The following is a 144,179-nucleotide window of genomic DNA, read 5'->3' as shown; positions in this document are numbered from 1 at the left end:
ATAGTTTGGCTTATTTCCTCAGAGATATATGAAGGAAATCACATCCATAAAATGATAATAAAGTTTTGAATAAAAAACTTAGTTTTCTAAAGCTAACTAGAGCTTTTGAAAATTAAAATATAGTTATTAAAATAAATACCTCAATAGCTAGGCTAAAGAACAGATTAAATTCAGGTGAAAAGAATATATGTAAGCTAAAAATAAAAATAGAAGAGAGAGAATATCTGCCAAAATCCAAAGAGTTTACAAGATATAAAGCATAAAAATACAAAAACATGGAGGACAGACTCAAAAGTTTTAACTTGAGTCTAATCATAGTTCCAAAAGAAAGGAATAGATGAAATAGACAGAAGGCAATATTTGAAAAACTAATAGCCAAAAATCTCCTGGAATGGAGGAATGATATGAGTTTTTGAAAAGGTCTATCAAGTACCTAGCAGGAGAACTTAAACACACACACACACACACACACACACACACACACACACACACACACACCATTTTAGTCCATTGGTATTATTATAACAAAATACTGGAGGGCTGGGTACTTTATAAAGACAAGATACATATCCAAGACAAAAGTGATTCACAGAGAAAAATATCTTTTTGATAAAAGAAAGAACACTAGACCAAGAACATATAATAATTATAAACCTTTCTGCATTTATGAACACAGGCTTGTAGAAATAATAAACTAATAAATGCAGAAGAAGAAATAATGTTTTATAAAAATGACAGTCACAATGGGAAATTTTAACACATTTCTCTAAGAAATTGAGAGAGAAAATAGACAAAAGTTAAGAATATAGATAGTCCTAAACTTCTGATGATGATATAGCCCATTGTAGGTTGAAAATACATCTAAAATTTATTTCATTTAGTCTACCTAATATCATAGCTTAGTCCACCCTTCCTTAAATGTTCTCAGAGCACTTATAACATAATTTAATACAAGCCTATTTTATAATAAAGTACTGAATATCTTCTGTAATTTATTGAATACTCTGTTAAATTAAGTAAAAAAAAACAATGGTTGTATGAGTATGCTTTCTCACTAATGTAAGTCAAAAAATTGCATGTCAAATCATCATAAGTTGGGGATCATCTTTATGCAAACATCAATAAACCAATATATACAATTTTGTATTCAACAAGTAGGTAATATATCTTTTTTTCTTTAAAAAGTAAGTGGCATTTTATTAAAAAATAAGTAAAATGATTTTCTGACTCAAATTAAAATTTTAGTTACATTAGAAAATATGTAAACAAACAATATTAATGTGAAACAAAATATTTCATGAACTAATGTCTCACAATGACCCTGGCCTATTTCATTTTATGAATTTCAAATCTGTGGATCCTAAAACTGTAGCTATCAATCATTTTTTAATTTATTTTTTTAAATTTTGATTTGTTATATATGGCAACAGAATGCATTATAATTCATATCACACATATAGAGCACAAATTTTCATATCTCTGGTTGAACACAAAGTAGACTCACATCCTTCATATCTTCTTACATGTACTTAGGGTAGTAAATATATGACCATCGCATTCCACCATCTTTCCTACCTCTATGCCCCCTCCCTTCCCCTCCTTTCCCATTTCCCTTTTTCCCTATCTAGCGTTCATTTAATTCTCCCAACCCCCCCCCCACAGCATATTAAGAATCAGCATCCTTACATCAGAGAAATCATTCAGCATTTGGTTTTCTGGAATTGGCTAATTTCACTTAGCATTATATTCTCCAACTCCATCTATTTACCTGCAAATGCCATGATTTTATTCTCTTTTAATGCTGAATAGTATTCCATTGTGTATATATGCCACATTTTCTTTATCCATTCATCTAATGAAGGACATCTAGGTTGGTTCCACAGTTTAGCTATTGTGAATTGTGCTGCTATAAACACTGATGTGGCTGTGTCCCTGTAGTATGCTGTTTTTAAGTCCTTTGGGTATAGTCTGAGGAGAGGAATAGCTGGGTCAAATAGTGGTTCCATTCCTAGTTTTCCAAGGAATCTCCATACTGCTTTCCATATTGGCTGCACCAATTTGCAGTCCCCCCCCCCACCTACCACAGCAATGTATGAGTGTATCTTTTCCCCACATCCTGGCCAACACTTATTGATGTTTGTATTCTTTTTTTTTTATTGGTCGTTCATAACATTACATAGTTCTTAATACATCATATTACACGGTTTGATTCACGTGGATTATGAACTCCCCCTTTTACCCCGTATACAAATTGCTGTATCACATCGGTTTCCCTTCCATTGATTGACATATTGCCTTTCTAGTGTCTGATGTATTCTGCTGTCTGTCCTATTGTCTACTATCCCCCCTCCCCTCCCTTCCCCTCCCCTCCCCTTTTCTCTCTCTACCCCTTCTACTGTAAATCATTTCTTCCATTTGTATTATCTTGTCTTACCCCTCCTTTCCTCTTGTATGACATTTTGTATATCCCTGAGGATCGCCTTCCATTTCCATGCAATTTCCCTTCTCACTCCCTTTCCCTCCCACCTCTCATCCCTGTTTAATGTAAATCTTCTTCTCAAGCTCTTCATCCCTACCCTGTCCTTGTTTACTCCCCTTATATCAAAGGAGTCATTTGGTATTTGTTTTTTAAAGATTGACTAGCTTCACTTAGCATAATCTGCTCTAATGCCATCCATTTCCCTCCAAATTCTATGATTTTGTCATTTTTTAATGCAGAATAATACTCCATAGTATATAAATGCCACATTTTTTTTATCCATTCATCTATTGAAGGGCATCTAGGCTGGTTCCACAGTCTTGCTATCGTGAATTGAGCTGCTATGAACATCGATGTAGCAGTGTCCCTGTAGCATGCTCTTGTTAGGGCTTTAGGGAATAGACCGAGAAGGGGAATAGCTGGGTCGAATGGTGGTTCCATTCCCAGCTTTCCAAGAAATCTCCATACTGCTTTCCAAATTGGCTGCACCAATTTGCAGTCCCACCAGCAATGAACAAGAGTGCCCTTTTCCCCGCATCCTCTCCAGCACTTATTGTTGTTTGACTTCCGAATGGCTGCCAGTCTTACTGGAGTGAGATGGTATCTTAGGGTAGTTTTGATTTTTTTTTTCTCTGACTGCTAGCGATGGTGAGCATTTTTTCATGTACTTGTTGATTGATTGTATGTCCTCCTCTGAGAAGTGTCTGTTCAGGTCCTTGGCCCATTTATTGATTGGGTTATTTGTTATCTTATTGTCTAATTTTTTGAGTTCTTTGTATATTCTGGTTATTAGGGCTCTATCTGAAGTGTGTGGAGTAAAGATTTGTTCCCAGGATGTAGGCTCCCTGTTTATCTCTCTTATTGTTTCTTTTGCTGAGAAAAAACTTTTTAGTTTGAGTAAGTCCCATTTGTTGATTCTATTTGTTAACTCTAGCGCTATGGGTGTCCTATTGAGGAATTTGGAGCCCGATCCCACAGCGTGTAGATCATAACCAACTTTTTCTTCTATCAGATGCCGTGTCTCTGATTTAATATCAAGCTCCTTGATCCATTTTGAGTTAACTTTTGTGCACGGCGAGAGATAGGGATTCAGATTCATTTTGGTGCAAATGGATTTCCAGTTTTCCCAGCACCATTTGTTGAAGATGCTATCCTTCCTCCATTGCATGCTTTTAGCCCCTTTATCAAAAATAAGATAGTTGTAGTTTTGTGGATTGGTTACTGTGTCCTCTATTCTGTACCATTGGTCCACCCACCTATTTTGGTACCAGTACCATGCTGTTTTTGTTACTATTGCTCTGTAGTATAGTTTGAAGTCTGGTATCGCTATACCGCCTGATTCACACTTCCTGCTTAGTATTGTTTTTGCTATTCTGGGTCTTTTATTATTCCATATGAATTTCATGATGCTTTTATCAATTTCTATAAGATATGCTGTTGGGATTTTGATTGGCATTGCATTGAACTTATATAGGACTTTTGGTAATATCGCCATTTTGATGATGTTAATTCTGCCTATCCATAAGCAGGGTATATTTTTCCATCTTCTAAGGTCTTCTTCTATGTCTTTCTTTAGGGTTCTGTAATTTTCCTTGTATAAATCTTTCACCTCTTTTGTTAGGTTGATTCCCAAGTATTTTATTTTTTGGGGGGATATTGTGAATGGAGTAGTTGTCCTCATTTCCGTTTCAGAGGATTTGTCGCTGATATACAGGAATGCCTTTGATTTATGCGTGTTGATCTTATATCCTGCCACTTTGCTGAATTCATTTATTAGCTCTAATATCTTCTTTGTGGACCCTTTTGGGTCTGCTAGGTATAGAATCATATCATCTGCAAATAGTGATAATTTAAGTTCTTCTTTTCCTATTTTTATGCCTTTAATTTCTTTTGACTGTCTAATTGCTCTGGCCAGTGTTTCGAGGACTATGTTGAACAGAAGTGGTGAGAGAGGGCATCCCTGTCTTGTACCAGATCTTAGAGGGAATGCCTTCAATTTTTCTCCATTCAGAATGATGCTGGCCTGTGGCTTATCATAGATTGCTTTTACAATGTTGAGGTATGATCCAGTTATCCCTAATTTTTCTAGAGTTTTGAACATAAAGGGATGCTGTACTTTGTTGAAAGCTTTTTCTGCATCTATCAAGATGATCATATGGTTCTTGTTTTTAAGTCTATTGATGTGGTGGATAACATTTATTGATTTCCATATATTGAACCAACCTTGCATACCAGGGATGAATCCTACTTGATCATGGTGTATAATTTTTTTGATATGTATTTGAATCCGATTCGCCAGAATTTTATTGAGGATTTTTGCATCAAGGTTCATTAGAGATATTGGTCAGTAGTTTTCTTTCTTTGAAGTGTCTTTGTCTGGTTTCGGGATCAGGGTGATGTTGGCCTCGTAGAATGAATTTGGTAGTTCTCCCTCTTTTTCTATTTCCTGAAATAGCTTGAAAAGTATTGGTGTTAGTTCCTCTTTAAAGGTTTTGTAAAACTCTGCTGTATACCCATCCGGTCCTGGGCTTTTCTTAGTTGGTAGTCTTTTGATGGTTTCTTCTATTTCCTCTATTGTTATTGGTCTGTTTAGGTTGTCTATATCCTCCTGACTCAATCTAGGCAGATCATAAGACTCAAGGAATTTATCTATGCCTTCACTATCTTCTATTTTATTGGAGTATAAGGATTCAAAGTACTTTCTTATTATCTTCCGTATTTCTGAAGTGTCTGTTGTGATATTGCCTTTTTCATCCCGTATGCTAGTAATTTGGGTTCTCTCTCTTCTTCTCTTCATTAGCATGGCTAAGGGTCTGTCAATTTTATTTATTTTTTCAAAGAACCAGCTTTTAGTTTTGTCAATTTTTTCAATTGTTTCTTTTGTTTCAATTTCATTAATTTCAGCTCTGATTTTAATTATTTCTTGCCTTCTACTTCTTTTGCTGTTGTTTTGCTCTTCTTTTTCTAGGATTTTGAGATGAAGTATGAGATCATTTATTTGTTGGTTTTTTCTTTTTTTGAGGAATGAACTCCAAGCAATGAATTTTCCTCTTAGAACTGCTTTCAATGTGTCCCATAGATTCCGATATGTTGTGTCTGTGTTTTCATTTAACTCTAGGAATTTTTTAATTTCCTCCTTGATGTCTTCTAAAACCCATTGATCACTCAGCAACCTATTGTTCATTCTCCAGGTGATGCTTGCTTTTTCCTTTCTTCTTTTATCATTGATTTTCAGTTTCATTCCATTATGATCAGACAAGATGCATGGTATTATCTCTACCTCTTTGTATTGTCTAAGAGTTGCCCTGTGACATAGTATATGGTCTATTTTTGAGAAGGTTCCATGTGCTGCTGAGAAAAAAGTGTAGCAACTTGATGTTGGGTGGTATAGTCTATATATGTCAATTAAGTCTAGGTTGTTAATTGTGTTATTGAGTTCTATAGTTTCCTTATTTAACTTTTGTTTGGAAGATCTGTCCAGTGGTGAGAGAGGTGTGTTGAAGTCTCCCATGATTATTGTATGGTGGTCTATTAGACTCTTGAACTTGAGAAGAGTTTGCTTGATAAACACGGCTGCACCATTATTTGGGGCATATATATTTATGATTGTTATGTCTTGTTGGTGTATGGTTCCCTTGAGCAGTATGAAGTGTCCTTCTTTATCCCTTTTGATTAGCTTTGGCTTGAAATCTATTTTATTAGATATGAGTATGGATACTCCTGCTTGTTTCCGTGGTCCATATGAGTGATATGATTTTTCCCAACCTTTCACCTTCAGTCTATGTACATCTTTTCCTATCAAATGCGTCTCCTGTAGACAGCATATTGTTGGGTCTTGTTTTGTGATCCATTCTACTAGCCTGTGTCTCTTAATTGGTGAGTTTAAGCCATTAACATTTAGGGTTATTATTGAGATATGGTTTGTTCTTCTAGCCATATTTGTTTATTGATGTTACTAAACCTGATTTGTTATCCTCTTTGACTACTTTCCCCCCTTTACTGTCCTACCTCCCATTGTTGGTTATCAATGTTATTTTCCATTTCCTCTTCCTGTAATGTTTTGCCAAGGATTTTTTGAAGAGATGGTTTTCTAGCTGCGAATTCTTTTAACTTTTGTTTATCGTGGAAGGTTTTTAATTTCATCTTCTAACCTGAAGCTTAATTTCGCCGGATACACGATTCTTGGTTGGAATCCATTTTCTTTAAGCGTTTGAAATATGTTATTCCAGGATCTTCTAGCTTTTAGAGTCTGTGTTGAGAGATCAGCTGTTATCCTGATTGGTTTACCCCTAAATGTAATCTGCTTCCTTTCCCTTGTAGCTTTTAAAATTCTCTCCTTATTCTGTATGTTGGACATCTTCATTATAATGTGTCTAGGTGTGGATCTCTTATGATTTTGCACATTCGGCGTCCTGTAGGCTTCTAGGATTTGGGATTCTGTCTCATTCTTCAAGTCTGGGAAGTTTTCTTGTATTATTTCACTGAATAGATTGCTTAATCCTTTGGTTTGGAGCTCTGTGCCTTCCTGTATCCCAATGACTCTTAAGTTTGGTCTTTTGATATTATCCCATAGCTCTTGAATGTTCTGCTCATGGTTTCTTAGTACACTTGCTGAGTTGTCTATGTTCTTTTCCAGTTGAAATACTTTGTCTTCATTGTCTGATGTTCTCTCTTCTAAGTGATCTACTCTGCTGGTAGTATTCTCAATTGAGTTTTTAAGTTGTTGGTTTATTGTTTCCTGCATTTCTAGTATTTCTATTTGTTTGTTTTTTATTACCTCTATCTCCCTGTGAAATTGATCTTTTACTTCCTGGATTTGTTTGTCAGTGTGATATTTCATTGTCTGATTTTGCTGTCTCATGTCTTCCTTGAGACTCCAGATCATCTGAAGCATATATATCCTCAACTCTTTATCTGACATTCCATCTGTTGCAGCTATTACCTCTTCTAAAGTTGAGTTGACCTGCATTGCCTGTGGTCCTTTCTTTCCTTGTCATTTCATACTGCTGGCGTTTCTTTCTGCTTGGTGAAATTGTTGTGTCTTTGATATTTTCCCCCTCTATTTAATTATATTGCTCTTGTATAGTTGAAAAATCACCCTTTCAGGGCAGGTAGTGGCTGTGATCCTCCTCCAATTAGTGTGATACTGGGGAGGAGAGATATTAGAAGGGGAGGGAAGAAGTCACTAAAGAGAATGAGTGTAGGCAGGTAGAATTCAAGGAAGGTGGAATAGGAAAATTGAAAGAAGTGAGAAGACAAAAGAAAAAAAAAGTGAAAAGAAAGAAAGAAGAAACGAAAAAAAATAAAAATTTAAAACCAAAAAAAAAAAAAAAGAAAAAATTTTATAATGATAGTAAAAAAATGGAAATTAAAGTTTAAAAAAATAATAGTAATACTAATAAAATAAAAAGAATTTAAAAAAATTGAAACCATTAATAGGAACGTTAAAGAACAACAACTACATCAACAACAAAAAGTGAAAATAAAAAAAAAATACTAATAATAATCATTGAAAAAAAAAATAATAATAATAAATGCAGTCATATAGCTCGATTAACTTCTCTTCCAGTTGGTGAAGCTATGCCCACTGGGCCAGGCTTCTCTTCTTGATAGGTGGGAACCAATCACTGTGCCTCAGCTCTTCTTCCCAGACTGTGTGGGTCTCTAATCCTGAGTGCCTAGGACCTTCTCTTGTGGTTCCTCAAGCCAGGCCCCGCTCACCTGTGACACTCACCACAATACTGACTACACGCCAGGTCTGCTTCTCCTGGGAGCCCTGTTTTCATGGGTGCCTGGGCACACCCTTTCTGTTTGCCTCCCTCAGACCCTAAGTTTGTAGGGTTTGGGGCTGAGGGCCCCCAGCGAATTTGTTTGCCCTCAGGTAGCAGCAACTCCCCTGATAGCTGGTGCAAGGGACCTGTTGTCAGCACTGGTGATAGCAATAGCTGGGAGTTCTGCGTCGCTAGTCCTGCGTCACTCCTGATTCCCTGGGTCTGGCTGTGGTGCTCAGTTGGCTTTTACCTCTTTGAGTTCAGGCGGGCCGACTAGTTATTTCAGCGGGATCATTAGTGTTGAGTCACATGAAGCAGGCGAACCTGAGCTAGAATGCAGCCAATTCGGGCTCGGTGTGTTCTGAGAAGGCTAGACCGTTCGCCCGGGGTCCACTTCAGCTCAACCGTGCCTAGTGGTCCTGAGCGAACAGTATTTTGACAGTTTACTTCTCCCTATGCCCGTGCAGCTGAAGGGGTTAGAGACTTGATCTCTCCGTGTCCGCCGCCATGTTGGATCATTTAGATTTTAAATTGTCACTCATCTTATCAGCTGTTCCATTTTACTCGGCAGCTCACTCTCGCGGTTAAGAGTCTGTTCTAAGGTGCTCCGCGGAAAGCGGTGGCGGCAGCGGCGGTGGCTGCAGCGGCGGCGGCGGCGGCAAAGCTGTGGCCTTCGGGACCCCCGTGGAGGGGGTGCGGGCTGGGGGAGGGGAGGCAGCGCCTCAGGGCCCGCGCGGGCCGGGTACTGGGCACGCGAGAGAGCGGGTGGGGTGGGGGAAAGAGATTGAGATCTAGATTTAGGGAGTGAGCCTGGGAGGAGAGATGGCGGGGGAGAAGCGAAGCGGAGAGGCGGAGAGGGGAGTGAGAAGGGGCCCAGGGAGCCCGGCAGCTCGGGGGCTGCAGCCTTACTGCTCGCGCTGAAGTCGTGGCGGATTCACTCCATCTAGGCCCTTTTCTTGACACGGTGCTGAATCCTTGTCGACAGATCTCCTTTAATGGTCTTTACTTCTTCTTTTAAGAAGCAGCAACATACGCTGCGGTGGCGGTGGTGCGGAGCACAGAGCGGCTCACTCACTCCCCGCCGCCATCTTCCTCTTTCCTCGATGTTTGTATTCTTAATAGCTGCCATTCTGACTGGAGTGAGATGAAATCTTAGAGTAGTTTTGATTTGCATTTCTCTAATTGCTAGAGAGGTCGAACATTTTTTCATATATTTACTGATTGATTGTATATCCTCTTCTGAGAAGTGTCTGTTCAATTCCTTGGACCATTTGTTGATTGGGTTATTTATTTATTTTGGTGTTAAGATTTTTTGAGTTCTTCATATATTCTAGAGATTAATGCTCTACCTGACGTGTGTGTGGTAAAAATCTGTTCCCAATTATTAGGCTCTCAATTGACCTCACTGATTGTTTATTTTGCTGAGAAGAAGCTTTTTAGTTTGAATCCATCCCATTTATTGATTCTTGATATTAATTCTTGCACTATAGGAGTCTTATTGAGGAAGTTGGGGCCTAATCCCACATGATAGAGATTGGGGCCTACTTCTTCTAATAGATGCAGTATCTCTGGTTTAATTCCTATGTCCTTGATCCACTTTGAGTTGAGTTTTGTGCATGGTGAGAGATAGGGGTTTAATTTCATTCTGTTGCATACGGATTTCCAGTTTTCCCAGCACCATTTGTTGAAGAGGCTATCTTTTCTCCAATGTACATTTACATGAATAGGGGCTGGGGTTGTGGCTCAGTAGTAGAGTGCTTGTCTCACATGTGTAAGGCCCTGGGTTCGATCCTCCCCACCACATTAAAAACATAAAGATATTGTGTTCATCAACAACTAAAACAAAATTTTTTAAAATATATAAATATTGAGGCCAGATTCAGTGATGCACGCCTGTAATTCCAGCAATATGGGAGGCTGAAACAGGAGGATAGTGAGTTCAATGCCATCCTCAGCAATTGCAAGGCCCTAAACAACTCAGCGAGACCCTGTCTCTAAATAAAATATAAAATAGGGCTGGGGAAGTGGCTCAGTGGTTGAGTGCCCCTGAGTTCAATCTCCAGTACCTAAATAAATAAATAAATATTCACCAAAATGACCATTTATTAGACTATGAGAAAATATCAATAAATTCCAAAATCACAATGTATTGTAATCCATATTCACTTTTTTCATAATTAAATATCAATTTCAAAAGAGGGCTGTTCTTCAAACTCTTTACCACTAGAAAATTTTTATGAACACAATTCTAAATAACTCTTGATCTAAAGTATAACTAAAATAGAGATAGTAAATATTTATACAGAACTACAACAAAATAATTGATTCCAAAGCTATAAGAATGGGTACTCTGCATCATTAAGCATCAGGGAAAACAATTCATTCAGTACTTCAAGTACTAATACTGACCCCAATTAAATGGAAGGAGTAACTGGAAAAATATAGGCATTAAGGTTAAAACCCAGTATTCCTACTTCAAGACTGGTGAAACTGGTCCGCGCCAGGGTTAAAAAACCAAAACTTAGAGACAAGAGTCAAGGAAGTAAAAGGGCCAAGGAATAAGCAGCCAATATTTTGGCCCTTGCCCTCTAAAGTCAACCAGGACCCAGGGAATGATGAGACCCCTCTAAGTGCCCTACAACTCCAGTGAGTCACTGGTCCTCAAGATCAAGGGGACTACAAGGACATTAGAGAACAGAAAGTCAACTAGTGCACATTCTGCAAAATGGAGTCATTGAAGAGGGAAATATCCCTGATGCTTCCAAGGGAAGCCATATGTGGTTAATAGACCCTGACTCATCCTGGCAGATGGCACAATGGGTACAAGAAGGCTAAATGATCCAAGAGGCTTCTCACAGGTTCCCAAGAATGATCCCTGACAAATCTCAGTTGACTTAAACAGTAGATAAAAATAAGGTCAATTTTGACCAAATTGATCTTAAACACTTTGCAGGAGATTAAAACCAAAGCACAGTCATACATGGACATTTAAAAGGAAAGGCAACAGTTCTTTTAAAAATATTTTTAGTTGTAGATGGACACAATGCCTTTATTTATTTTTATGTGGTTCTGAGGATCCAACCCAATACCTCACACGTGTGAAGCATGCACTCTACCACTGAGCCACAAACCCAGCTCTATAGTCCTTCTAATGCAACTTAAGATGTATACTTGTGTCCTCTTACTAAAAGTAAATAAAGCTGAAGGCTATAAAGGAAGGGTTCTTAGGAGTGCCTGATTGCTGTCACAAAAGACTGGCAAGTTTATTTTTAAAGTAAATTTGAGACCTACAACTCTTCCTGACCTCCCACATAGATGAGCTTGATCTGTGTTTCTATGCTTTGCTGGTAGAAATATCTATCCCCATTATTTACCCTCATTTTGCTCTAAAAGATGTAATGTGACACATAAAAGACTTAACTAACTTTACCAAGAAAGCCCTAAGTGACACAGCTAAAGTGACTTCTCCACTAAACATAAAGTAATGCCAATAGAAATATATTTTATAAAAATCAGATGGCAAGGAGACACCTATGACATTACAGAAACTAAATGTTGTGTATGTTTCTAACAACTCTGTTAATGTTTCTTAAGCCTTAAATGGCCTCCATTCACAAATCAATGGCATGTTGGATACCACCTTAAGCTTTAATGACTTACCATCTTCCTGGTTTTCAGGAATCAGTCAATAATACTAATTACTTTTGTGCTAATGGTTTGCAAAAAATAGTGCTTTGCTGTCTTATTTATTGTTGTCTTAGCATGATTCCTGCCCTGTGTGCACCTCATCCAGTCACCCACCAACTGTCACATGGACCTGTGGACTGCCTTGATGCTAAATACCCTTAACTGTTCATGCCCCATCAATGGATAACAAGGACTTTGGTCACTTACCACCCCAACTTCTCCCTCTCTCAGAAAAAAGCAGGCAGAATGAGTCAACATTCAATACTCTAAAAGAATTTAGGGACCCAAAATCCTTGAGGGAGGAATGATAGGATATAGTTAGATGTAAATAGTGGAAACACAAGGTTAAGGGAATAATTCTATAAAATAATTCAATAAACTGCTGACTCCCAAATGCTTTCTTCTCCAAGAAGCAATTTACCTGCAGCCATGCCTGGCCTAGGTGGACAAGATATGTTATTTGCAGGAGAAATGCAGGCCTGAAATAATGTCAATAAGAGGAAACCAAGTTACCCTGAAGGAGACTTTTGTGCCTCTTTTAACAGACCAGATCCAAAACTCAAGGAGATAAGGATAATTAATTCCTCTTAACCATAAAGTCTCTAAGAATTTATGCTTAAGAATACAATTAGAACCAGTCAGCATAGGCCAAAGTATCCCATGGCAATGAGGACTTGAAAATCTGATGTCATCCTGCTGTCAGTCAAAAGTCAAGAGATGGACCTGGGTGGGACTCCCTGGAATCTTTTCTGGGATCCCCAATAATAGTGGAGTGCAGGAGAGGCACATTGTCCCTCTCCTCATTGAGAGGACCCACTTTCTTCCTTAAGAATGTCCCCTTCCCCTTTCCCTATCTCTTCAATAAACTCATGCCTGTTAGTCTGAGGGGAAAAAAATCACATCAGCAATGTAATATACCATTACACATTCACTGAAATGGCTAAAATGAAAAACCACAAAAAAGTGTATGTGAGAATGCAGTGCAAATATAAATCTCATAACACTGTTGGAAGGAGTATAACTACTTAGGAAAACTGGCATGGACTTCAACAGCTGATCAGAAACATACCCTATGACCCAGCAAATATTTACCTAAAAATACGTACAAGAAGATTCAAAGTTAAAACTGTGAATAATCCAAATCCAAATTTCCATCAATAATAGAGTGGACAAATAAATTAATTGTAGTATATTCACAAAATTAAATGTTTTGCAGGTAGGATGATGAACAATTACCCACAAGAACATGGATGAATCATACAGATGTAATGTTAAGTGGAAAAAATCCAGACTCAAAAGAGTATGTACTGTATAATTCCATTCCCATAAGTTCAAAACAGATAATACTGACCTATATGGTGTTATGAGCCAAGATAGTGGTTACTCTTGGTAGGGGGCATGGTGATAACTGGAAAGGGGATCAAGAAATTGTTCTGTGATGGTTCCCATGTTCTCTTCTATCAGGGTGCTGGTTACACATGTGTATTCAGTCTATGATAATTCATTGACATGCATATTTTTGATTTGTACACTTTGTGTGTGTGTGTATGTGTGTGTGCTGTTTCAATAAAAACTTAAAGAGGGACTGGGGCTGTAGCTTAGTGGCAGAGTGCTTGCCTAACATGTGTGAGGCATTGCGTTTGATCCTTAGCACCACATAAAAATAAGCAAATAAAATAAAGGCATGCTGTCCATCTACAACTAATTTTTAAAAAGAAAAAGAAATAAGTAAAAGCTTAAAGAAAAATTTAGAGAGGTCCAATAGTACTTAGAAGTGAACTTATTCTTAAATGCATATATTAGATATCAATATTTAAAAATAAATAAACTAAGCTCTCAACTCAAGAAGGTAAAGAAAGAGAAGACAAAAATCTTTTCCAAAGGCATTTTTTCTTGGTTTATCTGATGGCTCTTTAGTTGTTGCATAATATATAATTTCTCTTCTTTGAACTGTTCTTTGTTAGTCTAAGAGAAGACGTTCTGGGAATAAACAGGCACTGAAGGGGAACCATTAGAAGGAGACAGCACTCCCATTTCTAAACTACCGAGTCTGGCTTCATAAATTAGCACTGCCTAGTGCTCAGTCACATGCTGTTTAACTGAAGGCTGAGTTTTGTCTTTTAAAGGGCAGCAGGCTACCCTGGGTATTAGGTCAGAGCTTTGAAGATATAGCATCTGGAATGAGTTGGGATATCCAATCCCTCTTTCCCAGAAGATCCAGAGGCAGGGCCTATTTCCTTCTCAGCATCGGTGTGATTTCCTAACTAGCAACAACAGGCTCATGAATCCAAGAAGATCTTCTTTCAGCCAGCAGCTGTTATCTAACAGTTGGGACTGAGGCCACAGAGGCTTGACCAGAAAGCTGCCCTGAAGCTCTGCTGACCTGCCTGGCAGTTGAAAAGGCAGGATTCTTCCTCCAGGGCTTGAAATTGGCTCCTTCTTTTTATTAAAAATGAAAATCATGGAATTTAGAAGTTTATGAGATTGGAATATTCATTTACTGAATTGGCATTTAATAGTCTCTCACTTCTCATCTGTGCTTTCCTGTGTTCCAGCCTCCTGCCAGTATGCCCATAACACAAAGAAAATAGCCCCACTCAGCAAAATACTTTCAGGTTCATAAATGACAAATAGCTGAGAAAGGAGAGAGTCTGTGCCTTAGTTGGCTACATAAGTTTAAAATGTGTCATCCTTTATTTTTTAATTATCTTTTGTTTTTTTAATTTCCCCCGTGACTCTGCAGAAGTTAGGTAACCATAATTACAAGTCAAAAGGAAAGCCCTCCCCACAGAATAATTGGCAAGATTTTCAGCCATAATCATGTTGACCAAATATCTAATCATCACATGCAAGCATGCCCTTGACATTTGCAAAGATTTTCCAAGATCTAAAAGTGTATCCTTTTACGATGATTTATCAAATAAAAAAGTTCAATCCCCAATACCACAAAAATTAATTAAAAAATTGGGGGATTGTGGAAACTTTAGCATTGTCACTATATATTGTCAAGTTTTTTGGAAGGTAGTGTAAGCTTCTATGCATAGTGGAAGTCATTCGCTCATATAGTCATTCAGAAGATATTTTTTAAGATACTACTGGGTGGAATAGGAACACTCAGGCTTCATTCTTGTCAGCAAAAAGTTCAATTAGCAACTATGTACAAAAGCCTTGTGAAAAAAACAAAACTTGGGAACAAAACTGATACACCCACTTGGAACATAGAACTGAATAAAAACATGTGAGAAGGATAAAAGAAATGGTCTTAGTTTGGCTATGTCACCCCTCCAATTCCCCCCAATTAAATAAAATGCCAAATATAGAGGATTTCCCTGGTCACATGATTTCTACAGTAGAAAAAGAGAACCAGTGATGGACATTCAGCTTCCATAGAACTCCAAAACACATTCCAGGAAGCCCACTCCTGTCTCACCTCATCAGGAACACTGGGGCCAATGGCACAACTCAACTGTCTTGTGTGAAGTAGAAACAAAGAAAGGTGGTGGAGCTCACAGAAATTAGCACATAGATTTTGTTTTTGTTTTTTTTTAAAGAGAGAGTGAGAGGGGAGAGAGAGAGAGAGAGAGAATTTTTAATATTTATTCTTTAGTTCTCGGCAGACACAACATCTTTGTTTGTATGTGGTGCTGAGGATCGAACCCGGGCCGCACGCATGCCAGGCAAGCGCGCTACCGCTTGAGCCACATCCCCAGCCCCCTAGCACATAGATTTTGGTGGTAGCTTGGTGTTTTAAGTTTGATGCTCCAGTCAGCAGTAGCACCTGATCTGAGATAGCAGCCATTAGCACAACCCACCTGCAAAGCCTGACCACCTGACCACTCCAAAAAGCATGGTGGGAAGTTTAAAATAGTTTCACCTTCAGCCTCAGCATCAACCCAATGCCTCACACAGGCAAAGAAACATCCATCTCTAATGATTTCTGCAGAGCACATGGGATAGATTTGCAAGAACCAGGAGTTTAAAGAACACCTCTTCTCAGTCTCACAGTCTACTCCAGAACCCTGCCTAGATAGAAATAAGCTTGCCACTGAGAATTTCAGCAGAACATAAAGGCTACACCTGCCTGACTAGGAAGTCCAAATAGCATCTTTACCCAGCCTCAGAGCATGTTCCAAGCTCCTGCTCAGTTAGGAAGACACATGCCACTGTGCATTTCTGTAAAGCATAGCCTCTGGAGCCATCTCTCCTGAGCAACAACTCCACCCAAACTAGTAACCTAGCCTCAAGTCTTCAACTGCAGAACCTAAATAGAAGTACCACATACCCCAGGAATATATCTTGCAACCCTGCTCAATCAGAGTTAATTGTGGTGTTCAGCCAGACAGCTTCACCTAACAGCAAAGCTCATCCCCCTAGTCTCAGTAGATAGCAAAGCCCAACCAGCAGCCCCACCCATCCTCAGAGTGAAAATAGCAGTACAGTAAAGTGAAGAATCAGTGAGTAAGTTCTGCTGGTCCAGGGTCACTACCAACTGTCTCATTCAGAATAAATAGTAAAGGTGTATCCTTGCTAAAGAACACCTGCAAAGGACAGAAAAAGTGGCTGTCTCCCAAATTTGCAGAGATCAATGTAAGAACACAAAGGTTATAAAGAAATCATGGAAGTATGATACCAAAAAGAAATCCTAATAAAGCTCCAACAATAAACTTTTAAGAAACTAGAGATTGATTATAATGAATGAAAAATTCACAATAATCCTCTAGGGAAGATCAGTGAATTGTAATAAAGGAAAATTAATTAAATTAGGAAAGTAATTCATGTACAAAATGTTAAGTTTGACAAAGAAATAGAAACAATAAAAGTAGAAATACAAGAGGTGAAGAATATAATGACTGAACTTAAAAATTAAATAGGAAGTTTTCATAGTATACTCAAAAAAGCAGAAGAAAGAATCAAGTGAAGAATGCCTACAGGAATTATGGGACACCATCAAGAGAATTGACCTTTGTATAATAAAATTTCAGAAGGAGAGACAAAAGGCAAGAAAGCATAATTAAAGAATTAACACACTGATAATTTCCCAAATATGGGGAAAGATGTGAACATTCAGATATAGAAAGTCCAGAGGTCTCCAATCAAATTCAACCCAAAGAAGAGTTTCACCAATACATATAACAAAGTATTACCAAAAAAATCAAAGAAAATATTCTGACAGTAACAAAAGAAACACATACCATATTAAAAAAAAAAAGTCATAACACATCTGAAAGGAATATGACACTCAACACTTGGAGCAACCAAGAGATCTTTATTGTGGTGGTGTCTGATTGACCAGAGAAAAAGAGGAGAGAGAGAGAGGGCCCGGCAGGAGAGGTTTTATAGCCCTTTGCTGTGCTACGTAAGTCTAATAGGGTCTCTGGGTCTGCAAGCTGCCTAGTTGGTGTACAGTGATTGAGTCACAAAGTAGTTGCTAAGGATGTCATCTTCTGCCTTCAAGCAGATTGGGCATGGGCTACTCGTGGGTTTCAAAATGAAAAACAACAAGAGGAAGTAAAGGAAAAAGGTACCAAATAACCATCCCAAAAGGAAGGGCTAACAAAGGGTGGATGTTGGGTACTCAGTTTTACCCTGCAGCTAACATTTATTCAGACTGTCCTGCAGCTAGCAACATCTATCAGCAGATTTCTTAGCAGGCCAGAGGACATTAGACTAACATATTCAAATTGATAAAAAAAAAAACACTGCCAGCTAAGAATACTGTGCCCAGCAAAGCTATCCTTCAAAAATAGGGAAAAATAAAAATATGTCCTATTCAAACAAAAGCTATGGTATTTTATCACCACTAGGCTTTTTTTCAGGAGTAGCTAAAGGAAGTTCTATTCTTTTTTAAAATGATAACATTGATGGACTTTTGTTTTATTCATTTATTTAAATGCAGTGCTGAGAATTTGACCCAGTGCCTCACACATGCTAGGCAAGTGCTCTACCACTGAGCCACATCCCCAGCCCCCTACAGGAAGTTCTTTAAGTAGAAACAAAATGATACTAATTACCAATATATAAAATGCATGTACAAAATTTGGTAGTATAAGCAATAGAAAGTCAAATTCAGAATACTTAGCACTAAGAAAGGAGATAAATGGTGGTGCATATCTTGGCAGCAACCCAGGACGTCTGTGAAGCCCAGATCAAAGTAGTGAAATCACAGCTGGCCATAGAGGTGGGTAAATGAATACCCTAAAACTCAACATTGCATAGTTTGAGATCTAGAGGGACTTGGAATTTCATTACAAGAGCAGAAATTAAGGAAAAGACTTCTTGATTCCAAACCCTAACTAGTCAGTGGGGAAGGGGAACAAAGGGAGAAAGAGGGAAAATAAAAGTCCACAAACTTGCTTCCTTAACAACAACTGGAAAGAAAGGCAGACAGAGTTAAAACAGAATAGGGGTAGCAAGGACAGTGTAGAAGACCCCACAATTCAGGTCAAATTGTTGGCAGAAAACTATGCCCCAAAGGGCAGCCATTTTGTGGCTAGCTCCTAGCAACTAGCCAGCTCCCACGGAAGAAATTAAATCTCCACAGCTTTCTCCCATCCACAGATAGTCAGAAACAAAACCATAGGGGATGCATCTGAAACATGTTGTCCCAATAAACCATATAGGATATTGTAGAGGAATCAGTACTAGCTGAAGATTATTGAAAATCCCTCTCCCTGCCACTCCGCACTGCAAAGAGAGTGGAGTGAAGCTGATCTAAGAGTAAATCATTCCCAGGAGTGCTGCTGTACCCCGATGTTGCTGTCCAAGAGAGCATAGGCAAAAAATAGGGCCAATTGACATCTTTCCCCAGTGGCAGTGAAGCCAGAATTAGACAGGCAGTCAGAATAGATAAGTAAATCGAGTCAGGTCAGATCCAGTCAGGCCAATTTTGAGTGAGTCCTGGGAAGCTGGACACTGTCCCCTGAGGGACTGAAATGTTATTCCTTCAGAGCCCTTCCTCCATCCTTATCAAGAACCTGCTCCTGCTCCAAACTGTTGCTAAGATAACTGTCACAGGAATTGCTTCTCCTTACAGGGAGCTATAAGGTTATTAATTAAGGTGTCCTAGACTGCTGCATCCTTCCCTTCCCCCTTCAGCCCACCTGTTTCCCACCTTTTGGTCGGAAGGAGATAAATAAGGGGAAGGGGGCAAGAGAACAAAGGAAGCAGAACACCTCACTTCTGGGAATACCAGGATACCAGCTATGGCCCCCTTCTCCCTCCTGGGAGAAGTCTATGTTACTCCTTTTTAAAATAAACCCTGCTTTATATGCTTGCCTTGGTGTGCTTCTCTAAGTTTCAAACTTCAACATGTGAGGAAGCAGAACTTGTCACCGGTAACTGGCAGTGTCAGCAGGATGGAGGCTTCCTTGCCATGAAAGTCCCTAGAACACCCATAAAGGCATGCATACACTGATATCACAGTCACAGATAGTCACAACATGTTTAGACAGGCCAGTGGTGTGCAGTGATCCACAGCAACCAGCAACAGCCCTGAGCCCTGTATACCCACAGCCAACAGAAGCTGAAGGCACTGAGCACACATATTTGGGATTCTGGGATAACCAGCAAGTACCCAAGGTTTCACAGAGGAGTGTCCCAAATACACAAGCCACTGCTCAGTGTGCCCAGATACAAACCCAGTGACCTGGGTACTCCCAAGAGGGGCAGCAGCCCTCTAACTCCCTTGGGTCACCCAGTTCCACTTCAGCCATAGACTGGACACTACAAAACATGCATGGGGTTCGATCCTCAGCACCACATACCAACAAAGATGTTGTGTCCGCCGAGAACTAAAAAATAAATATTAAAAAATTCTCTCTCTCTCTCTCTCTCTCTCTCTCTCTCTCTCACTCTCTCTCTTTAAAAAAAAAATGCATGGGGGAGCCTACACTGGATGTTATAGCTCTGGTTACATGGAGTTTTACTTTAGGACAGTACCCAAGACTATACCCACTAACAGGGATAAACCTAGCTGCCAAGCCACAGACAATTAGGAATCATGTTCTCTACACATCAATGAATGGAGAAGGCCTCCTAAAAATTGTATCAGAGGTATGCTAGTGTGATCACTACCTCCACACCCAGTAAAACTTAGAGGTAAAGTCCAAATCAGGAAGACCCAATTATCTATCTCAACACCTCCAATACCTTGGCATGAAATATCAGTAAACAGTTCTAATGTTACTATTTGTACTGAACTGACATTCTCTTATTGTTCATTATTTTAGTCCTCATCCCAGTTAAATGTATTTCTTATGATGTTTTAAAGCATTAATTGAAATTACCCTATTTTCTTTTCCTAGCTCAAATTTATACTTGTTCCTATTCAGTCTCTTTCCTCTCTTGCATTATCTGATCCTGTCTCAAACCCCACTCCCTTAGTTTCTTCTTTTTATCTCTATTATTTTCTTCTTTTCTTTCTTTATTCTTATTTTATATATCAATCTTTTCTTCCATTTTCAACCCCTATATACTTTAATAGTAATTATATTACCTTCAATAATTAATTTCTCAATGGATTCAAGATCATTACTCCCATTTCATACTTGTATTGGAGGATGTTGTAGTTTGGATATGATGTGCCCTCCAAAAGCTCATGTGTGAGACAATGCAGTACTATTCAGAGATAAAATTATTAGACTATGATAGTTGTAACCTAACCAGTGGATTAATGTCTTTGAACTAACTGGGTGATAACTATAGACAGGTAGGGGGTGGCTGAAGGAAGTAAATTACTGGGGTTGTGTCTTTGGGGTTTATAATTTGTCCCTGGAATCAATCTCTCCTCTCTCTCTCTCTCTCTCTCTCTCTCTCTCTCTCTCTCTCTCTCTCTCCTTTCTGACTGTCATGTCCTAAATTGTTTTCCTCTGCCATTCCTTTCCACCATGAAGTCATTTAACCTCAGGTGCACAGCTATGGAGTCAGTCAACAATGAATTGAACCTCTGAAACTGGGGAGCCAAAATAAGCTATTCATCCTCTAATTTGTTCTTGTCAGGTATATTAGTCACCAGCAACACGAAACTGACTAATACAGAGAAATTGTGAAAAATACCCTTAATAATTTAAGATTTATTAGTTTATGGCTTTTTCTTAAGTTATTGTAATTAATAGGTATTAGTATCTTCTCTCATCCAGTGATGCAGGATGCTGGACATAGCACCAAATGTACATTAAGTGGAAGTATTGGTACTTATTTATTTGCTTAGCCTGGAGACTTACTAAATGGAATAGAGCTCACTAAAAAGTCTCATTAAAAAATAGAAGAGATAATCATCACAGAATATGGGTATAAATATTAGCAATACGAAAAAGGGAATAATTCATCCCATAACACTACAACAACTGACCCTGTTGGCACCACAGTGAAGGAAATGCCAAAGAAAGAATTTAGAAAGTTGGTACTTAAAATGTTCAATGAACTAAAAGAAGACCTAAGAAATGAACTAAGAGAGAAAATACAGGAAGTGAAAGGGCATTTCAATAAAAAGATAGAGATTATGAAAAAGAAGCAAACAAAAATCCTAGAAATGAAAGACCCAATAAAACTAATTAAAAATTCAATTGAAAGCATACCAATAGATTAAACCACATAAAAGACAATTTTTTCAAGGCTCGAGTACATAGTATATAATCTCAAAAACAAAACCAGCAACAAAGAAAAGAAAATAATAAGACCATAAACCAAATATTCAAAAAACTTGAGATAATATCAAGAGACCAAATATAAGAATCACTGGCTTATAAACCAGGCACTGAGATATAAACCAAAGGAATTCACAACTTTTCAGTGAAATGACCTCAGCAAATTTTCCAAATCATAGGTATAAGATGGAAATCCAAATACAAGAGACATTTAGAACCCGAAATAGATAAAATAAAAAATATCCCCCCTAAAATATCCTCTATACACACATTATAATTGAAATGTCTAATATACTGAAAAAGGATAGCATTTTAAAAGTTGCAAGAGAAGAATGGCACATAATATTTAGAGGTAAGCCAATTAGACTTTCTTCTAATTATTAGAAGAATAAACTCTAAAAGCCAGAATTACTTGTAATATGTACCAAGCCCTGAAAGATAATGGCTGTAACCAAGATTGCTATATCGAACAAAGCTTTCCTTCAGAATTAAAGATGAAAAAAACCTTCTGAAATAAACAGAAACTAAAGGGATTCATAATTAATAAGCCAGCACTACAAAAATAATAATGAAATATTGCATGCAAAAGAAATGAAAAACAGACAATAGAATCAGTAAATGTATGAATCACACTGGAAGAGTAAGGAGAATCAAGTCAAAGTTAAACATTAGAAATCAAAGTGGTAGAAAATAAAAATCATCCCTCTATAATAATAATAATATAAATGGTCCCAATTCCCCAATTAAAAGACATAAACAGAATGGATCCAAAAACAACACCCAACCATAAGTTTTTTACAAGAGTTTTGCCTTAAAACATTCAAAGGCTGAAGATGAAAGGATGGAAAAAGATACATAATGAAAATAGAGACTGAAAGCAAGCAGAAATAGCTACTACTACTATCATATCTGACAAAGTAAACTTCAAACCAAAATTAATCAGAAAAGACAAAGAGGGTTGCTTCATACAGATTAAGAGAACTGTCCAACAACAAGATAATAGTAATTGTAAATATTGATGCGCCAAATATTAGTATAGTACTTACATAAAACAAACCCTCTCTTTATAATCAGATAGACACCAATACAAATATACTGAGTGATTTCAACACACCTCTCTCACCAATAGACAGTTCATCCAGATATAAAATAAGATTCTTCAAAACTAAAAATCACTATTATTCAAATGGACTTAACAGATATTTATAGAATAGTCCATCCATCAACAACCAACCAGGGAGAGAAAGGGAGGAAGATTACCTCTAGATAGGGAATAGGGTGGGAGGGAAAGGGAGGGAGAAGGGGAATAGCATAGATAGTGAAAGGAGACTCTCATCATATATAAAATACATGTATGAAGATGTGAATTTGGTGTCAACATACCTTATATGTAATCAGAGATATGATAAATTATGATATAATGGTGTATTAAGAATTGTAATGCTAAAATAAATAAATAAATATTTTTTAAAAAGAGAACAGAGATACACATATCAAAATATCTGAGACACTATGAAATCACTTCTAAGAGGAAAGTTTATAATACTGAGTGCCTACATAAAAATAGACCCCAAATAAATAATCTAATGTTATACCTTGAAACCAGAGAACAGCAAGAATGAACTAATGTCAAAACCAGTAAAATGCAGGAAATAAGATCAGAGCCAAAATTAATGAAGTTGAAAAAAATACAAAGGATCAATGCAACAAAGAGATGGTTCTTTGAAAAGAAAAACAAGGTTGATAAAACTAAGCAGAGAGAGAGAGAGAGAGAGACCCAAATCAGCAAAGTTACAAATGAAAAAGGAGATATCATTACAAATATCTCTGAAATGCAGAGAATCATTAGAAACTATTTTAAAAATTTAATTCCAATAAATTGGAAAATCTAGAAGATATTAATGAATTTCTAGATACATATTACCTACCCAAATTGAACCAATAAGATACAGAAACCCTAAAAAGACCAGTATCAAGCAACAAGACTGAGGCAACAATTAAAAGCCTTCCAACAAAAAAAGTCAGGGACCATATGGATTCTAAGCTGAGTTTTACCAGACCTTTAAAGAAAAACTAATGCCAATCTTCCTCAAATTATTCCATAAAATTGAAAATGAAGGAACACTCCCAAATAATTTTCTGAAGCCAGTATAACTCTGATACCAAAACCAGAAAAAGACACATCAAGAAAACTATAGGTCAATATTCACTGATGAACCCAGATGTAAATATCCTTAATAAAACATTAGCAACTCACATTCAAACACACATTAAGTATTTTGTACATCGCGATCAAGTTGATTTCATTCCAGGAATGCAAGTTTGCTTCAACATATGCAAATAAATAACTATAATTCACCACATAAATAGAAGTAAGGACAAAAGTCACACAATCATCTCAATATAGGCAGAGAGTCTTCAACAAAATCTAGCACCCATTCATGAGCAAAACACTGAAGAAACTAGGAATAAAAGGAATTTAACTCAAGAGCATAAAAGCTATACACGGTAAACTTGAAGCCAACATCATAACTGACTGGAGAAAAACTGAAAGCATTTTCTCTAAGATCAAGATCATCCCTATTCAATATATTCTAACTGAAGCAATCAGGAAAGAGAAGGAAATTAAAGGGATACAAATAGGAAAAGAAGTAAAATTATGCCTGTTTGCTGATGGCATGATTCTATATGTAGAAAATTTTTTTAATAGCAGAAGACTTCTAGATAAACAAATTCAGCAAAGTATCAGGGTACAAGATCAACATACAAGACTCAAGAGGTTTCTTATATTCCAACAATGAATTTGCTGAGAAAGAAATAAAGAAAACAATTCCATTCACAATAGCCTTTAAAAAAATACTTGTGAGGTAGGGCTGGGGATGTGGCTCAAGCGGTGCTCGCCTGGCATGCATACGGCCCAGGTTGGATCCTCAGCACCACATACAAACAAGGATGTTGTGTCCGCCGAAAACTAAAAAATAAATATTAAAAAATTCTCTCTCTCTCTCTCTCTCTCTCTCTCTCTCTCTCTCTCTCTCTCTCTCTCTCTCTTTCTCTCTTAAAAAAAAAATACTTGTGAGGGCTGGGGCTGGGGCTCAGTGGTAGCATGCACTTGCCTGGCATGTGTGAGACACTGGGTTTGATTCTCAGCACTACATATAAATAAATAAAATAAAGGTTCATCAACAACTAAAACAATGTTTTTTTAAAAAAATAGGTGGATTAATGGAATAGAACTGCACATTCAGAAATAAAACCCTGACATTTATTTAAAAAAAACCTGTGAATAAATCTAACCAAGGAATTGAAAGATCTCTACAATGAAAACTTTAGAACACTGAAGAAAGAAATTGAAGACTACCCAAGAAAATGGAAAGACATCCCATGTTCTTGGACAGACAGGATTAATATTGTCAAAATGGCCATACTATGAAAAGTGTTATACAGATCCATTGAAATCCTCATCAAAATATCAATAACATTCTTCACCCTCCTAAAATAATTTAAAAGAATAAATGATCCAGAATAGCGACAACAATGCTCAGCAAGAAGAGTGATGTTGAAGACATAATAATAATCCCTGATCTCAAATTATACAGAGATATAGTAACAAAACAGCCTGGTTTTCGCATAAAAATAGATGTGAAGTCCATGGAATATAACAGAAAACACAAAGACAATACACTTAGATAATTATCTGATCCTTAACAAAGATACAAAAAAACATAAGCTGGAGAAAAGATAGCCTTTTTAATGCATGGTGCTGGGAAAACTGAATATATGTAGAACAATGAAATTAGATTCCTATCTCTCACCTGCATAAAAATCAACTCAAATTGGATCAAATTCCTTGGAAACAGACCAGAAACACTGCAACTATTTGAAGGAACATAGGGTAAAACTCCAACATATTGATGCAGAAATCAATTTCCTTAGTAAGATGCCCAAATCTCAAGAAATAAAACCAAGAATCAATAAATGGATGGTTTCAAATTTAAAAGTTTCTGCCCAGCAAAGGAAACAAGAGCATGAAGAGAGAGCCTACAGAATGGGAGAAAATCTTTGCCAGCTATTTTTCCAATAGGGGATTAATATTCAAAATACATAAAGAACAAAAAAATTTAACACCAAAAAACCCAAATAACAAATCAATAAATGGGTAAATGAACTACACAAACATTTCTCAAAGAATAAATACAAACAAACAATGCATGTGAAGAAATGTTCAATATCCTTAGCAGTCTGGTAACTGCAAATTAAAGCTACACTATTTGATCTCACTGCAGTTAGAATGGCAATCATCAAAAATACAAACAATAATAAATACTGACAAGGATGTGGAGCAAAGGGTACTGAAATTTGTTGTTCAGACTGAAAATTAATACAATAACTTTAGAAAGAAAAAGACAATGTAGTATTTATTCACAATGGAATAATATTCCATTTTTAAGAAAAGAAATCCCATCACTTGTGACAACATGGATGAAAAGAAGATTAATGAAATAAGCCAGGCAGAGAAAGACATATTTTATGATCTCCCTTATTTATGGAATGTAAAATGACCAAACTTATAGAAGCAAAAAGTAGAATGTTGGTTATCAGAGGCTGGGGAGAAGGAGGAATGCAAAGAAATTGGTCAAAAGGTTCAAAGTTTCAGTTAGGTAGGAAGAATTAATTTTTTGAGATTTATCACATAGTATGTTGACTGCAGATAATAATGAATGATATATTTAAAAATTGCTATGAAAGTAAATTTCAAATGTTCTTATCACAAAATAAGTATTTGAAGGTATGTTAAAAGATGTTAATTTGATTGTTTTAATCATTACATATTATATATATATAACATTAATTTTGCTTCACAAATATATACAATTCTAAATACTACATGTACTATATTCGAGGCACCTTGTTACACATTAAGACTTCAGTGGTAGCTAATATGGACCCAGTCCCCACTGAGCTTAAGAACAACTTAGGGAGACATACAATTAAAGCAGCAATTGTAATAATTATGATGCATTCTACAAGAGGTTAACCTCTCAAGTGACTGTGAATATATGATAGAGAGGCATTTATCCTGGATTTGTAAGTGAGAATGGAGTTAGGAAGTCTTCTCACAGGTGGTAAAATTTCAGCTGAGACCCAGAGGGATGAGTAATCCTGGCAGTATCCAGGCTGCAAGTGTGGCACATTTTGGGAACTGAACCAATTTCATTACAATTGGAGTATCAATACAAAGGAGAGGTGGTTTTAAAAAATGGGGGCTGATAAACAGAAAGATGTCAAGTTATGAGTTGTTTTCTTAGACATGTTAAGATATTTAGATGTTGGCATTGTGGCTCAGTGGTAGAGCATTTGCCTAGCACATGTGAGGCACTGGGTTCAATCCTCAGCATCACATAATAAAAAAAATAAAGTCATAAAAATATATTTAGACATTATCCTTTGACAATGGGGAGTTGTTGAAGGCTTTTGAGCAGTGAAAGGATATGATCAAAATTGATCCCTTAAAAATCACTGACAGAGGCTGGGTTGTGGCTCAGTAATAGAGTACTCGCCTACCACGCATGGGGCACTGGGTTTTATCCTCAGCACCACATAAAACTAAAATAAAGATATTTTGTCTACCTAAAACTAAAAAATAAATATTTTTAAAAAATCACTTTTGAGGCTGGGTGACTCATTGGTAGAGCACTTGCCTAGCATGTGTGAGGCACTGGGTTCAATCCTCAGCACCACATATAAATAAATACAATAAAAATAAAGATCCATTGACAACTAAAATACTAAAAGAAATCACTGTGGCTGCAATGTAGAAAACTAGTTTGTATAGAAGGAAAGAATGGAAGCAGTGAGACAAATCAGGAGGTTATTGCAGTCGATAACAGAGAAAAGGTAGTGCCTGGAGCAGCAGTAGAAATAAAGAAGAATGGAGAGATTCAAGAGATATTTAGGAGGTAACATGAACAGGACATGGTGATTGAATGTGGGAGAAGACAAAAAGGTATTGAGAACTAGAAGTCCCTTGATTTAGGGCAGAGGAAACTGGGTGATGACATTCACTAAGAAAGAACATAGAAAAAGGGTGATCATGAAGGGCTGGAGAAAGGAACAAAGGAAAGGGGTAAGTTTTGGTAATTTGAGTATGTGGCACATGTTGTATATCCAGATAAAGATACATTGTCAATAGAGTCAGTAATAGGCTTGAGATGGAAATATAATTTGAGAATTAGCATCATATAGAAATTTTATTTGAATTCCTTACAATGTAAGGCAAGTAAAAAGGCCTGTGGCTCAAGTCCTGAGAAATGCAGCATTTAAAGTCTAGGCATAAGAGAATCAACACCCAAATGACAATAATGGAAAGGCCAGAGAAAAAAATCTAAAGGGTTGTATCATCTAAGATATAGGAAGAGAAAATGTTGAGCAAAAGAAAGTAGTCAACAATGCAGCATGCTGCTCAGAAAATAGGCAGGATGGGGATAAAGTATCCACCAGATTTAATGACTTGGAGATAATTTTCTATTCCTGGTCTTGGTTTACTCACTTTTAAAATGTAGGAATTGAGATGATTTTGATCTCAAACTATATTTAAAATATTCTCACTTTTGTCTGTTTTGATCTTCTTCACATGTGATTCAATTTGAAGAAAGAATTCCATGGATTAAAATTTTAATAAAAACTAGACCCTGAACTATTAGTAATGCCTTTCTATCTCTAATATTCTGTGCTTCTTTTGGAGGGCATAAAGGATTTAACCCAAGGGTGCTTAATCACTGAGCCACATCATAGTCCCTTTTAATATTTTATTTAGAGAAAGGGTCTTGCTAAGTTGCTTAAGCCCCCACTAAGTTGCTGAGGCTGGCTTTGAACTTGTGATCTTCCTATCTCAGCCTCTGGAGCTGCTGGGATTAAGAGAGTGTGCCACCACACACAGCATGTGATTCCATCCATTCAAGACACACCCTACACTTATCCTACTTTAACATTATATCCAAATGTTTCCTTGTATGGATCTTCAACACTATCAGTCTGGCCTCATTATATTGACAACCTAGATTCTACATATCCCTTTCACTCCTCTGTCCTTCAAATTCTTTTCCAAGTCAATCTTCTCTCAGATGCCTTCCTTGACTCCAATTCACACCAACCATATGCGCTTCTACCCTTGTTTTAGCAATTATCACCCACTACCTCTGACTTAGTAGTTCTCTGAAGTACATTAGTTTTATCACCCCAGTAAAACTATAAATTCCCCTACAGCAGCAACTATGTATTTGCTTACCCATAACCCTGTACTTTAAACAGGCCACGTGCTCAGCAAATGCCTGATAACGACCATTTGGTATGTGGCCTTCCTTTTTAGTGGTTAAGGAAGCAAGACCAAACCCTACACTGTTATTTGTGGTTTGCTTTTTATAAAGGATTTTCACTCTATGGTATTTGCTATGGTTAGTGGGGTGAAACAGGGAGATGTCAATATTTTAGTTGCAGTAAAGAACAAAAAACAAGCAAATGCCACAGGAAAAAAGCAATATTAGGCATTACACTTAGTAACCCAGGACTTTTGTTACACACCCTCAAACCCCAGCATGGGCCTGGCCTTAAGAATTAATATTTTACACTGAGAGGCACTCATTTTTAAAGAAGGTTATGTTTGAGGTTATAGCTAGTGGACCATATTGCTTTAACGGGGACAATATAAAAATCATACATTTTCTAAACAAGGGCTGTGGGAATTACTTTGACTTGAATTGTGGTGCATTTACCCTGTAGGAAAGCAGGTAAACATGGCCGAGACTTTTATTAAGCTATAAAAATTGATGGAGCCAATTATCTCCCTCCTGAAACTTAGCCAACACAGGAAAAAGAAAAGAAATGGTTTGAAAATGGACATGGGCCACTGGTAGAGGTCTAAGTGGCATCTAGGTAGTCTCTGATTTTCACTGTGGCTCACAAAGAAGCAATTTTCCTGGGAGAACAAAAAGTGAATGAAGTCAATCAGCCTTTATTAAGCCTTTCTGTTTCTGTAAGCCTTTGAATTGAGTCCTGTCGGGTGGTGAAATTAAAATACAGGGTTCCTGGTCCTAGCTCTGGAGAAACTTACAGTGTAGTAGGTGCAGCCAAGACAAAGATAAAAAAAATGAGGAAAGAAAATTTACAAATTGAAATGATCTGGATTAGCTGAAATAAAATATAAATTAGCTTCAATTATCCAGGAAATGTGTAGCAAAGGAATCAAATGATACAGAATGTTACACACATGCTAAGTGTGTCCTCATGTGTATGTGTCCACTTCTGTCCATTGGGGAGGCAGTGCTGCAATATGCTGGGAGTTTTATCCTGAGGAAGTATATGAGCTATATTGTTGAAGGAAATGGGATATTCTCTTTGACTTTACAAGCAATGAGTGCACAGACAAAAATAAACAAGAGCATGTAATGAAAAGGGAAAAAAAATCAGGCTTGTTAGACTAGCCAGGTTTTGTGAGCAAGCCTGGGGTTGGGAGTTGAGCAAAAGGCACACTAAAGTTATCAGTGGAGAAAAAGCTAGAGAGAGCTTCAAAGCCCATTATACTTACTGGTAAAAGATGAAACCTTTCCCACTCTGGTCAGAAACAGACAAGAATGCCCACTTTCACCACTTCTATTCAATAGTGTACTGGCAGTTTTATCCCAAGCAATTAGGCAAGAAAAAGAAATGACAGGCAGGGAAATCAAGATGGTGGAGTACAGGTAGGCTGCATATCTCAGCTTCTCTACCATTTGGGACAAAAGCATCAAGAGAACAGTTGATTGGAAAGGTGGGTGAAATAGGACTAAGACAGAGACTTGGAGAGACTCCAGAATTCTGGTTACTACAAAAGAAAGAAGGAAAAAATATTAACCCTGAAACTTCTCCTGCATTATTGGGGCAGGTCTGGGAGGAGGATTAACAATGGGAGAAATGAAGAGAGGCAAAGCTGACAGGTTTACTTTGGAAACAGGGTAGAAGAGAAAGTCAGACTGAGTTGTGGCAGGAGCTGCAAACCCACCTGATTGATGTGTGATAACTGTTCCTCTTCTTTCAATTTGTTGTTGGAGAACTATTATAGGTAGCCATTTTGTAAAGACTATGCTTAACATTATAGCCCTAGAAAGAATTAAATTCCTTCAGCTTCATCCCACTTGGAGATACCAGCAATTATCATCATATGGAACTCCTTTGAACTGGTCCATCTGAGTAACATGTACAGTGATACAGTGGTATTGCTGAAAGCAGAAATCTGCTCCCCACCCTGCCCCTGCCAGAAAGAGGCAGAGTACAATGAGGAGAGCACATGACACTGTCCAGTAGTATGGCACCTAAGGAGCTGTGCTTCTGCTGCATACCATGCCTCTTCTGCACACCATGATGCCTCTGCTACCTCTGCTGTGGGCCACACACCAAAAACTACATGGACAAGCACACATCCACTACAGCTCAACAGTTGAATATCCCAGAGAAGGGAGATATCAAAGAATTTGGATTCATTTTAGACATTCAAAGCCACCTCAGCCTCAACAGAGAAAAGGTGAGAACTATTTTGATAGCCCTCAGCATTCACAGTATTTCTACAGGTGAGGACACAAGGCTGCAGGACCAGCCAGGGAGAGATCTGGCTTTGGGCTACAGACAATCAGATGCCATTTTCTCTGACCCTCTACAGAGTTCTTAGGTCCCTGAGTGTGCCAAGGAAATGTGGGAGCTGCCCAAAGGTTCACATCAGAGGTGGGTGGGATGAAATCTGTGTAGATATGTGCCAAGGCCTAAGGTTTGCACCATTTTTAAAGCACAAAGCTGAACTAGAGGGGAGAAAAAACTAAATATACAGCTACCCAAAACAGCACAGAGGTGACTGATACAGTTCTTACCTCCCCAACCAAAGACATTCAGAGAACACAAGACTAAAGCTTGAGCATTTACTATACCTCCCAACACCTGGCAGAATCCAAGCCTGAAACGGCCCAGTAAGAAGTTTCTCCATCTCAAGTGTCACAGTAAGGAGTAATTTAAGATTCTCATCATTCTTTATTTCACTGCCTTTATCTTCTCTGTATATTTGATAGAATTCCCCTCATTATTTGATGTTAGATACTTTAATTCAATGATATCATTTTTAATGTTTTAATGGGTTAATTGGATGGAATCATTTCTCATTTCTTTAACTTTTTTTTCCCTCTGCTCACATTTTCTGCCTCTCTTTCCATCCCACTGCCCCCCATTTTTAATCATTTTAGTTATTTTCTTTTTGATTCATCTTCTGTTTTCTTTTCATGCCTTATACAGTTTGATAGTAATTTTACTTTCTTTAATATCTGACTTTTCAGTCTAAAGTATTACTTACCTTTTCCACATTTGAACTTTTGGGTTGCAGAGAATATTTTTAATAATTTTTTGTTTGGCTTGTTAGCATATGGTTTTCTCACATTTGGTCACAGTCACTGATTATTATCTCCTCTGAAAGAAATGCCAGGAATTGATCACAGCACTGAAGACATGTTGAGTTGGTGTTTTAAAAAATTAAAAAGAAAGCACAGAACTAAAAGACCCTTAAATAAAAGTAGAAGAAATATCCATCCCAGCAGATGAACAAACCTCAACACAGAAATAGAAGAAACATGAGAAAACAAGGTTAAAAAATGCCACCAAGCTGGGCACGGTGGCGCACGCCTGTAATGCCAGTGCTTGGGAGGCTGAGACAGGGGGATTGCTAATTCAAAGCCAGACTCAGAAATTTAGTGAGGCACTAAGCATCTCAGTGAGACCCCGTCTCTAAATAAGATATAAAATGGAGTTGTGGACACAGCTCAGTGGTCAAGTGCCCCTGAGTTAAATCACCAGCACCAAAAAAAAAATGCCACCAAAGATTCATAATACTCCAATAAGTGGAGGAAATTCCAGACAATGGATTCAAAAAGTTGATTGTTAAAATGATCAATGAGGGGCTGGGGGTTGTGGCTCAGTGGTAGAGCACTTGCCTACCATTTGCAAGGCCCTGGATTTGATCCTCAGCACCATATAAAAATAAATAAATTAATTAATTAATTAAAGGCATTGTGTCCAATTACAACTAAAAATAAATATTATATATCATAGAGATTAGTGCTCTATCTAATATGCATGTGGTAAAAATTTGCTCCCATTCTGTAGGCTCTCTATTCACATCACTGATTATTTCTTTTGCTAAGAAGCTTTTGAGTTTGAATCCATCCCATTTATTGATTCTTGATTTTGTCTCTTGTGCTATAGGAATCTTATTAAGGAAGTTGAGGCCTAATCTGACATGATGGAGATTTAAGCCTACTTTTTTTCTATTAGGTGCAGGGTCTCAGGTTTAATCCCAAGGTCCTTGACCCACTTTGATTTTTGTGCATGGTGAGAGATAGGGATTTAATTTCATTTTGTTGCATACGGATTTCCAGTTTTCCTAGCACCATTTGTTAAAGAGGCTATATTTTCTCCGATATATGTTTTTGGTGCCGTTGTCTAATATAAGATACCTGTACTTATGTGGGTTTGTCTCTGTGTTCTGTATTCTGTACCATTGGTCTACAAGTCTATTTTGATAACAATATCATGCTGTTTTTGTTACTATAGTTCTGTAGTATAGTTTAAGTTCTGGTATAGTGATGTCACCTGCTTCACTCTTCTCGCTAAGGATTGCTTTAGCTATTCTGGGTCTCTCATTTTTCCAGATGAATTTCATGACTGCTTTTTCTATTTCTATGAAGAATATAATTGGGATTTTGATTGGAATTGCATTAAATCTGTATAGTGCTTTTGGTAGTATGGTCATTTTGACAATATTAGTTCTGCCTATCCAAGAACAAGGTAGATCTTTCCATCTTCTAAGGCCCTCTTTAATTTCTTCTTTAGCATTCTGTAGTTTTTGTTGTAGAGGAAGACTATAGTGCCAAGTAAAGTAAGCCAATCCCAAAAAAAACAAATGCTGAATGTCTTCTCTGATATCAGGAAACTGATTCATAATGGGGATGGGGGAGAGCATGAAAGGAATAGATGAACTTTAGATAAGGCAAAGGGAAGGGAGGGGAAGAAGAGGTCCAGGGATAGGAAAGATGGTGGAATGAGATGGACATCATTACCCTAAATACATGTATGAAAACACGAATGGTGTGAGTCTACTTTGTGTTCAACCAGAGACATGAAAAATTGTGCTGTATTTGTGTAATATGAATTGAATTGCATTCTGCTGTCATATATAACTAATTAGGATGAATAAGATAAAAAATTTAAAAATAAATAAATATTTTTAAATGATCAATAAATTAAAAGAAGGTCTATGAAATGAACTAAGGGAGAACATACAAGATATGAAAGAACATTTCAATAAAGAGACAAAGATCCTGAAAAAGAACAAAACAGAAATCCTGAAAATGAAAAATTCAATCAAATTAAAAACTCAGTGGAGAGTCAAACCAAACAGAGGAAAGAATTTCAGGGCTCAAAGACTAGGTGAAGAAATTAGAACACTATGAACAGAATATACAACAGCTTTGGTATTACATTAAGAGGCCAAACATAAGACTTATAGTTCTTAGGGAAGAGGAGAAGATGCACATTAATGGTTAGAAAACTTATTCAGTAAAATAAAAGCAGAAAAATCCCCAGTCGTGGGAATGAGATGAATATATAGGTATTGGAGACTTTTAGAGTTCCAAATAGGGCAATAAAAAATCCTCTCCATGCAAAAATTCTGAATGAAGAAAAAATTTTAAAAGCTACAAGAGAGAAGCACCAAGACCCTTATAAAGGAAACCCAATCGGTATAACAGATTTTTCAGCAGAAGACCAGGAGGGCACAGAATGATGTATTTCAAACCTCAAAGGAAAACAGCCACCAACCTAGATTACCATATCTGGCAAAGTTATCCTTCAGAATCTAAGAAAAAAATCAAAACCTTCCAAGATATGAATATACTAGAAGAATTTATGACCACTAAGCCAGCATTGCAGAAAATACTTAAAGGAATCCTACAAACAAACAGAAAAGGAAGATAAAAATAATCAAGATAGCATGGGAAAAATAAATCACATTAGAAAAATTAATACATGAGAATAAGGAATGATTCAAACATTAGAAAGAAAAGAAAATTATATGAAATAGCACATGCCCCTCTATAATAATACTGAAGGTAAATGGTCCTAATTCTCCAAATAAAAGAAAAAACTGACAAAATGGATTTTAAAAAAATACCCAACTGAATGATGTCTCCAAGAAACACACCCTCATATACAAGAACATTCCCAGACTGAAAGTGAAAGGATGGAAAAGATATTCCATTAAAATGGAATCTGAATGAAAGGAGGAATAGACACACGTATTGGACAAAACTGATTTCAGGCCAAACTAGTTAGAAGAGACAAAGAAACTCATTACATACTGGTAAAAACTGCAAACCAACAAGAAGGTATAACAACTATAAATATTTTTGCCCTGAATATCAATGTACCCAATTTTTATAAAACAAACATTACTTGATATAAAGGATAGATAAGGGGCTGGGGATGTGGCTCAAGTGGTAGCACGCTCTCCTGGCATGCGTGCAGTCTGGGTTCGATCCTCAGCACCACATACAAACAAAGATGTTGTATCCGCCGAAAACTAAAAAATAAATATTAAAAAATTCTCTCTCTCTCTTTCTCTCTCTCTCTCTCTCTCTCAAAAAAAAAATAAAGTATAGATAAGACCAAATAATGGGTGATTTCAATATTCTGCTTTCACTATCAGGTCATGTAGATAGAAAGTCAACAAGGACATATCATATTTAAACTATACTATAGATCAAATGAACTTAATAGACATCTATAGAATACTTTATCCAACAACTGAATACACTTTCTTTTCATCTGCTCATGGAACTTTCTCCAAGGCTGATTATATATTAGTTCATAAAGTAATTCTTAGCAAACACAAAAACATTGAAAAAAATCTCTTGTCATCTTTTCAGGTCATAATGGAATGAAATTGGAAATAGATAGCAAGACAAACTTTAGACACTATACAAATACATGGAGACTAAACAATACACTTTTGAATGATGAGTGAGTCATTGTAGAAATCATGGAGAAATAAAAAAGTTTTGGAACTAAATGGAAATAAAATACACCAGAATATGTAGAATACAGTGAAAGGTATTCTAATAGTTATTAGCTATGATTGCCAGAGAGAGAGAGAGAGAGAGAGAGAGAGAGAGAGAGAGAGAGAGAGAGTGTGTTCTTGAATAAATAACCTAATGATTCTCTTGAAGTCTTAGGGAAACAAGAGCAAACTAATGCCAAAACTAGTAGTAGAAGGGAAGAAATAATATCAGAGCTTAAATTAATGAAATAGTAAAGCAATACAAAGGATTCATGAAGCAAAAGAGTTGGTTCATTCAAAAGATAAGATTGAAAAAAAACACTTGGCTAAATTAATCAAATGAAAGAGAAAACCCAAATAAAGTAAGTTAAAGATAAAAAATGAAATATTATAACAGACAAAATGAAATCCAGTGGATCACTAGAGAGTATTCTGAAAATTCATATTCCAATAGGCTGGAAAATCTAGAAGAAATTAATTTCTAGGCACATATGACCTTAAAAGCTGACCCAGAAGGATACAGAAAATCTGAACAGACCAATAACAAGCAATGAGATTCAAGCAATAATAAAAAGCCCTCAAGAAAAAAAAAAGCCCAAGATCATATGGATTCACAGCTGAATTTTACCACATTTTTAAGGAAGAACTAATTTCAATGCTCCTTAAATTATTCCATGAAGTAGAAAGGGTGTGAATGCTTTCAAACTCATTCTATGAAGCCAGTATCACCTTGATATGAGAACTAGATATGGACATTTCAAGGAAAGAAAACTATAGATGCAAATCCTTGATTAACATAGATGCAATATCCTTAATAAAATATTAGCAAGTCAAATTTTAGAATTCATTAAAAAATCATATACCACATTCAAATTGTTTTCATTCCAGGGATGCAAGGATGTTTCAATACATGCAAATCAATAAATGTAATACACCACATAAATAGAACCAAGGACAAAAATTGCATAATCATCTCAATAGATGCAAAAAAAGAGTCTTAGACAAAATTAAACAACCCTTCATTATTAAAAAAAAGAAACTAAAGGTAGTAGGGATAGAAGGAACTTAGATAAACATACTGAGGGGTATATACAACAAACTGAAAGCCAACATCATACTGGAGGTGAAAAAACTGAAAGAATTTCCTTTAAAATCAGAAATAAAAGAAGAATGTTCACTCTCACTACTCCTATTCAATAAAGTACACAAAAATTTCATCTGAGAAATTAGGCAAGACACATAAATAAAAGGGATACAAATAGGGAAGGAAGAAGTCAAATTACCCCTGTTTACAGATGAAACCAGAAGAGTGATAGAGCTGATTTTAAAAATACAGCAGGATATAAAATGAGGACATAGAAATCAATAGCTTTTGTAATCAACAATAACGAATCTGTAAAGAAATCAGGAAAACTATCCCATTCACAGTGGCTTAAAAAAATTTAAAAACCTAGGAATAATCTAACCAATGAGGTAAAAGATCTACATGAGGAAAAATACAGAATGCTGAAAAAGAAAATTGAAAATATACTAGAAACTGGAAAAAACTTCCAATGCTCATGGATGGGCAAAATTAATATTGTTTAAATGGTCATATAAAAAAAAAGCAAACTATAGATACAATGCAATACCCATCAAAATACTGATAACAGTCATCATAGAACTAGAAAAAAATCCTAGAATTCACACAGAAGAAAAATTACCGGGAATAATCAAAGCAATCCTGTACAAAAAGAGCAAAGTTGGAGACATCACAATATCCAACTTCTAATTTTACTAATCTGTAGTAACTAAAACTGTGGCACTGGCATACAAATAGATACATAGATCAATGAAATCAAAGACAAAGAAACAAACCCACACAGATATAGACATCTGATGCTTGACAAAGGTGCCAAAAATATATTGTGTAGAAAAAGCCTCTTTAACAAATGGTGCTCAGAAGACTGTCCATTTATGTAGAAGAATGAAATGAGACCCCTATCTGTCACCCAGTATAAAATCAACTCAAAAATTATCAAATATCAAGGTGCAGAACCAGAAATTTTCCAACTATTAGAAGAAAACAGGAAAAACACTTCAATACATAGGCACAGGCAACAACTTCCTAAATGGGACTCCAATGCCCAGGAGATAATAGCAAGAACTGACAAATGGGATTGCATCTAAATAAAAAAGCTTTGGCATAGCTAAAGAAATAATTAACATAGTGAAAAGAGCCTGTAAAACCCGAGAAAATCTTTGCCAGCTATTCTTCCAACAGAGGGCTGATATTCAGAATATAAAGAACTCAAAAATTCAAACCACACACAAATATAAAAATAACCCATTCAATAAATGAGCCAATGAACTGAACAGACACTTCTCAAAACAAGAAGTACAAATGGCCAATAGCTACATGAAAAAAAAATGTTCAACATCTTTAGCCACCAGGAAAATGCAAATCAAAACTGCACTGATTTCATCTCACTCCAGTTACAATAGCAATCATCTAGAATACAAATAACAATAAATGCTGGTGAAAGTGGAGAGGAAAGGGAACTCATACAATGCTAATGGGAATGTAAATTCATATAGCCAATATGGAAATCCTTACGGAAGTTTCTCAAAATAACAAAAATTAGAACTACCATCAGATCCAGCTATTTTCTTGGTATTTATATAAAAGAATTAAAGGCAACATACTTTACAGATATATGCCTGTCCATATTTTTCCAAGCACAATTCACAATAGCCAAGTTATGGAATCAGCCTAGGTGCCCACCAACAGATGAATGGATGAAGAAAATGTAGTATCTATACACAATGGAGTCTTATTCAGCTATAATTTGCAGGAAAATGAATGGAACTAGAAAACATCATGTGAAGCAAAATGAACCAAACTCAGAGAAGTACTTTACATTTTCTCTCATAAGTAGAACCTAAAGGCAAAAAAAAAAAATGGACATAATGAGCTGGAAGTTGTAGTGCACATCTGTAACCCCAGTGTCTTGGGAGGCTGAGGCATGAGGATTACAAATTCAAAGCCAGCCTCAGCAATTTAGTGAGGTCTTAGGCATCTTAAGTGAGACCCTGTCTCTAAACATAAAAAAAAAAAAAAAAGGGCTGGGGATGTGGCTCAGTTGTTAAGTGCCTCTGAGTTCAATCCATGATACAGAAAAAAAAAGTGACATCATGAAAGGAGAAAGGAGACCAAGACTTATAGGCTAGAAGGGGAGGAGGTGAAGAGTAGAAGACTAGAGGAGAGACTGAGGAGTGAAATTTATAAAATTATATTATAAGCATGTACCAATATGCCACAATGAAACCCGCCAGTCTGTTTAATTATATGGCTTGTTAATTACATTTCAGTAAACCTGTTATTATGAGTTGAAATGTGTCTTCCCCCAAAATGTTAAAATCCTAACCTCTAGTACCAGTGTCATATAAAAATAGGGTATTTACACATACATAAGGTGTTTACATCTGTAAACATGAAGTTATTTAGTTGGTCCTGAATCCAATATGACTGCTGTCCTTATAATACAAGACAAAGTTGAACAAAGATACACAGGGAGAATGCCATGTGACAACTGAGGAAGGGACTAGTGTGTTGCAGCTGCAAACCAAGGAACACCAAGGATTGGTAGTCACTACCAGAAACTAGAGAGAGGCAAGGGATGATTCTATTCAGTCTCAGGGGGAGTCTGGCCCTTCAAACACCTTGATTCCAGAACTGTGAAATAATTTCTACTGTTTTATGCCACCTAGTTTGTAGTATTTTGTTATAATAGCCCTAGGAAACAAATGCAACCTAAAAAATAAAACAACCCAACAAGTTTTGTGTTGTATAAGGTATCAGAAATAACAGTGGACCGAGTTAAGGAATCTAAGTTTTTGTCCTTTTTCCTGACTCAATGTATAACATTGGGTAAGACACTAACTCTCCATGAGCCTAAGTTTTTGCTTTTATAAAATCTAGGGATTACCTTGCATGATCAGTAATGTCACCTCAAATATGACTTTCCCAGTCATTAATCGGACTCATTTATTTTAAAATTCTGAAAATGTTAGCATGGGACTCCAAATTCAAATGAAGTACTTTCATAAATAATCATACTTTCATAAATAATCCTCCCACCTTGAAACTCTTTTGATCATCTTGAAATCTCACTAGAACTAAAATCACCCCATTTCTTCTAAGCTACTATAGGAACATGAAGATATTCCCTAAGCCTTATGGGGAAAAACTATGAATTGTGACATAATAGTTGCTGAGACACAATACAGTTATAAACTAAATGCCATTGTCCTTCCTCTAATACCTTGTAAATGCAGAATTTCATTTCTAGCATTGTGTTTTATAAAACCTATGTAATGCCAACAACAAGCCTCATTTAACCAAAGAAAGAAAAGTAGCATTGCCCTACTTCTTGCTTTGCCTTGTATTCAAAGATGCTTTGTATAGTTTGTAAACCACTGGTTTTGATATAAATTAAAGAAATCTCATGCTGCTCTCTCCTTTGTCATTAAAAATGTACAACATACTGTTGCACAACACAGCAAGTGTTCAAAATTTCTTCCTCCCCTTCCATGTTTTTAAGATTTGAAACACAATACTGTGCTCTTTCCTTTATGTTTTGTTTCTTTTTTAATCTTCCTTTTATCTTTCCTGTAGTCTTTTCTATTTGCAAGAAAAGTCATTTGACCCTCTTGACACTGTATTGTAGCTCAAGAAATGGAGTATACATCAGTTGCTGAATTGTGTACATGCCATAAATATGTCTTTTCTTTAATACACAGCCCCATGTGAAGTTTAAATTAACTTCCCAAATCACCACAAACCAGCAGAATGTTTTTTTCACAGGCTGAATATTCAGGAAGCCTTTTTATATTTAGCTTCAGAGTAATGAACTCTTCTATCCTAAGTGCCAATCATTGCCTTTTTGGCAACTCATTATGCAGAATACCAAAGATAAAACAAAACAATCCTACAAAGAAATGACAATTAAATTGACAATGGAGGCTCAAATAAAATGGAATGATAGCTTCAAAGTGATGAGGACAAATATCTGCTACCCTGAAGTCTATGCCTGGCTAAACAATCATTAAGAAGTGAAAGTAAACAAAGGGTATTTTCAGATAAACAAGACGAAGATCATTTTTCCACTCACAGCCCCTTGCTGAAAGACAATGAAAATATGTAGTTCAGTAAGAAAAAAAAAGTAATTTCAGAAGGAAAATGTAGGACACAAGAAACAATAGTGAGCCTAGAAAATGAAAACCATGTTTGCAAATTTAAAATGCATTTATATAAAAATAAACAATAATAATAGTTGGAAATGTTTTTAATAATATATTAGAAAATAACATGAAAAAGAAGGTGATGATGAGTATTTGTGTTCTACTGTCCTTGCATTATTCAGAAAAATAGCTATACTGATTAATATTAAATTTTGTTAAGTCACACTTTTCCATAAGCATTTAAGGAATATCTGATTTAAGATTTTAAAGAAACTACTAGAAGAGAAGAAATGAAATTCATGACTTCTAAATGAGCCGAAGGTAGAGAAAATTTTAAATAACATTATAAAAAGAATCATCACTGATAGTTCCTCAAAAAAGAAAACAGAGTTACTATATGACCCAGCAATTCTTCTCCCAGGCATATACCTAATACAACTGAAAACATGTCCACACAAAAACTTCTATATGAATGTTCATAGTGACATTATTCACAACAGCCAAAAAGTAGCAAAAATACCAAATGTCCATCAATTGATGAATGGATAAACAAAATATGGTATCTCCATACCATTTGATATCATCTAGGCATAAATAGACATGAAGTACTGGTACATGCTATAGCATGGGTAGAACTTGAATACATTTGCTAAGTGAAGGAGAGCAGATGCAAAAGGCCACACATTTTATGGTTCCTTTTATATGGAACATTCAGAATTTACAAATTCAGGAAGATAGACAGTAAGTTAGTAGTTGCTAGGAGGTGGGAGAATGGGGAAATCAGAAGTGACTATTTATGTGTATGGGACTTCTTTATGGGATGACAATCATGTTCTAAAATTAGATTGTGGTGAAGGTTGTGCAACTGTGAATATAACACAAGCCACTGAATTTTAAGTGTTCAAAGAATTTTATAGCATGTGAATTTTATCTGAATAAATCTATTATTAAGAAATAAAAGAGAAAACAAAAAGAGATGTCCAAATACATCAATAATCACAATAAATCAAAATGGATTACATTTAATTGTCAAAGACTCATTTTGTTTTGAAAGCAAGTTTAACCCAATTTTCAAATGTTTAATCAAAATTTTATATAAAATGTCCCCCAAAAAGAAACAAATGTTAATTTCTCTAACTCATTTGGTGAATCTAATATATCTTGATAACAAATTATAAAAGTGCAAAAATAAGACAAAAACAGGAAAATCTAATTTGTGATCATTGCTATAAAATATTAAATTAAATATTAGGAAACTTCCAGGCATAGTAGTGCACACCTGTAATCCCAGCAACTCAGGAGGCTGAAGGAGGAGGATTACAAATCTGAGACCATCCTCAGCAATTTAGAGAGACCCTGTCTTAAAATAAAAAATTTTTTTAAAAAGAATTGCGGATGTAGCTCCATGGCAAAGTATTCCTGGGTTCAATCCCAAGTGGCATCCCATCCCCAGGGGGGGGAAAAAAAAAAAAAAATATATATATATATATATATATATATATATGTGTGTGTGTGTGTATGTGTGTGTGTATGTGTGTGTGTGTATATATATATATATATATATATATAAACTTAGCAATATATTATGACTTTTTTAAACCTTATGAGCAAGTGATATTCATCCCAGGAATACAAACTTAAGAATTAGGAAATCCATGTAATTCACAAAATTAATTGTACAGAGGAGAAAAACACATCAAATCTCAGTATACAAAAGGCATTTGTCAAAATGCAACACTCATAAAATTAAAAGGAAAAAAACCTCTTAACAAACTCATAATGAAAAGGATTTGCTTAAGTTGATAAAAGATAGCTACTAAAACCCTGCAACAAACATTATATTTAATGATGAAACATTAGAATCATACCATTTAGAATCAGAAAACAAATCAAAGATCTTCATAATTATTTGTATTCAGGATATACTGGAGGTACTTGTCAGAACAAGAAAAATATGAAAGGACACTGTAAAGAAAAATAGCCATATTTGCAAAAAAACTATTGGTACTACTAAGGCATTTCAACAATGCTGCTATATGTCAAATCAATATAGAAAATCCAATGTACCAACAATAATGAATTAGAAAATATATAATATATTTTAAATATCATTCACAATAGCAACAAACCTGGGAGTAAAACTAACTATGTGTATAATCATAAAGGAGAAATTATTCAATTCTATCCCAACCAAAAACTAAACTGTATTTTTTCATTGAAGTTGACAAGCTAATTCTGAAAGGGATATAGGAAAGTAACAGGCTAAGAATGGTCAAGAAATTTTTGAAGATGAGGGGAGATTCACCCTACCAGGTATCAATTTATTATAAAACCATTATGTTAGAAATATGATATCAGCCTAAAAATAATCAAATAGGGGCTGGGGTTCTGGCTCAGTGGTAGAGCACTTGCCTTGCATGTATGGGGCACTGGGTTCAATCCTCAGCACCACATAAAAATAAATAAATAAAATAAAGGTATTGTGTCCATCTACAACTAAAACTTTTTTTAAAGAGAGAGAATTTTTTAATATTTTTTTAATTTTTGGTGGACACAACATGTTTATTTTTATTTTTATGTGGTGCTTAGGATTGAACCCAGCACCTGGCACATGCCAGGCGAGCGTGTTACCGCTTGAGCCACATCCCCAGCCCCAACAACTAAAATTTTTTAAATTTTTTAAAATAATCAAATAGCCAACAGACTTTCTGTAAACCATCAGATAGTTTCTTTTTAAAAGCCTTACATCCATGAGGTAAAATTAAAGGTATTACACAAAACAATGTTAAAAGAAACTCTTGACCTGTCTTGACCTATTTGCCTGGGGTGGATCATTCCAGGTAGTAAACAAACTTCAAACAAGTGAAGAAATACTGTCCAAAGTATAAAGTGGCTATTGAACATCTATCCTGGTTTACCTAGGACTGAAGTTGTTTAGGCCCTGAAAGTTCCAGGTCCTGAAATATCCTCTCCATCTCCAGAAAGCCATCATGTTTTGTCACTCTACCTAGTGGGGAAAGAACTTGATGGTCTTGGAGGAAGGAAGAAAAGGAGGCAGCACACCAGTTTCATTTTCAGCCCTAGCCACACTCAGACCTTAGCACACCTTTCTCATCTCTCAGAGAGCTTGGCCATCCTAACTTAAGCAGGTGGCCAGAGGCAAGGTGATTCAGTAAATCACCAACTCCTAGACCAAGATTCCACTGGACTAAGATTCCACTGTTCCATGTTGGCAGTTATCAACAGCAGAGCCTCAATAAGTAGGCAGGGACTACGGATCCGGGCAGCAGTGATTAGTGGCTACCAGAAAGGGAAGAACAGAGAAGAGGGGTATGCCTGGGCTGCGTCGCCACCACTCAAATTAGCCTGCTTGAGCAGTGCTTGTGAGCCAGAGTTCCTGAAATACAGAGTTTACCAACCTCTGAAATAGGTCACTCACTGCTAAAGTAAAGTTCTCAGAAGCAGATCCACATGTATATGGGAACTTGGTAGGTAACCAAAGTGGCATTATCGATTAGTGGGAAAACAATGTTGGGACAATTTGTTATCTCCAAAGGTAGGGAGAAACAAAATTTGATCCCTACCTCATATCATATATGAAAACAAATTACAGGTGGATTAAAATTCTAAATATGAAAAGCAAACTTTTCAAAAAATTTAGAGTTAGAAATGGGAGACTATCTTCATGACATGAAGGTAAAGATGAGCCAATAGACAGAGCACAATAAACCAAAGAACAATGGAAAATGACAAATTTGACTACATTAATCTAAAACTTCTATATAAGTCATCATAACAATCAAAAGATAAGATATAGGAAAATAATTTTATTTATATATATAAATTATATATATATATATATATATATATATATATATATATATATATATATATTTCTTGACACATACAAATCAATAACAAAAAAAATAGCCCAAATGAAAAATAATTAGACATTAAATAAAAAGACAGTTTCCAGAAGAGGACATCCAAGTAACTAATCAAAAGTTAGAAAATATGAACAAATGTACAAGGAAGTTGTATAAATCAGAATAAGCTGGACTTACACTGAAGTAAAAAAAAAAATCCCTAAATCTCAAAGGCTTAACCCAAAAACTTTCTCATTCATCAAGTCAACTTGTAAACCAGCCAACTTTCCAAGGTAATAGTTCTGTATGAGGTGATGCAGGAATTAAATCAGCTATAATTATTTGACTCCATTATCTCTACAGCCAACCTCCATACCCATACCCATGAACCAAGGTGGGGAAAGGGGCAGGGGGTTAGTGAGTAAAGAGGGAAGAAGGGAAGGGGGGTAGATAGAATACAGTATTACAGAGAATTTTCTCTGCCTCAACCAGGAGGTAGTGGCCCACATCACTTTTGTTCACAATTTTATTGGCCAGAATTTGTCATACGGCCATGAAAGGGGACTGGAAAGTATAATTTTCTGTTGTTCAGAAGTACCAGAGACCATAAAAGGCAGGGCTGAGGTGTGAAACTGACAATGCAATGATTAATTCATAGTCTAAACATGGAACAGTTGACTCTCCCCAACTTACAATTCCTCACGCACCAGACTTCTAACCCAGACAAGCAAAAGAAGGCTTTTTCACTGGAGAAATTAAATGGTATTCCATGCTTGTATAATTATATCAAAATGGAATCTACTGTCATGTATAACTAAAAAGAACTAATAAAAATTAGTATTAGAAAAAAGGTCTCTGCTTTCTGAGTTTTGAGGACTTCTACCAGATCATCCTAAAGTGAAACATATCAGTTGACAAGCTTAACCCACACAAAACATTCCCAAGTGGAGATATATATATATATATATATATATATATATATATATATATAACTGCATTATTCTTTCATATGCAGACACTCTCTCTCTCTCTCTCTCTCTCTCTCTCTCTCTCTATATATATATATATATATATATATATATATATATTATTGCATTATTCTTTCATATGCAGACACTCAGGGATCATTAGGTATTTGAGAAAATTTTGCAATAGAGAAGAGCTCAATAATGAACAGGAAAAAAGGTTTCAAGAGTCAGGCATGGTGGCATATGCCTGTAATACTGGCAGCTCAGGAGGCTGAGGCAGGAGGATTGTAAGTTCAAAGCCAGCCTCAGCAAGCCTCCAAGAGAAACAGGAATAATTCAGGGGAAAAAAAGAGAACTTAAATAGCAATAAAAACAAGAAAATTTTAAATAGTGTCATCAGAGATTCAAAATATTGCCTCCCTAAAATATGGACAAAATGCTATAGAAAAGAACCAATAAAGAACAAAAAAGAGTATGTAATTGAAAAAGTGATTTCTAAAATAAAATTTTGTGACAAATTTGAGCATCAAGTTGAGGAAATTTCCCAGAAAATAGAAGAGATAAAGAAATAGGAAATCTGAGCAAAAATATAAGATAGAGATGATCAATTAAAAATTCAAATCTGATTAGTAGCAGCTTCAGAAAATAGAACAGAAATACAGAGGGGCAAAATTATCAGAATAAACCACACAAGATAATTTTATAAAACTTTATGAATAATAGAATTTCTATATCAAAGGGGCCCCTTCAGCATTCATTGCAATGAATCAACAAGCCAAAAACACCCCACAATAAGCCACATTACTGTGAATTCTGAAACACCAAAAATAAAGAGAAGGTGTTAAAGACTTCCAAAAAGAACAAATTGGTGAACTCCAAAAATATAAGAATCAGACTGGCATCATATTTTTCATTAGGAACACTGAATGCCCAAGGACAACTGAATCATTTTCAGATCTGAATGAAAGAAACATACTGTCAAATAAGAATTCTGCACCTATAAACCTATCAATCAAATGTGAGAATAGAATCAAATCATTTCAGATTCTTAAAAGCACAAATTTTATCTCATATATTATTTCTTAAGAAGTTATTTGAGGATCTATTCCAGACAGAGTAGTAGTAAGCCAAAAAAGACACTGAGATCCAAGAACTAGTGGGTCTTCCTGAAGAGTACAGCAACAGAAGTCAGGATTAATAACAAGATCATGGCATTTGCAGAGAAATGGATGGCATTAGAGTAGATTATGCTAAGTGAAGTTAGCCAATCCCTAAAAAACAAATGCCGAATGTCTTCTCTGATATAATGGGGGTGACGCAAAATAGAGTAGGCATGAAGAGCATGAGAAGAAGATTACCACTAAATAGGGAAGAGAGGTGGGAGGGAAAGGGAGGGAGAAGGGGAATTGCACAGAAGATGGAAGGAGACCCTCATCGTTATACAAAATACATGTATGATGATGTGAGGGGGAAGAAAAAAAGAGAGAAATGTGTCACAGTAATTGGGTAGAGAGAGGTGATGGGAGGGGAGGGGAGGGGAGGGGGGATAGGGAGGGCAGCAGAATACAACAGACACTAGTATTGTTGTATGTATAAACGTAGCTGTATAACCAATGTGATCCTGCAATCTGTACTCTTGGAAAAATGAGAATTCATACCCCATTTGATTCAAATGTATGATATTCAAGATCATTGTACTGTCATGAGCAACTAATTAAAAAAAAAAGGATTACTGCTTTCCATTAGGAATGGAGAGCAATGAGGCCAGATTGGAGCAACATGATGGAGGATTCCAGTAGGGAGCTATCCATAGAAAACAACGAAAATAAGGAGATTTTACACCATCCTTTAAAAAATGAAACAACAAAGTGAATAAGACAGATAATGCCTTGGGGTTAAGAAAGAAACCATGGAAGCAAAAATTCAAGTAATACAGAGTCCATGAACCTTCTGGAAAGAACTGCTTAAGGTTGAAATCCATCCAGGCAAGAGACAAGCAAAATAAAAAATTTATAAATAGAGATTCTTTGGTAAAATAAACTGGTGTTCTTGGCATTAAATCCATGTAAATACAAAACCAAAACCAAGCAACTATGGAATTTGAGGTTGCAGGAACTACCCACCTAAGGCACTGTGCTCAGTGGAAAAATGATCCTCAGTCTCCCCTGTGGATGTGGCAGGCAATGAAATATAAAAGGCAGTTGGAACTACTTGAAGGCTTTTGACCTTCTCCCTCCTCTTCTTTGTTGCCTAGAATGTAGACATAAGCAGCCATCTTATGACTTTGAAAATGAAAGTCATACACTAAACATGTCAAATCTGGAAACCTGAGGAAGCTGGATCCCAAATGAATTAATGGAGCCCTGACCATGACTGATTGCTACCTCCAGTCGTCCTTTAGGTGAGAGACTAAATCTTTATTTGTTCCAGTCACTATAGTCATGTCTCTACTAACTGGCAGTCAAACCCAATTTCTAAATGACTGCTAGAACATTAAGTAAATGTTATAGACCTTGACAATGTAATAAGTTATTATATAAAACAAAAATATTGGAAGGAAAGAGAAAAATGTGTGATTTCCTCATCTTTCAAAGCAGGGAGCAGATCGATATGATTTAAAATTGAAAAAAGGGAAGAAACAGAGTAACACTAACCTCTTGGTATTTTTTCCATCAATGTTTTTCCTAAAACTTGGAAGGATTTGTTAAAAACTAATATCCCTTATGGGGAATATTTTTTCCCAAAACATACAGTTCTTTCCATCTGGCATAATTTAATGTATTCTGTTAAATCCTAGTAAAATAAATTGAGTGATTTTTATTAAAAATATGTATAGTAGGAAAAAAGTTGTATCAAAAATTGGATTCCTTTGATTTATCACCTATCTATAGGTGTGCAGTAAGAAATTTGGAATGCTGTTAACTCACATGATTGTTATCAGGGTGCTGGGATTTCGTGTGGTTTTAGCTCTCAACTTTTTACTATAAATCACTAGGATTTTTTAAACAAACCTGTACCATTTTTAGAAAAACTATAAAGTAATTTGAAATGAGGGGATTAGAATCAAAAGTCTCCAAAGATATCAAAGCTCTAAAACTCTATTATTAAATGTTCTATGAAGATAACACAGATCCATAATTCAGTGATAAAATGTTCCATGATTTTTTTTCCAAAAGAATATCATCATACTGATTCATTTAGCCTCCTTTGATCACTGATCTTTATCTAGACTCAAGACCTGTTGGAAAATCACTAGATGATCTCAAATAACTAACTTTAGGAAGCAGTGTGTCCTCATGAACTCAAAACATTTTTTAATGCAAATGAAAATTTAAAAAAGAAGCATGCTATTTCTTCCAAGAAAAAAATGAAAAAACATTAATTTACACACAAAGTAGTTGTAACATTTTCATTATATTATCATTCCTCTCTTTAAAACAGAGTCCAAATATATTTTCTAGTAGGAGCATCAACTATTCCTTTAATCTCCCAGCTCTTCAATACCTCTAAGTCTTTGCACAAACCCTAATGCTTTCTCCTTCACCTGTATTAGGCTAAATGTCATTTATACTGAAAACTCAGTATCTTCTACCACATCAGGTACATAGATAGCATTTGGAAAATACCTCTGTTATAATGGCTCTCTAGGTCACCATGTGTAACTGTGTATGTTGTACACTACACAAGGGCACCCTGATGAGGGAGCAAGTGAAAGCTAAAATCCAGTCTGAGCTCAGCTGCCACCCCAGGCTATACCTGCCTAGAGGGGATCTCTTTACTAAATTTACACAAAGACACCTTTTAAGTTCATACCGATTCTCATAGTTGTTTGAATTGAAATCAGAGTCTTCTGCTCCTCTGAGACTGTGAACCCGTCAAGGGTAGGGACTGTTCAGTTTTCATCCTTTAGCTTCAGAATTCCTCAATATCTGGAATAGTTTAAGAACTTAATGTTTTGCTTAATGTATGAAGAAATACAAGATATAAACAATTTCCTTACCCTCTTTACATCCCATGCTAAAAAAATATTTTTTAGGCACACTCATACATTGCTGGTGGGACTGTAAATTGGTGCAGCCAATATGGAAAGCAGTATGGAGATTCCTTGGAGAACTGGGAATGGAACCATCATTTGACCCAGCTATCCCACTCCTCGGTCTATACTAAAAGGAATTAAAAACAGCATAGTACAGGGACACAGCCACATCAATGTTTATAGCAGCACAATTCACAATAGCTAAATTGTGGAGCCAACCTAGAAGCCCTTCAGTAGATGAATGGATAAAGAAAATGTGGTATATACACACAATGGAATATTACTCAGCATTAAAAGAGAATAAAATCATGGCATTTGCAGGTAAATGGACAGAGTTGGAGAATATCATGCTAAGTGAAGTTGGCCAATCCCCCAAAACCAAAGGCTGAATGTTTTCTCTGATATAAGGAAGCTGACTCATAGTGGGGTTGGGAGGGGGAACATGGGAGGATTAGACAAACTATAGACAGGGCAAAGGGGTGGGAGGGGAAGGGAAGGGGCATGGGAGTAGGAAAGTCAGTAGAATGAGATGGACATCATTACCCTAAATTCATGTATGAAGATACGAATGGTATGAATATAATTTGTATACAACCAGAGATATGAAAAACCATGCTCTATATGTGATAATGCATTCTTCTGTCATATATAACAAATTAGATTTAAAAAAATAAGAAAACTTTTTTTAAGTTTTACAGGAAAAGGGGAATAAATTAAAAGTTCTATTTAGTGAGCAGCATCTACATGACAGTAACTCCACATATATTATTTTTGTGCTTCCAATAACCCTACTCATTATGTCGTATTAGGAGTGATATCAAAATATTTAATAACCATTAAACATGGGCAGCCACCAATCGATGCACACTGGCCCAGTCAGAATAAAGCTCAGCTATAAATAACTGTTCCACCCATGTGTTAAGTTTCAGTTGCACATTTTCCCTGACTTTATCATCTCCACATTACATATGGGTAAATGAATGCTCACAGAAGTTACATAATGTGCCAAGCTCATGTAGCTAGTTAAGTGGAGAGGCTTGGACTAGACCCCAGATGAATCTGGTTGCCAAAAGCTAAACTCTTCCCACCATATCATGATGCCTCTACCTTGTCTCTAAATCCTGGGAGGTATGGGAACTCAGTATTAATTTTTTGACATCTAGTACAATATCTATTCACTGGACTATTTTACCTCCCCAAATAGGAATAATCAGAGTTTACAGCTGTAAGTTATAAACTAAAAGTAATGGTCCTCAATCCACAAGTCACACACAAGTAGTCATGTTGCCTTATAGTCACACTTCGTATTTTAATAAATCTGAGTGGTACATTTTTATTATTTTATACATTGAAAGGGTTAGTTAGCAACAGGAGACAATATTTGAATAATGTTCCTGCCTCCCTCCACATTCCCTAAAACCTGTATTCTTTAAATCTAACTACTTGATGCAGTTCCTTTCAGCAAATACACTTCAACTGTTGAAGAATATACCAAATGTAATTTTGTTCTTTGAAAGTCCAGGGCAATACTTTGCATCTGTACATTTTTTTATTGGTTGATGAAATCTAGCTTGTTTCAAGACATCATATGTTCTATGAATCATCATATGCTCATTTAGGGACCCTGATTTACTCAATGCTTGGATCAGCCACTGCATAGGATTATGGTTAGATGCTATACATCATGCCAAATTCCTAATAGGAATGAAAACATTCAACAATGTTTGGTTTGCTTTGAGGTTGTTTTCTATTATAGCCCTGTAGGGGATTCTAATAAATTTGTTTCTACTATGAAATAAAGTTCTTTTCTATAAAGCAAAGGGGATTTTTTTCTTTAGGTCAGTTTTACTGGAACATAATGCTAACCTACAGGCAACGTAATCATTCTGATTTGTGACCAAATTTATTTTCATGGCAAAAGATAGTGAACCTAAAGAAAGATTATCACTTTGAAAATGCTTTTGTAAAGACACAAATTCTTGGTATTTTACAGAAATAAAGTTTGACTGATTAAAAATGCAGAAATTATGAAAAGACATGTTGAAATTGTTTTAGAAAAAAAAAATCAACCAAACTAAGAAACACATTATTTACAACCACACTGATGCAAGTACACATACAACATATTGAACATGTGCCTTTTTAAAGCTTTGGATCCTCTTTCCATCCAAATCATGGGAGTGACTTTCAAAATATTTAACAATCAGTATGGCACAGACATCAGTGGATCAAAATAGAGGCTAACTTTAGGCCTGGAGCAGAAGCCTTTAGTTGCAGTATTCAGAAGATCTAAGGAGTCCTAGAATGAATCAGGTTAGTTGGGGTGAGGGGAGGTGGTCAAGGGGCACAGAGAAATTGCTATTTACTAATAACTAAGTATTTAGTATTTAAATAACCAGTCCAGCTCATTAATTACCAATACATATTAACAAATTTAATATTATATTAAATATTACTAGTAGTATTAAAAATAACCAATATGGTGGGTTATGTCTAAAAAAGCAAACCTGCCATTTAATCAATACACAGTACTCAAAACGTTCATCACCATCTACCAGATTCCAGGCTTTCTGTCCCACTACTCTAATCCTAGCCCTTACTGCCTAGGCAGTCATGTTATATATCATATTAGTCTGCCCTTCAACTGGCCACAGCCAACAGAACTTAAGATGGACTCACAACCCAAAGGCTAAAAATTCATAGACTAGCTACCAACCCTTGTTACAAAAAGATAACCTGGCCAGCTAATCAGATCGCCAGTCTTGGGAATTTGGGTTAGAAAACATGAAGAGACTGATGCCAAGTGGCAGTTAGTCCTTTTAGAATGGGAGAAGTGTTGAAAAAGGTATCACTACATACAAAGAGCATGAGAGAAGCTGGTGCTAGACACAAGTGGAGCAGCTAATTACAGAAAAGAATGTGGACATCACAATCAGCACATAAGGGAGGATGGCAATCCAGGTGCCAGGAGGGACAGAACACAGGAAGACTTCTGTTTGGGGCTTATGAATTGAGGGGTTCCCAGGAACACAACTGGCAGATAATCTAAAAAAATTTTCTTGGTTTGAAACTACCAACAATACAAAACCTCACTTCTGCCTGACCACATAAGATCCAATTCAAGCTGGCACCCTAGAACAGCAGTTTTCAAAGTGTGATTCCTGGACTAGCAGCATCAAGAGCACCTGGATACTGGTTAGAAATGTAAATTCCTACTGAATCAGAAATTCTGGGGGTGGAGTTCAGCAGCTGTGTTTTAACAAGCCTTCCAGGTGAAATCAAAGTTCAAGTTTAAGAACTAACCCTGTATTTGGTTTCTCCCAGAGAGCCAGCATTACCTGGAAGCAGACTGCTGCTGCCCTCGAAGCATCTCAGGGGCAATCCTCTCAGAAGCAGATTCTCTAGTTGCTCCGAAGTGCTGACAAAGGAACTCATTTCTCTGCAATATATTTATGCCTACTGATTGGCAGATAATTCATCATCCCCAACCAGCGGCAGGATGCAATGTATACTCTGACCAACAACCACTGGCAGGCCCAGGGACTGAAGATTTTAAGATTTCCCCTAAAGGTTATAGATACTGAATCTTGCAGGCAGTTTTTAATGTGTTCCTTTCACATTGGCTCTAGACGAAAATGGGTTGTCTCTCTCCCGGAAGTGGAGAGAGTATGTATTTGTGGTTAACATACAATAGGTAGATTTAGGCAGAGGCAGGCATTATATATGGGAGAAAGGTTATTGTACTAATGGGCAAGAAACAGACTATAAAGTGATACTGGTCATAGCTAGTTAATCCACTGCCTGACTGCAACCTGCTCCTCATGCTGCCAAGTTTTATACATGACTTCACCCTCTAGCTATAGGGTGTGCCCATGATCCAGGAGTAGCTTAATCAGTAGAGCCACTTACCTACAATGTGACCTTTTGTGGAAGATGATCTGTACCTGTATGATTCTCCTGCTCAAAATTAGAAGACTGCAGCAGTTACAAATGAAAGTGCTTACCAAAAAAGTATGCCCTAATCTACAAAGGATGACAATAAAAGTAGAATGCATTTCACAACATGAAGTTCAAGAAATAACATCGGCAGGACATCATTAAGGCAAAAGACCCCTCTAGACAGAAACCAAGGTACTGAGAGAATGATAATGACAGAAACATTGAGAGAGACATCATGTAGCCTGGAAAGAAATGAAAAGCAACTGCCTACATTACTGTTGTCTGGTGCCCTTCTTATCTGAGTCGTCAGATTAAGTCTACTAGAATGTCTGCAGAGGGGCCTTTTTAGTTTAAGAGCAAGTGAGGATGAGTGTCAAGGTGACAGCATAAAGAGAGACAAAAAAAAAAAAAACAAAGAAAGAAACAGACAGTCCCTGTGGCTACAAAGCTTGAAGAGTATTCTATCAGAGAAGGGATCATGACCACAGCTCCTTTTTCCAGGAGTTTAGCCTGAGGTCCAACTGAAAATGATGAACAAATTAATGAATTAATGAGTACACAAATTAATAAATAATAAATACACTTAAATGAATACATAAAATTAACAACATTCATCAGGATGGACACAGGTGACTCTGACCAAGGCCCAGTGGCAGAAAGTGCAATAAAGCTTCTGAGATCAAATCACTCAAAAGAGAAGGCACCAGGAGGCCAGCCCTTGTGTGGAGCCATAGAGTCAAACAGGAACTGAAGGACTAGATCTATATAATGGCAAATCCAGAAAACCAGGTTTTCCTGGTTTTTCTGAAGCAGTCAAGTGCTTGAATTTCAGACGTGTTTTTACTGCAGCACATTTGTCTAATGGTGGTCTAAGTGATGATCTCACTCAGGGGCCAGTGAGGTGGGAATTAGAGGCATTTTGCCCCAGACACATTTAGTCATATCAGATGACACTGAACAGTCCAGCACCAGCAATGGCAACAGTGGTAACTAAGGGATCACAAACTTTAAAAACTCTGATGGCAGCAAAAGTAGTAAAAAAAAAAAAAAAAGTGGGTTTTTTTTTCCTAAAGCAAACTCCTTAAGCACCAAAGAAGGGATTCTCCTGCCTTGAAAGGGCTTGTCTGAGTTCTGGCCTGGCTACAGGATCAGGGTAGTAGGACCTGGACCTCAGTAAATGTTGGACCTCAGGGCATTTCCAGACAATATACATAATGTTTTGATCTTATTGCCTATTTCTGACCCTGCCCCTTTGACCTCAAGCACATTTCTGTTCTGCATTTTGCTCTTTCCTCCACTCAAGACTACAGACTATTTGGGTAATAATAATTCAAATTTACTAGGAATTTAATTAAATAGCCCTATTTTAACTTACAAGGATGTCTTTGAATGCACAAGTAGGGATTTGACACCTTGAAAGCAGCTGAACCCATGAGATACTGAGTCCAACCAAACTTGCCAACCCACAGAATCACAAGTTAAATAGCTGTTTTAAGTTTGAGGGTAGTTTGTTATGCAGCAAATGCTGATACAAATCATAACTAAATAAAGACAAACAAATACAGTTTTTTTTCAATGACCAAAGCTAACAATTCTGAATACAACTCTGAAAGTATTCCTTTAGCATAGTAATATCTACATTCCTGCATCCTGAGATATAATCATAGTTCCAGTTCCATGAGGTTTAGGCAGTACGGCAAGCCACAGCACAGGCCTAGCATTGTGGAAGATCTCCACACAAGGAGAATTTTAGCATGCAAATTATTCACAGTTTATATTGCTTAAAAACCTACATAATAATACACGTGTGGTGGCACATGCCAGTAATTCCAGTGACTTGGGAAGCCGAGGTAGGAGGATCACAAGGTCAAGGTCAGCCTCAAAAACTTAGTGAGGCCCTGCTTCAAAATAAAAAATAAAATAAAATAAAAAACTAAAAGGGCTGGAGATGTAACTCAGTGGTAGAACACCCCTAGGTTCACTCCCCAGTACCAAAAAAAAACCTACAAAATAAATCTTAAAACAGTCCTTCCAGACTCAAATTTAAGCAGATGTATATTTTATAATAGCTTATAAAACTATCTTTTTTTATTCATGGTATCATGACCGCAAGTTTCCATTTCTCAGAAAAGACTCAAAATACTTTGATACTGCTTTATAATAAATCACTGTTCTCAAGGACTCAAATTTACTGATAATGTCTCACCAATAATCACAAAAAAAAATGGATATAGAAACTGGCCAGGCTACATGTACATCTGAACTGTCTAAGCTGCTCATATTGACTTCCAAAGAAAGGGAATCAAAGCTCCTCTCTCGTCTGTTCCCCAGCCTCCTACCCAAGTGGTGCAGGAGTGATGAATTGATGGGTCAGATTCCTAGGCACCGCTGAACAACAAATATGTAATGGGTGGGGCCTTGAGAATATAAACAATCCCATATAGGCAGAAAGCCTCATTTTGGAGCTGGTATTATGACCTTTTTCCTCACTGAAATGGCAAATTCTGAAATTTGATTTTGGCCTAAAAGAAATGCTAAGCCATTCATCCTGTTTGGTTCTCAGTTCCAGGCTATTTCTACCCTGGGTCTCTTGTGGTTGAGCTCAGCTCAGTGGAGTGCTAAACCCAGATTGGGGGCCATTGTCCCAGTTAATAAAATGTTCCTTTGCCACTCTTTAAGCATATCCATCCCTTGTGGAATACATAAGGGTTGTAGAGTTAAAGCAAGATTTAAATATTCCTGAGTCCCCTGACTGATTACCACTGATTCAGCCCTTAACACCAATTGGATCTCAAAACTATCCCTAACACTGACATGGTCTCATAAGATAAGAGCATCCATATGCCTCTGGAACTAACATTTGGCAAATAAAGTTCCACATAAGAGATGGAGGCTCAGTCCTCAAACTTAAAGCAGTTGTACTACAGGTCTGGGATAAAAATCACCCATGTGTAACTGGTAGATGTGGTTTTAGTGGAAATATTCATTTTAGGAGCTAAGATAGCCTTGTCTGTGACTTCAATCAACAGAAGCACCAAGGTTCCAATGAGCTAGGTCTCCCTAGAATAAGCAGAATTCTAGTGTGTGACATTTTTGGTATATTGGATCATTTAATATAAATATCCATACAGCCAACTAGACAGTAGGCCCAGAATCTGTTCCTCTTAGTGTTGTTTTAACCTACATCCAGAAATAAGGAGAAAATGATAGTGATATAAAGGTCTGGGTTGATATGGGCCTACTCAAGTTTTCTAAATCCATTCCCTAACACATGTCCTCAAGTTGATGTTGATTTGGATACTGCATAAACCCTAATGTACAAATTTGTGGACAGAAGCTATACAAAAAAAAAAAAAAAAAAAAAAAAAAACCTTTAGTGATTTGTAAGTCCCAATCAGGAGATAACACTCTGATTGCTTTCCTGACAAGAATCTTGAGTAAGTGTATAATTGGGTTTGTGGGTTTCAAAGACCTCAGAGTGTGGGTGCAATCATTGAAGGCAGGTAGGTTTCACTAATAAAAATAGATTAAGTTCTTTACTTCATGGAGAGAGTGGCTTACTCCTGGTCTGAGGTAAAGAAGAAAGTTTAATGGAAGAATAAACAACCCAAACTCAAAAAGGCTTAAATAATGGCTATACCCAGCATGCCATGGCTTTAAAAATTGGTTGCCTTAGACACATTTAAAAGCCTTGTATAAGAAGGTAGTAATTACAAGTTATTTTTTGAACTTTATTATTTTGACTATAAGATATTTTGTAAACATTTTAGTTGTAGATGGATACAATGACTTTATGTATTTACTTTTATGTGGTGCTGAGGATTGAACCCAGTGCCTCATACATGCTAGATAAGCACTCTACCACTGAGCCACAACCCCAACCCTGTAGAATATTTTTTTTAGAGACAGAGAGAGAGAGAGAATTTTTTATTTATTCTTTTAGTTTTCGGTGGACACAACATCTTTGTTTGTATGTGGTGCTGAGGATCGAACCCGGGCCACACGCATGCCAGGCGAGCGTGCTACCACTTGAGCCACATCCCCAGCCCCCTGTAGAATATTTTAAATGAACAAAAACTCTTGTCTAGAAGATAGTGTCAGTTTTAGAAGTGGTGAGTGGCAAACAAAGAAATAAATAGGAAATGACAAGGGGAAAGAAAGCTTGTGATCTTTAAAGCCAGGATAGAAAAATGTGAAAGGAGAAACAGATATACCCACAAATATACACTAACTGCAATCAAGGGGGGCATCTACCCAACTGTAAACAACATAGCTAATTCATACCAAGAAACAGAAAATGGAATGCCATGGCAGTCTCCACACTTAATGAGTAAATTGTCATATTCTGGCAATGCTCTGATTGCCAATACAAACCTAAATGATCAGTACAAAAACAATGGCATCTGGAGATTTACAGTTGATTTTAGGAGAGGGATAAATAAGATACCAATCCTACTGATGATGAGAGTCACACACCAAATATTCTAGCAAAGGTAGGGCTTCATGTAAAGATATTTTGTCTTAGATATAAAGCAAAATGGTTTTGGTTTCTATCACTGAAGGAGATACTTTAATTCAAAACTGTATTCATGATTGGAGGTAAACAGTTTTCTTTGAATAGTCCTTACCATCATCAATCTCACAAAGATAATCAAAAACTGCTCATATAATCTGGTAGAACCCAAAATATTGATGAATTCTAACATCTATTATCACAGAAAGATCATAAATTAAGCAGGTCTTTGGGGCAATACAGAAGACCTGAAAACCAATATAAATATAGCTTGCTGACTACAATGACCTAAATGAAAGTTTTCCCAGCAGGAAAACAATGTATCAGGAAAAGCACAAATGATCAGGTCACTAGAACAACAGATGTAAAAAGCGTAGTATCACCAGAATTCCATAATGGTTGTGTATCACAATATAGTGAGAAAAGCTGACACTTGGTTCAGCTCTCTAAATGAATCACTGGAGCAGGGAAAGGGTAACAGCACTGAGAACATAGTCTGGGAACAAGGTTTGGCCTTAACAAACACTTGGGAACCTTGTAACCTCTGCAGAAGAATTTCTAATACACATAAGCTATTGGTAATATGAGAAAATTTTGTTAATGGAGATAAACCAGAACCTAGTACTTTGTACTAGTGCAGAATATCCTGTTTAAGCACAGTAGTAACTCTTCATAGAGAGGTAGATCTTCTAAGAACAGATTAATGATATGCTATTCTTCAAATATCCTATATCATTTTAGGAATTAACTAAGGGCTACAAAGAGCTATGCATACAAGGGTGAGTGTCTTAATTTGGATTTCACCAGAAACAGAGGCTGAGACAAAGATTCTAATGTGAATAGTTTAAGAATTAACCTCAGGAAACACCTACTGGGGAGTAGGAAATGATACAGGAAAAGGAAAGAAGCCAATAATGACTGTATTATTCAGATATCAACTCTTGTGGGTAACTGTAGTTCAATCATATGAACTCTGGGGAACCATATAATTCATGTACCTTAGTTACTTTTCTCAAGGAGTGAAAGCTGGGGCACATACACACCAATTCCCAACTGTTTTTAGATGAGAGCCATTCCCAGAGGTGTTAACTCCCAGCTCTTACACCCTATCAAGCAGAGGTCAGAGAAGTCTTTCAGGCCTTCTGCGGAAGCCTCAAAGAGATACCAATGGTTAAAAATCAGCTGGTGTGCACAGAAATGATAAGGCCAAAGGATAGGGGACACAACAGAGAGCATTTGCTACATAATATTTGAACCACAGGAAAATTTTATCCCTTGTCTATTGGGTAGGATAGTTAGAATAAATGAAGAAGACATGGGATGAAATAATCATAGAAGTTTGAAATTGATGGCAACTTGATTTCAGGAGCTGGTAAGGACACCTAGCTGGAGAGAAAACCAATGTGGACATCAGCATTAACCATGGGCCTTGACACTGACCTGGATAACTTAACTACTTCATTGGCTACCACACAACGGAGGAGGGACAACAGACCACAGTGGTGACGTTTGCCAGTAATTATGGGAAACATCACTTTATTTTAGTGACAGTGGGTAATTTCATCAGTTGAACAGAGAATTTTCAAACAAAAAACCTAATAAATAGGATACCTGCGAAGATTCTAGATCCGTAACTTCTTTTAACTGGAAGGTCTCAAAGGACCAAGTCAACCAAGGCAGATATTTTATGAGGGCCTCTCCAGAAGCCCTAGGATTACTGGGAAACCTGTTCATCTCTGATCTTCAACAGATAGAGGCTTTGAGTGAAAGTAAATCCCTCAGTGTCCCTGTTCCTATGCTCAACATTCCTCCTTGCACATTCTTCCAAAAAGTAATCAGATTAGGTCAGATTCCAGTACAACTATTGGACTGTTTTTGCTGGTAGGCAGGATCATTGTACTTTTACTCTCTTCTGCTTCCCCTAATCTCTCTCCCCAACATGGCAGCCAGACCTAAGGATACTACCCTGTCAATCTAGGCTTCTTGTTTGAAATGAAATTTCTTTGCTGGAACTTTTGGGAGTTTAATTCCTCTGTGAAAATTTGACAATAAGAGGGGTCTCATATTCAGATTTAGGGAATTTTGTATCTCCATCATGGTATTATTTGGGCTATGTTATCATCTGGTGATCATTGTATTAGTCTTCTTGGTAGGCTAGGTTCAATGATGTAGCTCTATATCCTTCAAGATGAGAAACAGGGTAGGCGGTAAATTTTTCGCCAAATATATAGTGTGATCTTTAATTCGATTCCAGAGTAAAACCATTTCCTAAGTTTCTAAGGATGATATCACAAGCATTCATTAACAGCCTTGGGGGGGGGGTGAATTTCACATCTCTTTGGTACAAGGAAGGCTCCTAAGAACCAATGTATGGATCAGGGAAATGGCCCCAATGAAAAGGCTGGAAGAACTTACCTGTAAATTTCCTCCTTTAAGGTAGACAGTCACATACAGTTCAGCTATTAACCACTTTGGGTTAACAGAGAAAGAACAAGAAGTAAAGATTGTTAAATTTCCACCAAAGTGTTCAAAGACCCTAAAACTGTATCTGCTCCCACTCTCTATCTTTATTCCTCCCTGGGAAAAGAAAGGCCAAACTGATTGATCACAGTCCAGGCCATCAGTGGGTTGTTTTCTAATGCACAGAACTTGGGGGTACCAGCAAAACTCTCATAGGTATCATTGTCTCCAGCTCAGGTTACTGATGGTAGTTTTCCTCTCACTGAGCAGGAAATTCTAAAATTTCATTTGGGACTTAAGAGCTCTCTATCAGCTTAGCTATATCCCCAGCACTAAGAGCGTTTGATTGGAGTTTGGAGCCAAGGAGCAGCGTAGTGAGTGCAGTAATGTAAAACATTCCATTTGTTCACCTATATTTGTCAGCCTTCTTGCAGGTACACAGGACCATGTGGCTAGTTTGGGGGCAATGAAATGTAAGAGGATGTGACATGTGACACTTCTGGGCTGAGGCACTGAAGAGCCTACATGACATTATCTAGTCTCTCATTTATTTCCCATAGTGGCAGCTGAAAAGTGGAACAGCTACAAAACAGCAGAGCATTAGTCAGTCTGGAACCTTGAATGACTAGGTAGAGTAAACCCCTCCCATCCCACATCTCTCTGACCCGCATGGGATATGTAGTGTGAACAAGAAATTAACAACTCTCAGTTTGTAAATCCTATGACACATTGAGATTGGTACCCAAGCATAACTGCATTCCTAATGAATACAGCTGCCCTTCTTATGTGATGCATAGTACTTATTTCATACTTTTGATTTATTTGTTAATATATCTACATGTTACACCCAGACTCCTGTGAACTGGCTCTATGGGACAGAAGATGATGCACAAATCAGCAAGCAAAGCTTTAGCTTTTGACCAAATACATAGTAGTGAGCAATACAATTGAGTAAACACAACTGCTTTGTACTGCACAAAAAACAGGAAATAATTAAATTTCTTATAGACATTTCTTTATTATATTTTCCCACTTGAATATTTAGAGAATAATTTAAATGTAATGCATACTGACAGCAAGCACAGTATCAAATATTAGGTTTTTTAATATTTTTCTTTTCTCACCCTTTATTCCTTTAGGAAAAAAAAATATTTAGATGACCTCAAAGAAACAATTATTATGCTAATCACAGTATGCAGTAACACATACAAGCCCAGACTCAATAGAAAAGAAAGCAACAAAGAAGTGAAAAAGTCTTTCTCCTCAAATCATTTTAATTCATTTTCCACAGCCATATAAATTTAAAGTATGAAACAACAATAATACAGCTATAGAATCTAGGTTCTCTTTCAAAGCAGCGGCATATAAAACATAGAAAAGCTAAAACCTCAGCACAAGCTTCAAAAAAACAAGGACTGAGAGGATTTTGATGAAGACATGAAATGCACAAAATACAGTACACAAAAATACTAGAATGCATAAAATATAAAGCTACACATTTCAGGTAGAAAGCATTGTAAAATATATAAAATATGCAAGAAATCAAAACCAATGAAATTTTTCTTAGAGTACCATGAATACACTGGAACTGGCAATTAGCATTTGAAGATGGGAACAAGAAAATAGCAGTTTCCCATTTAAAACTTTATTTCTAGGCTTTAGGATTTCACCTTCTTGACATCCTTCTTTCCAGAGCTCTCAGTAGCTGACTCTGCTTTTCTTTTCTGTGACTAAAATGGAAACAGATTTAATGTTCTGCTCCAATATGCACATTTTTAAATGGCCCAACAATGTTAAATCTAGGATGTAAATGCATTAAAAAAAAATTTTAACATGAATATTCACTTCAATGTTATACTCACAGTTCATGTTCTATATAGCCCAACAAACTATATAACCCAATGTAAAATAACCTTCAAAGATGTTTCTTTTTTATGAAAAGACATGATATCCATCAAAAATAGTCATCAAGTATCTACTTACACATGGTATTATAAATGTACTCTTATCTTAAAGAACTACTTAATACTTAAAATTTCTGGGCAAAATTTTATTTATGAATATTATTTTTAAAAAATTCACAATAGATTTTAACACACCATATTTCATATCTTCTATGATGCACATTACTTTCACATTTTTGCATCTCTGAAATCAGGATGCATATTACAACTGATGACAAACTATACTTGGCAGCATTTTTTCTTAGTGATATGTAAACTAATGCTGTGTCTTACAATGGAAGGCATCTTAGATTTGATGAAATATGGAATTTACTTAAGCACACTCAAATAATATGATCCACTAAAGAATATTTTAAATTATAGATATACAAGTCAACCTGACTGGATTAAAATCAAGTTATCTTATTATCCAACAGTTAACTTAGTACCAAGTAAAGCTTTATCTGCTCCAAAATCTCATTTGCACTCATGGTTCCATTTGATCAAATCAGAACTCCCAGTTTCAACTTTATTACCATCCCAACCCTCCTGTACCCTCCTCCTACCCCAAAAACAGCCTAGTCTCAATCCAAAGGATTTTACTAGCATTTTGCTTCTAGTTAGATTCATGAGGAATTTTTTAAATACTCAGACCTGTTACTAGGGTTTTCCTAACCATATTTTCTAAAAACAAATAGTAAACATTTGGTTGTGGTATAATTCTTTTTCTGTCCAAAACAAATTAGCATTTCATAAAAACAGTTTTTATAATATGTATCATTTTGGCATTAAACATAATATAGGCATTTTAATTATGTAAAAAAAATGGGATCTACCTATAAGTTAGGAAAATGCTGAAAATTTTACCATTGGAGTTTTAGTAGCCCGTTTCTTCTTTTCTGCTCTCTCTCTTTCCTCAATTTCCATATTTTCTTTCTCAATCAATGAAATCAGAGTGTTACAGCGTCTCTGGAATTCCTAAAAAAATAATAATGAACTTAATTTCCATAAGTAGTGATGATCTTTAAAAAGGAGACAATTCTTTAACTGAATCATTTCTATGGAAACAATTTTTAATCTAGCATTTTTTCAGAACAATATTCACACAGAATATTAATAGATTCCACCCAACATAGGGGTGGAAGTAAATATCATTTCATGGATGATTAGTTAAACAAACTATGGTACATCCACACCGTGGAACACTACTCACCAATAAAAAGGAAAGAACTATGGATATATAAATTCACCTGAATAAACCTCAAGCAAAGATACTAAGTGAAAAAAAAATCAACCCCAAAAGATTATATATAGCATTACTCCATTTATATAACATTATTTTTTAAAAAATACATTTTTAGTTGTAGATAGACACAATACCTTTATTTATTCATTTTTATGTGGCACTGAAAATCAAACCCAGCTCCTCACATGTGCCAGTCAAACGTTTTACCACTGAGCCACAACCCCAGCCCTACATAACATTCTTAAAATGACAAAAATATATAAATGGATATGAGAGATTGATTGTCAAAAGTCAGTGGGGGGGGGAGTGGGCACAACTATAGAGAACATAATGGAGTACTGTGGCGCTGGTGGTTACACAAATCCATTCATAGTAAAACTTCACTGAAACATACATACACCAACAAATACACATATAACTGATGAATTCTGGATAAGCTCTGTGGATTATTCTAATGGCAATTTCCTAGTTGTCATGTAATAAATACTACTATAGTTATGCAAGATGGTATCACTGGAGGAAGTAGGTGAAGAATGCATGACAAATTATTATTTCTTGTGAATTTATAAATATTTCAAAATAAAAAGTTAATGTAAATCACATAAACAAAAAACTAAAGTAGGGGGATATATTCTATGGTCAAAATAAGTTTGGGAAACACTCAGAACAAATTTCTTTACTACAGGGTTTCTTAGAGCCTTTCAGTTCCTGATGTGCACCATGAGTCACTATGAAGGTGACATAGGATGCAGCAGTTCCCAAAGCTACTTAACCAACAGAACTGTCTTCTCATCAGACATCCTGGAGGATCAGAGTTCTGGGGAGTATATTTCAGGAAACACTGCTATATTTACTAATTCAGAGTAAATAATACCTGAAAAGATTTTTGCATTAACCTTGCCAATTCCTATATTGCACTGCCAGCAAATCAATGCATCTCAACTATAAAAGTTTTTATGAATGTATTGTGAGCATTAAACATATGATTCATTATTATGGAAATTCATATATTATTAACCCTGTATACTGTGCTATATTTTAAAGGTAAATAATGGTTCGTACCAAATAATAAATAACATTTTAAAATATGACTCTTTTTCTGTGTAAGAAAAAATATCTGACAAAATTCAAAATAATTCATACTCAAATGAAAATGTATTTTTTATGGGCAAGTAACTTCAACAACAAAAAATATGGTCAAAGTATATGAATAGAAATCTCACAAAAATGTTCAAACATTTTTTTAAATGTTTCACTGAAACTAAGGATCAAAGAAATGCAAAGCTGAACAATGCAATTTCTATCAAATTAGCAATGATATGTGCATGCTTATGGGCCCGGGCGCACGAACACACACACACACACACACACAGTGTACATATTTGGTGCTGGCAGTAAGATGGTAAAATGTGAACTCTCATTCACTAATGTTGAATGTCAATGTTACCACCTGTTATGGAGGGTTCTGTGTCTCCTCCAAATTCATCTGTTAAAGCCCTAACCCTCAATGTGACTATATCTACAGATGGGATCTTTAAGAAGTTGAACAAGCTTAAATGAGATTAAAAGGGCAGGCACTTACCCAATAGGACTAATGTCTTTAAAAGAAGATCAAGAGACATCAGATATCTGCCTGTTTCTCTCTCCCCCTCCCCCACCTCTTCCACACTCAGAGAAAGAGCCATGTGCATAAGGTAGCCATCTGCAAGCCAGGAAGAGAGGCCTCACCAAAAACCAACTCTGCTAGCACATTGATCTTGGATTTCCAGTCTTCATAACTGTGAGAGAACAATCTTCTATTGCTTAAGCCACCTAATCTGTGATATTCTGTTATGGCAGCATGAGCAGACTAATACACTACCTATCTAGAAAGCAAGTTGGAAATATCAAAGAAATATTCTTAAAATTTTATAGTCTCTGACATAACAGTTGCGTTCTTAGAACCTTCTTCTAGGAAATACCAGATATAAACAAAGATTTCAGAATCATGTTTAGAGTAGTGTTTATAGGGAACACCAGGAGCTAACTGAGTTTTGGGAAACAATACACAGAATATTAACAACAATGTGACTAGTAGTTAACAGTAGCTATCTCTCAAAGTAGGACTACAGGTAATTTTTTTACGGTACTGAAGGTTGAACACAGGGGCATTCTACCACTGAGCTACATCCCCAGCCCTTTTCATTTTTGAAACAGGGTCTCACTAAGTTGCCAGGCTGGCCTCTAATATGCAATCCTCCTTCTTTAGCTTCCTGAGTCACTGGGATTACAAATGGTGTGCCACTATGTTCTGATTTTTTTTTAAAGGAGACAGGGTCTTGCTACTTTGCACAGGCTAGCCTGGAACTAGCTAGCCTGGAACTACTAGCCTCAAGCAATCCTCTTGCCTCAGCCTCTCAAGGAGCTGAACCGGCAACTTCTGTGTTGTTGTTGTTGTTGTTGTTTTGTTTTGTTTTTTTAAAAATTAGAGCTTTATAGTTAACTTAGGAGTTGGGTTCATCCCAACATGCTCATATTGCATGGAATTTGAATTCAGTTCATGATCCCCCATTTTCCCTCCCATACTCTCTCCCCTCTCCCACTCTCCTTCCTCTATGCTACTAGCCTTCCTTTTGCTTGTCTATTTATATTTGATTGTTTTTTTTTTACTTATGCATAAAGGTGAAATTCTCTGTGGCATATTTATATATACACATATCATGATTCTCTTGTGTGTGTGTGGGGCGGGGGGGGTTACCAGGGATTTAACTCAAGGGCACTTGACTGCTAAACCACATCCCCAGCCCTATTTTGTATTTTAGTTAGCGACAGGATCTCACTGAGTTGCTTAGCACCTCAATTTTGCTAAAGCTGGCTTTGAACTCAGATCCTCCTGCCTCAGTCTCCCAAGGCACTAGGGTTACAGGCATGCATCACTGCAACCAGCCATATCATGACTTTTAAAAAATTCATTCTGCACTGCCTCTCCTTACCCATCCCTTCACTCTGCCTCTCGATCTCCTTCTTTGACATTACTGATCTTCCCTTTATCTTTACATTTCTTTTATACTAAGCTATATTTTTCAAATTTTGGCATATGATTTTTTTAAGTGTAGTTTTTTATCTTTCCAAATAAAAAGCAGAAAATAGCATACAACATAGGAAATGTTACATTCAGAAACTTTAGCAACTATTCAAGCATTTTCTACTTTCTAATTCAAGTCCCCAAAGAGGCCAAAAATCAAATCAGAAAAAAAGTATTCATTAGCAAAGTACTGTTCATCAATTTAAGACAATCTTACATAACACAGGAATGTTCAAGTTTTTGTACATCCCCAACTACCCCAGGTTAAGTAATTTAGGGGGAAAAAAATCACACTGAAATTTTCCTTACTTACCAAAACAATGGTGATTTCTTTAATATGCAGACCAAACATTCTTCATAGTTTCATTCAATAATACACATACAAATTAAACAGCATGTTATTCAATTTATCTATTATATAAAGGGCTAAATTGAGCCTAATGAGATTTGATCATTGGTTTCTAGGGAGACTAGATAGAGTCTTTATATGAAGGTAATTCTTGAATCATTAAGCTACACCCTCTGGCTGTTATTATTCTCAATAAGTAATAGTCACCCATGTCTGCAGATATATTTAAATACATATTCATGGTTTATATGAATGATTCAAGGAAAAAACTAATACTTTGAGACAGTCTCATATGCAGGGAAGTAGAATATCTCAAAATGATTAAAAATAGACTGTATAATAAATTCTTACCTTCATTCCTTTTGATCTGTATTCCAGACAAAGAAAAATAATCTAATTCTAAAGGAAGGCATCAAGGAATGAACCAGTATGGATGTCACCTTCCTAGCATAGGTCATGTCACAATATCTGAGATAGCAATGCTATTTCTTATCCACACACTTCAAGACTGCCTAATTAAGCAGATGACACCATAAACAGAACACCAGTAAAATATAAGAAATTACAAGGAGAAAGGCTAGATTATCAATAAAAAGTGACTTGCTGAGTAAGTGAGGATGAAATGACTGAGAAATTTCAAGTGAAAAGCACTTTCATTTTTCCTTTTCCATGTCATTTTCACTTTTACACATCATTTTTCCTCTTATATATTCACCTAGAATTTTTATCTTCCTGTTTATCTTCCTGTTTTCCTGGGGTTACAGGGGGTCTCAAACTGTGTGTACAGTTATTTAGTTTAATTACTTCTCTCATCATTTAGGAATGAAGTCAGAGAAAAATGGCACACAACAGGAAGAGAGATGTAAAAACAATAAAGACAACAGAAGAGAATAGGAAAATGACAAATGGAAAACCATTCTGTAGTAACAACTGTGGCAAAAGAAAAAAAGTTCAAACATTTGGGAAATGCTAGAGTTTAAAAAGGTTAAGTAAACTTATTCATGTCAGGACTTCTCAAGAATTTTTAGCATTTTTTAAGAGACAGAGAGAGAGAATTTTTTAATATTTAATTTTTAGTTTTCGGTGGACACAACATCTTTATTTTATTTTTATGTGGTGCTGAGGATCGAACCCAGCACCCTGTGCACACCAGGTGAGGCACTACTGCTTGAGCCACATCCACAGCCCAAGAATTTTTAGCATTCTAATGTAGATTGGAAGTGTCAGTAACAGAATTCAGTGTCAGCATGTTCCAACTATTTGAAATCAGAACCCTTTTCTATACATCATTAATTTACATATTCTGAAACAATGTTTGGTAGAAGCCACCTTGACAAATGCTGTACCAGAGAAAAGTGATGGCTAAGGCTAAGATCCAAGTATGAAGAACCTAGGAATTAAGAACATGGAACTAAGGAATTTTTACATAATTTAGTATAAATATCACATTGATGATTTTTTGAGCATGAGAATGCAATCAAATGTATATTCAGTACTCAGAAATCTTTGCTTGATACAGATTCTCACTAGTGCACGTTCATAAAATCATAGACTCTCAAGATTGGAAAGGACTTAACATTAAATATCTAATGCATGCCTGGGTGTGGTGGCGCACAATTATAATCCTAGTAACTCAGGAGGCTGAGGCAGGAGGATTGCAAGTTTAAGGCCAGCTTCAGCAAGTTAATGAGGCCCTAAGCAACTTAGTGAGACCCTATCTGTAAATAAAAAAATAAAAAGTGCTGGGAATGTCGCCCAGTGGGTAAATGCCCCTTGGGTTCAATCCCTAGTACCAAAAAAAAAATTCAAATGGATGCTTGAATATGTAACTAGATACTTGCTGATGAGACATACAGTCTGCCTCTCTGAATTCTTTCAACTATAGAGTACTCACTACCTCCTAAGGCTAGCTATACTACCTCTGAACAATTCAGAAATGTTCCTTTACACAAAGGTACAATTTGTTACCTTATGGTTTCCCACAGTTGGATCTATATCCAACTTCTGTAGTCACAGAGAATAAGCTGATTCCCTCTTCTGTATGCCAATCCTTCAAATATTACAAGGATGCTCCTTTGCCTCCACCATAATCATCCCCTGACCCACAAACACCCTTCTTTTAGGCTCAATATCTTCTGCCTTTATCCATCCTCCATTTAACCCTTTTCTCAAAGAACAGTGTAACATATTGACCCTTGGTCATATTATTTCTTTCTTTCCACTTTTCTCACACATTCTTTTAAACCAGAGGTCAGTACATCATTTTCTTTAAAGAGCCACAAGATAAATACTTTCACCTTTGCAGATGACACACTGTTACAATTACTCAGCTCTGCCATTCTAGCATGAAAATAGCCATAGATAATACATAAATGTGTACCTGTGTTCCAATAAAACCTTATTTGGGGACACTAACACTGGATTTTCTTCAATTTTCACATCCCTATTTTCTTTTGATTTCCTTCATGCACTTAAAAATGTAAAAATTATTCTTGGTTTACAAGCCACATGAAACAGGTGCTGGGCCAGTTTGCCAAGCCCCATTTTAAACTACAGATTTTAGATTTCCTTTAAACAAAATTGGGCTACCTCAGTTTTTCATACTTTCCTAATATCTAAGGAGTTTACTCAATGTGAAGTCACTCAAGTATCAATTTTTGAATGCCAGGATGTATATACTAGAATACCTTTAATAAATTATGTAATGTTTGCAGTGAGCAGTACTGCCCCTTAGTGTGTGATGAATATCAATTACCCTGGGCACCAAGTTCAAATATCCTTTGCCCGAATACTCAGCTTCAAAGTACCAATTCAAAAGACACAGAAAGCATCAGTAGACTTGAAGTGACTTACTGAAAGAGATTAAAGAGGCTCCACATTACATTTCCTATGTACTAAAAATCCTAGACACTAAGCCTACCTAAGTCTGAATGACAGAAGGTCTGTGCCTATTACAATGGAAAGTCAAAAGCGGCTCAGTGAGCAAGGGCAAAAAAAAATTCACTCCGCATTTGTGCCTGTGAATTTGTGGGTAAAATTTTATAATGTCAGGGTAATTCTCTTACAATTCTTAGTAAAACAAAATGAGCATTTTTTTCTCCTTTGCTCTTTTTATACACTACCTATGTTACCTCCTCCCAGATTCCAAGTCACTTTTCTGTCACAATAACATAAAGTAATGGCAGTCTATAGTAGAATTCTTATAACCCAAGAACACTGGCAGTTAAATGGGAGTTAATATTCATATGAATATATCCTAAATTTCTCAAATAAGTATCCAATGTTATGCTGCTTTCACATAACTGCTGCCAGTTAGGCACTGTTATTTATAAAATATTATGTCATCTTCTCACAAGATGATGTGTAAATATAAATACCTAAAATGGACTCCTATTAGTGCATTAACTGTATTTCTGATTGTTAGAACAGTTCCGGGTTCTAAATCAAATACAACAGCTGTGTAATAAAACATGAAACTTCCAACTGGCTATTCAAAAAATTTACTATGAATAAATAACAGCTGCAGGGATGACAGTCAAAATCTATCATTTGAAAAAGGTAGACTAAAAGGAACAAAATGGGCTCCAACACACTGACATATTTCCTCACATTCTATCCAAATCTGGTGCAACTGTAGGAATCTATAGGATAGAAGGAAACTAAGTATAAAAGTTCCAAGCTCATGTGTTCACCAATACCTATTCTGAGCAAGGTGCTTTGCTGGTCTCTTTAAATACAACCAATTGTACATTAAGTTAAAAGGGCATTAGGAAAAAAAATGACTCTGGGGCAGATAAAGGAATATTAGCTAAGGAAAGAAAAAAAGATGAACAGAAAAAAGGTAGAAATATAAATTTGAAAATCATTAACATTGATGATAGGTGAGGTAACCAACTTTCACCAGAATAGTATTTTTAACAATGCAAATCTGATCATGTCACTGCCTTGTTACAATCTTTAAATAATTCCCCACTTTCTACAGACTAATGAATAACCCATTTCAAAGTCTTCATGTGGCTGCCAACTACTTTTCCAGCCTCCTCTTCCAGTACTTCCCCACTCACACCATACCATTCCAGCCTACTTGTAGTTTCTGAATATGCTGGGCTCATTTATACCTTTGTGTATCCTATTTCCACAACCTGTAATGTATCCTCATGGCCAACTCTTTCCAGTTTTTCAAGACTTAGTTCCAAGAAGGACCTCTTCTGTAAAGCTATTCTTTTGATTCCTTTGCTACAAGGCAAAGTTAAAAACTACCTCATTTGTATATCCTTCTGTGATAGGAACTTTTCAAAATTAAGGTAGAAAAGGGACATTTTAGTCTTTTAAGTTAATGAAGAGTAACAGACCTCCATGAATATTTAAATATATTTGGTTTTTAGTATTTTAATTCTATAATCAAAAAGAACTTATCAATATATTTTACAGATTACCAATTTTACCAATGTATTATTCATATTTATCATATTTCATTAATAATGTAATGCTCTGGGGCTGGTCTTGTGGCTCAGTGGTAGAGCACTTGCCTAGCATGTGTGAGGCCCTGGGTTCAATCCTCAGCACCACATAAAAATAAATAAATAAAATAAATGTATTGTGTCCAACTACAACTAAAAAATGAATATTAAAAAAAGAATGTAATAATGTTCTAATTGTTAACTACAAAATCATATGTAGTCTTTCTCTTGGAAATTTTCTAGACTAACTAAGTTTCATAACCAACAAAGAGAAGTTGTTATTATGACTATAGAATAAGTAGGTAAATTTTTAATTTCACATTTGTTCTTCTAAAGGGCTGGGGTAGAATATTTACCTAACATATGTAAGTCCCTGGGTTCAATACTTAACACCACAGAAGAAAAAAGAGAGAGAGATTGATTTACTTTTATTCTTCCAAAATATCTACAAAAAAATCCTTTTCTGACTGACAAGAAAATTTATAAAATATCCTGTGCTGAACCAATAGCCTAATTAACATTTACTAGCTGTTGTGGTAAACCTATAAAATGAGAAGCAAGTTAATAAATAGCTATAGCAATATTTTCTAAGAAGTATTTTTTTTCTCCTACAGTTCTAATATGGAATGTCATTTTCTTACTTTTAAATAAGGAACGCTTTCATTAATAATAAAGTTGTGATTTGAAAACAAACAGTAATAACATGAAATTTTTATTATGTTGTATTCAACAGTGTGTGATTCTCTCTCCGAGATGCTATCAGAAAAATTCATTTAACTACTGCAAAAGACAGGGTAATTGTAATGACTAATTACTAATACTCAGCTTCAACTCTAACTTACATGGCCACAGGCAATGCACACACAGCTTCTTGAGCTGGCTGAAGAGAAAAGAATAAAGGCTCCCCAGAGATTAAAAGGTAAGAATTTTAAAACTCAATTAAGAGTCAAAGCAACCCTGTAAAGGATATGGTACATGTTTTATCAAGAAATATTCTTTTTTTTTTTCACAGAATTAAATACTGCTTTTTCTATTTTAAGTATTTAGAAGGTCCTGAAAATGTCCAGGACATTACTAATTGAACACTGGGGACCTCTCCCATGAGTGCTGTGCAGTAAAATGACTTTTGGACCTCTCAAATTCTCAAATTTCCCAATCATGTTAGTGTGTTGCTGAATGAACAGGCAGAGTATCCTGACACTCAGTCCCTAAAGGAAATGGCAAGAAAATTAATGAGCTAATGTGGATAAAGGAGTTGGCAAGCATTAAATCAAAGACACTATACAAAATATTTCCCAGCACCATAAACATAAGTAAATACAGTTTTATCATTTCCTCTTATGGACATTTGGTAAAATAAAAAAAAAAAATCCTTTTAATCCTGATAGGTTTTTTATATACTAATACCAAGGCCCATTCTAAGATATTTTTCCTAAAGAGCTAGAGATGCAGCTCAGTTGGCAGAAAGCCTGGCTAGCAAATATAAGGCCCCGAGTTCAATTCACAGCACTGGAAAATGAAAATACTATAGAAGATATTTTTCTTCATAAGAAAATTGTAGAGCAATTCATATGCTCTGAGCTGAAAACTCTGAGTTGAGCCTATCTTTCTTACTTGTTTATGTAGTTCAATAGAGACTGATTACTTGCTTAAAGACCACACAAGTTCTTAGAGAAAAAAAATCACAATCTTTTTAGCACAGAGAAATGGAACTGAAACTCATTTTCTCTTTTGTATAGCCAGCATTTTTAAATGGGGAAGAGCCTCAAAGAAATCTTCAACCTTTAACTGAAAGCTTTCAAAGTGAGGCATATTTGGAAGTGGAGGTTTGTGCCTTTAAGCACTTTATGATTGTTAGTTAAGTCAGAAGCCATGAATTCAGTACTTTGAGATCCCTGCATAAAATATAACTACTAAATTTCTACTTTTTTCTAATAAGTATTTCACACTACTTATTGGTGTCTCTGGGAAAGAAAAGAGCCATCTTTAAACAAGATTATATTTTCAAAGATAGCTTTTTAAGTAAGCTGGGTTCAATCATTAGTTAAGATTTTAATTGAAACACAGTGACACATGAATCAAATTACATCCTCTATTTCTAATATGGGATTTTTAAATGAAACAAACTGTTTTTCTTTCAGAAATCACAGCTGCTTCTTTCGAGGGGGGGGATTTATCTTCCTAAATTATGAATGTGATTCACTATAAAGGAAGAGTTATTTTAAAAATGAGTAGGAAAGAGATCACCTAGAAATAATAATCTATTCCTATAATTCCCAAGTTATAAATATTATCATATTTTCCAAAAGGATGGTACAAAGGTATGCAAATTTTAAAATGTCATTTATACTCTAAATTCAGAAATATATGCAAAAAATATCCATTAACTAAAAGGGAAATCAAATTGTAATGATAAAACAATTAATAAGAAAAGCTTTCAATCAACATTTAAATATGAAATAAAATACTCAGTATTTTTAAAGATTCTTTGGATATCAGAAATTTCACCTTTTATAAGGTATTGAAGGAGAGATGTCTTCATTTCTAATAGAAAAAATAAATATTTCATTTTGTTATCACCTATATATCTAATATCTGCTTTTTGGAAAATAAACTATAGAGATTTAAATCTCTGGGTAAAGAAAGTACAGAGGTAAAGGTTTTGTAAAAAGAAGATGGAGGAAAAACATATTCTTTACAAGGGAGTTCAGAGACATCTAGTGGTTGTTAATAATATACTGGGTTTTTTTCTTGGAAAATGAAAAAAGGTTACGTAGTTCTATAATAATATTCATACTACTCATTCATCCTACTGTTTTAGTTTAATGATTTCACAAACTGAAAACAGCAATAAGCTCTCAACCTTTAAAAAATTAGTAAAATAGCACTGTAATAAGTCAGAATTCAATAAATGGTCCATTACAAAAAAGGTTATGTATGTTCTAAAGTACGATTCACTGACAAATCTTTACAAGCTGTTGATGCTGCCCTAAATTACGTCATTACATGCACAAAACCACAAATGGCTAAAAATTTTAAATGCATGGCTTCTGAAAAGAATTCTCTGCTAAACAAGGTCATAGATGCACTGAGCTAGATGGCACCTTAAAAGGTCAACTAATCTCACTGCCAAAATCTTCAGACAGTCAAAACAGAATCTCTTTTTCAAAAGCTAAAAACCATTCTACATTGTTCTTCAATAATCTGCTGCAATGATCCAAAGGACCCTGTCAAACAATTCTTTCACTATATCTCACCTTAGTCTTTCATGCTATGGATTAACTCTTAAATCTTTTTATTCTTTCCTCAATTCTTCCTATTGTATCTTGGTAACATACACTTCTTATTCTTTTGTACAAGTACAGCACTTCACATTTATCCCCAGTAAATGTCATGTTGCTAGATTGAACTGAATCATTATTCTAACTGCTCTAGTTTTACTTGTGGATTCTGGCTTAGTCTAAAGCATTTGGTAGCTTTCCCAACATTACTGCATCTATAAATTTGATGGGCACATTCAAAAATTATATAATCGGTGTACACTCTGAATTTTGCATTAAAGTCTTAAGAAATATCCGATTTTCAAAAGGCATCTGCCAAAATTACTATCTTCAGTAGAACGACTCAGATTTTTCTTTCTATTCAACTTGAACTAAAAATATAAAATGAGTCAATTAAAATACGAAGCATTATTTTATACCCCAATGAATTTTGGGACAAGAAAATATTTATGATAGATAACAACTAAGAAAAATGTATGCTATTTTATGACTAGCCATAAAATCATTGTTTGGACTGTTAGTTTCTAATTGTTTTTAATTTTTAGGCTATGTAAATCTATTTTTGTCTTAATAACCTTGGCTGACAAAATACTGACAAATCCAACACCAAAGATGTGTTGCATGAATTTCAATATGATCATAAACACTACTACTAGGCAGCACCAGAATTTAATGGGAACACAAGTCACATTTTCTAAGGAGGAAATTTGCAGAAGCTAAACATAAAATAACTCTTAGGTAATTATTCTCTATTTCATAGTTTTCTTATACAGACTTAATATAGGCAACAATTCCTTTTCATTAAAAATAAATCCTTAAGTAATGTGCATAGTCTCAAGTATTACCTGGTTAATAACAATGGGGAAAATGCACCTTAAAGTGGTGAGCTCTGGGGATCACAATATTAATCAACTGACAAAACTTAACATCACTAATAGTGTAACAACCTGACATGATATTTCTCATGATATCATGCAACAAATAGCACACAATATCACTTCTGTAGCATTCTTGCCAAAAACATTAAACCCAAATCTAACAGTGAGCAAAGGATGAGAAGTATGGGGTATTCTACAAGACAGCCAGCCTAAACATCTTAAAAATGTCATTGTCATAAAAAGAGAAAGTTGTGGATTTTAAAAATACCAAAGAGGGCTGGGGTTGTGGCTCAGTGACAGAGCGCTTGCCTTGCATATGTGAGGCACTGGGTTCAATCCTCAGCACCACATAAAAATAAATAAACAAAATAAAGATATTGTGCCCATGTGTAATTTAAAAAAAAATTTAAAACATCAAAGAGACCCAAAAACCAAATGCAATGTGTGAACCTTGCTAGATCATCAATTTTTAAAAAAGCTATAAAAGATATTTTGGGGACAACTAGAAAATTTTTTCATGGATTTTATACTAGAGGACATTACTGAATCACTGTTAAAATTATCAGGTGGGATTGTGGCTACCTTGGAATACATACTTATTTTAAGAAGATACATGCTCAAGTACTTAGAGATAAATACTCATATCTGCTTGAAACTTATTTTAAAATGGTTCAGAAATGTACTTATGAATATAAAATACAGATATGTATTTCTGAATATAGAAATGCTTCCATATTTCTAAATATAAAATATAGGCTACACATGTGTATACAATTCTATGTATGTATAAACATATATATATATATATATATATATTTTCATAAGCATTTATAGAGCAAGAGAGAATATGCCAAGTGACAAAACATTAAAATTATAGAACCTAGGTGAAGATATATGATGTTTGAAACTTTTCAAAATGAAAAAATTACCAAAGGAATACATACCATGGCTGTTCTAGACTTGATAAACCAGTCAAATCTAAACTGGGGAGCATTCCGTACACACTGTCTTAATTCTTCATACACATTTTCTCTATCAAAGCCCATTTTGTGTAACATACAAATCAAGAATCTATCTTCTTCCTCAGTATAGTTCTTTCCTTTGCTGGTTCCATACTGAATACGTAACTGATGAAATGGAGCCTTATACCTTGCAATCTGTACATTTCAACAAAACAGCACTTTTAATGGGATGTGAAAAAAAGTCATAGTAATCACTACATCAAATAAAATTATCTATTAATAATTTGACATAAAATACGGTACTTTGGCATCCAGAGCTTTCTTAATACTGATCCTTCGCTGAATTCTTGCTTCCCCACGTTCAATTTGTGCCATAATTTTCTCAATGTCCTGTAATTCATTGCAACGTTCCCAAAAAACAGCTGAAAAACAACCATTCCTTTAAATTAGTATCATTCAAGCAAATGAATCCAAGGGATTATAGAATAAATAACTAACAGGAAGAATGGAGTGAACTTATATTTTTTAAATATTCATATTCATCTGTATACATAATATGCTAAATTGTTAAATGCTCCCAACTTTTCATTTAAAAATAAGACCAATGCCTTAAGTCAGCCATTTCCCTTTCATGAGATATGGTATTTTTAATTATCCTAAATTACTATGGTTTCAAATGATACTACAGATACTGATTTAAGCTAGGCTTTTTACTCAAACATAATACATAAAGGGCCAAATACATAAAGTGAAACAGGAAAGGGCAGCACATAAATGTGAACATAGCTTCCTAGCCAACAGAAATGAAAATGGAATCATTATCAACAGGTCATTTCAATTTTTCCTATGAAGTGGCAATTTCTACTGAAATTGATTTGCTTCTGAAATCACTCACTAATCTTATAATATTTCCAGTAACCTACTGTTTCTTTAAACCTCATTGAGATTTTAATTGGATACATGCTGAAGAATATTCAAATTACTGAGTTACCCAACCAAATTTTATAGATGAGTCAAATAATCTGCTGCATTAATATGTCACATCTTATGACTTCAGTGAAGAGCAACCTAATGATATTCTCTACATTCTCATATTCTTCATTTTTAAAGCCTATCAGGAAAGGTATGTTAGTACTCTAATTTTTATAAGCACATGTGTTCATTTATTCATTCACTCACTTAACCATTCAACAGATGTTTAAATGCCTACTTTGTATAAGACACTATATGCTTATGAACACCCAATTGTACTCATTTCTCCTCTTCTTGAAACAAACTACATAAACCCATTCTAATCTCCCCACCCTCTGACACAGCTCCCAACTTGGTTGGCAGCAATTAAAATAGTCCTGAGGTATTGCTACCTGGCCCAACATCAAATTTGAGGGAACATACGACATGATCTTTTTGTTGTTTTGTTTTTGTGGTGCTAAGGATCAAACCTAGGGCCCCATTCATTCAGGGTTAGTGCTCTAATCACTCAGTTACACACTCTGATAGCTTTTTGAATCATTATTTACCTTGTAACTCCACACAAACTGATGCTACCTTATCTTCTAAAGAAAATTCTTCAGAATCTCTGTCCATGCCCTTTACACTCTTTTCATTCAACTCTTGCTGCTACAATTTTTTCTCTCCTATCTATTGTTCCCCTCTCTAAGCTCCCAAATGCCCTCAACTTACATGTTAAACCTAAATGGAAATAGGAATGACATAATGGTATCAAGGAAAAGGAAGTTCAAAGACTTGATTATTATATGAAATAAAGACTCAATACAACTAACCTCTATAGTTTTTGGTAACCACTTGAAGACCCTTTTAAATTTCCAGGAGAAAAAACAAAGTATCTATTCTCTAATTAAACCTCTATTTCTTCTAATACTAGCACTAGTTAAATCAATAGCTTTTTCTAGTATGTATTAGTCTTGGGTTATTGTTATTGTAATGTTTCTTTTCTACTGCTGCAAAAAACACAGAATTTCAGTGGTTAAAGTTAAACAGGCTTTGGGGGCTAGCAAAGAAACCTCATATACATTTTAGCATTGTTTCTATACAATAAAAATGCTCTAGATTCTAAAATAGCTAATATTCAGACTAAATTTGAGAGCTCAACCTATGCTGTACATATAGAAAACAGATATACTGACCTATTTTTATATATTATATATATTTTTAGTTGTTGATGGACCTTTACTTATTTATTTATTTATATGTGGTGCTAAGAATTGAACCCAGTGCCTCACGCATGCTATGCAAGCGCTCTACCACTGAGCCACAACCCCAGCCTCCATACTGACCTATTTTTAATAAGATGTCTTTATAGAAGCCTGAGGTTGGATGTGTTGTGACATGGAAATTATTATTAACTCCACATGCTGCAGCAGCTAATTTGATTCTGTGTCCAAAGACACAGATGAGTAAGAGAGGGAAATGATTCAAAGACTAATGAAATGATTTAGATTTATTCAAGCAATTTTTAAAATCTATTCTAGCTTGCTTTGAATTAAAGAGACCTGCATGACCTGAGTGGAGTAGACTGGAACCCTGAGGATGTCTGAGCATCAAAATGGGCCTGACAGGGACTCTCTACTTCAAGCATGACCTAGAAAAAAGACTATTTCAATCCAGTGAACCTGAAGTCTCAGGACTAGATGAGAAAAGAACCAAACTGCAGAGGTGAGAAAGTAGAAAACTAATTGTATCGGTGTGCATCCAATAGCCACCATTTTATCAGAGCTTCATTTATCTTCTATTAGCTAATTACTAGAGAAAACAATAGTTTATATGATAAATCTTATAATCTTTTCATAGAAATACAAAGTTCATACTTTCACCTATATCTTAATTGCAAAAGTTCTAAAAATCTGGGGCTGGAGTTATGGCTCAGTAGTAGAGCATTTGCCTAGCATGTATGAAGCACTGGCTTCAATCCTTAGGACCACATAAAAATAAATAAATAAAGTTATTGTGTCCATCTGCAAATTTAAAAAAAAACATTATTTTTAAAAGTTTTAAAAAATCCCTCAAAAAGGGCACAATTAAATTGATGGTGAGTAAATGAATAAGGTTAAAATAAAACATCATATTTGAAATTACATACAAACCTGAATACTCCATGACCTCTTCAGGAGATTTGCCTTCTACCTCACGAGCTATATTATCAATGTCATCTCTTCCATACTTCTCATTAGCTTTAATAAACTGGTTAAAATCTCGCTTAGTCCAGTTTGTGAAACCCTATGAACAAAAAGTTGAGCATCATCAATAGCAGTTAAAATTAATAAATTCATTTATTGTTCTGATTACTTCTATATGATAGTACATTAAAAGCAGTTTAGACAACTTATGATGATTCTCATTTTAATTTTTTTAGTTGTTGATAGACCTTATTTTATTCATTTGTTTATATGTGGTGACACATGTGAGGCAGGTGCTCTACCACTGAGCCACAACCCAGCCCTGATTCTCATTTTTTAATGTTGGAATCAAAAGTTGAGTTAAGAGTTGTTAAAGAAATAACTGCTTTTCTATTTTGAAGGGAACATACTCCTTTCCAAGTACTTAAAGTTGATTTATGGTTCTAAGACATCACATAGCTTTTAATCCCATATTTTATAGATATCTACTGTTTTAAGATACAAATGCCTTAAATAAAAATGCTAATCTAAATGTTGAAGTTCTGATATTATACTACTTCAGTGATTTTTATCATATCTGTTTCTATGTAAATTAAAAGAGAGGAATGTGAATGCATTAAATCAAAAGAACACTGAGGGATAATCAAAAGAGAATGCAGAAGAACCTTTGTAGCTCTTTATATCATTTCAAACTCCAGTGAATAAATGAGTTCTGTTCAAAATTGTATTTTCATAGATATCCAGACATGGTGGTTCATACCTATAATCCCAGGAATGTGGGAGACTGAGAAAAGAGGATTGTAAGTTCAAGGCCAACTTTGGCAACTTAGCAAGATCCTGTCTCAAAATAAAATATAAAACAGACCAAGAAGAAGCTTTTTAGTTTTATGCCATCCCATTGATTGATTTTTTATTTTATTTCTTGTACTTCAGACGTCTTATTCAGGAGGTCAGTTTCTGTGCCAATATGTTGAAGTGTTGGGCCTACCTTTTATTCTAGTAAATGCAGGGTTTCTGGTCTAATTCCCAGGCCTTTGATCCACTTAGAGTTGAGTTTTGTGCAGGGTGAGAAGTAGCAGTTAACTTTCTTTCTATTACATGTGGGTTCCCAGTTTTCCCAGCACCATTTATTGAAGAAGGTGTCTTTTCTCAAGTGTGTGTTTTGGGTGCCTTTGTCTAGTAATGAGGTAACTGTATTTATGTGGGTCTGCCTCTGTGTCCTCTACTCTGTTCCATTGGTCTTCTTGCCTACTTTGGTGCTGATACCATGCTGTTTTTGATACTGTAATTCTGTGGTATAATTTAAGGTCTAGTATTGTGATGCCTCTTGCTTTGTATTTCTCACCAAGGATTGCTTTGGCTAAATGGATGGATCTGGAGAATATCATGCTAAGTGAAATAAGCCAATACAAAAAAAAAAATCAAAGGTTGAGTGTTTTTGCTGATACATGGAAGCTAAACCACAATATATGGGGAAAGGGGAAGAAGAGAAATTCAGTAGATTAGATAAAGGGGAAAAAAAGGAAGGGAGGAAGGATAGGGATAGGAACAGTAGAATAAACCTAACATAATTTTCCTATGTACATATAAGAAAATACCCACCATCAGGCCCTCAAGAATGGGGTCCTAATTAGAATAAGACACATCCCATGCTTGTAAAATTTTATCAAAATGGATTATAATGTCATGTATAACTACAAAGAACCAATAAAATTAAAAAAAATTAAAGGGCTGAGGGTGTAACTCAGTGATAGAAAGCTTCTGGGTTAAATCACCAGTACCATAAAAAACTGTGTTTATAAATAGAATTTCTATAAACAGAACATTATTGTACCCCTCAATTTCTTTACTAAAATATAGAACAGTTAACCAATATTTTAAATCTTATTAGCCCATCTGTGAATCACAGACAAAAGAATGCTTTCTACTGCTCATGTCCCCATCTACATTAGTATGATACATATACATCACAATTTCCTATCCCGGGCTTTTTCTTGATAAAGATTTCAGATGACCCACATTTTGTTTCTTCATGTTAGCATGATTTTTATTTTTTAGCAGCAGAGAAAGATGATTTAAAATAAATTCAACTGAGGGGATAAAAAATCTGATTATACTTCTAAGTACAAACTAAAGCTTTTTCTGAGTTGAGATTGTATATAAGCCACATATTATTCAAAGGCCATAACTTTACTTTTGTGTTCAGGAAATAAACTGTGAAATTAACATGTGAATACTTAAATGCTTCATTTTATTCTGTGGTAAGTCCTAATGCTTAGCCAACTCTAATTACACTTTCTTTTTTATTTGCTCTAATTAGTTATACATGACAGTAGAATGCATTCTGACACACCATATATAAATGGAATAGAACTTCTCATTCTTCTGACTGTACATGATGTAGAGTTACACCAGTCATGTAATCATATATGCACATAGGGTCATAATGTCCAATTCATTCTACTATCTTCCTACCTCCATACCTTTTCCCCTCCCTTCACTCCCCTCTGTCTAATCTCAAGCACTTCTATTATTCCCTTGCCCCACCCCTTATTGTGAATTAACATCCACATATCAGAGAAAACATTTGACCTTTGGTTGGTTCTTTGAGACTAGCTTATTTCACTTAGTATGGCATTCTCCAGCTCCATCCATTTACTGGCAAATTTCATAATTTCATTCTTCTTTAAGGCTGAGTAATATTCCATTGTGTGTATATATCACATTTTCTTTATCCATTCATCTGTTGAAGGGCACCTAAGTTGGTTCCATAGTTTAACTACTGTGAACTGAGCTGCTATAAACATTGATGTGGTTGTGTCACTGTAGTATGCCGATTTTAATTCCTTTAGGTATAAACCAAGAAGTGGGATAACTGGGTCAAATGGTGGTTCCACTCCAAGTTCTTAGGAATCCCTATACTGCTTTCCAGGGTGGTTGCACCAATTTGCAGTTCCACCAGCAATATAGGAGTGTACCTTTTACCCAATATAATCAATCAACAAATATATGAAAAAATGTTCAACATCTCTAGAAATTAGAGAAATGTAAATCAAAATTACACTGAGATTTCATCTCACTCCAGTCAGAATGGCAATTATCAAGAATATAAGCAATAATAAATGTTGGCAAGGATGTGGGGGAAAAGGTACATTTCAGGTTAAACTTTGTAACTCCAGGAATTTGGCTTAAAAACTTATAAATTCACTTTGTAAAAATCCATTCAATGAAGTTACATGTTATAATAAGAAAAGACCTACATAAAAACATGTAAAGACTATTTTTCTTTTTTCCTTTTAAATTAAACATAATTGAATATATTCATGGGGTATAGTGTGATATTTTGACACATATATACAATGGGCAATGATCAAATCAGAGTAATTGGCTTATCCATCACCTCAAATATTTATCATTTCTTTGCATTGCAAACATTCAAAACTATCTGTTAATAATTAATGTGGAGAATTTCCTACTGCTGTGCTTTGCACATTTTTCAAAAATAATGTTGAATAAAAAAATTTTGCTGGCAGCTTCCTATACTAAGGTGGTGTCAAAGAATACTCATATTTTTTTATTTTTCAAAAGTCTTTTATGTTGAAACATTTTTTATCTTCTAGAGTTTATTATACTCACTAAAGCAACAATGACTTGATAGTATTAATCATTTGTTCAAGTGGAAACCTCCTATATTTAATAACCTAGCTTTCAGTTATATAAAAATCACCTTAAAAACATTCAAGTCTCTCATCATTGTATTAAAATTCTAAGAAGAGATAAAAAGACTTTTTTAAATCATTAAATTATTCCATAAATAAAAGATTAGTAGAGGGCTGGGGTTGTGGCTCAGTGGTAGAGCACTTGCCTAGTGTGAGGCACTGGATTCGATCCTCAGCACCACATAAAAAAAAATAAAGAAAATAAAGGTATTGTGTCTATCTACAACTAAAAAATAAATTATTTTTAAAAAGATTAGTAGAATACAATTTCAGGGGACAATTAATATCAGTCAACAAAAGAATTCAAATATGGGCTCACTAACCTTACTATACCTAGTAAAAAGCATATCATAGTTCTATTAATTGCCACTTACATTTTGCATAAGTGTATTTTCTATTATTTCCCAAAAAAAGCATATTCTGTCAAAGGAATTTTTTTAAATGAGGATATCTGATCTCTATGTAGAGTTTTATTGGTGGGTCAAATCAGGACACTAAACCCATATAGTAAAAAGAAAGTGTTATCAATACTTTGTTTTTTCTATTTGTTGACTCGTGGTATTTTAAAATATTTTACTTGTGTGAGAAGCTTTTCCTTTTCTTCAGTCTCTTCTGGTGTAAGAGGTTCAGCTCCATCAATCTTTTTTTGCTCTTCTCTTTGAGCCAGAGCTGGATTTGGGATGTCAGGATTCCTCGGGACCTATAAATCAAGAGATAAGTGATGAATGAACTGATGAGAAAAATTAAACAGTAAAGTGCATATTCACATATCAATCTTTAGAGTTATTTCAACAGTAAAAAATGTAAATTTATAACCAGAATGACACAGTCCTCTCCACATTTCTACTACTAAGATATTACCCAAATAAAAATCAATCTTGTATCACATGGTATTTAAAGTTAAAACCCACTGGCAAATTAGTGCCATACTGCATTTCAAATTTCATTATACTGTGGGAAAAAGCATATCATTATAATACTATAGTATATGGAATAAAGAAAAATTTTGCAATAGATTCCATATACCTCCAGTACTATACATTGCAGTACAGAAGTGCCAATACACCTAAAGATAATATCCAATGCTCTGATCAACATGTGAAAAGAATTGAGTGCCTTTATTGCCTGCCATGGTCTATAAAGGGAGAACGTTTCTATATAAAATGGAAGATCTAGAAATGACAAAACAATGAAGAAAAAAAGGAAATAGAGAATTAAAGAGGGAAGGAAACAGAAGAGCATACCAACAGCTGTGATAGGATGAGCAATGACAACTACAGTAGCAGTGACCAACAGAAATTATAAATGGTATTTGGGATACAGAGTTGTAAACACACTGAAACTCATAAAGAAAGAGCTTAAATCCAAACCACTTAGTACAGAAGCTCAGTTCTCCAAAAGTAGTCACCTATATGTCAAAAACATAGCCCCAGGACCTCAGGGTGTCATGATGAGCACATACAACCAGTATGGTTCAGCAATATGGGGCAGCACTCATTGTACAAAGGGAAAAACCAAGTCTCTTGGCCCAAAGCATCATACCACCACTATATGTACCTGCGGCTACAATTCAGCACAATGATTTAAGAGGGCAGGTATAGAACATGTGTAATATATTTTATAGCATTCCATTAAACATAAAAATAAAGGGATTGGCAGTTAAGTCTACTGTTTGGAATGTACATGTATCATCAATTACTTATTCCCTAGGAGTATCTGATAGTCATAATTTTACCATAATGTAATTATAATACATATTAGACTACATTTTTCTCAATTTTATACATATTTCATAGATTTTGGAACTAATATCATAGAGTTTAGAACTATAACTTAAAAATAACTTCTTTGAAAACTATTATAGCCAATAGTTTTTCAGATACAAAACCTACTACCTAGGCATTAAGAAAACACTGAGCATTATTAAAAAGCAGATTCATTTGTAATCATCAGTATCAGACAACCAAATTAGTATGTATTACCTAAGTATCTCTTATGTCCATAGCACTATAAGTACTGATTGGAATATAAAAGAAGTATCGGATATGGCTCTTGCCCACAAGGAGCTCACATATCCGTTGTGGAATTCTGAGCTGTGCCTTAAGAATCCTAAAGTTTTAGGGAGATGGGAGGGGAAGCATATTCTAGGCTAAATAAGTATGAGCAAAAGCATGAAGGCAAAAATTACCAGAAAGCATATATAGGGTTTATACTGGTGCTGTATGTAAGGCTCAGTGGTAAAGTGTTTGCCTGGGATGTGCAAGACCCTGGGTTTCATCCCCAGCACACACACAAAAAAGTTAGGTACAAAAAACAAAGCCAGGTGCAGACAGATTCAGATACTGAAACTATATAGTAAGCACTGGAGACTTTGAACAAGGGAGTAAAGTGTCAAAACATACTGCTTTCACTGTAACCCTTGAACAGAATGGACTCAATGAAGGAACCCACTAGAGAAAAGAAAACCTGCTAAACTTAAAAATGAAGTATGACCACCTGGGCTAGAATGGTGACAAATGAAAATGGAAAACAATGCATAAAACCAGGTATGGTGGCACACACCTCTAATTGACTCAGGAAGCTGAGGCAGGAGGACATCAAGTTTGAGACCAGTCTCAGCAACTTACTGAGATCCTGTCTCAAAACAAAATTTAGGGCTGGGGTTGTGGCTCAGTGGTAGAGCGCTCACCTAACACATGCGAGGCCCTAGGTTCAATCCTCAGAACCACATAAAATTAAAAAATAAATAGAAGAAATGCATTGTGTTCAACTACAACTAAACAAATAAATATTTTAAAAGGTATCCCTATTAAAAATAAATAAAATAAAATAAAATTTAGAAAAAAAGAAAGGCTGGTGATGTAACTGAAACATAGAATACTCCAGGGTTCAATCGCCAATACCACAAAAAAGGAACAAAAAAAAATATAAGGCATAAATTTAAAATGAAAAGTAATCCAGTGATAAGACTGATTTAAAATAACTTTTTCAACAGCTAAACTCAATTATAAAATTACAGACACATCAGAAAATTCATTCTTAGCTATTCAAAAAATGAAAACTATCTAGACAGTTTTACAAGAATATTCACAGCAGTTTTATTCATAATGGCCCCAAACCAGGAAAAAACCCTGATGTCTGCCAGTTAAAGAAAGGATAAGCAAATTGTGGTCTATTCATACAATGGAGTAGTGCTCAGCAAATAAAAAGGAATGAACCACTGATAATACATGAGATGATATGGCTGAATCTCTAAAACATTATGCTAAGAGAAAGAAGCCTTGCAGATGCTATGTGATTCTACTTATATGAAATTCTTAAACAAAAACAACCCAACTTATAGAGGAAAGTAATATAAGAACAGCTGTTAATCTATGGGGGTACTGACTGAGAAAAGACACCCAGTGACCATAAGGTTCTTTATTTATTTTTTAAACAGATACAACATTTGTATACCTTTATTTCATTTATTTATTTTTATGTGGTGCCAAGGATCGAACCCAGTGCCTCACACATGCTAGACAAGTGCTCTACCACTGAGCCACAACCCCAGTCCCATGTTCTTTATTTTTATAGGGGTATCAGTTATGTACACATATGCATTTGTCAAAATAGACTGCATGATACACTTCAGATTTATACATCTTACCGTATGTAAATATAATCTTTAAAAAGAGGATTACAAACCAGGTGTGTTAGTGCACACCTGTAATCCCAGCGACTCTGGAGGCTGAGGAAAAAGGGTTGCAAGTTCAAAGTCAGCCTCACAACTTAGCGAAGCACCTAGCAACTCAGTGAGACCCAGTCTTAAATGAAATATAAAAAAGGGCTGGGGATGTGGCTTTGTGGTTAATCACCTCTGGGATCAATCTTCAGTGCCAAAAAACAAAAGAAATCACAAATTAATATTGGACTCTAGCTAATGATATGCATAAAGAAGTGTTTCCAGGTAAAATATATTCGTGACTACAACTTCTTCTTTTTTATAAATATTTTTTAGTTGTGTATGAACTCAATGTCTTCATTTGTATTTTTGTGGTGCTAGGATTAAGCCCAGTGCCTCACAATTGTGAGTTAATTGCTTTACGCTGAACTACAATTCCAGCCCCTGCAAGTTCTTTTTTTTTTTTTTAAAGCAATAGCCTTTACTTATTTTCTTTATTTTTATGTGGTGCTCAGGATTGAACCCACACATGCTTGGTGAGAACTGTACCACTGAGCCACAACCCCTATAATTGCAACTTTGAAATGCATAAGATAATGATATGATGGAGAGCTGGAGTAATGGGAGAACATGTGAAAAAGCAAGTATAATAAGGTGTAAGATATAGCATATACATATGATGAATCTATGGATATTTACTTTACAATTATTTCAACATTTTTTGGTTTAAAAATTTTTATTATGTTCAAAAACAGTGCAAACATACATAGTTTCAAAAGTTTAATAGATCCCTTAAATTGTTGATATATAAAATTACTTTGGGTTCAAATTCTGGGAAAAACTTTGATTTTAAGGTATTTCTCTATCAAAAATCTCCAAAACTTCCATGTTCAATAAACATATTCTAACAAAATGAAATATTTTATAAATATCTCATTTATGACAGATAATAGATAATATACCTACATGTTAACAAAATGTTTATTCCTACACAGATACCTCTAACTAAAGATTTCCCTTACAAACTTCTAATAAAGGCAAAATCACAATATTTTATAAGACCTTTAGATTTTAGGATCCACTGCAGACAATTTCTTCCAATCCGCTGGTCATAATATTTATGACAATAAAACTTAAGAAGAACTTCATCAATGCTGAACTTACTATTTTATTTCTAGCAATTACTCGAAAACGCAGCTATTAAGCCTGGTGTGGGGGTGCATGCCTCCCAGTGGCCCAGAGGCTGAGGCAGGAGGATGTGAGTTCAAAGCCAGCCTCAGCAACTTAGCAAGGCCCTAAGAAACTTGGCAAGACCCTGTCTCTAAATAAAATATTAAAAAGGTCTGGGGATGTGGCTCAGTAGTTAAGTGCCTCTGGTTTCAATCTCTGATACCAAAACAATAACAAAACAAAAAAACACAGCTACTAAAATATTTGGAACTTGAAATGCTTCCTAATTACTAAAATTGTTCATCTCCTTCCTACCAAAACAAAACAAAACAAAACAAAAACAAAAACAAAAAACAAACCCTCAATAGCCATCATTAAAAAAAAAAACAAAACACTTACTAGTACAGCCACTATAGAAAACAGTATGAAGATTCCTCAAAAAACTCGGAATGGAACCACCATATAACCCTGCTATCCCACACCTCAGTATTTACCCAACAGAACTAAAGTCAGCATACTATGGCAATACATGAATACCCATGATTATAGCAGCACAATTCACAGTAGTCTAATTATGGAACCAGCCTAGGTAACTGTCAACAGATTAACAGATAAAGAAAATATGTTATATATAGACAATGGAGTTTTATTCAGCCCTAAAGAAGAATAAAATTATGAAATTTATGTCATTTGCAGGAAAATGGATGAAATTAGAGGCCCTTATGTAAAAAGGGAGAACAGTGGGGTAGAAGAAAAGGGTAAAGGCGAGGGCAAGGGGGGTACTGGGGAATGAAAACGATCAACATATGTTATGTGCAAATATGCCACAATGAAACCTACTATTCTGTGTAATTATTAAGCACCAATAAATTTTTAAAATAAAATTTAAAAAAGAATATTCACTTTTTATTTCATGAGGTTCCTTATCAACAACAAGCTTCCTGGAATGATTTCAAAGTGCTATATAAGAATTAAGTTGACAAATTATAGATCAACAGTTCTCAACAGATACCCTGAAGGTATCGGAAGTACTCATACTTCATGTCTTATTATGATGCTCAAAAATATAATATGTACATTAAAAGCTCTTTCAAAAGGAAATATTTCAATTATAATTTAGATTTCTAATAAAACCCTAAGAAATTTGTGATTAAGAACTGGATTCCATGAAGAGGGAAAAACGTTTTTTAGGTCTTGTTTCTTAGGAGTTTTTAGCAAGCATTTCATAGAAACATGGAATACCAAATTAAATATGACAGCACACAAAATGAAAGTATTAACCTGAAATCAGCTCACTATATTTTAGTTCTAAAACTGCAAACTAAGTGGCCCACAATAACACACTACCAAAATTTACAAAGATTATATCCCGTTTGTCAAATATTTATACTTGAACCTAAAGAATTCCTTGTTGGTCATAAATGTTAAAATGTTCTACAGCAGCTTCAAATACACCAAAACTCTTTCACTCCAGGTCTTAGATTTGGTGAAAACTCCAGATACCCTGCATTTTTAATACTGCAATCCAAATTTCAATTAAGTCATCCTCTTCCAATGTAAAGATTTTAGTGATAAGTAATTAAGTGCAACTCCTTAACTACTCCTTTAATCAATAAGAACAATGAGGCTTGTGAATATGCCTAATTTGCAACAAGGTCAAATGTTAGAGGGAAGAATTGACACATAATGCACTGCTAGCCACCAAGTGATTAGAGCAAAACAAATACTTTTCTCAGCTGCAAATAAAACAGAACTCTTTAACTCTGGATCTTATTATCAGCAATATTGCTGTGACCTTGTTGTGCTGACTATGGGAGGAGAAACAAAATAGAAAATAGAAATGTAAATAAGCAGGCTCTCAAAAAACACCCTTTACTGAATGCTTCAAAACTAGTGAGCCCCTTATTATCCCACCACAAATCACTACAAAATAGAGGACTTTGGGGACTCAAAATAGGTAAAACATTACCATGAACCACAGTGCCCCCAACTATGGATAACACTCATGTCCAGTTAGACAACGATCATTTAAACAGAAAGAGAGCAGGAGAAAACCATTTTTGGGAATCTGACTGTATATGAAGAACACCAGGTAACTCCACTACAGCAGTTTTGTTCATCTGAGAATAAAATAGTGCTCCATTCATTCTGTGGCATTTATGAGTTTTCTAGAGGTATAGGGGGAAAAATCAATGCTGGATATCCTCTGAAAAGATTATGTCTAACCATTATATATCCCATCAACCTTGAAGCTTCTGCAGATGATTATAATCCCATGCTGATCTGTCTATACTCTGAACTCAAACATGAAACTCACTCAATTGAAGAACTCACTTTACCTCAGGTCAATAGTTCATGGTAAAGAACAGAAGAAACAAGGTTCAAAAAGAACCAATATCCAGAACATACTCTTGTATGTCTTTTTTTTTTTTCAGTTCCATATAGCAAAATTTATTTGGATGACAACAAATTTATAATATATATGTATTTTTTATTTATTTCTTACATACATGACAATAGTGGAATGTATTACATTCATAATTATCCATTCACAGCACAATTTTTCATAACTCTATATATGTCTTATAAATCCTCATCTAAATATGTACACGGGGGATCATGGCAAGTCTTGAGACAACAGAGAGTCAATCCAACATGAGGCTGAAGAGAGCACAAGGCTAGGAGCAAAGATAGTAGGGTTCCAGTTCCCGTGCTACCACTGCCACTGCCACCACCATAGCCCAAATTGTCACCATCTTCTCTCATTTTGATACTTCAATAGCCCCCCCTCCACTAGCTTCTCTAAATAAACTTGCCATTCTCTGCATTGCAGCCCTAGTGATCTCTTAAAAAAATCATACTTTACCAATTATAAATGATATGATCTTGAGCAAATTATTCAACCAGTCTATGCCTCACTTTCCTCATCTGTAAAATAGGATGCAATTCCAGGGCTATTTGAGGATAATGAGCTAATATTTATAGAGAACTTGAAACATCATATAATACAAGTAAAGCCCAAATAAAAGTATCTGCTATTATTATAATTTTACCTCCCACCCACCCATCTCCCTGCCTTAAAAAATCTTAATGGTTTGCCTTGGCTCTAAAGCTAAAGTTCAGCCACATTATATGACCTATAAAGGCTCCATGTGATCAGACTCTACTTTCTCACCAGACTCTTTTCCACTCACTCTCCTCCTTGCCACCCCTAGCAACACTGGCGCTCTTGCATTTCCAGATAGTGACTTCCTCCTTCCAATGTCAACACCTTGGCACAGGAGTTGTCCCTTCCTATAATTTTCTCTCCCATGCTCCAGGTGCTCATTCACATCTCTGATCTCAATTTAAATGACAATTCTACAGGGAGCACTGCCCTGATCTCCCAGTCCACATTAAATACCCTTATTAGATTCCTTAGCAGCACACTTTGTTAATGTACCAGATCACACAAGTAATGACATCATTACACTGAAGTATTTGTTTCATGCCTGTCTCTGTAATTAGTATGTAAATTCTGTGAGGTGAAGGACCTTTTCATATTCATTTTTTTATCCCAAGTAATTGGCAAAGCACCTGTCACACAGCAATGCTCAATAAATAGGTAGTAAATGGCAAAAAGTCCTCCTTTCACTCATTCTCCTCCTGACACTTCTTTCTGAGAGGTGAGGAAGAACAAACAGTACAGGGCAATAACATAAATTCCAGGCCATCTTCCTTTCCCCACTCATCCCTTTTTTTCTCATCTTACACCTTGCTCTTCTCCCTCCTCCTTCCTATCACCCTCTGCAGCTGTCCCATCAGTCCCCATCTTCTGAGGTTTACTCTCTCCTCCATCTTCTTCCAGCTGGCCACAACCCAAAAAGTCATTCTAAGCCCTCACCCCTAACCACAAACTACCTGTAATGAAAGTCACTGTTTATATTCAAACCAGATCTGTGGCCAGAAAATGGTGGGCACTATAATAATCACAGTAAATTTCAGTATCTCCAAACAGACCTAAACAGTTCTATCATTAGAGATAATTTTTTTATTGCCGTTACTTGACTACTACTTGGCCCACTTCCCAAAAGACATGTCATACTACTATCAACACAATCCTTATTTAGGACTGCAGAAAGATGCAGGGTTATATCACATGCAGAAATAGCCCAGAACGTCTGAGTGGAAAGAGTACAGCACTTGAATACTGAGAACTGTGTTTGAGACCAACACACATGGCAATCTTGTTAGCTATGTAACATTGAACAAGGTTATTTAACCTGTCTGAACTTCAATTTCTATATCTATCATATAAAAGATAATAACTATTTTATGAGGTTGTTAGGAATCAAATGAAGTATTATTAAAGTACTGTTTAAATAATAAAAAATGCACACAAATATTTGGCTTATTACTGAGGTCTAACATTTCAAGTCTCACTAATAACAAACAATAAAAGTAGAAGAAAATAATATTATAAACCTAGAATTATTATAAACCGTAATGAGTTGTGTATTTGTTTATCTCATGAAATTAACTACCTTTTACTAATTTATTATTATTATTATTATTTATTATGAATTTATTGTGCGTTTTGAATCTTCAACATGCGTGCTTCTCTTGGCATATCACTGTTTTCAATTTCTTTGAAACTGGTCGTAGGCCTATCTCAATATTCAACCATACTTTAGTTTATTCTTCTACAATTTCCTAAAGGAGGATTTTTTTCCAGTACTCTTAGTTTAAATAGATTCAATTTTGATCACATTTCTCTAATGACATCCTAACTAACCACTTTTAGTTCCCTTAAACTTTTCAATCTTACTTGTGTATTTTTTAAATCATAATACATACATAGCAAGAAAGACATTTCTTATTTGTTCTGATTCAAAGAGTGAAGTTCTCACTCTGGACAAATAGTATAAATACTCCAGAGACCCACTCAACTTCCAAAATATAAACAAATAAGTATTTTATATACATAGAGCTTCTATAGGCACATTCCAACTATTAATCAAAATAACTGACTGTAGTTTCAATTGTGATAAAGTTTCACAAAATAAATTTTAAAATACAACTTCCAATTCATAAGGCAGAAAACTTCATAAAATTATAAGTGATAACATTTTTATAATTCTGTTGGTATTTGTCATTTTTATACCTTCAGTAGTCCCTCTTCATTCACTAGGTCAATTTTCAAAATATAGAAATAATTCTGTATACTTTCTCTCTCAGTATGATATAGTATGACAAATATTAAATTGCTCTCACTAAAATTCATTTCCTACTTATTACCTATACAAATAAGAATTTTGAATTCTAAAAAAATCACTTTAAAATTATACGATTCATTATTATATGTTTATCATATTTTTAATACATAAGTGACCATAATCTACTAACTACCAAGGGGGTTTTCATCAAACTATGAGCAATAAACACAAAAATACTATTTCTTGGTACTATCTAGGGAAATGATGAAAAATTTCCTATCATATATTAACATTCATTTCTAATTGAACACATACATCATTCTTTCTACATATTATTTCACCATTCAAATGCCAGCTTATTAAAAATAACGCTACTACATGTGTTACTATTGAAATATTGGATAATTGTCCATTAACCCCTTTTAGTGATGATTCTTCTTCTATGATTCATAGTTTGATGCTTTGCTTCTACTCAGTCCTACTCTTTGTTTTAAAAACACTTTTTTAATATTTACTTTTTTATTTGTACACAATACATTTTTTGTTTTTATTTATTTTTATGTGGTGCTGAGGATCGAACCAAGGACCTCGCACATGCTAGATGAGCGCTCTACCGCTGAGCCACAACCCCAGCCCCTAAAAAACACTTTTTTTATTTACTCATATTTTCTCACATTAAAATGCAACATCTACTCTAGCTTAATGGATTACAGTATCTTAAAAGATATATTACACTAATCTAGGCCTGGGGTTGAAGCTCAGTGATGTAGAGTGTTTGCCTAGCAAATGTGAAGCACTGGGTTCAATCCTCAGCATTACATAAAAATAAATAAATAAATAAAGATATTGTGTACACCTACAGCTTAAAAAAATTTTTTAAAAGATTATATTATACTAATCTAAAAAAATAAAAACTTACCTTGTAACCTATTGTCTTCCGGTAATAAAGAATTTCCTTTTCCAGGAGCTCAAATAAATGAGGTGGGAAAAATTGAAAATCCTGAACATTTGGCTGCTTTGGAGGCCGTGGAGCCTGTAAGGGGAGAATGAATTACATATACATTTGCTTTCATGAATTATATGAAGTGAACATATTATCTTTCACCGTTTTTCATACGTGGGAAAATAAACACAATGGAATCCATTTATTTGATTGGGCTATCAAGTACTTCTTTGTATTGTTACATTGTAAGAATTATGATTTGGAGTAATACATGTAAATTTGAATCACAGACCATGAACTCCACAATATGACATAAAAACTGGCCTTGTACTGTTTTACCTTTGGAATCTTTGGCTCACTGACACGCAAAGCCTCTCTAAAGTAGGCATCCACTGCGTAGTTTGCTTTCCGTTCTCGTTTAGGAGGTTCAATCCATTCCACCATACCAAGCTATACACAACAAGCAAGAACAGGGGTTTAATTATTCCAAACTGTTAATCACCTCAAGTATATAAGGCTGTAAAAACATGAGAAAACCAAAGGAGTCAAAAAAACTCAAAACTTGTTTTATAAATCCCAACTACACACATCCAAAATTCCACAGTCTTGACCTTGTACTATACACCAAGTTTAGGTTCAAAGATGGTTTTCTTCTCATTTTTAAAGTAGTTTAAACATTAGTTCTTCCTTAGTGATTTGAGAATGATGTGCATAATCTGCTGAGTATTTTATGTTGCTTTAAATAAGTATCTAGTAACTAACATAGAAGAAGAAATAATATTGATTCTGGCAACTATGTGAAGTATATGAATTAGAAAATACATGAGAGGGGTAAATGAGCCATATCAACATGACAGACATATTCCCCTTTAAATCAAAAAAAATACTGAAATGAGATCTTCTGGAAAAGTAGTTTTGCTAGAGAAGGAAAAGTTAACAGAATCAGAAAGACAGATTTGAATCCAAATTCTACTACTTTACCTTTATACAACTGTTATTTTCTCTGTCTTTAAAATAAGAAAAATAACACCTACCTTGAGGATTAAATGTGACCATTAGGGGTTGGGAGTGTAGCTCAGTAGTAGAGTACATGCTTAGCATGTGCAAGGTCCTGGGTTCCATCCCCAGCACCAAAAAACAACAAAAAAGTGACCAAATATATGAAAACATTAGGTAAATGACCAAGAGTTAAATGTGAGGTGTTATTTAAACTTCCAAAGTAGTATGAAAAATAATCTGTTAACATTATAAAATTTTATCCCATTATCAGCTAGAAAATACATTTTCATAATTAACAGACAACACTGAGAATACAAAGTTCTGGAGTCTGGGGAATGGTTTTCTAAAATGTTTTTCTTTATTTCATAGTGCCTAGCCTAGTGACTTTACATAAAATACACCAGTATTGGCTCCATCCTGATCTTATCTAAGGGTTGATTTCCAACCTTGGTATCATGTTTTAAGAGTGGAAGATAAACTGGCTGGGTGGTGCACATCTGTAATCCCAGCAGCTTGGGAGGCTGAGGCAGGAGGATCAGGAGTTCAAAGCCAGCCTCAGCAACTTAGAGAGGTCTTAAGCAACTCAGTGAGACCCTGTATGTAAATTAAATGTTTTAAAAATAGGGTTGGGAATATGGCTTGGTGGTGGAGTGCCCTTGAGTTTAATCCCCAGTACCCCCACCAAAAGAGTGGATGATAAACTAAGATGACTAGAATGAATAGAGATCTACTCTTCTGGAAAAGTAAAGACTAAAATGTCAGGCATAATGATGACATTCACATATCTAAAAGTCTATCCAAAGAAAAGAACATAGTTCTTTTTTGATTCATAAGATTAAAACCAATGTGGCAACTTTACAAGGAAGTAGATCGCTACTCAATATAATTTAATAACCATGATTAAATACCTATTGTGTTGACCCAAAGTCACTATCAGGGATACAAAGATGAATAAAATAATCTCTTTCATCATCTCAATTGAAACAGCAAAAAAAAAAAGTAAAAGGAACCATCCTAAGAGGGTTAAAATTCCCAATACTACAGTGTTCAGAGTTGGATATCTATCCTAGATGTTATATAAGTAAAAGTTCTTAGTTACAAGAAAATTAGAGTAAATGAACTTTAAGGTCTCTTCTAATTCTAAAGGGCTATGAGATATGGATATTAAAATGTGATATTTCAGTAAAATGAGAAAATATCCACAGCTGGGACTTGGGTGTAGCTCAGTGGTAGAGCACATGCCTAGCATGTGTGAGGCCCTGGATTTGATCCTCAACACCAAATACTTTTTAAAAAAACAAATACCCCAAGTACTAAATGAATTTTGCTTTTGATCCCAGATTGTGAAATGATTCTAATAAAAAAAAATTTATAAATAACCAATACTTTATCTGTCTCAATTGAAGTAAAAATAAATTAGTAACAGTTTAAACTAACTTTTTAAAATTAATGTATTTAGCCATTTAACCAATACTTGTTTGAAGGTCTTTGGTATTCAAATTTGAAATAAGTGTTAAAGGCTAATTCCTGAACTTTCTGTTTTTTTTGGAGGGGGGGTGTTACCAGGGATTGCACTCAGGGCCACTCAACCACTGAGCCACATTCCCAGCTCTGTTTTGTACTTTATTTAGACACAGGGTCTCATTGAGTTGCTTGGGGCCTCACTTTTGCTGAGGCTGACTTTGAACTTGAGGTCTTCCTGCCTCAGCCTCCCAAGCTGCTGGGATTACAGGTGTACACAACCACACCCTGAAATTTCAAAAAAAGAATAAATCTTGCTGTTAGTTTTAGATATGTTAATACTAACTTGTTAAGTTAATTTCTTTTAAAAAAAAAAACATTTATTCTTTTTTTAGTTTTTGGTGGACACAACATCTTTGTTGGTATGTGGTGCTGAGGATCGAACCCGGGCCGCACGCATGCCAGGCGAGAGCGCTACCACTTAAGCCACATCCCCAGCCCCTAAGTTAATTTCTTAAGGATTAATGTCAACCATCACTACTTTATTTACTAAATGTGGTAATAAATTAATGAAACTGCTGCAATTAATCATGTATGAAAGTCTACCTCAACTTACAATTTCCACAATTTACAAATATTATTCCTTCAGATTCTCAATTTTCTTCAAAGGATAATTTGAACAAAATCTAAGAGCTTATCTAGATAATATGAATGTACAGAGATAAAATATAATCTCAGTTTAAGAATATTCAATTTTTTATTTTGGAGATTATTATTACTGTCAGGATTCAATTATAAAAATACAAATCATCATAATTATTAAAAAGTTTTGTGTACCCATATATCATTATTTTGCTAGAATTAGAAACATAGGAAAAATTCTCTTAACCAATTTTCCTCTAAAAATGTGGATGGGACTAGGTATGTTGCTCAATGGTAGGTTGCATGCTTAGTATGCAGGAAGCCCTGGGTTCAGTCTGTAGCACTACAAAAAACTGTGGATAAGAAACTCCAATAAGGGGCTGGGACTGTGGCTTAGTGGTAGAACGTTTGCCTAGCATGCGTGAGGCACTGGGTTCGATTCCTGGCACCACATACAATACACAAATAAAATAAAGGTATTGTGTCCATCTACAACTAAAAAAATATTTTTGTAAAAAAGAAGCTCCAAAGGGTGCTAGGGTTGTGGCTCAGTGGTAGAGCACTTGCCTAGGACATGTGAGGTACTGGGTTCAATCCTCAGCACCACATTAAAAAAACCAAAAAAAACAAAATAAAGATATTGTATCCATCTGTAACTAAAAAATATTTTAAAAAGAAGAAGCTCCAATGATATTTAAACTATTAATATTTTTCCACTTTATAAAGCATTCTTAGTAACAATAAGCCCCCAGGAATAATTATAAAATTCTTATCACATGACTGGATCTAAAAAGTGTATTAGGAAGGCAATTTTCACCCTGTACAGACAGGCTATCACCTCCATCTCAGCAGGATAGAACATAAGCAGTCTGAGTTAAGATTAGAGATAACAGACAAATATAAAAACAAAAAACTTATCAGAAGCAAATGACAACAACAAAGCATTATCAATATACTAGCTGCCATGCAAACTAAAATGGTTCACACATCATATTTTTCAAGGCGTAAGAATGGAGCTTTTCCATTTTAATAAAAGTCATAGAGATCAGCTCAAAAATGTAACAGCTTTGTGGCCCAATTTGAGAAATAATATAAATAATGGTAGAATTGGATCATAACTTGAAAAAATAAACATCCATAAGTCCATTTAGGTGTGGTGGCACATGTCTGTTATCCCAGCAACTCAGAAGGCCAAGGTAGAAGGATTGCAAGTTTGAGGCCAGCCTCAGCAATTTACTGAGATTCTGTCTGAAAATAAAAAACAAAAATGCCTGGGGATGTGGTTTGATGGTAAAGTGCCTTGAGGTTCAATATCCAGTAGAAAAAAAAAATCTGAGTCCATACTGATAAATAAATAAATGCATAAATGAATGGGAATAAGGGATAGTTGCTCCCTACAGAAAAATTCCAATTGCCCAAAATATAGATAGAACAAGGGAAATTAAAAAATGCCATTTGGCAAACACCATAATAATAACTGTTGCAGGCAGATTCCAACAACAGATGCTAAGATCAGTGGGTAAACATTTCAGAACATCTACCACAAGATATTTATCAATTACAAATGGAAATACTCAGGGCATATATGATATTGGTATATTTTAGACTAAACAGACACAATCGCAACTATGTCAAGAGGGCTAACATCACCAATAATAAAATATACCAACATCATATATTCCCTGAGTACACAGCATCCCTTCTGTGGTATTCTTGCCAAAAAAAAATGCATAATCTCAGTCAAATCATGACAAAATGTCAGACAAACCCAAAATGAAAGACAAACTACAAAATAACTAATAGTCTTCAATCAAAGACAAGCAAAAACTGATGAACTGTCATAGACAAGAAAGACAGAGAGCAACAAAATTGCAATGTGGCCAAGAGAAAGAGAAACAAGCCACAGACTTGGAGAAAATATTTACAAAAGACATATCTGATTAAAGGCCCATTCTCCAAAATATACAAAAAAAACTCTTAAACTTCAAAATTAAGAAAAGAGGCTGGGCATGGTGGCAAGTGCCTGTAATACCAGCAGCTCAGGAAGCTGAAGCAAAGCCAGCCTCAGCAATGGGAGGTGCTAAGCAATCAGTGAGACCCTGTCTCTAAATGAAATACAAAACAGGGCTGGGGATATGGCTCAGTGGTTGAGTGCTCCTGAGTTCAATTCCCAGTATCCCCCTCCTAACAATTAAGTAAAGAACCCAACTAAACACTGGGCAAAAGAAAAAATTGAAAATGGGCAAAGACCTGAACCAAAGAAAATATACAGATGGTAATTAAGTATTTGAAAATATGTTAAAATATGTCATTAAGGAATTATAAATTAAAAAACAATAAGAAATTTCTACACACATATTATAATGGTGAAAATCCAAAAACAATGACAATACCACATGCTGGCAAAGACACTAACAGGAACACTTACTCACTGCTGGTGGGAATGCAAAATAGTATAGCCACTTTTGGAAGACAGTTTGGCAGTTTCTTACAAAACTAAGCCTACTCTTACAATAAGATCCAGCAACCATTCTCCTTGGTATTTACCCAAAGGAATTGAAAACTTATGTCCACAAAATATGTGCACACTGATATTTATAGAAGCTTTATTCATAACTTCCAGAACTTGGAACTAACCCAGATATTCTTCAGTAAGTAAATGGATAAATAAATAAACAGTGTTACATCCAGACAATATTTCTCTGTACTAAAAAGAAATGAGCTATCAAGTCATGGAAAAACATGGAAGAAACCAAAATGCATATTACTAAGTAGAGGAAGCCAATCTGAAAAGGCTACTTATAACTATATGATATTCTGGAAAAGAGAAAACTATGGAGACAGTAAAAAAATTCAGTGGTTGTGGGGGGGGGGAGGTTGAGAATAAGGAAAGGTGAATGGGCAAAGCACACAGGATTGTTAGGTCAGTGAAAGGACTCTATTTTACAATGGTAGATACATGTCTATGCATTTATCAAAACCCATACAGTATGTCACACCAGTAGACAGCCCTTACTTAAATGATGGACTCTGGGTAATAATGATGTATTAATCTATGTTCAAAAGTATAACACATGTACCACCTCTAGTGAGGATATTGATAGAGGGTAGGAGGTCTGTATATGTGGGGAGGACAGGGGGTATATAGGAACTCTCTGTACTTTCCACTCCATTTTGCTATGAACCTAAAACTGCTTTTAAAAATAAAGTCTATTTTTTTTTTGAAAAATGCAATGTGGGATCCTAGACTGGATCCTCTAAAGCAGGAAAAGGACAAAAGGGAAAAACCTGGGGTTCATTTCCCAGATTCAATAATTAAAACTAACACGTAAATTGTTACCATTCCAGAAAGCTAAAAGAATATATGTGAACTCCATTCTTTCTTACAACCATTATGTAAGTCTAAAATCCTTTCAAATAAAAAAGCTTTAAAATTACTGCCTTAATTTCAGTTTAAACAAACAAAATGAATAAACCCTACTTCTTCAGCAGGTCCTTTATGTACATGCTGTATGCTACAAGGCATTATTATTCAAAATAGACCACAAACAACAAAGTCCTTCAGACATTTAATTAACAAAATATCAGTAATATTATTCCTCATCTAGTTAATACTAAATTCCAGGCATTGTTCTAATTGCTTTATGAATATTAACGTATTTCATCATCATGATCATTCTATAATGTAACTACTATAACCTGCACTTCTCAGATGAGAAATCTGAGTATCCAAAGTCATTCATTTAGTGAGAGATGACATTTCAGTCCAAATTGGGAGTTCAACCACAATCTTATATTGCTTCTCAATAATAAAAGTAGGAGTACAGGTTCAGCACACTAATCTGAAAATCTGATATCCAAAATGTTATAAAATTCAAAACTTCTAAAAATTTTTGGAGTGAGGCTGGGGCTATAGCTCAGTGGTATATTGATGTATTGTCTGTATCATTTTTAACCTATAGGTTCCCCTCAACTTCTCTATTTTTCTTTGCTAATGTATTTGCTGAAGAAATTGCATTGTTGCCTTTTAAGTTACTCACACTATGGATTTTGTTGATTCTGTGTCCATGGTGCTGTTCAACATATTCATGGTTATTTTAGTCCATTTTGTGTTGCTATGATAAAATATCTGAGGCTGGATGCTTTATAAAGAAAAAAAGGTTTATTTGGCTCATATGTTTGGAAATCCAGATATAAAAAATTATCAATACATTACTTGTGAAAATATGTGAACTCTCTACCTTTTTTAAAGTCAGAGCACCTGCCTCGCACATGCAAGGCACTGAATTCGATCCTCAGCACCACATAAGAATAAATAAATAAAGATATTGTGTCCACCTACAACTAAAAATTTTTTAAAAAAGCTTTAAAAAAAGAATTTTTGGAGCATTTCAGAGTAAGGGTGCTCAACCTGTAAAGTTTAGGCAAATTTTCTAAAATTTGAAAAACTCCAAAATCTGAAACATCTCTAATCCCAAACATCTCAGAAAAAGGAGACAATATGCAGTGGCTATAACAAATATGATGATGATGAGGAGGAGGAGGATGATGATGATGATGGAGGAGGAGGAGGAGAAGAAGAAGAAGGAAGAAGGACCTAACCAAATATATGAAAGATATCCCCTGCCTGAAATTTCTACATCTACATCAACTTTATATCAGAGTATTTTACTGAATAGTGATCATGTTATTTTATCATCATTATGAGAAGAAATGCTGATTTGAGGATCTAATGATTGAGAATAAAAGTTACCTTCTGTTTTTCTCTATAGTCTTCTCCTTCAAACTTGTACAGACTTTGCTCAATATCCATTCTAAAATTTCTTAAAGAAGATTCTCCCATTTTCTGCAAACGTTCATTCATCTCTGCAGTCTAAAATTGAATACATTGAAATGAAAAAATTATCAATATATTACTTGTGAAAATATATGAATTCTCTACCTTTTTTAAAGTCAGATTTTGACATGAAATATCCAGTCTGTTAATTTACAAGGTAAGAATGCAATGCTAAATAAAACTTGAGTATGAATTTGACTTGTCCTGGACTGGGAGTATAGCTCAGTGGGTACAGCATTTACCTAGCATGCGGGAGGCCCTGAATTCCATACCTAGCACCACAAATAATTATAATAATGATTATTATTACTTAACTAATCCCAAGTATTTTTAATATTTGAATTGTGCTTCCTAAGTATTCTTACTTTTTTTTTGTAGTTGTAGGTAGACAGAATACCATTTATTTATTTGTTTGTTTGTTTGTTTATTTATTTATTTTTATGTGGTGCTAAGGTTCTAACCCAGGGCTTCACACATGCCAGGCAAGTGGTCTGCCTCTGAGCTACAACTCCAGCCCCCAGGCTTTCTTTAAGATACTTTATCACCAAAGATGTAGAAGCTACATCATAATTTCTATTTTATATATATATATATATATATATATATATATATATATATATATAATTTTTGGCAGTACTGGGGATTGAAGTCATGGCCTCATGCATGCTAGGTAAGCAATCTACCACTGAGCTATATTTACAAACCCTTTTTAAAGTCCCATTTTGAAGCAGGGACTAAGTTGTCCAGGTTGGCCTCAAACTTTGATCTTCTTGCCTCGGCCTCATAAGTAACTGGGATTACAGGTGTGTGTCTACTGTATAATTTTAATGAGATAAATAGTTAATGCTAAAATAAGGGCACAGTTGAACTAAAGCAACACATTTTGCATAATGATATGAAACACACTAATACAAAACTTTTCAAAAAGTTGGATATGACTCCAAAATTAAAAATCTTCTGAAAAACTAATTCGACCAATTTATAGAATACATAGTTGCTAAGGTTTGGATACAGTTTGTCCCCCAAAGGTTCATGTGATGAAAGTCTAATCCCCTGTGTAATGGTAATGAAGTGGTAGGACCTTTAAGAGATAGTGATTAGGTCTTTAAGGGAATTAATGTATTTCTTTCAGGAGTGAATTAAATCTTACAAAAGTATACTCTTGCTCTTACAGGGACTAGAATAAGAGTGGGTTGTTCAGCTTCTCTGCCTGCTCTCTTGTTTTCTCTCTTGCCATGTGACTTCTCTTCTCTTGCACCATGTGTTGCTAGCTGCCTCCACAGAAGCCAGTGCCAGTACTATGCCCTGACTTCCAAACATATAAATCTCTTTTTCTTTATAAAACATCCAGCCTTAGGTATTTTATCATAGCAACACAAAATGGACTAAAATAACCATGAATATGTTGAACAGCACCATGGACACAGAATCAACAAAATCCATAGTGTGAGTAACTTAAAAGGCAACAATGCAATTTCTTCAGCAAATACATTAGCAAAGAAAAATAGAGAAGTTGAGGGGAACCTATAGGTTAAAAAAGATACAGACTATACATTAATCAATGGCAATGTATAGACCTTATTTGCACTGATATTTTTAAAGAAAACTTTTTTAAAGTAAAACTATTATTAAACAATTAGAAAATCGACCAGTTAAAAAATATTTTGGAACTCCAAGATGGCGGAGTAGAGGAGAACCAGTTACTGGCGTGACTCCGAGTGAGTGGTCGGACATTTTCCCTCACAGGGGCTCTCATTCATGAATTTAAGCTTCATGCAGCATGTGACAGGATTTTAAACAGCAGTTTGTTGCAAGCCCAGCCCAGGATGCGGGGAAACCAGGGTCGCTCTTTGCATCGGAAGCTGACCCACAGCTCTACTGCCACAGACGGGCAGAGTATAAGCTCTCAGAGTTCTGGTAGCGGGGAGACACAGTGTTACTCATCCTTCAGGGCTGTAACGGGTCAGACTGTGACCCAAGTCACCACAGGGCACTGGACCTAGGACCATATTCTGGACATAGCTTAGGAACAGAACAGCCCAGCTTCCTCCACCTCACTGGACACCCTGGCATGGAAACAAGCAGTCGCCATCTTGGAAAATCTACCTGATCAACTTTTGGCGGGTGCAGCTGACAGCGCAATGACCGTCTTAACAGGTGTGTGATTCCCAGCCCCCCTCTACCCAGCTGTGGTAACTCAAAACGGTTCTCGCCAGCTCTTAGTGAGCGTGGCTATCAGAGCCAAGTGCAACTGAGAAGGTGCCTGATCTCCAACTCCCCCTCCCCTAGTTGTGATAACTCAAAACCTTTCTCTTTGAAAAAATAAATAAGATCAACAGACCCTTAGCCATGCTAACGAAGAGAAGATAGAGAACTCAAATTACTAGCATACGTGATGAAGAAGGCAATAGCACAACAGACACTTCAGAAATACAGAAGATAATTAGAAAGTATTTTGAAACCCTATATTCCAATAAAATAGAAGATAGTGAAGGCATCGTTAAATTCCTAAAGTAAAAAAGACCACAACACAATAATCATGGGTGATTTTAACACACCTGCCCAGATTGAGTCAGTAAGGTATACACAACTTAAACAGACCAATATCAAGTGAGGAAATAAAAGAAGCCATCAAAAGATTATCAACCAAGAAAAGCCCAGGACCTGATGGATATACAGCCAAGTTTTACAAGACCTTTAAAGAAGAACTAATACCAATACTCTTCATCTATTTCAGGAAGTAGAAAAAGAGGGAGTACTTTCAAATTCAATCTACGAGGCCAATATCACCCTGATTCCAAAACCGAACAAAGACACCTCAAAGAAAGAAAACTTCAGACCAATATCTCTAATGAATATAGATGCAAAAATCCTCAATAAAATTCTGGCAAACCGAATACAAAAACATTTCAAAAAGATCATGCACCATGATCAAGTGGGATTCATCCCTGGGATGCAAGGTTGGTTTAACATATGGAAATCAATAAATGTAATTCATCACATCAACAGACTTAAAAATAAGAACCATATGATCATCTTGATAGATGCAGAAAAAGCATTTGACAAAATACAGCACCTCTCATGTTCAAAACACTAGAAAAACTAGGGATAACAGGAACTTTCCTCAACATTGTAAAAGCTATCTATGCTAAGCCTCAGGCTAGCATCATTCTGAACAGAGAAAAATTGAAGGCATTCCCTCTAAAATCTGGAACAAGACAAGGATGCCCTCTCTCACCACTTCTATTCAACATAGTTCTTGAAACACTGGCCAGAGCAATTAGACAGAGAAGAGAAATTAAAGGAATTACTATAGGAAAAGAAGAACTTAAATTAGCTCTATTTGCTGATGATATGATTCTACACCTAACAGACCCAATAAACTCCACCAGGAAACTTCTAGAATTAGTAAATGAATCCGGCAAAGTGGCAGGATACAAAATCAACATCCATAAATCAAAGGCATTCCTGTATATCAGTGACAAATCCTCTGAAATGGAAATGAGGACAACCATCCCATTAACAATATCCTCAAAAAAAATAAAATACTTCGGAATCAACCTAATAAAAGAGGTGAAAGACCTATACAATGAAAACTACGGAACCCTAAAGAGAGAAATAGAAGAAGACATTAGAAGATAGAAAGATTTACCTTGCTCATGCATAGGCAGAATTAATATTATTAAAATGGCCATACTACCAAAAGCACTATACAGGTTCAATGCAATTCCAATCAAAATCCCAATGGCATTCCTCATAGAAATAGAAAAAGCAATTATGAAATTGATCTGGAAAAATAAGAGGCCCAGAATAGCTAAAGCAATTCTAAGAAGGAAGAGTGAAACAGGTGGTATAGCGATACCAGACCTTAAACTATACTACAGAGCAATAGTAACAAAAACAGCATGGTATGTACACCAAAATAGACATGTAGACCAATGGTACAGAATAGAGGACACAGAGACTAACCCACAAAATTACAACTACCTTACATTAGACAAAAGTGCTAAAAACATGCAATGGAGAAAGGATAGCATCTTCAACAAATAGTGCTGGGAAAACTGGAAATCCATATGCAACAAATGAAATTGAATCCCTTTCTCTCACCATGCACAAAAGTTAACTCAAAATGGATCAAGGAGCTTGATATTAAATCAGAGACACGGCATCTGATAGAAGAAAAAGTAGGCCCTAATCTCCATCACATGGGGCTAGGCCCCAATTTCCTTAATAAGACGCCTATAGCACAAAAATTGAAACCAAGATTCAACAAATGGGATGGATTCAAACTAAAAAGTTTTTTCTCAGCAAGAGAAATAATATGTGAGGTGAACAGGGAGCCTACATCCTGGGAGCAAATTTTTACCCTCACACATCAGATAGAGTTCTAATCTCTAGGGTATATAAAGAGCTCAACAAGATAAGCACCCAAAAAACAAAAAATCCAATCAATAAATGGGCCAAGGACCTGAACAGACACTTCTCAGAAGAGGACATACAATCAATCAACAAATATATGAAAAAATCCTTATCATCTCTAGCAGTCAGAGAAATGCAAATCAAAACCACCCTAAGATACCATCTCACTCCAGTAAGAATGGCAGCCATTATGAAGACGAACAACAAGTGCTGGCGAGGATGGGGGGGCGAGAAGGTACACTCATACACTGCTGGTGGGACTGCAAACTGGTGCAGCCAATTTGGAAAGCAGTATGGAGATTCCTTGGAAAGCTGGGAATGGAACCACCATTTGACCCAGCTATTCCTCTTCTCAGACTATACCCAAAGGACCTAAAAACAGCATACTACAGGGATCAGCCACATCAATGATTATAGCAGCACAATTCACAATAGCTAAACTGTGGAGCCAACCTAGATGCCCTTCAATGGATGAATGGATAAAAAAAAAATGTAGCATTTATACACAATGGAATATTACTCAGCACTAAAAAATAATAAGATCATGGCATTTGCAGGGAAATGGATGACATCAGTGCAGGTTATGCTAAGTGAAGTTAGCCAATCCCCCCCCCAAAAAAAAACAAATGTCTTCTCTGATATAAGGGGGTGACTCAAAATGGGGTAGGGAGAAAGAACATGGGAAGAAGATTACCTCTAGATAGAGAAGAGGGGTGGGAGAGAAGGGGAATTGCATGGATGGTGGAAGGAGACCCTCATCATTATACAAAACACATGTATGAAGATGTGAATTTGGTGTCAACTTATCTTGTATACAGAGATATGATACATTGTAGTATAAAGGTGTATTAAGAATTGCAATGCAAAAAATAATAAGAGATCTCATGTAAAAAAATAAGTAAATAAAAATTTAAAAAATAAAAATAAAAAAATGAAAGAAAACTTACTATTTACTAGATAATTGATGTTAATAAAGAATTATTGAGGGTTTTCAGGTAGGAAAATTACATACTAAAGTTTCTAAAGAGACCCTATGTTTTAGAAATACATTGTGAAATATTTATAACTGAAATGATATATCTGAGATTTACTTTAACATAATCCAGGAAAAAAGAAAATGAATTGGAAATATGAATAGGGCAGGACTGGTTGACAGATGTTATAAATGAGTAATGAATTAATGGGAACCTATTATACTATTCTGTCTACTTTGGCTTGTACTTAAAGTTACTCATAATTTTTTAAAACACACATTAGGGGCTCGGATTGTGGCTCAGCGGTAGAGCACTAGACTAGCACATGCAAGGCCCTGGGTTGATCCTCAGCACCACATAAAAATAAATAAAATAAAGAAAAATAAATAAAAAATAAAAACACACATTAAACACAAAATTGTGATACTCTGAAAATAATTCGTGATATTTTAACAAATACTGCTTTACTATCTCACTCATAGTTTTCAAAAAAGATTTTCAATTAACATAATGTATCAGATTAATTAATTGCAAAAACTGAGTCCTTATACATGTTACTAAACACAAAATATATTTGGTTTTAAGTAAGCACTATTTTCAGTAAGCACTATTATCCATAGGTCACTTAATTTTACATTGTGGAATGTAGTCTTTTTCAGCAAAATATTATAAAAGCCTAATCTGTCCCTGGAAATAAATCTACAAGTTCTTAAAGAGTACATGAGTTATTTTAAACACATAGTTCAGTACAATGCAAATGCAGTGTGAGAAATACCTTGGTTTTAAAGCAATCCATTATAGATATGAGATTCTATCTTAACTAACCTTCTTTTCCCCTCTTTCCAGAATAGTTGTAATGTCTTCCTCTGTTAGTTCACTTTCTTTAGAAGCAAAAACATGAGTGGCTCCATGACGTATCATTTGTAACATTTCCTCTTTTGCAAGCTTATTAGATTGTTGGTCAATGAGTCTTCCTAATAAAAAATTAAAATTACATTCTATCAGTTATATTTCAAAGAAAGCACTGTATAACAGTTAAAATCAACTGAGTGCAGTGGTGCACACATATAATCCCAGGGGCTATGGAGGTAGAGGAAGAAGGATCACAAGTTCAAAGCCAGCCTCAGCAACTCAGTGAGACCCTAAGCAACTTCCTGAGACCTTGTCTCTAAATAAAATATGAAAAAAGGACTGGGGATGTGGCTTAGTGGCTAAGCACCCCTGGGTTCAATCCCTAGTTCAAAACAAAATAGTTAAAATCAGTCACTATTATGTAAACAATATATTAAGCAGCAGCTTTATAAAAAAACAACATGAGTTTTAAAGGTGTTTGTTTAATGAATAATCTACAAGTTTTTCTTCTACCATACTTTCTATTTCACTATGAATTTCCTTCTGTAAAGTTCATTTAAAACCCAGAAGGACAGAAACATTTTTTATAACCAAACTTTGTTTTGAAAGGAAAGGTACCCTCTAATACACTTTTTAAAACCTTTAGAAACTAGACATTTTATCTGCTAAATAATATCCAGTACTTTAAAAGGTATGCTATTGGCACTCTATTAATCATAAACTAGTAATATTTAAATAATCCATATGTCAAATGCAAGGGTTTCAATTAGGAAGATTTCAATTAGCATTTTTAATTGATTTTTTTTCTTTAAGTTTTCAAATTTTGGTCAACCTTTATTACTAGTGATCTCTTTTGAAGGAAACTGTATGTGTTTTAGCAAAAATCACCTAATTAAGTTTATTCATATCAATACCTTGTTGTATAACAATTGAATCAAGTCGCAGTTTTATCTCAGCTCTCTCTACAATTCTTTCTTCAACAGTGTTGTCAGTGATGAGACGGAACACACGTACTGGCTTCTTCTGACCAATTCGATGTGCTCGATCCTAATAAAAAGATTCCCACTATAAGACACTAGACACTCTAATAACATTTAGAGTATAAGTACTAAAAGACCTGCTATACTCTTAACACTTTTAAGGAAATGAAGGGCTATCACCATTAGGCTTTTTAGTACAGAAATGCTTAATTTACTGGAGCTTAATCCATCTTACTTATATCAAACATGTAGGCTGATATCATGCTAAAGTAGTGATGATCATGACTCAGCATAATGATTTTAAATATCCCAAAGGTTAAGTATTTTTTAATTTTCTATTATAAAAGGAAGGACTTCTAAGCAAAAACCTAACTGGCATATGATTTTGCATTGCTTCCAAACAGAAGCATTATCCCATGACTTTCAAAAAGCAAGCATCACTCTCCAAAAAGAAGCATTAGCCCATTATTCCATTTCTTCTTGGGATTCTGCATATATATTTTAGCAATTTTGCATCTTTTAACTTCTGAAATTATGGTCTTTTATCTTTAAATGTGAATCATATTGAGAGAAGGTGTAGCTCTAGTTCAATAAATGAAACTAAAATATCAAAAGAGTTGCCTTTAATGTCATGATGAAAGGTCAGAAAAATAGGTTCCTAAAAACAATTTTAGTTGTAAAATAGTTTTTGAATGGTGTCCTTAAGCAGTGCATGTTTTTCTGGAATATATTCCTTTCATTCCTTTTTACCTTCTTTCTCCAATTGTCTTATTTTGAAAGTTAAAATCCAACCTCCCAATACTAATAAAAGACTGTCATTTTTGTCTCTTGATAAAAGACAAAATTGACAAATACTGTAGTTAAAACTTCAGTGTTATTTATTTTCATTTCTTTTTTTCAATTAGCACAGTAACTTTATTTCCTAGCATAATCTAACTTTTACAAAACTTCCCCAAAATAATTACCCTTTAATGATAAATAACATATTTTTCCTATATAAATACTAATAGTATTCTGAGCTATGATAAATTTCCGATTTGGGGCTAGGGATATAGCTCAGTAGCAGAATGCATTCCTAGCATGCACAGGACCTGGAATCCATCCCCAGTACCACCAAAAAACTAAAAATAAATTCATGACCTCATTAAAAAATACTAACCATAGCTTGTAGATCAACCTGTGGATTCCAGTCTGAATCATAGAGAATAACCACATCAGCACTTGCCAAGTTAATTCCAAGACCTCCAGCCCTGGTACTCAGCATAAAGATGAATTTGCTACTATTAGTAGCATTAAAGGCCTCTATTGCTTCCTTTTTTGATGAACAAAGGAAGAGAAAAAGAAAAAATCAAATTATAATACCAGAGTCTTGAGAAAATGGATACAGAAATTTTATATACTTTATAATAGTCTCTATGAATATACTTAATAATATTCTTCCATTTTCATTTAAGCATGTTTCTAAATACTGTACTTTGTGAATGGCTATAGAAAATGTATAACATAAATGAATTCCCTAATTTCTAAAAGCTTATACCAATAGAGACAAACTTAGAATGATGACATAGATAAATTTAAGCTAGTAATAATTTATTTACATTCTAAAACAACAGTGAAATGTCTTAATTGACTAAAAGCTAAAATATATTTGGGGGGCAAAAATGTCAGAAATATCAACTTCATTCCCATTAGCTCATGAAGGATTGATAAAAGTGTAGCTTAGAAATCAACCAAGAAAGTTTAGAAATGGAATGAGAGCAATAAATAAAGGGCAAGGCAAGAAGATTTCTATCAGTATGATAACAAGGAATAAATAGGTAAATAATGAGGAAAATCAGGCAAATCCAGGGACAGTAAATATCTTAGAAGTTAATAGCATGTTAATATCCTCTACATAAACATCTCATACAAATTGGAAACACATCAAGATTCCAATAGAAAAATAAGCCTAAAATGAACAAATGATTCACAGAATAAAAATGGATAAAAGTATAAGAATATGTTTAATCTCACTAGTCACAAAATAAATACAAACTAATAAAATACCATTTTTGAAGCTTAAAAATGATAATATTCAATGTTGATAAGTGGGCAGGGAGACAGGCACTCTCATACATTGCTTCTGCGAGTGAAAATAAGTACCTCTCTGGAAAGTAATTTGGCATTGTGCATCAAGACCCTTAAAAATGTTCATACCCACTAACTCAACAATTCCACTTCTAGGAATTTATCCTCATAAAATAGAGATTTGCTCTAAGTTTTATATATAAGGACTTTCATTACAGCAGTACTTACAATAGCAGTACTTTCAATAAATTGAAAATGACCTAAATAATAAACAATAAGGGGTTACATTATTTACAGTACATGCAGAGGATGAAATAGCATCCTTAACTGGCTTTTATAATAGTTTTACTGACAAAGACAAGTATAATATAACATGGAGTAAAAAGACTCAGGGTAGTGAACTTTATGTATAATATGTATAGTATGATATCAATTACTTATATGTACCATATATTCATAAAAAGGGTGGCCAGAAATACTTCATTTTCCAAACTTCCTTCAGCATTCATATATTATGTGTATAATCACAAAATGTAGGAAGGTATTTTTTTAAGGATTGGGCTGTTGTGGTCAAAGCTGTAGGCAGAAAAAGTGATTCCTGCTTCCACAGTCAGCAGAGAAGGTAAAAGGGGCAGTATAAAAAGCAGCATGGTATAGTGAGAAGTACCTTAATGGAGAGCAAAGAGCAAAAACCTGAGTGTGAATCACAACTCTACCATTTATTACATCTGTGATTCTGGGCAAGTATTTAACCTCTGAGACATAGTTTCACATGGAGAAAATTATCCCAATACTTCACCTGGGCTGCTGAGAGAATTCAATTGGAACTTTAAGTTGCCTAGCTTATAGTAGTTGCTTGACAAATGTTAGTTTCTTTCCCTATAAAAGTGAGGAGGACAATTAAGTTGGAGGATGACCAGAGGCTTAGCTACTGGAATTTAACTATAATAATGGAGAAAGGAAAAATCTGAGAATTACTGAGAAAATGTACTTCTTCTCAGTTGGCAAACAATCAGAGTAAGGAGTCCAAAGGGGTCTTCCCTTCATTAGGACAAAAGATGAAATGATGGTGGGGCAACAACACAATGGGAAAGGAGGACATTTCCAAGAAATAAAGAGTATCTCTAACTTTGCTATATTTAAATTAAAAAAAAATAAATTCAACACACATAATTCAGTCTCTAAAGGGAGAACATTATTTCATTAAAAAAAAAACTAAATTGGGACAGGAATAGGTAATGAACACAGAGAGTACAAATTGGCTACTTGAAGTCAGAAAGTACCTACTATTCTGTCTTGGTATCCTCTTCATTATTGCAAGAAGGATCATCTTGAATGGCACTAGAGGGGCTATGCTTAATGTAGATTTGTAGAAACTGGTTCTCAGGAATATATTAGGAAAGGCCTCATAGGCTTCAAGTTATCACCTCAGGGAATTAAAAACTATAGGGCAAGGAATAATATAAGCTTTGAAATGACCCCAAGTGTAAATATTAACCCAATTGTTTCTGTACAGTAGGTAGCAGAAAACCCTTAATATGAAAATAGTGTGTGTGCTGCTGTAAACACTGTTCTATGCTCAAGACTGACTTCAATAAGGAAACCTGCAAGAGACAGAGTGCTAGAGCTGCTATGGAAGGAGAGAGATGCAGGTGAGAGTTCTTGTAGCCTGAAAAGGAGTCCTGAAACTGAGATATAGAAAGACCTGTGTTCAATTTCATAGCATGCAGCATATACTACAATATGCAGTTTAAAACTGTTTAAACAGTTGTGGGCTGGGGATGTGGTTCAGCAGTAGAGTACTTGTCCAGCAATTCAAGGCCCAGCTTCAATCAAGCACCACAAAAAAGTTACTCAAATTTATGTTTGAACCTATTATATCAACTGATTCTCACAACAATATTGTCAAAAAAAAAAGCCTAAGTGTTAATTTTATCCTTACGCTATAATTAAAGATACAGAGGCTAAGAAAATTACATGGCTTACCCACACTGCAAACTGGTGGTGTTGACACTAAAATTCAGATGTTCTCAAACTAAGTTCAGTGAATTTTCCCCTATAACACAAAACCAAGATCAAGGGCCTAGGGTTGTGGCTCAGTGGTAGAGCACTTGCGTAGTATGCGTGAGGCACTGGGTTCAATCCCTTGTACCACATAAAATAAAAACAAATAAAATATAGTTATTGTGTCCATTTACAACTAAAAATAAAAAACAGCATCAAACCCTGAACATAAGTATAGTCTTATGAAGACTAAACAGAAGCCAAAGAAAAAAAACCCTGAAGGATTACAGGAAATAAAAGATAAAATTATCAAAACCTACCCCCAAAAAAGTGCTTCAAAGGATGTAAAATTCATTGGACCCATGAAATCTGTGAGGGATAATCTAAAAACCTATAAGAATTTCCAAATTTGAGAAAGATATTGGGTGCTAGATAGACTTATTAAGCAACTTAACCCTACACACAAACCTTTTAGTGTCCCAACATTCAAAATTCATGATAAACAACTATACCTATGCTGTCATATTTCATTTTTACAAAAGCTCTATAAAGCCAAGATTATTCCCTTTCAGATGACTACATTCCATGAGTTTTAAGGTTGCTCACAAACCAGTAAAATCTCAACTGTTAAACTCATAAATGGCAAAGTTCTCCTTTAGTAGATCAAGAGAAGAAAATGACACAGAATCAGAGGTCAGAGAGTAAGCTGACAAACAATAATCAAAAGAATCATAGAACACGCACGGTGGCGTGCACCTTTAATCCCAGCAGCTTGGGAGGCTGAGACAGGAGGATTTTGAGTTCAAAGCCAGCTTCAGCAAAAGCGAGGCACTAAGCAACTCAGTGAGACCCTGTCTCTAAATAAATACAAAATAGGGCTGGGGATGTGGCTCAGTGGTCAAGTGCCCCTGAGTTGAATCTCTGGTACCCTATTCCCTGCAAGAAAAAGGGTCACAGGTAGCAGGAGTTAAAGGAGATAAGGATGAAATGGTGTAGTGTCTTTGAAGACCTTAGAAAGAATAATTTTTTAGAGTTGATAGAAAAGACACCAAGTTGAAAGCCAGAAAGATGGTAATGAGAAATTCAATGCACCCTAGTTAAAGAAAAGGCAAAAGTTCAAAACTACCTAATGATGAAAAACACTGCATAATTGAACTCTGGTTTTTGAAGTCTTGTTTTATTTTCTCTTCCTCACCTCTCTTTCTTCATGTGGAGTTTGTCCATCCAGTCGACAATACTCATAACTACGCCACATACAATAATCCTCCAAAATGTCCAGCAAGCGAGTCATCTGACTGAAAATGAGAACCCTTGAACCTGAAACATTTTGTTGAAAAAAAAAGTTACACAACCGGTGTAAAAACGAACTTGAAAGTTACAAAAATAAAATCGACTATTATATGGGCTGGGGTTGTGGCTCAGTGGTAGAGCGCTTGCCTAGCATACGTAACACACTGGGTTCGATCCTCAGCACCACATAAAAATAAACAAATAAAGACATTCTGTCCATCTACAACTACAGAATTTTTTTAAATTAACTACTATGTACAATATAAACATACAGCACATAAATACTCCACTAAATACATATCATCAAGGGATGCTACACAGAATTAGGCATTTGTTGAGTTAGGCATTTTTAATGTCTTCAAACATGCTCTACACATTGAAATGACTTAAAGCCCACCTTTACTTTGCCCTGAGGATAAGCAATGGATCCACATGATCTCTCACAGGACAACCACAATAGTCTCCCAACTAGTCTCCTGGTTCTGGTCTTTCATCCTCAGTAGATCCCCCACAGTGCTTCCAAGGTTGTCTAACATTTCACTTGCCACAGCCAAATCTTCTATGACCCTCCCTCTGCCTTTAAAATAAAAAAAGACTAAACTCCTAAAGGCCTTCCATAATGTGGTACCATTCATCTTCCCAGATTTCACCAGCTGCTGCTCTATGCCAAATACCATAAGCTCACCCACTTTCCTTCTTTCACATGTGATTCACTGCCCTAGAGAACTCTTCCCCACCTTTGACTAATAGCTCGCTCCTATACTTTCTCCAGCACTCACCTCAAACATCATCTCTGTAAAGACTTTCCAACTCCCAGTTCCTCAACATATTATAGCACTCATCACAACAAACTGTTCCTCCTCACTACACTATGAGCTTCTCCAAGGCAGAGACTATTATTCATCTCTGAACAGTGAACCTATAGGACAATTCCTGACAAATACTAAGTACTCAATAATGTGCTGAGTGAATAAATATGGAAAATTTTATTCATATACAAATGATTAATATTAATTTATTCCACAGTAATATAAAAATTCATTACTCACCCTGTTCTTTGAGTTTGGCCAACAGTTTATCCAGAACAACCATTTTGCCACTGTTGCTGACAATATGCTCATCCGTGGTATAAGGTGGACCAGGCTCAGCACCATCAAACAAATATGGATGATTACAACACTTCCGAAGTTGCATCAGAATGTTTAAGAGTCGCATCTTGTCCATTTTGCCAGCAGAGTTTAAAACATCAATATCTTTCATCAGGATTTTTGTATACCTAAAATTTTAAACTATAATTAATCATCCATTATTAGAACGGTTAATGTCATAAAGAAATATTCCTTTGGCAATCAGATTCAGTTTTTTTTTATAGAAAAACGACAAAGATTTAATTTGAGGGCTGGGAGTGTAGTTCAATGATAGAACACATACCTACCATATACAAGGCCCTGAGTTCAAGCCCCAGAACCAAAAAAAAAAAAAAGATTTGATTTGAGACTAAATATCAGCAATACCAAGATTTGAACATTTTAACCCATGTTTGTTACAGACCTGTATTATCCTTCTCCTGTTTTACTCATTATTACCAACAACTTCCCTCAACTGACAATTACTCAGAGAATTATATCTGATGTTTACTCAATAACTACAATATTGGCTGAAAACTGGCATCCAACTTTTACTCGAGTTAAAAAAACATGTTTGCACTAAAAATTTTACAATCTCAATTTCTTATACCTGTCTTTACAGGTTTTTTGTTGCTGTTGTTCTGTTCCTAGAAATATTTTGCATTATCTTCTCTAGAACTTTTTTAGGAAAAAAGAAATCTATGTATATTCCTGACCAGTATTTATTTTTTTTAACTTTTTTTTTTAAATTTTTAATATTTATTTTTCAGTTTTCGGCGGACATAACATCTTTGTTTGTATGTGGTGCTGAGGATCGAACCCGGGCCACACGCATGCCAGGCGAGCACGCTACCGCTTGAGCCACATCCCCAGCCCCCTGACCAGTATTTAATAATAGCAAACTTGTACTAAGTGCCAGGTATTATGTCAAGGGTGTTGAGTGAATGATCTTACTAAATCTTCACAACTCTAAGGTATCTACTGATGTCATGCCCATTTACAGATGGAAATTCAGGCAGGTAAGAGAAGTTAAATAACTTACTCGGCCACAGCAAGGGACAGAGCAAAATTCAATCTTAGGTCTGAGTTCAAAGAATCTCTCTTCATACTGGCTTGTACAGTAGATAAATAATTATATATTTTTATATGCTCTAATTTTTAAATAAGCAACATTTACTTCTTTTAGCAAAATTATTATTAACATGTTCTATTTATAATTCCTTATGACTCCCTGTCAATTTCTGCTTGCTTGTATTTATCAAACCATTCAAGCTTCTCTTTTTTGTAATAAATCATTGTTTTAATCATCATCTTCATCTTTATCCAAAATCATTGTTTTAATCATCATTTCCATCATTATTATAGTTATTACTATTTTCACTGATGATGGAAAGCAAAAGTAACCAACAAGTCTACCTGCAACATTACCCCCTTCAATCCTAACATCATCTTCATAAGCTAAGTATTAATATCTCCATTTTACAGAAAGATCACTTAGGTTATTTAACTTACCCAAGCTAAACAGCTATGAAGGAGAAACAAATGGGATTCCAACCCAGATTTATAGACTACAAAACCACTACTCTTTCCAAGGGTTAAATAAAATATTTGTGTGTCTTCTATTAAAGTATATGAATTACAAAACTTACCATTTAAATACAAAATATAATTTTGAACTAAAGGCATAATAACTACAAAGATAATTTTTAGTAAATTTTATACACAAATAAATGATAATGGAAATAAAAGAGCTCACCATTCTCGTTGCATCTTACTCAGTCCCAAGTAAATCTTGATTTCCTTTTTAGGAGGCAGACTCTTTTCTACATCAGTTTTTATACGACGTAACAAAAATGGTTTTAAAACCTAAAACATGATAGATTTTATAAAAATGTATTAAATGTTAAATATTAAAACTATGCATCTTATTAACAATACTCTAATGTGTAATTTACTTCCCATTTTATAATATTATAAACACTACCAACCAAGTAATAGCCAAGTAGAAAATCAGAATAGAGGTTATAGCTCAGTGGAAGAGGGAATAGATAGCATTCATGAGGCCCTGAGTTCAATTCCCAGCATCATCCAAAAATAGGGAACCTAAATTAGATGGTCATAATTGATGGCACAAAATATATTAAAAATTAAGACAATAAGACTATTGACTATAGAATAAGCACTGAAGAACTTGTTAAAAAAAAACCTGCTGTGATATGATTTTTGAACCTGAGAGGAAATCTGGGGTCAAGAGTTCTAATCAAAGATTCTCCAAAAATGAATTCAAAATGCTGGTGAGTTCAAAGTATTTAAACAAATAAAAGCAGAAAAAAATGGTTCAATGTTAAGGAAGTCTGGATGAAAAGAGAAAAAGGTGTACACATGGAAGACAGATACTATCAAAAGAAAATAATAATGTTCCAAACCGCAGAATATCTACCTACAATGTGCTAGACATGGAGCCATGAACTTTCTATATAGTATTTAATCCTTAAAATAAATATTTAGGTAAATGTGATTACTTCAATTTTCATAAGTTCATAGAAGCCATTTGCTAATTAGTGGAAGCAGAATTCAAATCCAAACTAAGCTAACTTTAAGATCAATTCAGTTCCTGATTAGCTGTAACAAATCTGTCCAAGTTCTTTAATTTTCCCAACTCTGTTTCCCCATTCATTCATCCAAAAAATATTTATGGTTAACATAAAGTTAAGTATTTTACAAAGGGGATACTGATACCTATCTCCAAGGTTGCTGTGGAAACTTGTGATAATACATGTGTAGAGATTTATCATGGTAGACAGTCAATAAACTATAGCTGTTTTTATTTAAAGATCTATGGAGGATAAGGAAAAGAGAAGAGTAAAAATAAGACTTCTGGTTTCAAGCTTGGGGTTCTTAACCTTATCTAAGAGAGACTATGAGGAGTAAGATATTTTCAGCAAAAAGACTCAGAAGGTAGTAGAATATGAAAAGTGTAGTAGTCCCGCTGGGCATTGGTGGTATCAGCCTGTATCAGCAACTCAGGAGGCTGAGGCAGGAGGATCACAAGTTCAAGGTCAGCCTCAGCAACTTAGGGAGACCCTGCCTCAAACTAAAAAATAAAAAGGACTGGCAATGTAGCTCAGTGGTAAAAACTCCTGGGTTCAACTCCCATTACAGAAAGAAAGAAAGAAAGAAAGAAAGAAAGAAAGAAAGAAAGAAAGAAAGAAAGAGGAAGAGAGAGAGAGAAAGAGAGAAAGAACATAATCCCCTGTTATCCACAGGGGATACATTCCAAGACACATCCCCTAAAACCGTGGATGCCTGAAACAACAGGTTGTACAGGATCCTATATAAACTGTTTTTTCCTATGCACACATACCAATAATAAAGTTTAATTTATAAATTGGGTGTAGTAAGAGATTAACAATAATGAAATAGAACTACTATAATAATATATTGTAATAAAAATTATGTGAGGGCTGGGGATGTGGCTCAAGCGGTAGCGCGCTCGCCTGGCATGCGTGCGGCCCGGGTTCGATCCTCAGCACCACATACCAACAAGGATGTTGTGTCCGCCGAGAACTAAAAAAAAATAAATAAATAAATATAAAAAAAAATTATGTGAATGTGGCTCTCAACACTTACAAAATTTTTGTTTCTAGAATTTTCCACTTAATATATGAACTATGGTTGACTGTGGGTAACTGAAATCACAAAAAACAAAAGTGACAATAAGGGAAAATACAGGAAAGAGATACAAGAGGTCAATTTGGTAGTTACCAGTATATAGGCAGAAAGTGAAACTATGGGAGTAAATCTCTAGGGAAACCAAGCAGGAAAGAGTTTTCAGCATGAGGAGTGATTAGCAATACCAAATACTACAGAAAAGCCAAGATACTCACCAAAAGGTATACCCTTAATTCAAACTCTGGAAAGTCACTTCAAAAGACTATGTGATTCCAGTGGTTCAAGAGGCTGAGGCAGGAGGATTAAGAGTTCAAAGCCAAACAACTCGGTGAGACCCTGTCTCTAAATAAAATACAAGGTAGGGCTGGGGATGTGGCTCAGTAGTTGAAAAAAACAAAGACTGTGAAATAGGTTTCAACTGCATAGAATGGATTGAAACCAGTGGTCAATGGGTTCAAGAGTGAATAGGAGATTAGGTAGTACAGATGGATAGGAAGAGGTTTACTGCTCTTTCAAGAAGGTTGGCCATCAAATAAATAAGAATCAGAGAGCAGTGTCATATATTTATGTGAGGGTTAGGTGGGTGTGGGATTAGAAAAACTGAGCTCTTGGCTCAATGGACTACAACCCATCTACTGGGCATTTACTAAAAGAAGGACTTCCAATTGTAAATATATGTCTTCTGCAACTCAGAAGTATCTATCAAGGACCTGACAGCCATTCTCAGGAATGTAACCATCAAAGAAATAAGGCCTCAGTCTCCAAGATTCCATGGGAGGACAAAATCCTAACTTTGATAATTAACCAGCCAAGAGACACAGCCATGTATTATTAGGCTCCCGCTAGCTTTGTTGTAGATACACGAGTTATGGTGATAATGGCTGTCTAGGTTACTTTCCAGTTGAAAGCTGCTTCTGTCAAAACCACTGACTCTTCACTTGGGCCTGTTCTAGTGTCCAATGGGTGACCTTTTGACATCAGGAGGCCCAAAACTCTACCTTCAGGTTATTGTAATGCCACCGTTTTCTGACCATGGGTCCTCTGAAGAGCCAAGAAGTCTGATTATGTATGCACAGACCATTGATCACTTAACCTCCAATCACCTTTCCCCACACCTCAGAATACCCTGCTTCTTTATCCCACAAATATTCCCAAAACCCATCCTCAGGCAGATTTGAGATTTGGGTCTTCTACATCCATGGGCTCAGCCATCTTGCAAATAAACTCCTTCTCTTTTGCACAATTCATTGTTGCAATGATGGGCTTACTGTGCAGATGGCAAAACAGGCTTAGTTCAGTAACATTGGGTTTTTATTTAATAAGGGAGATATCATATAGGGTTTATGTGTCCCATCTAATATAGAGAGAAAGGTAGAAAATTTAGTCAATTGAAAGGATAAATCAGAGGGGAAAGACCTTAAGGAAGCAGAAAAATGTCCATAAGGAAACAAGAAGAGGTGAGATCCAAAGTTCACATAAAAGAATTATTCACTGACCTGAGTAGGTTAACACATATGTAGACATCCTTGAAAGATACACATCCTTAAAGGAGTTCTTACATAATGATTTCTATATACTCTTTGAGAAGAGAATGAATCTACTTGCAAAGAGAGGCAGAAGGCAGGAGATATGTAGAGTAGAAATTCTGAGGAGACTGGGAAAGGTCTGAAATATCTGTCAGAGCATAGATGATCATGTTGAAGAAACACCAATATCATGAAATGCCAATTTGTTAGAGGACATGAAATCACAGCAGTTTGAATCTGTAGAGCTGTAAAACTTCTTTATCAATATTGAGAAAGCCCAGTATGAAGAAGGTCACTCTGTTAATAAGTGGTAGCAGAAATCAAACCCAAAAGGACAGTTACATTATTCCAATTCACAATTTTGGGGGCAGGTATGAAAGACAGTCAAGGGAGCAAATATGTTTGGGAGAACTGGCCAAAAAAAAAAAGAGTGGTTCAAGTTACATAAAATGAGCTTATTAATGGATACATAAAAAATCCATAACAGAGGGCTGTGATTGTAGCTCAGTGGTAGAGAGCTTACCTAGCGCCTGTGAGGCACTGAGTTTGATCCTCAGCACCACATAAAACAAACAAATAAATAAAGATTTTAAAATCTGTAACAGAAATTGGTTGATACATAGGAAGAAGCAGCAGGGGTCCACAGATGGGAGGTCTCTGTAAGGTAATCGAACAGGTACAAAAGACATAACATGAGTTAAAGACCTAGAAGTATATGACATTGCTATCGAAGAACAGAAAACTGGTGTTCAATGAATGTAAGGGAATTACCTGTTGATAAATGATAAAGAAGAGAATGGGTATAATGTGAAACTGAAAGATAGCTTGAACTTCAAGGGAAGAGTTTTATACATGAAGGTGAAGAAGGATTAGCCTTGGGGAACCAGGAGAATACTGATGCCATCCAGAGGAACGATGGAGATGAGACAGTAAAGAGCCTCTAGTGGAAAAGACTGCACTATCACAGAAGAGATCAAGGCAAAAAAGCTGTTTTGCAGAGGCAGAGGATATAGTCAAGTTTGCTAGCCAAAGAGGCTATCAGCAAGACTGAGGGAGAAGCAGTGAAACTGAGCCAAACAAACCCAAAAGTTCAGATTCTATGGCAGTTTGTTTCCTGGCTCAGTTATATGTAATTCATTAATTTTCTTGTCTGCTATTACTTACTGCATGAAGTCTTTCCACAAGTTTTTGATCACCAAGGCAATTTTTAGTGTCAAACCAAGAATCAAAGTCCTGTGGAGGGATAAAAATTCAGCAATAAGTACACAGGTTTTCTTTAAATAAACTAGATCACCGTAAGTTCTTATGCAGTCAATACAGAAATAATTTACTTTAAAAGTACTTTCACAAATGCATTGTTTTTTTTTTTAATTTTTTTAGTTATAGATGGACACAATACCTTGTATTATATTCATTTAGTTTTTATGTGGTGCTGAGTATTGAACCCAGTGCCTCACACATGCTAGGCAAGCACTCTTCTACTGAGCCACAGCCCCAGCCCAGAAATGCATTAATTGTGATGGCCAATATTACTTCTTTTTTAAAATCATTTTTACAACTTTTATTTGTTTATTATTATTTTTATGTGGTGCTGAGTATTGAACCCAGTGTCTCACACATGCTAGGCAAGCACTCTACCATTGAGCCACAACCCCATCCCAGAAATGTGTTAATTGTGCTGGTCAGTATTACTTACTTCTGAAATAGGTAGAATACTGGAACGGTTACAAAATTTGGACCCCATTTTAGAGAAACTTGGTCAACAAATTTTTTCCTTAGAAACATTAGACTTTCCCATACTGTAGTAATATTATATCTAGTTTAAAAGAATAGGAGTTAAGAATCAAAAAATCAAGCTCCAAAGTTCTTTAATCACTTGATTCAGTTTGCTGCCCTGTGGTAATGTTGTGTTTTGTAAATACACTGTTTTTAAATCACATGTTATAAGTTCTTTAGCACTCACCAAATGTTAATGCCTACAATGCCTCTTCTCTTTGAGAAGAGAATGAATCTACTTGCTAAGAGAGGCAGAATACAGGAGATACCTACAATAATCAAGGGAAGGTACAGAGAAATAAGATGGTTGAAATTATATTATGTGCATGTACAATTATGGCATAATGATTCTCACTATTTTGTATAATTGTAATAAAACCTTCCCAAAAAGATTACTTCTGCCACATCGTACACAGAAATATGTTTTAAGTCCCCCAACTTAATTAAAAGAAAATGTTGAATGTACTATTCTGAACTCAGTTTATATCATAAGTTGTGGTAGCAACATGATATAGGCAAAGTTGAACAGGCAAGTTAATCTCAAGAGAAAGGATTTCCCTAAATACCATCATTTTAAAATTGGGTACCTGAGAATTTTCTCCCTGAGAAAAACCAACACACAGAGGTAAAGAATTACAAATGAAAAAGAATTATGAATTTTAATTTATATTCTACACTTTGAAAACAGGTATCTGTGAACAACAGAAAAATATATTTAAAATAGATGGCTTGGGACTGAGGATGTAGCTCAGTGAGGGATAGGAGTACATATAACCATACTCGAGACCCTAGGTTCAACCCCCAGCACCATCACCCAAAAAAAGTATAATTTACACTTACATCTGCAGAATTAAAGACATCGGGCAATAAAAAGTTGAGTAATGCCCAGAGTTCATGCAAGTTATTCTGCAAAGGTGTTCCAGTTAGAAGTAAGCGGTTAGTTGATTTGAACTCACGAACAATCTCTGAAAGCTAGAAAAATAAGACTTATGTAAGTGTTGTTTTATTTGTTGTAATGTTCAACATTTGATTATACTTTATTTAACCAATATGTTTTCTGAATACAGTATAATTCAAAAATTAATTATCTATGGGGAAATATCCTAGTTCAGGTGACACTCCTGCAGTGAAGCACAACTCAACAAAATATTCTAGGCATTTCTATGCTGAAAGAATGCAGATAGTATTTATACTTAAGACTCCTCCCCTACTTTGAAGATTTTTTCCAGTTCAATCCCCATAAAATACTCAGAACTTCTCCATGGAATCCAGGCTATCACCTTATATAATAAAATCTCCTTCTCCCCACTAACCACATTCACCTACATACCTAGCCAAATTCTAATTTGACCTGGTCACAATTTTTCACTACCACAATTAAGCTCATTTTCCCAGACACTGTTTATGCTCTTTCCAAATTTAAGACCACAAAAATTATGACAAAAAACATAAAAGAATGGTAATCTTAACAAAAATCTTTATTTTTATAATACACTTAAATAATAATTATTCTCTAACATGTATCCTCTTATCAGGTTATTAGTTCCAATTTGAAATTAGTATGATCCACCTGGTGGTTTTGCTCCAGTTCTGTCCCTGTTTCTCCCAAAGTAGCCCAGTGATCCAAAGACAGGCTCATCATAATAACTGAAGTTTTTTCTACTGTTGATGGAGTTGAATGGCAAAAAATATTGATATTTTTCAATGTTAACACCACACTCTAATTCGCACAAGTCAGATAATTCCAGGAAATTCTTTTTTTTCTAATCCACATGAATACACACAAGGTAGTTCCTCAATAAAAAAATAAGTCAATGCAAAGGACATTTGTACACCAAATATTCTTACAACAATATTAAAATATTGTAGCATTACAGAGTAGGCTGTAATAGGAGGCACAGCAAATGAACACCTAATTTTCTTTAAATTAAACTATACTCAAGTTTTATCTGTCTTGTAGTCAATAAATGTATTTAAAACCATTTTAAAAACTGATTTTCATTCACCTTTCATGAATAAAACCACAATCTTCCATTACTTTTTTATTTCAAATACAGAAAAGTGAATAAACCCGATAGATAAATAAAAACGTGAATAAAGATATTGAGAACTCACCTTAGATTTTTCATTTTTTATTCTGTGAGCTTCATCAATGACAAGGTATCGCCAATGAAACTTTTTGAATACAGACTTTTCTTTAATCACCATCTCATAAGAAGTAACACAAACATCCCACTCTCCGGGCATCATTTCATCACGGATAAAAGCAGCCTAGTAGTGCAAAATAAAGTTCTTTATATTAGAAAATGCTGAAAAGATGATCAAAGAATTGAAGTTTCAAGACAATACTAAAAGTTGTAAGAGACCCTGAGGATCAGTCAATCTCATCCATTTTAGAGACTGGAAAATTAAATCCCAAAGATATCCTTGTCCTCAATTATCTAGACACAATGCTGATATATTCAACAGAAAAGAAACAAAGATTTCCCTTACATGAGTACAGGATAGCCAGTGAACTAGAAAAGTTCACATCACCAGATCACTGAATTACAAAATTCTGACTTAATGGATAAACTAAGTCTTTCTAAACACTATATTCTTAACAAGGTTCAAGCATTAGTAACATAATCTAGTTTCAACAAAAAGAAAAAACTCAATATACATTAACGCTTCTAACCTTTCAAGAACTCTCATATATTCCTTCATTTCCTAGCAGGGATGAGTTGTACATTTTTTTAAATATTTATTTTTTAGTTTTCGGTGGACACAACATCTTTATTTTATTTTTTATGTGGTGCTGAGGATCGAACCCAGCACCCTGCGCATGCCAGGCGAGTGCGCTACCACTTAAGCCACATTCCCAGCCCCCCAAAATTAACTTGTTTCTGGGTGGGCACAGTGATGTAATCTCAGTGGCTCGGGAGGCTGAGGCAGGAGGATCGCCAAGTTTAAAGCCAGCCTCAGCAAAAACAAGACACTAGCATGTCAGTGAGACCTTGTCTCTAAATAAAATACAAAACAGGGCTGGGGATGTGGCTTAGTGGTCGAGTGCCCCTGAGTTCAATCCAAAGTACCAAAAAAAATTAACTGTTTTTTACACTGTTGGTGGGATTGTAAAATAGTGCTATCACTATGGAAATAAGTATGGAGGTTCCTCAGAAGACTAGAAATTGGACCACCATATGACTGAGCTATACTATTCCTTGGTATTTATCCTAAAGAAATAAAAAGTCATCATACTACAATGATACATGCATAGCCATGTTTATAACACCAAAATTCACAATAGCCAAACTATGGGACCAGCCTAGATGTCCACCAATGGAGAAATAAAATGTGGTATATACTACCCAATGGCAAAAAATAACAAATAGAAATATTTTTCTCTCTATTATGAATGTGCTTATAGTCTGTGTATTCATTCAGCTGTGAATATCATCTGCAATATAAGCATTATCATAAGCATTTTGAGATTTTAAAAATATCATAAGCATTTTGAGATTTTAAAAAATTAAATGTCTGTCAAAATATGAAGTAAATAAAGTGTGCTATATATGCACAAAGGAGTTTTATTCAGCCATAAAGAAGAATGAAAATATGTCATTTTCAGGAAAAGGGATAGAACTAGAGAACATTATGTTAAACAAAATAAGTCAAATTCAAGAGAGTCAAGGGTTGTACATTTTCTCTCACATGTGGAAGCTCTGGAGGAAAAAAGGTGGGGGAAAGGGATCTCATGTAAATCAAAGGAAGAACACCAATACAGGAAATGGACCAGGAGGAGGGAGAAGTGGCAGAAACAAGAAATACTGGGGAAAGATATTGCCCAAACTATATTGATCTTGTGTGCATGAAGAAATATGTAACATCAAACCCCACTATTATGTATGACTATAATGCACCAATACAAAATTAGAGAAGTAAAATGTCTAAAAAATTTAAAAATAAACTGTCCACTACAAAGTTTTTATTTCATAATTCACAGCTATGCACCAAAAACAATGTGAACTCATTCAAGAAATATTTACTGAATGTCCAATGTGTGTTAGATTGCCTGAACTAAAAGTAGAAGACAGCAAAAAAGGCATTTGCACTAATCTTAGTTGCACCTGGGAAATTATCACATATTTGGAGGTGCCAGACCTCATTCAGTCCTGCTAACACCTTATCATTGTTTGATTTTGTGAACACTCAGTTTTATGGTTCTTTCTACACATTTCATAGAACATATGTATATTTTAACTGAAATTAGCTCTGTTTTGAAATTTTGTAACTACTGGGTAGACTGAGAGTTAAATATCCTGATAAAATTTTAAATGTCACATAATCTAAAAGCTCTCATTTTGTAGGTAATAAAGTTCAGGTCCTTTGAGATTCACTCTCACCATCATACAAGCAATAGCAAAGACAAAACTAAAACTACATCTGTTTCCATGTCCATTACCTTTAGATACCTCAGGGACAGACAAAGGTAGGGGTCACAAAGCCATTTTTGGGAATCACACTTCCATATGCTTCAGGACCACTTTAGTATCAGAGAGAATCAAGAGTATCTCTAATAACTTCCCAACTCAATTAAATACCCATTATAACCTACATTAGATTTTTATTACTAAAATACTGACCTTACAATATTTACAGAAGGCCACAATAATAGAAGGACCCATGTGGTATCAAATCTGTCTACAAATAATTATCTGGACTTTATCTATCTCAACATTAATCTCTAAGTACTGAACATGGTATATTAATTACTTATATGACTGATAAACACTGGTTTTGAAACTCTTCTTACCATGCCCCAGTGTAAAATTACGTCTTAAGTTGCAAACCAGTATACACATATGTTTCAGTATTTTTACATAGAAAGAAACAACTTAAAGGCTCCTCAAAACCATACTTACTCTAGTATGAAAGTCTGCTTAATGTTCTATTTTTTCTCAATTTTTTTTTAATTTTTTTTGAGAGAGAGAGAGAGAGAAAGAGAATTTTTAATATTTATTTTTTAGTTTTCGGCGGACACAACATCTTTGTTTGTATGTGGTGCTGAGGATCAAACCCAGGCCACACACATGCCAGGCGAGTGCGCTACCGCTTGAGCCACATCCCCAGCCCTTTTCTCAATGTTTTAAAAAACTTTTTTCACCACTCACTAAGCTGAATTTACAACCCAGTAATGAATGGCAACTCACAATGTGAAAAACATTGACTTTGAAGAATATTTTTCAAACTTAAGAAATGTTTCCAACTACCAGAATCCAAACCTACCATGGGTAGACATAGGGCAGTAATGAATTAAATACATCCACTGTCTCTTTAAAAACTTCCACAGATACTTCATGAAACTCTGGATTACATAAAACATAGGTAAAGCTGCTGAACTGCATTTTTACCAAGCCATTACAAAAAACAAAAGCCTAGATATTTCTCTTTTCTTTATGATCTTCAAGAAATAATTTTAGCAAAAGATCAGTATTTTGTAAATATAAAATCTTATAAACAGTGGTATTATATTGAATAACAGCAGTGACCAGAAAGAGTTCTTCATAGTGACAAATTTCCTATTGGGAAATATTAGGCATAGTCAAAACAAGCTGTAATTCTAAATTTATGAACTCAGCATTTCACTATTTAAATTATTTATAAGTTAAATTTAAATAAATTTAAGTACTTTTTCTTCAAGCAAAATGATGAGGATAAAATTACATAATTCATTATGATACTATTCTTTTGAGACTATCTTTTGATAACCTATCTAAATATGTAAAACAAAATAACACTTTCCTGTGTTCTCTGGAGGCAAAATAAAGACAAAGTTTAATAATACACTTTCTAAGCTGATTATTCATTCTATATATTTGCATAATTTAATATTTTTAGATTAATTCTACATCCTAAAATAATTGTAGCCTACAAGATTGATGAAGGGCTAATTTAAATACCTCCTCCCGAAACCCGAGTTTCTAATATTATCTGAAAATATACACAGATATGTATATGTCTTGCATAAACACAAAATATAAGGCTCTTGGTATATATGAAAGATTCCATTTGTGTATGTGTGAGTACTTATTACTATACCAAGACAAAATTTAAAACTTTAAGTTATACAAATTTATACATTTCTGGCTTCAAAATAACACAAACGATAGACTCAGTGAGAACACAGACTACCAATAAAATTTTTTAAAAGTCACTTAAAAATAAAATTTTAAAATGCTTAAGTTAATAAACTAGTTATAAGTAAGTGGGCTGGGGATGTAGCTTCAGTGGTAGAGCGCTTGCCTTGCATGTGTGAGGCTCTGGGTTCGATCCTTAGCACCACATAAAAATAAATAAATATATAAAAAATAAATAAGTCCAGATGAAGCATAATAATAGATTGTCTGTTTTTAATAGGTAATATATCAACCTCATAGGATGTTGTGATAATTAATAATGAATGCAAAGTACTTAAAAATTATTTAATAGCAGTAGTTGACCTAAGTCTTTAACAGCAATACTACGTATATGATGTTATTCTTGACTGCCCTTTTTAAACTTGTTTCTCACTTACTCTTGCATCTTTGTCTCCGACGAAACAAATAACACGGAGAGACGGGACCCATCGTTTAAATTCATTCATCCAGTTGTGTAAAGTAGACTTTGGAACTAAAACCATGTGAGGTCCAGGAATGTTTCGGTAGTGCTTCAGGTAACCAAGCAAAGCAATCGTTTGTAAAGTCTTACCAAGTCCCTGCATTATCATCACAAGGGGGAAAAAGATCCATAAATGTACTTTCTTTAGTGAAAGAATTTGTTGGTAACATTACAAAAGATAGTTGTCAACTACCTCACAGTGAGAATTATGTTTTTACCAATGGAAGGAAAAAGGTCTTTTTATAAAGCAACACCCCCCCCCCGCCAACACACAAACACACACACACACACACTCTCTCTCTCTCTCTCTCATTTCAATTGAGTACTTACTGTGAGAATAAAAAGAAACCAAGAACCTGAACTCCAAATGCTGCTTAACCATGTAACTTTCTATTGAGGGCATTTTTTTTAAACATTTATTTTTAATTGTAGTTGGACACAATACCTTTATTTTGTTTATTTATTTTTATGTGGTGCTGAGGATCAAACCCAGGGCCTCACATGTGCTAGGCAGTGCTCTACCACTGAGCCTCAGCCCCAGCCCCTATTGAGGACATTTTTGTTCCTAAAGGAACAAGCAAGCTAATATGTAATTTTTCTAGTAATTTCAAAGCTAGGAATTGTGTGTGTGTGTGTGTGTGTGTGTGTGTGTGTGTGTCACAAAGACAGATTTTCTTCAGCAGCCTGCTTAGATATCAGTGTTTCTTTCTTATTCTCCCCAACATTATCACAGCCCAGGCATTAAATATTCAGGCTATGCATCTCCGGGACTTGCAGCTCTGTACTTACATGCCACATTCTTAAAGATGTCAAGAACCACAAAAGAACATAGATTTGAAGCCAGACATTTAAAGATCACTAGTCTAGTGGACAATTAAAAAATAGATATCGAACTTGCCACCTAACCCATGAGAAAGGTAACTACACGCTATACTGTTTGGCCTTTTAAATCAGCTTTTTGGGCTGGAATTATAATTCAGTGATAGAGCACTTGTCTAGCTAGCATTCATGAAGCCCTACATTCAATCCAGGATTCAATGCAGGGCTCAATCAATCAATCAATCAATAACGGCTTTTGGCTTTATCTCTGTATAAAGTATATACTTCTCTTTATAAACTAAGCTGAAAACAATTATTTTGTAGTTGTAGATGGACAATGCCTTTTTTTTATTTGTTTATTTTTATGTGGTGCTGAGGATGAAACCTAGTGCCTCACAAATGCTAGGCAAGCACTCTACCACTAAGCTACAGCCCCAGCCGTGAAAACAATTTTAATAGGGTTTATCTTATCTGATATGTCCATGAGATGGGTCTCATGGACAATATGCATCAAAACCTTAAAATGGTTATACTCCTTAACAAAGTAATACCACTTTCAGGAATCCTATGGAAATAATCTGATACAGAAAAACAAAATTGTATTCATACTACATATCAAGCAATTAAAATACACAGTAATAAAGGTGGAATAAAATTATGGTACCTCCCTAGGATTATTCTGCAGTAAAAAAAAGTTATTTTTTACAAAATATTCTAATTACATGGAAAAATGTATAAATGTGAAGAAATCATAATGCAAAATTATTTATACAATGTGATCTCAACTATGCAAAATAAACATATCCAAAAGAAAAAGACTAAAAAGGAATATGGCAAAATGTCACTTGTGGTTATTTCTAGACATCATAATTATAATTTTATTTTATTTTTTCTTTATTTTTTCAAATTTTCTATGGTCCTTTTAGGTGACTTTCTCCTTTTTTACTTATTTATTTTTTAGTTATAGATAGACACAATATCTTTATTTTATTTTTATGTGGTGCTGAGGATCAAACCCAGTGCCTCACGCATGCTAATCGAGCACACTAGGTGAGTGCTCTACCTCTGAGCCACAACCCTAGCCCGACTTTCTCTTTTTTAATAATTAAAAAAATATATATCTGGTGTTAACAGGATCTTTAAACATCTCTAGAGCCTTCACCTTAGACCAGTTATAACTACAAAGTGTTTGGGGCAAATAATCTTGGTCCTCCTATTGACATATTAACTAAGTTTCTCCCCCTCTGAGCTGACTAGAGTCCCCCAAATCAGAATATGTAAGTATAAGAAGCTGCTGACCCTTTATTTAAAGGATCCTGTGCCACACACCTAATAGCTGCTCACCCAGGGAAAAGTACCTATGGGAATGACAACTATATAAGACACCATAAGGCAAATGTTGTTACATGGCCCTTTAGTAAGTGACTGCAAGTGTGACTCCAGAGTCTCATAAATATGATGTTGTTGGGTTAAACAGATCTAGAACTTCCTCTGTTTTCTCTTAAATCCAATTTTACTAATTTGGTCTTAAAACACAAATCTAGGCTTTCATATACTCCCTTCATCTGCTTAAGTAGCATCTTCCATGGCTTTACTTTCTCCTCTTTGGTTATTTTACTTATATGTCCATGATTCTTTTAGCTTATTTCTGACTTCCACCTGGCACTCCACTGTTTCAAGACTTGACATTGATCCTGACTTGCTCCTTAGTCCATGTAGTCTTTTTCTGATTACTCATAAATCTAGACATTTACATTTATTCATTAATCAATGTATTCATTCATTCACTTATTGTTTGGTTTATATACCCCACATCATTCCCAAAAGGATGTCAGGTAGCCTACAATGAAAACATGGTACACAAATTAACAGTAAAACAGAAATAAAGAAGTACCAAGGAAAATAAGTAATTCTAAAGGTAAAGAAAAGACACAAAGGGCAGACCATCAAAGGGTACACAGATGATCCATGTGGGAATTCAACTTGGCTCTGTGCTTCCTGGAAGACAAAGTACAAACAAAAACAAAAGTACAATGGTTTTTGTACCATTTGACAAAAATCTCAGTAACAATTTTGTGCTCATCAGTTACTTAAATAATTTCATTATAATAACTAAATAAAGTTTCTGGGTGTGTATGGAAGTTAGGAACAGGTCAACTTAGGTATTTTAAACCTATACTAAAAAGTACCATCTCCTTACCATTTCATCAGCCAAAATACCATTGACTCCATTTTCATATAAGGAGATCAACCAGTTTAGCCCTCGAATCTGATAATCTCTCAGGGGTCCTCCTTTCACATCTGAAAAAGATTAAGGATGTCTCATGCTTTCATTAAAACAATCAAGTAAAACTTTTCTAAAATCAAACTGAAAAATAAATCACCAAGGTGATGAAGTACTTACACGAAGGGGACACCTCAAATCTCACGCAAACATTTGATGTTTTCCGACTCTCTGACAGTAGCTCTTCATCTTCTTCTTGTTCAGTACGCCTGTGGCGATAGCTGAATTGAAAAAAAAAAAAAAAGAAAGAAACACAGTCACATTCACCTCAAATGCTAAGGTGTCAATTTAGTCAGTGTGCACTGCTAACATCTTTCACAGAAAAAGAATGAGTCATCTAGGGTCTTGTTCAGAATTAGATAGAACTGTCCTACATTGGTACTGTTTATTTCTGGTGAGAATAAAAAATGTTGTTTATCTCAAAAACATATTTACATTGGCAATAAACTTATTTTCAATATAGAATACCAAATGGAGGAAAAGGGAGGGAGGACAGGGGAAGAACAGAAAGCAGGGGAAGAGAAAAAGGAGAAAGAGAGAGGAATGCCAACATACTCTCCAGCAGAAATTAAGTTCTGTTTCTCATCTTTCTTTATTCGAGGACGTCCCAATTTCATGTTCAGAGGAGATGTTGGAGATTTCTGTGCTGAAGGTTGAATGAAATGTGCAAAAAGTTCTGTCTGCTTCAGTAAAAATTCAAATCTCTTTGCTCGGTCTGCTTTCTAATTCACAAAACAAAAGAAAAAGTAAAGATTTTTTTTTTATTCATTCAAGCTACTTTGTATTTATATTGCACTTTGTACAATATTCTGAGTGCTTTAAACATATATTGAATTTCTTTAAGAAATCTATGAGGTAGTTACTAATGTCATCCCTATTTTACAGATGATAAAACTGAGGCACAGTGAGGATAAGGAACTAGCTCAGGTTTCCACAGCCAGTAAGTAGCAGAATTTGAAAATGTTTTTCAAATAGTTTGAATAGAACCCAAATGATCTGACAGACAGTAAATGCCCCCAAAATACCATTCTTTTGGGCTGAGATTATAGCTCAGTAGTAGAGCATGTGCCAAGGTCCTGGGTTCCATATCCAGTACTCCCCCAAAAGAAGTACCTTTCTGGCTGGGTGCAGTGGCAATGACTGTAACCCCAGCAACTAGGGAGGCTGAGACAGGAAGATCATGAGTTCAAAGCCAGCCTCAGCAAAAGCAAGGCACTAAGCAACTCAGTGAGACCCTGTCTCTAAATAAAATACAAAATAGGGCTGGGAATGTGGCTCAGTGGTTGAGTGCCCCTGAGTTCAAACCCCAGTATCCCTCCTCCAAAAAAAACAAGTACCCTTCTTAAACAGTTCAAATCAGAAAACAAATCCTCTTTCCAAAGCATGATTTTCCTCTTCTAAGTAGTAAGAAAATTAAGCATCAAATATATAATATATCCCAAATATAGAAACACAAATTAACTATGATATATACAAACCATATTTTCAAGCTTCATCTAGAAATTAAAATCTAAGAATACAATACCATCTTTTCTCAAAATATTTTAATGTCGTATACAATAATATAATAAACATTCTTCTCCATTACAGTGATCCGGAAAATTTCATTTTATTCTAGCAGTATGTAAAGTATCTCCCCAAAGGGGACAGGATTGAGTAAAAAGAATACCCACACATACACACACATATACACAAAATTATTAACATATATTAACTACTTAAAGCTGATATGTTATTATAAGTTCTCAATAAACTGTAAAAGGACATACAACTTGTACAATATAGATACAATAAACTTTGAGTCAATCAAAAATCTTAAAAGATCAAAAGACACATCATTCTACATAAAGAAAAAAATGAAGATGAGTTTTTTTTTAAACTCACTTTCTGACCACAGGGTAGAGAATAGCTGATTGCTAATGAAAGATGCATAATTAATACCACCAGAAACTTACAGAAGAGTTCATTAACATAAATACAAGAGTTAAGACAAATATATTCAGACCTCTAGCTGGAAGGAAGCCAAAAACTTTCCATTTTTATGTTATCCACACTGGAATGTTGTTTTTAGAATTGTTAAAACATTAACTGTCTCATTAGAAGTGGCCATAAACATTAAGGGATAGAGTCTTACGGAACAGCTAACAACAACTAAAAAACACACTTTATTTCTATTTATTTTAATAACACGGCTGCAAAAACAACCCCTTAGGGGGAAAATCATTTTCAACTACCTGTTAACTTCTTAGCAACTAAAAATTAAATAATTAAATGAATAGCAAAGCAATATGTAGGTATAACCATTATATTTTTAAGTAATACTTTCAAGAACTGTGCAAATATACTTTCCTTAAAAAGTGCCTTATCATATTACCTATTTCTTTAATGTATAACATACATTCATATATCCAAAGCAAGGAGGAGATAGAAATATCAATCCAGCTTTCTCACTGTATTTCTCTCAAGTCACAAGGCTACAGTGATAATGTCATTGATATTTTCATCACCAGTGGATAAAATACTTCTATTATAAAACACCTTATTATGGGATAGATAGCACTAAACAAAGTGAGATGTGGCTTCTAGTTTCAACTATTCCATATAGTTTCCCTGATCTTTTATTATCTCATCTGAAAATTAGATTAATTTACTTGAAAAAACTTATTATGATAGATTAATATATGAAATTAATTTTCAATTCAAAAACCTGGTTCTCTATACATTATAAATATACATCTGGTTTTTCATCTTTCATATCTCCTCTATAAAAATTAACTATAGCATTCGCTATCCTACCCAAGAGTCTATTTACCATTTTCTCTTCATATTCTGGGTCCATTTCCTTTTCAGATTTAGAAGCTTTAGTACCAAGTTTGAGTTGAAACGGAGAAATGTTTTTCTAGAATTTCAAAGGAAATAAATATCATCAACTTGCAAAGCAAGGTCTTTAAATTGGTCATCATTCTCGCTTGAAGAAAGTGAAGGGTAATTAAATAATTTAATAAATAAATCAATGTGGGACGTGCATGGACCAGTGATGAGATCATGTTATGAAGCAGAGTTTATGATTAATCCAGTTCTGTGCACCTGAGGTCCAATAAAAAAAATCTGAAAAGCCAGAGAAATGACATTAATTAGAATAAAAACCAAAGGTAAATCATTGAGCCTTTTCATCCTTTTTTAATTTAAAGCATAAATAAATGTGCAACCATAAAATAAGATTTAATTTTTTAGAATAGCCTCATATCATCAACCACAGACCAAGATTTCAAGAAAAGTAGATACTAAATTCTCAGAAATACTTCTTTGTGTAATGGAGGCAAACCAGACTTTCAGAAGAAAAGAATGTGATTTCTTTTCCTGAAAAGACATTTTAAGATTGTTTTCATAGTCTAACTAGAACATTTAAATTTTTGTGCAATGCAATGTGATCATATATATTTTAAATGATTTAATAGTAAAGCTTCAAACTACTGGCAAACATTTGTTTTCTCTAACTAGAAAGAAAACTATGTAAAACTATGTTGAATAAATAATTTATAGAAGCGGTTTATCAGAACTATTAACTATTAACTACTGATATTTTAAAAGTTGCAATTTAGGGAAAACAAACATCAACCAATAACTTAAAAAGACTGAAATTATCTGGGTGGTGGAGGGGTTATCTCACTTGCATTTACAAGGACCTGTAAAGAATAAATATACTCCCCTCTAAGAAATCAAGACAACAAAAATATACCCATTAAGACCAATACCAAGGCCAGGCATGGTAGAATAAGCCTGTAATCCCAGAGACTTGGGAGGCTGAGGCAGGAAAACTTTTGAGTTCAAAGTTAGCCTCAACAACAGCCAGGAGGTAAACAACTCAGTGAGACCCTGTCTCTAAATAAAAAATACAAAATAGGGCTGGGATGTGGCTTAGTGGTTGAGTGTCCCTGAATTCGATCCCTGGTACAACCCCCCCCCCAAAAAAAAAAATAAGACCAACATCAAGAGTATTTGTTTTAACAAAGATTTTATATAAGTCAAAACACATCATTTGGTGAAAATTAATATGTCAATTTTAACATGGCCTTTGCCAATCTGTTTCTAAAGTCCTATATTAAAATTAATAACAGAAGAGGAAGTTAAACATAAGAAAAAATGGCTCTAAGAATTAATGAGCATGTCTTCCAACATTTACTAAAATTTCTACTTTGAGGAAATCCAAACTAAGATTATGAAATTTGATCTGGTCAGGGTCGTACTCTGGGGTGCTGATCAGAGAACAATCACCTTGATTTATACACTTTCCTATGTACAGATCATCTATGTAAAATGTTTCAAATGTTTTAATCCCGGATGAAAGGGAATAGAAATCTGCAAAAGATTACCTTGAACCCACACTTTCAAACAATAATCTATGTCTCATTTTAATTTTCAAAGCAACAAAAAATTGGATATCAAAATCCACAACTTCATCATTCCTTAAAAGTCTATAGTTTTCAAGTTTCCAAACAGTGACAATTACTGTATCGCTTATACATGAGTATTTGTGAGAAATAAGCTTCACTTACACAAAATTAAAGCTTCAATTTTAGGAAAAGATTTTATTCATTACTTCTTTGCTTACCTTTCGGTAGAATACCATATCCCTAATCTGGAGTAGTATTATTAAAAGCTATGGGTAATTACTTAATTGGCACTATCTTCCTTAACAAATTTTAATATACCTACCTTCTAAACCTTCTCATTTGTCTATGTGCATATGTTTTCAAAATGTATTTCTCAAACAGGAAAAGATAAAAGGTGAATAAAATATTATAAAGAGGACTGAATATTTGTGGCTCAGTGGTAGAGCTCTAACCTAGCATGCGTGAGGCGCTGGGTTCGATCCTCAGCACCACATAAAAGTAAAATAAAGGTATTGTGTCCACCCATAACTAAGAAATAAATATTTTAAAAAATATTCTAATGGATCCCTTGTGGATTTTATCATCTGGTAGTGTAGATGTCATGAAAATACAACACAAGGTCATGAAAAGACCTTGTCTTAAAGACCATGACCTTTTTCTTCAGTTTTTCACTACCCAAAATATCATCTCCCAATTCTTATCATGTTAAATTATCACTTAAATCAGTTTTAAGGGACTGGGGATGTGGCTCAGCAATAGAGCACTCGTCTAGCATGTGTGAGGCACTGGGTTTGATCCCCAGCACCACATAAAAAAATTAAAATAAAGACATTGTGTCCCATTACAACTAAAAAAATTTTTTTAAAATAGTTTTAATAGAATTTAACCTGGTTTATTGATACTTAAGCCAGGTTAAGTCCAAGAACCAAAGTAAGCAAAAATATCTTTGAATAGCCAAATGTAAAATGTCAATTCATGCTTGGCCCAGTAGTGCATGCCCAGAAGGATGAGGCAGGAGTATCGAGAGTTCAAAGCTAGCCTCAGAAACAGTGAGGTGCTAAACAACTCAGTGAGACCCTGTCTCTAAATAAAATACAAAATAGGGCTGAGGATGTAGTTCAGTGCCCCGAGTTCAATTCCTGGTACAGAAAAAAAGAAGTCAGTTCACTAAATCTCATCTACTTTGTTCAGCATTAAAGTATTCTCATTCTGAAGCCTATTTGTTTTTATTTGATATACAATTCTAGCTAGTTTGATAATCTGGTTTCCCATACCCCAGAGAATAAAAGCAGCAGCAAATGATGGGGCAAAGACCACTAGAGAGAGGAAGGCACTTGATCAACAGTAAGAGGGATAGTAGAAACCCAGGAGTAAAATGTGTGCTCTAGTGCAGTAGCATCCCTTATCCTTGGGGTCAGCACCACTGGAATTTTTGTATTTTAGAGTTGTTTTAAATGATTTTATGATTTTGTTTCATCTGTGTCCTATTATAAACTAACCAATTCCTTCCGATGAAAGTAGATGACATGATAGCTATCAGAAGGGCAATTGAGGGAGCAGACAAAAAATAATCAGCACAATATTCAAAGTGTCTGGGAAGTGGTTTTTTTAATTGAAGGAAAACAACCTGCTGGATCTCAATTGCTTTTGTGTCACTGTAAGAACATAACTGATGGTCATGAGGGAAAGGTTAATCTAACCTTTTAGTACACCCTTTGAGAATTCAAGGTAGTATAAAATTATTTAGATTTTTCAAAAAAATAAAAATAAGAAAGTTATAGTGATTAAAGTAATACACCTTAGTCGTCTAGGAAGTTCCTGACATATAGTACCTCATTTCCCCATCCTGTGTAGACAAATGAAGTACCACTGGGGCAATTTTAATGAGGCTAAAGCTGTTCAGGAATATATAGTAATCAACTCAGTGCTTAATATAGGTTTTTTTATTACTCCCAAGACACTTCACAATTCAAAAAACTTATAGAATCTAGAAATTCCACAACATTTACTGCTATACAAATGAGACTTCAGCACTTACATCTGCAGAGTCTAGGAAATAAAAGGTTACCTAGAAACATTTCTGATTTCACATTTGATTTATATTGATGCTTGGTATACGGCCCAGTTTTAATCACCAATGTTGTATTACTGCTTCAGGTACCGCAGAGATCTTAAATCGTGTGTTTTCCACTTAGCACTACAATTGTCTTTCTGTTTAGTCAACCTTGTAACAGTAAAATATGTCACTTAAGCAACTGCTGAATTTAAAACTACTCTTTTAATTCATGGCGAAAGATGTTAGTTTCACGCAAAAGCTTTTCATTTGGTCGTAAGTATCATATAGTGATTCAGACAAAGCCACTCGAGATCTCTAAAGCATAATTTCAATTACCCACCATTTTTTAATTGCGATATGGCTACCCGTAAAAGGGAAAAATCCACATATAAATGATCCGTTCTGCAATTTTATTATACATCAAAACACCTTATGTTCCATCCTATCTTTTAATATCAATTTTTCAAAGCTTTTCGTAGTTTTATTTTCATGTCTTGCTCGATCCAAGTGAATTATGTCTTATGGAAATAAACACATTTTTTAGACTTGGCTTTAATAGATGGGAGAACAGTCCCCTAACATGTTAGTAGCAACTCATCCTGGCTACGCTGGGTTTAAAATTTAATAAAAAATAAAAACCTGCGGGAACCAGCAGCGCCCACTAGGAGAGGGAGGTAGAAGCCTGGAAGGCTTGGGGCCGGTTTGGGGGACCATTTGGGTGGCCCTGGAGTGAAACACTATACCGTCGGGGGCGGGGCCGGAGAGGGTGAGGGTGCAGACGTTGGAAATTTTCCTAAGCCAGCATGCACAGCTTCTCAGTGTGGGATATGGTTAGTGGGGTACGACTCGGAGGGCTTTTTCTCGAGGTGACATCCCCCCCCACCTCATCAGGAGGGGATCAAACGAACAAGGGAGATTTTTTTATTCAGCAATCCAAAAGACCTACATTGCCAAAGAAATAAATGTCTTCTCTATCATTCTCCATCCCCCAAAACCATCAGCATCTTGAAATTCAAATTACAAAAATAAGCCCCAGACAAACCCCTGTAGTGCGAATGTGGGATTGAAGGGCCCAGATTTCCCAGGCAGAGGCCTACTGGAAAGGGGGGAGAGCGAGCAAAGGGAGAGGGAGAGGGAGAGGCGGAGGCTTTTTCCTGCACGGTCCCATCCCCCACCCTTTACCCCAGTTCCGGGAAGGTAGAGGGGGCCTGGGGCTGTGGAGGGCTCCCGAGCCCTGGGATAACGGGCACCCCTCCACCCCTCGCCGCGCCCGCCCGCGCCCCAGCCCCGCCCCCGCCCTCCAGGCGGCGAGAAGGAAGGGGGAGGGGAGTGAATGCTAGACTGTTCCACCGCCCCCATCCCCGAGCCCGCCGCCCCCACCCCTGCAGAGCTCTACTGGTACCTGTCGGCGCCGAAAGGTCAGGGTTTGGGCCCCTCGGAGGGGCCAGGCACTGGATTTGTCCACCACACACACACACATACACACCCCCTTCCTATTTACCTCCCTCTTCTTCTCGCCCTTCTCCGTGGTTGCGGTGGCTTCGGTGGCCGCGGCGGCCGCTCCCTCCTCCTTAGAGGTGGACGGCCCCGGCTGCTCGTCCTCTAAGACCACGATCGTGGCGGTCGCATCAGCGGCTGCCACGGTGGCTGCCACTGCGGCGGTGTCCGGCTCCATGGCGTTGGAGCGGGACAGCTAGGGGGACGGCTAGGAAGGGGATGAGGGCTCCTGGGCGGCGGCAGTGGCTGCACTGGAAAGAGCTAGATGGAGCAGGGGTGGGGAATCACTCTGCTTCCAACCCCTTCGCTCGGCCCCCCCTTCTTTAAATAACCCTCAACCCTGCCCCACTTCCGTCCACCCACCCTACGTCATGGCCTCCCCCCGTCACCCTCCCCCTTTCCTCCACCCCCCCTCAACGATCGCGAGACTCCCCCTCCCCACCCAGAGCCCGCCCGGCCCCGCACGACCAACTGTTGCCTGAGTGTGGGGCGCGGACAGCGGCAGAGGCGGGAACCCACGGCCTGCAGCCCCCTGAAAATCTATTTTCCCACACGCCCCCAACAGTGAGCCTGAGCTCCCCTCGTAGATGTGAGCAAAAGGAATCCTCTTTCCCTTAAATCTGCTCTTTGTACCTCGGGGCGCTCTCCCCTTCTTGCACAAAGAACTTTTCCTCGCGTATAACTGTACTGTAGAAGGTATTTCTCACCATTTGCAAAGCCCAGAACCCCTCTGGGGACTGCCCTTTTCCAGGTCTCTAAAGGAATAGATTAGTGGTGCTGTTCCCACCTTCCTAAATTCTTCACAATGGTAGGCACTCCTTGAATCTCTTGATTGCAAACATTCACTTACAAGGCAAAACCTGACTCTTGGGTTTTATGTATGTTTGTTCTATTTTCAACTCTGGTATGTCTCAGATGGCCAATGTGCAGAAACCCTTCTTTTGCTTTCACCACTGAATTTTCAGACTCAGGGCGGGAGGGACAAGGTCAAGATCTTCCACAAAACTCGGGACAACACATGGTAGGTACTTAATATTAGTAATTGAATTTAATAGCTGTAATTTGTTGTAGGTGGTGGTTCATGTTCTATTCCATACTCATTATTTGGTCATAATTCAACGCCAATGATGTGCATGACCATGGATGTAAAAACATATTGTAAAGGGTGCAAAAGCATGCAAATATAATTATTAAACGTTACTTTTATTTCTCATCATTTAATCTTATCAATAATTGGAAGATTTATATCCTAGCCTTTAAAAATTCAAATAACCAGTAAGCGTACAATTTCCAAAATGAAGCAAAGTCGTGATTAATTTCCTCAGTATACCTTGGTAAATTACCAATCTGAAATAAAGTGTAAATTCTGCAAGTAGCAGGATTAGCACACAGTTTACCCCAGATATATTTTTTCTCTGGCGATACCACCCTAAATTTCTTTTTGTTTAAAACTGAATCCTTAGCCAGGCGCTCGTTGTGCACACCTATAATACCAGGTGCTTCAGAGGCTGAGGCAAGAGGATCATGAGTTCAAAGCCCACTCAGCAATTTAGTGAGGCCTTAACCAATTTAGTGAGACCTGGTCTCAAAATTTAAAAATATATATATAAAGGGCTGGGGATGTGGCTCATTGGTTAAGTACCCCTGGGTTCAATCCCTGGGACAAAAGAAAAAAAAAATGAATCCTCAACATGAAAAAACCTTGTGAGGTTTTAGCTATTCTTGTTCGTTTGCACCTCAGTGTGAATGAGTGTAGATCCTCTCCAGAGATTGGTTTTGAACAGGGAAAAAGAGGCAGAGAGGCACTGGTGACTAAAGTGGTGTACCAATGAGTGATGAAAGGAGAAACTGATGGCACTACCTTTGTTCTGAAATTACCTTCATTATGTTCTTTTCATTTACTTTAGATTCCCCATCCCAACCTCACTCTGCCCTCCAGTGCCTGTGTTTCTCATCCTGAAGTGTATCCAGTTTGGGGCATAGGGTGTCTCCATGTAAAAATGGCTTGTATTTCTGTAGCATCAATTTCAGTAAAACATGGAGAGGAGGGATGATATGGAATTAAGTCACTTCAATGATCATTTAAATGTTTTTTCTATTAAAATGTGCAGATATATTAAGGAATGGACTATAAAATGTGAAGCATCTCCAAAGAGAAGCTTGAGATCTCCAGTTAAATATCCTACTCCTTCCCCAGTACTCATACAGTCTCCTCAAATGTTAACAGTTCTTTGGTGGAAAATGTTCTAGAAGCACTGAAATGCAAGGATGCTGCAATATGTGCATGCACCTGACTTGAGAAGGACCCTTCCGGATGGCAGCAGTGCAAGGTTTCTTTTTCACCAAACTGCAGTTGAGGAAAGATAGAATTCCCCTTTCATTGCCTGGGGCTTTAAAAGAGAAAAACTCAAAAAATATTGGTTATGTATTGATATGTTTCTGCTTGTAAAGGAACTTTTTCAACCGTATTTCTCATTGCCAATGTGCAGTGTTTCTGTGACATCATGGATTAAATGCAGTTTTGTGAGGAAGTCTGGGAAACTCATCCCATTGTAACAATTCTTCTGTGGGAACATGTATTACAGGTTCCAAAACAAGAAATTAGAAGTTGACTCGGAGGACAGAACATATTTGTACATTGGCAAACTTTCATGTATATAATGTGATCTTTCCTTTTCAAGATGAAATGACTGAAAGTGCTACCAAATATGTGAATTTGACTGGTAAAGTTGATGCTTCTAATAGGTCTTAACACATAATTCATGTAAATATTACCCTTTGGCTTGTGGCAACATCTATTTACATAAAATGTGCTATCCCTATTTGCAAATCTTCCTAAAATTTATGATCTGTAGACTTTGTTCAACAATTTACCTCATTCTTGATTCTACTCAACACTATCTGCTACCACTTTACCCTCTTATGTCCTTTCATTTGAAATGGTCTTTAATTGCTCTACTCCTTTGGAGTTGGAGAACAAAGGAAATTTTTATTCAAAACCTTGGGATCTTGGGCTGGGGTTGTAGCTCAGAGGTAGAGTGCTTGTCTAGCTTGTGTGAGGCACTAGGTTCTATTCTCAGCACCACATATAAATAAAGTCCATTGACAACTTTAAAAATATTTTTTAAAAAACCTTGGGGTC

At 35.5% G+C, this 144,179-nt stretch overlaps 1 protein-coding gene and 1 non-coding gene across 4 annotated transcripts; one reads left to right on the top strand and one right to left on the bottom strand.

Moving 5' to 3' along the window:
* Positions 1 to 61,745: 61,745 nt before the first annotated feature.
* On the bottom strand, positions 61,746 to 141,338 carry Smarca1 (SNF2 related chromatin remodeling ATPase 1). 3 transcript variants are annotated; one of them, XM_077793735.1, is made up of 24 exons: positions 141,042 to 141,338; positions 135,903 to 135,989; positions 133,646 to 133,812; positions 133,211 to 133,311; positions 133,007 to 133,107; positions 129,905 to 130,084; positions 125,464 to 125,619; positions 124,189 to 124,320; positions 122,737 to 122,805; positions 118,131 to 118,240; positions 116,297 to 116,523; positions 115,153 to 115,274; positions 111,046 to 111,198; positions 109,821 to 109,953; positions 108,880 to 109,028; positions 102,578 to 102,697; positions 95,062 to 95,172; positions 94,699 to 94,812; positions 84,328 to 84,450; positions 79,999 to 80,131; positions 77,198 to 77,316; positions 76,877 to 77,089; positions 63,522 to 63,632; positions 61,746 to 62,510 (listed from the first exon to the last, which is right to left on the bottom strand). In XM_077793735.1, the coding sequence occupies exons 1-24, from the start codon at positions 141,213 to 141,215 to the stop codon at positions 62,505 to 62,507; spliced, it is 3,111 nt and encodes a 1,036-aa protein (XP_077649861.1). In that variant the 5' UTR covers positions 141,216 to 141,338; the 3' UTR covers positions 61,746 to 62,504. The 3 variants fall into 3 exon arrangements, with proteins under 3 accessions (XP_077649861.1, XP_026269602.1, XP_026269604.1); XM_026413817.2 differs by having other exon boundaries at positions 61,746 to 62,441; XM_026413819.2 differs by lacking the exon at positions 135,903 to 135,989 and having other exon boundaries at positions 61,746 to 62,441.
* On the top strand, positions 136,118 to 136,189 carry LOC113200411 (small nucleolar RNA SNORD112). The gene has a single exon (XR_003303050.1). It is a non-coding gene; the product is annotated as a small nucleolar RNA SNORD112 (small nucleolar RNA).
* Positions 141,339 to 144,179: the final 2,841 nt, after the last annotated feature.

This window comes from Urocitellus parryii, chromosome X (assembly GCF_045843805.1).
Source record: "Urocitellus parryii isolate mUroPar1 chromosome X, mUroPar1.hap1, whole genome shotgun sequence".
Classification (NCBI taxonomy): Eukaryota; Metazoa; Chordata; class Mammalia; order Rodentia; family Sciuridae; genus Urocitellus; species Urocitellus parryii.
This window is presented reverse-complemented; position numbering and strand designations above follow the sequence as displayed.

Excerpts from the sequence above, each read along its gene's own strand:
- Smarca1 (XM_026413817.2), bottom strand. The coding sequence starts at position 141,215 with ATGGAGCCGGACACCGCCGCAGTGGCAGCCACCGTGGCAGCCGCTGAT. Across the intron at positions 133,813-135,902 it reads CAGAATATGAAGAGAAAATG|AAAGCAGACCGAGCAAAGAG; the intron begins GTAAATAGACTC and ends TTTGTGAATTAG. Across the intron at positions 77,090-77,197 it reads AGAAAGCTCTGGATGCCAAA|ATTGCAAGGTATAAGGCTCC; the intron begins GTACCGTATTTT and ends TGAAATGTACAG.